The sequence below is a fragment of the Phoenix dactylifera genome, chromosome 18, assembly GCF_051530095.1.
Source record: "Phoenix dactylifera cultivar Ajwa chromosome 18, Ajwa_hap1_PhDact_Kaust_v1.1, whole genome shotgun sequence".
NCBI classification, from domain to species: domain Eukaryota; kingdom Viridiplantae; phylum Streptophyta; class Magnoliopsida; order Arecales; family Arecaceae; genus Phoenix; species Phoenix dactylifera.
In genome coordinates this window covers 16,610,022-16,712,150 of record NC_143207.1, presented here as the reverse complement: position 1 = coordinate 16,712,150, position 102,129 = coordinate 16,610,022, and the positions used below count along the sequence as shown (strand labels likewise).

The window sequence follows — 102,129 nt, the reverse complement described above, 5'->3', positions numbered from 1 at the left end:
TAAACTCAAAGTCTAAATTCAATATTTCGTTTCAGAGCTTGTCATTGTATACATACGGATGGCAAAGGAGCATGCCCAAATGAATAACATGAGCTCACTAATTAAATTTATGTTATACATGCATAAACTTATACTACTGATGTAAGAATTGATCTATATATGAACTAAAATGTTATAACAAATTATTGTTCTACCAAAAAAATATAAAATTAATCTAAAACAGTAGTTGGAGTAATTTTTTGAAAAAAAAAAAAAGGCACCGAGCTTACATCACCCATCTTGATTCTGATATCTTTACACATAGGTCTGTTGTCAGAACTTTAAATTACTTGTGCAAGCATATAAATTTATCTTAGTCGGTAATATGATATTAGTCATTGGGCATGATATTATTAGTAACTTCTGTGACCAGAATTGTGGCATGGATCGCCTACAAATACAAAGTCATCTCTAGCAAAAAAGAAAACAAATACAAAGTCATTTTCATTTCAACATCTTTGAATTTTTGAAGAATTTTATTGCACTTTTTATTGAAGTGGAGAGGAATTGAGTAAATTCCTTTTGTGCCCTACCACCAATAATTTGGTAGCAGGTGACAAGCTTACAAAGGAAAAGAAAAGGAAAAGGAAATTATAATTATAATAATTATGCACATATAACAAAACAAATTTTTTTTCTAAATTCCTCATTACGTCACTACGATCCTATCAATGACGTCCTCCGTGACGTCGCCGTCAGAACACCGTTGCCGTCCCACAGCCTGACGACGCTGCCGTTAAGCGCCGTGAGGTCCTGGTAACGGTACCACCCCAGGTCCCCTCTCCTCCTAACCATCAACCCCTCCCATCCAAATCCCTCCCACGGCGCCGTCAAAGGAGCTCTACCGTCACTGACGCCGTCTACCTCTCGACCGCTATCCACCTCCGCCTCGTCGTCGCCGTCATCCTCCACGTCGAGCCGGTCGCAGGAGTCGTAGTATGCCATGAACCGGGCTTTCGGCGTGCTGATGTCCTCCACGTGGCACTGCGGGGGTGCCGGAGCCGGAGCGGGTGCCGGGGCTTGGGCCGGCTCGGCGGGGCCGAGCTTGGGAGGTGGGGTGGAAGGGGGGAGAGAAGCCTCAGCTCGGGATCCGACTGCGCGGATGCGCCAGAGGCCGAGGGCGGCCGCGAGAACGGCGAGGCAGGCCCAAAGGGAGCCGCCGGCGGCGGCGGCGGCGGGGAGGGACTGGAGGCGGAGCACCAGGGGCATTTCCAGGAGTTCCATCCCGAGAGCTTCGGCCTTCGAATTCGAGCTGAAGCTAGAGTGGGGGGTACATATAAAGAGAGAGGAGATAAATCTGGGCCGTTGAATGGGAGAAGGAATATGTTGCGAAGATGCTCGGAATCGAGGCCGGGGTGCGGGGGGCGCCCCGGTAGGTCCTTCTCACTGAAGACCGGATCGGGACGGCCCCGCGTGTCACGTGTGGCGGACGACGGTTGGATCGGTTGCCGTCGCAGTGGGGTCCAGCGATTTAGTGGCGAGGATTAGTTTAGTTTGGACGCGGATATGGGCGGGGGGTATTTTAATGCGGTGTCGGAAGGTACACGTAAGGATGGGGCCCAAAGAGTTGAGTGCTGGGTACTCGTGTTAGGCCTATAATTTTGTGCCGGATTCTCCCTAGCAATTGATGTATAGCCTCCTAAATTGCAATTGAAAAGCTCAAGATTATCATCCGTTCCCATTAATGCTTAGATGATCACTAAAACTCTCATCAAAACTCGAGGTCTAGCTAGATGAGTCAATTACGCGGTGTAGATTATTACGCGATCTATAAAATTATATTAATATATTTAAAAAATTAATTTTTTTTATGAATTAGCCTATTGGAAGGTAGTTAAATTTGGATTTTAAGGGCCGCACATTTTTTTGATTTTTCACGTTTAAGTCAATATGATGCTCGAGGTTGTATCTATTTGAAGATTGGCCGATAGGTCTCTATTTGAAGATGTTCATACTGAGAACCATATTTTCATGATGGTCTCTTTCTCTTATCTTATTCTTCGTGATGATCTCTACTTATCAAGTTACTAGTATAATAAAAAAAATCATTAAATTGCATCAGGATCACGGCCATCCAGGATCTCTCAAGCCTGCTGTCACAAAAGCTTAATGCATGCAATCATTACTGTCCCTCAACCTTGTCCCCAATTATGACACTATGGAAGAAAGGGTCGTCATCTCAGAGTTCCAGTTCAATTACTCATCTACATGTGATTGTCCGGAGAAAACAATGAATTAGAACCTTCTATAGTGGCTTACGCAGCAACCACTCACAGGTTCAAAAGTCTGGATTGATTATCCATAAGCCAAAAGCAACCTGATTTCAATTGAAACCTAAAAGTGATGCCCAATGCAACTCAAATTGCTCAAGTGTAAGCCAGTCCGTTTGTTTGGATCTTGTAGCTCAAATTATATTGTACATTGTGTTATTACATCTCAACACCATCTTATATCAGGTCAGCTCGCAATTAAAATGACTACAGAAAAAATTGGAGCTGCTAAAGTACATAATCTTAATTAAAAAAAATCTCTCATCCTCCTCATTCTTCCGTTTTATTCTTCACTCGGTCAGTGCCAGCTCGAGCCTTAGGCGACTGAGGCGGTCGCCTAAGGCCCCTGGCCCAGGGAAGGCCCCCACCGGAAGATGCTGCAGCTATACAAACACTCATTCCTTCCATTCTCGTCTTCCCCCCCCCCCCCCCCCCCCCCCCTCGTCTTCCACCCCCCTCGTCTTCCACTCTTATCTTTCATCCCTTCTCTTTTTTGGTTTTGGTCTTGGTTTTCCTTCCCTCACATTACTCCTGATCCAGCTGGGCCATCGGGAAGAAAGATAGGGGGTTCGGAGATGGACTTCTTGGAGGGTGGAGATTCTTTTAATTTTCTCCTCTCGGTTTCTTCTCCCCTCTTGGGTGGTAGAGAGAGAAAAGGAGCTAGAGGGAGTTGAATGGCTGCTGTGCTGTGATGTTGCAGTTGCTGCTTGGGTACTCCCTTGAAGGGGAGACGGTGGGATGGGACTTTTATTTATTGGATGGAGTGAATTTCCCATAATGCCCCTACTTTCTCTTATAGAGAGGTTCAATTTTTTTATTACCTTGACAATGAAGTGCCATGAGATAACCATTTCCTATTGGGCTTTTACTTGACATGGTAAACACTATTGTCAAGCATTATCTTAGTTAATTAATCAGTTTCATGGTCCTTCTTTTCGAGCAATTACTTTTATTTACTTTCATTTAAAAATTATATTAAATTAAAACAGTTTTTTACCTATTTTTATTAAATTTATATATCTTTGTTGAAATAGTATACTTGATAGCTATCTATTTCTATATCATTTTTTTAAATATTTTATATTTATTAAAAAATTTTATTATTAAAAAAAAAGGCCTCATTCATTGGATTTGTCTTAGGCCCCCAAATGTATTGGGCCGCCCCGCACTCGGTCTCACTTGAGTTCTTTCTCACCATCGCCAGAACCTACCATTTCTGGGAGGCCTACGGCTGTCTTCTCCACCTTGAACTTCATCTCTGTCCTCACTTAAGCTTTCGAGTCCCTTCTTGCTGCCGCCTTCATGACACGATCGATCTCTGTCATATTCGGAAGGCTCACAACTACCTTCTTCGCTTCGAACTTCACTGTGCCGTCCTCTCTCTCTCTCTCTTTCACCTTCTCTACTCTCTTTAAGGCTTGCACTGCCATCCACCCTCTCTACGTTGGCACCCAATTCCACACTCAAGCCTTTACCACTGACGGCTTCGATGCATAACTCTTCATTCAGAACACCCTTATTTCTATTTACATTGGGTGCTTATGCTCGTCATCCGTTTGAATTGTAGTATAACTTCAATTAAGTTTGAATTGTAGTATAACTTCAATTACAAAGCTCCAAACAACTACTTAGTTACAGTAGTTTCAAATAATAGCAATATCCCATCCCCCCCTTCTCAAACCCTCCTCCCCCTCCAAAATCATAATAATAATAATAATAAAAGCAAAGCCACCTCATTTAGAAAAATCTGCACCATACGTGTTCAGCGGCTAAAGTCACCATGATGCAAAGAAGCCTTAAACGACTGAAGCAAACCGGCATCTAAGATATGGACAAAACTCTTGTGGAAATGAAAACAAAACTTGGGATCCATTTCAAATCCGAATTTGCCAAGAAACCAGTAGTCAAAGCTAAGCACAGAGCAGAACTTCAGCGCTAAGCTATGAAAATAGCATGAGGGACGCGCAACTGTAAATTATTGCCCCATGCTTTCAACTTACAGCCAACAGAAATCCTTGAAAAATAAGATACATATGTCATTTGGTTTGAGGAAAAAAAAAATTTCACTGACATATATTTTATAGAAATTCATGCATGAGCATATAATGCTTGAAAGATTAATTATTGCATGTTTGGTTGAGCATCTATTTTGCTAAAAAAATTGTATAAAATATCACCTATATCCGTTATAAAGACAGAGACATTATCTCATTCTATCTAAAAGCTTGAAGATATTTTTGGAAAAAAAATAACCGCAATTCTCAATATTTGATTTTTTGTTTTTCATAAAATATGAGAATCTTATTTTTATGAAAAAGCTACTTTTCTATGTCATCTTTGAAAACTACAGCCAAACACGAGACATTTCTCAATTTTTTCATTGATCATACTCTCCCCCACTATCTTCTTCCCACGAACCAAACAAGTCCATAATCTGGTCTTAGCATCCATCCATCATCTGTAGCAATTAAAACACCTTCTCCGATAATACTTTCCATGCTGGAGGTAAAACATGCCTCTGCAGTATATATCTTGCGAGGTAATAAAAACTGTAATCTGTCTTCTTTTTCTCGTTCCGGAACAAGCTTCTTTTTTCAGTATCTGAAATATGTAGCATTCAATGCTTCAGCCAATATTTTTTAGAGGACAGGAAAAATGAAATTTTGAGTCAGTCATTTTGTATAAACATTTACATAAGCATGAAGAAGATTAAGTTAGATAATAGCAAAGGCCAGTTTGGATGCCCACACAACTTGCCCATAGACCATTCAAAGACGGCGTGCATCGAGACAAACAGCATAGATTCGTGGATCCTTCTGTGCCGAGATTATATCCTACACCAGGTCACCATGAGGTGGTGCATCATGCCGGTCATCTTATTTCATTTTTATATATGATCAATTTATCATGCACTTATTTTGAATTATTCCTATGGTACACCGTTGTTATGGTGCACGAGATGTAGGGTATAATTTTTTACTTTGGGTTTTTTTTCATAAATATTCTTCTAAATATCAAATTTTATATAAATATTTTTTCAAAGTTGATATTTACATGTATACTCTCGTAAAACACTTATTTTACTATTTTCTCCTTTTCAATTATTATTTTTGCATATTTATTTATACCATCTAACGCTGTTAAAAAAATTAACGGTTTCAAATTAAAATGATTAAAATGTTCTTAATGGATAGACGTGTAAAAAAATATTTATAAGGCGATCGCGATAGAGGACAAAAAAAAGTAATTCAAAATTTTATTTTATTTTTAATTAAAATAAATATGGTTTTTATTAACGGTATTAGAAGAATCGTTTTATTATGGGCATTTGTGGAAAAATAATATTTTATAAGGGTATATAAATAAATATAAATTTTAAGGAAGTATTTCTGTAAATTTGAATTTTATAAGGGTATTCGTGTAAAAAAACTTTTTTACTTTTCGCTATGGAAATTTCCTTTTCCACCGGCCAATACCCAAACGGTCAGGCAGAGTGGACGGTCGGGATGGTATGAAGGAAAGATCTGACGGTGGTCGGCTCCGTCGCATACGATCGCTCCTGTTGGCCGACAAATTCGCACTCAATCTGAGTTACCGCCCTACCATACGCTGACGTGTTCACAGGCTATTAGAAGAAACGCCTGGGCACGTGGCAGACTGCTTCGGAGCCCAAACTTGGTACAAATAATAGGTACATTAACACGTTTCACGAGACTATTGGAGTTTCACGCTGCGATCTGTGAATTAGACGAATGCCGCGCTGCAACGTGGCCCAGAAAGAGGGGAGTCCATCTATCCTGTGCTAGCCAAGTACCCACGGGCTTGTCAGACCTAGGGGTGCGCGGGTTCCTTTATGATCAGGGACAGAGATGGTCGTCCATTGAGAAGTCTCTGCATTTTATGGAGGCCTCAGTGTCAGTGTCTGAGTCGGAGGAGAGGGAGGAATTCGTGTTGTCTACCTGACCTACCATTTTTAGCAAGTTTTGAAAAATAACAACTCGCTCCAGAGAGCGGTGATGGCCAGAGCATTACTGCATATGAAGAAGTCTTTTAGCACCGCTAAGATTTCACCCACCAGGTTAGCCATGAGCATCTGGGCCCCTCTTCTGCTCTTGCAGCGTCTAGATATGTTTTCGTATCCTGGGTGCCTCCACCATCTGATTTCCTGAAGGTGAATTTTGATGACAGTATGGCCGATGACGGGAGAGGCGGAGGCTTCGTCATTAAAGATCATGATTCTAGACTAGTGGCGACGGGGGTCAGCGGATCTTCGATTTCTCGGTGGTGTGTGCTGAGCTAGGAGCTGCCTGGAAGGGCATCTCCTATGCTCGATTGACGCTAAGTGCAGACCAGATCATCCTTGAGGGCGATTCGACTACAGCAATTAATTGGATCAGGGGTTGGCGCCGTGCAAGCGAAGGCAGGCCGTTGTTACTTGACATTCGTGGATTACTGCAGGAGTGTGGTGCCCATCAGGCCACACACATCTACACGGAAGCAAATTGTGCATCTAAATGGGTTGCTTCCTATGCAGCTCACCATTTTCGAGGTTTTATTTGGAGAAAGCGTGACATAGTACTGGATTATTTATCTGCTTTGTTATTTTCGGATTTTGTTGGCGGCATCTACACTCATCGGAGGTGGGACGTCGTTGTACCAAAAAAAAAAAAAAAAAAAAAAGGCTGTTTCCTGTTCGAGATCGGTAGCCGATCCAAGGATCTCCAAGAACGCGAGGCCTTGGACATCCGGTCCTATCGGACCTAGTCTCCCGCTTCCTTCTTCTTCTTCCTCTCTTCCTTCTCCCAGCGGACAAGCAAGAAGGGGGAGAGAGATATAAAAGGGCGAGCGGCGAGGAGATGGGGGCTGAGGAGAAGGGCTGGAATCCAGTGGCGGCCATGGAAGAAGAGAGGGAAGTGGGCGGTGGAGCTCCGGAGGAGCGGCGGAAGGAGAAGGAGAAGAACGGCGTTCCGTCGATCCCTTCGTCTACGAAGGAGATCGATATATCGCTCCCGCTCCCCGAAATGAAGCCTCTGATCATGTCAGTCCCTTCCTCTCCCTCATCTTTCTGTTCTTCCCTCCTGAATTTCGAAGCATTTCTATTGATTTCCTACGGATTTAGCTTTCTTGAATGGTGCTAGGGTTCAGATTCCTTTTTGCTGCATTTCGATCACCGTCGTAGGGTTGTCTCCTTTTCTTTTTCTTGGTTTGATGTTGCGGATTTTGGAATTTTTTTAGGGCTTTCTTGTTGGCATTCGCTGATTCAAACGAATTCTTTACTGCTTACTTTGCTCCTGTTTTACTTTGATATGATTTTCTCACTATGACTCATTCGTATTGTTATCTACTTTCATGTAATCTTGGATTTTTTTTTCTGTTCTTTTTTCGGAAAAATGGCTAGCGTCAACTTGTAGAAATAACCAAATAAGGCTTATGTTTTTAACTGCTACTAGATCAGCTACCTAGCTGTTCTTTATTGATTACTGAACCACGGCAGCGAGAAAATGTACTTCCGAAATGTTTTGGTCGTCACTGATATTCTACAGCTGGTGATTTTCTGATGGTAGTTGATGGAGATACTTTCTATATGTGTGTTCGTGACACCCTTTTTCCCCTTACTGTTTCAGTCTCCTTGTTCCCCTTGATATATCCAATTGTCATTTTGGTTTTGCTGTATTTGGATTTAAAGATTATAGTCATCTGGATTTATTTGCCACCTAATACTCTTATCGGATCGCCCTTCACATGTCAACATCGTTAATTATTCTACTACTTTGACCTGCAAGAACAAGGTTTCCTGGCTGTTTCGTTCTGACCTGAGAATCCAATGTTTTTCTTCTCAGAGACCTATGCAAGGATTTGTTTAGGAAGTGGTCTTCTCTCGACAATTCATGTTTCTCCATGGAGACTGTTTCTGGTGGTATCACAAATCTCTGTGAGTTCTGCTGTTTGAAATTGCGACATCTTCTTGTTGTTATCTTGTTCCAAAGTTAAATGCTATCATAGGATTAAGATTACAGATAGTGATCACATATTATTGCTAATTGCATTTGTATAGGCTTGCAGTTTTCATTCTCATGGTTTTATTTTTTGCTAATATAATTTATAATTCCATAAGATATGGATATCTAGGAAATGGTTGGATGCGAAAGGATAGCAGCATTATACTGGTGCATTCAAATGAATCCACCATGACTAATTAATACGCCTGCACATGAGTATGTACTGATGCAAGCTGGCAATCAGATGCTATAATTTACGTGGAAACATGTCTTCCACATTAAGGCCACTACTTGCACAAATGTTGCAGTTTTAGCTACAAAAAGAAGCATGCCGCAACAGCAGCTGCATGGTTGCTCCATATCTATTCCTGCATATCTAAATACTTTTACAAGCTTCCATAGTCACCAATCAATGGCCATTTGTCCTTTCCTATTGCTACAGAGATATTCACATTCTGAAATGATGGCATATCATGTTCCCTACAATAGTCAATTTATGACAATTGATATGTATTTCTTGCAGTGCTCAAGGTATCTGTGAAAGAAGAAAGTGGCAATGATGTTTCTCTGACCGTCCGATTGTATGGTCCAAATACAGACTTAGTGATTGATCGCAAGCGAGAGTTGCTGGTAGATGTTTCAATTTTTATTTCCTTGAAATTTTAAGAGTTTTTTTTTGAGGATAAATGCAAGACCTCCTTTGGAAGGTTTATAATAAATTTGCTTAGATTGTTTCTCAAAAAAAAGTTGCGTAGGTTGAGTTTACTATGACAAACATCAATCTGCATGCTGTATTGTGATTCCTTCTGATAATGAACCTAATAGCTTCTTATTTTCTTAGTTTTTGGGTGGTTTGACTTTTGGTCGTAGCATCAAATATGTGGTCACTCATATGATTTATGAGTCTCCAGCATTTGTGTCTACTATCGTTTTTATGTGTTTGGCAAATGACTAAATGATACTTCAGCTGATACTTTAACATCATCTACCCTGATAGAAAATCGAGGAATAAATTCAATTTGAAGGAAAGAAATATATGGTATTCATTGATACTTTTCATCTTATACCTGTTAAGGCCTGATAAACTTTTCATTGTTCTCCTTCACTTGCATGGTCCAGACTGCGCGTGAGGGGTTGTTAAGGCCTGATATACATTTGATCCCTTCCTTGACAGCTTAAGCCTCTGGATTGTAGTGGTCATTTTACAGTACCATGTTATTGTTAATAAGATTTTGATAAATTTGTCTAGAAATCCCAATTTCAGTTTACAATGCCATGTTATTGTTAATAAGATTTTGCTAAATCTGTCTAGAAATCCCTATTTTGATGTCTTCTTGCATGTATGTTGTATTTCACAATCTAAATTCCCAGTTCCTTGTTCATGAAGTATGTTTAACTCACATGGGATATTAGATCCCATTTCCGAAACGTAGTTTGCGAAGAGTTTTAAAGGGCAACTCATCAACTAAGAACCAAGTTTTTTCACCTTCTGCAAGCACCATGGTCATGGTCTAATTTTGTTTAAATGGTTTTATAATCTTGCAGTGCCATTGGGTTCATAGTTTGATGCGAAGCCTTGGGTTTCAAATCTCTGTCATATGGCTCTTTGATGTTTTCTTGCATCTATTTTGCACTATCTAGAGGTTAAGCTTCGGCATGAAGTGAATGTAGCCATGAATGTAGCCCACATGGATACAAATAACTTGGAGTTCTAATGCCTTGGTCTTTTAGTCGAGGCCAACTTCATCTTCCATTTAGTGGCCTGTGATTGGATGTCCTGTAACATGCATATTGTTTTCATGAGTCTCCTTACATCATTGGGTAATAAATTGGCGCCCAGCATTTGGGCGTTAGTTTGCTTGTCACTTTTTACCCTTTATTCAAGGTGGGAATTGAGATATACTAGGAAGACATTTTCATCCACTTGATTGATTCTCTAAGACAACAAACCTGTTTTTAGCTGTGGTTGGGGCTGGATCATTATACTTGGGCTCAAATCAGGCCAGTGTTCTAAGATTTTCTTGGTCCTAAAGCCATTGCAAGGCCCTAATGAGGTTGATGCTCTTCTTCATTCTCTGCCTCTTTCCTTTCTCCTCCTTCCCCTCTCCTTTCTCTTCCTCTCCTCCATGCACAGGCTGCAAGCTTCACCAACCCAATCAATATTCAATCTCTATATTAAGTATAACAATAACAAAAAAGATTGAAGGAACGATCAAAACGAGGGTTGGGGAGACCTCTAATCCTCATCCCCAGTCCTCAATCCCATCCTGTAGCCAGCTAGTATCTCACCAATTCCCTTGATTCAATTTTGGCTATCCACCCCCTGTTTCTTCGCTATTTCATACATAAATTTTGGTGTATTGTGTAAATGTTAGCTAAATTGAAACTTATCTTCTCTATTAGACCTTTAATTGCATAGCATGTAATTGATTGCTTACTGGCTACCAATATTCTTATTAGGCCATACCATATCTCTCAGCAGCCGGATTTGGTGCCAAATTGCTAGGAATATTTAAAAATGGCATTATTCAGTCATTCATCAATGCTCGTACACTTTCACCATCAGGTAAGCACATCCTGTTATCAGTCATATAATGCCAATTAAATAGACAAAGTACACTTATTTCAAGTTTCTGAATTTAAAATAAACCGCTAGCTCTTAGTCTAACAAACTGCATTTCATTTGATTTATTTAACCAATGGATTTCCTTCATGGGTTGTGTGATTTTTTTCTTTTATTATTTTTTTTTGCGCGGGCGGTTTGGGGGGTGCGGGTGGTGCAGTGGGGTAAGAGCAAGTGTGAAGTATCTGATAATGATAGGGTTGCAAGAGATTGACCAGGACCAACAAAGTTGTTTCATTATTTTGGAACTAAAGCACACTAGTAACCCTGGGCAAAGGGGATGCTGGACCATTAATAGGGTCTAAATGTTGTTCACTTAATTGTTGTACAGTCCATTGGAAGAAGTTGAATTAATTCATCATGATAATCCAATAAAGAGCCTATGTTAACAAGGTTTCCTGTTATTTATAGTTGATTTCAGTTCTACAGGGGATAATTAGGCTGTTAATTGGAATAAAAAAGATTATGTTAGGTTTCTATTCTCTTAAAAAATTGTGAGGAACCCAAATTACTACAAAATAGATCATGTATTTGTTTTTGCCCTTTTGGTGCCAATTTGGATCCCACTTCTTTACCAGAGTTTAGTAGGCTTGGTGCCTCTCTGCTTATCCTTGTTTCTTTTCTCCATTCTTAATTGGTCCATTTTATGAACTTTGGAAGAGATGGTAGCATTTTCATTCATACTGCAGTACAGCTCAGTTGTGTGGCACATGGCCCACCCCCTGTATTATTCCAAGTAATGGCTGAAACAGTATGTACTCTATGATGCGCTACTGCATGGAATGATACTTTTATTCTATCAATTTTCTACATTTCAAGTTTCTTCCCCTTATTTTTCCTTAATATTTTTTTTTTGCATCCTGCTTCCATTGACCTGAATTTATTTATGCATTTGCAGACATGAGTAACCCTAAAATAGCTGCTGAAATTGCTAAACAACTTTATAAATTCCATCAAGTGGATATACCAGGTTCTAGTGAAGCACAACTGTGGAATGATGTCTTCAAGTTCTTAGAAAAAGGTCACCAGTCACTCCTATGGCCTTATATTTCCTTTTTAATTAGACAAATAAATAAGTTATATTGTACTTTTCTTATGCTGCATGCCTTCTGGGTTCCTTCTGTATACTTCTGTTGACATCCATCTTAACTTAAGAAAATGTTGGTTGCAGCTGCGGTGTTACAATTTGATGACAATGAGAAGCAGGCTAAATATGAAACAATTTCATTTAAAGAAATCTGCAATGAAATTATTGCACTCAAGGTACTCTCTCTGGGGATGTACTGATTGTGCTTCACTGCTTCTTGTTGCCACTTTCCATACTCTTGAATACACATTTTTGTAATGATGGCGCCTTTTATTAGTTCACAGGACATTGGCACAATTTTGCAACTTCTCTTATGAGTTAGATATTCTTGCACAAAGCGATATATATAACTGTTGAATGCATACCTTTTTACATCATGACTGCAATAGCATAATGTTGGCTATGGAGAAGAAAGAATTGGTATCCATGTGAAACCAGCTTTGCCATTGCATTTGAGATTTTGTATGAAGATCTTTGTCAATTACAGTGCACTAACTTATCTCCTTTTATTCCTGAGAAATGAATTGAACTGCACACTACCCTATTTTATGGGAGAAAAGAGGTTGATTTGTTTAAAATGATTTATATGCACTGTGCTTTCTCATATGATTATCAGGAATGTATTTGTAATCTCAACTTTTACATTTTTATTTCTTGGTTTCCTTTAAGGTTTAAAGATCTTGAGTTTTATTGTAGTCAAGTATATATTTAATTCTTATCCCTTGTGATTTACTGTCAGGAATTAACAGACCTTCTAAATGCTCCTGTGGTCTTTGCGCATAATGATTTACTTTCTGGGAATTTGATGCTAAATGATGAAGAAGGTAACTGTTACCTTCAGTTCCTCAGTTTCCAGCTATTTTTGTTTCTTTCTTATATTTTGGAAATTTGACATCATTTGATTGTGTTTGGATGGCCAATTCTATCAAAATTTTAGGGAAACTCTACTTCATTGATTTTGAGTATGGGTCATACAGCTATAGAGGCTATGACATTGCAAATCACTTCAATGAATATGCAGGCTTTGACTGTGACTACAGCTTGTATGCTCCCTCATTCTTGACAATCAGTTTAACACTATGTTTTGTGCCTTCAAAAAAATGCATTGCTGAATAATTAGTTGCTGGGGATGTATTGTAATGTAGGTACCCAGAAAAGAATGCGCAATATCATTTCTTCAGGAATTATTTGCGACCTGATAGACCGCATGAGGTACGTGAATTTGATGGTTAGGTTTGCATGTAATTTTCATTAGAGATTATTGCAAAAATTTTTTATTTGGTTATGTTAATAGTGGAAATCTTATCATAAAGTGGAAACTGGAAAGAAAAGATTATTATTATTAATCCTTTTGGGAGGAATCCATCTCACATTTCTTTTGGTAATTTTTTGAACGTAAGAATATACTCTTTCCCTTCACACTGTTAATAATATCATTGCATTAGTCCATCAGCTTCCTTTTGTTCAACATGATAGTATTGCTAAATCAACAAACTCTACTATGAGAAAGTGCCATAAAACCTTTTCTTTTAGCACTCCCACTATGTTTTGCTTTCCTTTTTTACTTCATTTATACACAGTGGCCTTTTAATCTGCTAATTGGAACTTCAGTTATCTTGATTTACAAGGTGGAATTTAAGTAATGCATCCAAACTGTTAATGAGGCAGCTTTAAGTCTTAAAAAGAATTTCTATCATCAGATTTTTTTGTATAATTCCTCTATGTGCTCATTCGCAGCTAGTGGAGAAGAAAATTCGATCTCCTCTCCTCCTTTGCTTAATTTGTAGCACGAGGGGAAAAGCCATCTTTCCTTCTCCACCAGTTGATAAGGAGAAATACCTTTTTTCTTGTCTCACACCCTTGCTTTTCCTCCAAACTTATTACTGTTGGTCTTGACTTCTAAGGTCTATATGCAACCAGTAGATTCGAAAGCTGGAAAAGGAAAGTGATAGAATTGATAAGTGGGAGTAGCGTGGATAAATGCAAAAAGAGTGCTCTACTTTGTTACCCTATTCTCTTTTGGTCCTTTTGGATTTGTAAATTGACCAATTGCATCGGCCACAAGAGTTCTGCCACTAAATGAACCTTCTTTTTGGTCTTATGCAATATGTCTGTTCACTTAATCACCCATGCATTGGTCCCCTACCCTATGACATTTTTTAATGCCTTTGTTATACCGCTTAGAGTATTGTCTGAAAAATGGTTTAGCATATACTGCGCTAATCATGTTTATGGCGATGTTGACCCCTATATTTAGCTTGAAGATGTACAGAATGGATCTTTATTTCATTACTTGAAGCTTTAAGAAGCATATTAAGTTGTAGTCTCTTCACCCCATGGTTGAAAGGGAACTATCATTGTCATTGCACCTAATTTATCCCATATAAATTTTACTACTTCTGAAACCATTCATATTACTTTATAATATATATATATATATGTATGTATATGTATGTATGTATGTATGTATATGTATATGTGTATATATATATGTATATATATATATATATATGTATATGTATATGTATATATGTATACACACACACACACACACACACACACACACACACACACACACACATATATAGATAGATAGAGAGAGAGAGAGAGAGATGGCTACACTTGAGTGGATCTCCACTTAGCTCCTATCATATCTAAATTGGACAATGAGAGTCTGACAACAATGATTTGAGCCGTTAGATGTGATCTACTATCTCTAAATTGCTTATACACTAAATTGGATGATCTAGAAACTCCTAACCTATGCATCAAGTAGCCAAAAAAATTAGACAGTTTAAGTAATGTGAAAAAATTGGATTTCCAAATCACATGATTTTTTATATGTAGAAGTTTAGAGTGAGTATATCATATCCAACAACTCGGAACATCAATGCGAGACTTTATGGTTCTATCTAGACTTGACTGAATTTGAGTGGAAATCTACTTGAGTGCAGCCAAGTCTACCTCTCTTTCTCTACACACACACACACACACATATATATATATAGAGAGAGAGAGAGACTTAATATTGAAGAATCTATACCGATGATCATGATTTGCATTAACTATTAGTTTGAAACCAAAATCATGTCTTCTTAAGATCATTTGCCTATATATCAAGTGGTCCAAAAATATGTCATTTAAATAACTAATATGATGTTTTACATGATTTATAGTTTGGAAGCATTCAAATCTATTGAATTTTGGACTATTTGTAGATCATGATTAGCGATTTTGATTTTTAATTTATATGCCTTATGATGTAGTTTGCCACACTAACCCTATTACAATTGTTGATGATTGTGGTTTTGATGTATGGTTAGGACTTAGGAGGCTTCCCAAAGATATGAATTTTGGTTCTATGATAGTTTTTATGATGTAGATTATAATCAACGATGTAGAATTTCAACCTAAAATATCCATTATCAATTTCGAGTTAGTAGGATTTATATCTCAATTCCTCCTGAAGGTGAGTAGACGAACTATTGTATGTATGTATGTATGTATATATGTACATATGTATTTAAGTATATATGCATATATGTATGTATGCATGCATGTTTGCGCATGTGTGCATGTACATGTTTGTATGCTTGTTAGCAATAAAAATACTGCGCCATGTGCTTGCTTTCTACTCCATCTCTATTACTAAGATAGCTTATTGTTGCTGACAGGTACCTGACAAAGATCTTGAAGCCCTGTACATTGAAACAAATACCTTTAGGTTAGCATCACACATTTACTGGGCTCTATGGGCTCTTATCCAGGTATTATTTTATTATCCTTTGCTGGAGTCTAATTGGGTGACCTGAAATTTTATATGAAACTAACTGTTTCCCTCCTATGAAAAATAGGCGCAGGTGTCTCCAATTGATTTTGATTACCTTGATTACTTCTTCCTTCGCTACAATGAATACAAGAAACAGAAGGAAGCCTGCTTCTCCCTGGCACAAAAATACCTCTCTGGGTCAGGCATTGGTTAAAGCATTAGTTCCCCTCCATTTCACGATATGCATTTCCAGATTTTACCAATCAAAGAGAGCTCACAGCTACCTTTTTGTACTGTACAATAAATTTTTTTCCTTTTGTACCTGAAAGGATACCAGTTTGACGAGCATATTGTACCTACAGATTGCCTTAAAATTCTTTTTGCCTGCATCCTGATTTAGAATGCATCACATCTGTGATTGGGTCACCTGTATAAAGTTCTTTTCAGCTACCGTATTCCTTTCCATGATTGTCCTCAATAACTCTATTTGTTTTACCATGCAAAGACCGAGTATAGCGTGAAAGTTGCTGGTAAAGCTGGAAGAGGCAACTGTTCTAGTTTAAAGATGGATCTTTACACTGCCCTAAAAAAATTCTAAGCATCTCTTGCAGGATCTTGCCCAAAAAACTCTCTAAGGTGAGGATCCATGTGATGGATAAGTGCATCACCTAAGGGCCCTTCCTTGTTAGTAAATGGGCCTGGAGACAAAAATAACAATTGCTCAGGAGAGTTTCTTAGCTTGGAAGAAGCCCTGGGATTCTAACGTTTGCATTAAACTCCCCTTTGATTTGGCTAGCCTTAGCTCCTAAACTTGATGTATCTGAAGTATCTTTGCTGCTGCTGCTGCTGCTGCTATTATAGTAGTTAGTTCAAAAAAATGGATACTGAACTTGTTTTAAGCAGTTCTCAGTTTTGCTAATGCACATTCTATTCAAGAGTTCTAGTATAATGGTCTTGATTCGGCAGATAAAAGATGAAATATCTGAGTAGTTGACATGTCTACTTTTTGAATGAAATATATGAACAACTTAAGTGAGGCAGACAATAGAGAGCATTCTGCTGTGTTCAATCTTTATTTTTTCTAATCGAATGGAAGAGGAGCATCTAATTTGTTTTTTCTTTTTTTCGTTCCTTACGAGCAAAATCAGTTCATCGATCTATGAAGTAAAGGAATCGCTATGTAAAGGACTTGGACTAGGAGAACAAAAGTAACTCCTACACTTGTATAACCCCAAGAACCAAAGAACAAGAAATTGCAAATCCGGGCCCTCATTATAATCATGGCACTACAAGTTACAATTTCTGACCAGAGAAACCTAGACCGTCCTCAGGGTTCATCTCTAAATTAAGTAATAGATTTTGCATTCATTGGTAGAAATTGCAATTCGGATGGAAGAATTTGGTGAGAAGTCAATGCAAGATGTGCAAGACCAATAAATTTGATGAAAATTGGACATCGTCCAATTAGACTGAACTCACATCAAGTAATGCTCATTAAATGACACTAATACACCGCTATAAATTCTACAATCTCATCCATGCTCTCCATATTATTAACAAATTATTAACAGAAGCTATAGTTATTCATGAAACCTTGGTTGAATAGCTTGGCAATCCAATCCAAAAAAAAAAATCACTAACTGTTCCATTTATAAATTTGCAAGCTGCTTAAAATTTTGTGTAAATATTGTTATTAGTCAGTATCAGTTCCTGTTGCAAGTCTATGTTGTTGTTTCCTCCTATGTTACTTCTTATTTCAACAAGCCTTATGCATTAATTATTTCATATGCTTTTTGGTAAAATAATGTTTCTAAACTTCTCATAAATTTTTTTCTAATATTTTGCTCATTGCCTATGTTAATTTTGAATTCCAAAGCTCGTGTGGATGCTTCTGAATATGTCTTCAAAGTAATTCACTTCTGAATATGCTAACACAAATTAGCTATTCATCATTTTCCTCTGCATCGCCATTTTTCATGCATTCATGCAGACTAAAGATGAAAAGACTAGAAAAAAAAAAGGTGCTAAATCCCATATTTCCATCATCAAATGATCAAAGTTAGTTCCTACAAATAGCCGTGATCATGGGATGCAACAAGGATTAAAAACTCTTATCATTACCTTTTAGCCATTAAGCATTCCACATAGCCACTCATGAACCACTATAATACAAACCGTCGCCGTTGACAACTTAAAAAGAGTTGAGTTAGGCATCTAGAACTACTCATAAGTCATAAGTACGCATGCTCTTGGATTATAATTTTCAAGGATTACATCACGATCATCGGCACTTGGTAGCCATTGGACCGTCGTCGAAAGCAAACATAACTCCACCATTCGAAGTATTATCCTGAAAGTAGCAATCAGAGAAGTATTTTTTTTAATCCATTCACTTATCTTTTATGAGTTGAGAATGGCTTAGACCAATGAAAAATTCTTATAGACAGGATGCGTGTTCGCACATAAATGGTGCTTTACGTCAAGCTTCTTAAGCTCATCCATAAATAGAAGGAATCATCAAGCAATTAGAAGTGTCTCATGACGACTTCAGATCAAAAACCATTAGCCTAATGCCATGTTGAAGCCATTGCTGCCGGCCTGATTCACCAGTTCTGGTGCAACCAGACATTAGTCACATTATAGATTGGATAGTAGCAATCATTGTTCCCACTTCCCTGAACTTTCTAAAGAGCCACAGTGGGTGGTCTGCCATTGATCAAAGTGCCTTTGAGGTAGGTGCTAGGTAGACAGCCATGTCCTCCCACATCTCCAGAAATCATAACCTCTTCTAATCAACTACAATTCTTTTAGGTAGGCAGCCTAATCCTTGTAAGTTACCAACATGATAGCCTATGTTCACAAAGCTACAGCTAGTTTTGTTGAGGTCTCTCATGTATAAATTGGCAGTGGTGCAAGTAGTCCTCCTTGTGATGATGTACCTTCTCTCCGACAAGTGAAGGGAATTGGGCCATGTTCGATGTCGAAGGAGCTGGAGAAAAGGGTCGGGCAAGCCGTGCTGGAGAAGCAGGGCACGTGTTCGCGACATCGGATCGATGCCATCGGCACACGTGCCCTACCTCTCCAGTTCGGACACTCGCCCATCCTGCTTAAAGAAGGATCAAACATGCCATTCAGATGAGAAGCTGAATGTTTTCCAAGTTGTGATGCACTGTTTCTTGTTTGCATGCCATTCAGATGGCTTATATATATATATATATTGTTGTTATCTCAACATGGCGAGAAGGTTTGTTACTTCTAACTGGTAAGCTTATCACAAACTGATTCATTCTCCATAACATATATAACGATACAAGACTAAAGTAGATTACTGTCTCTTTTGTTCTTTTACGTATTTGATCAGATAATATGGAATTCGGTTCTTTATTGATGAATGGATTTCTTTTTCCCTTCAGTTGAAGAACATACATATGCACTGCACTTTTCAGTAGGTGGAAAGAGCGGAGACATGCACATAATTAATATCAAGTGTTTCTTCTGTAATCTTTTTCTATGGCGACCAAATAAAAAGGGCTGGCTTCACCTTTTTAAATCCTTTTAGAAGCCTGTAACCACGTTTTGGATTCCCAAAACTAAAATGCGTTTCATAACCATGCATCGAATGTCTAGATTTCATTTTATTAAAAACCTTGGCCAAAATTTTATTATAAATCTAAGGGCTTATGAATTAAACTAAATTAAAGGATGATGAAACACAAAATGATCAATTTAGTGTGTGAAAGTTTATATCACATGGATATGTTATAGTTAAGAATTAAGATACTGATGTAGGAGCATGAGCCCCAAGTTGAAAGCGTGCAAGGTGATTAAGTCCTTTCCTTGGAAGGTCATCGAATTATATGGGGTTCCAGGAATTCCAATTATATTGAGCCCAATTGAATTATGGGGTGCACATGGAGATCGAGTCTTCATCCTTTGGACGAATCGAGCCAATCAAAAGCATGAGCCCAATTGAATCATGGGGCAAGCATGGAAACAGAGGCTAACCATGGAGTGCCAAATCATATTGAATTGAGTCTATTTCCTTCTTGAGTCATAAGTCCAACATTAGGCGTCAAGTCATTTTGAGTCCTTGTATGTGAGGATTGGATCCTCTAGTTAGGGTTTGGTTTGATTTCTAACATTGGGTCCTAGATTGAGTCCTAAATTAAATTGTAAGTTTGCTGATTTGAGTCCTTAATTAAGTCCATGTAATTGGTTACCAAGGGGCATTAGATTGAGTCCGTGTAATAAGTGATTAAAATTCACTTTGAGTTAGGTCCTCAACGCCACAATTAGGTTGAGTCAAGGCATTGATTGGGTTCTTAATTCAGTCTTGATTAATTAGGGGTCGCCACATGTCATGTTGGATTAAGTCCAAATAACCAAGTTTGACTTGGTCCACACGCCATGAGAGGCTTCCCTTGGGCTTGGTCTTCCTTGCACATGGTTGGATTTCTCACTTTTAGAGGCCCATCCTCCATCAAGAAGCCTTCCAAGAGAGGTGCCACATTGAGTATTAGGAGGATTTGAATTTAGTTAGAGTCCTTATTAAGTTAGGAGTCTCTAAAATTCTATTTGCTAGAGTTTATCTTTTTGCCAATCTTTTTCTATAAAAGGGAAGTTTAGTTAGATACGGTTGACTGTTCAGTTCATGGAAGTACTTTTTGCGGAGGCAAAATGGGAATGCATATTGATATCTTAATATACTTTCTTAAATTTTAATTCATATTTTTCAAAGTTTTATATAACTAAGAGAGTAAACATATTACATTAGGGTCATACATTTCAAGTCTGAACGTTACAATTTGATAACATAGTTCAACAAAGTCCAACTTGTGACTAGAGAAACAAGATACATCCATTCCTGGTTCTATCCTCCAAAGCCAATATTTGGTGACATTTACAGAATTGGTGATGGTGAAGCCATATATCACTGCACAACTAGTTTTGTCACTCTCAGCGAGCCCAAGCCATGAAACTAAATAAACAGCCATCTGATGATAGTGGCATGGGAGACTATTTTACCACCTCAGCAGCCTCCAAAACATTATCATTTGATGTTTACTGATAATATCTTCATCCTCGACCACTTAAAAATGGCGAGCGGCACCGCCACCCGACCGACCCATTTATTGTTGCATGTTTCGATTAATTTTTTAGTATTAAACTCCATTCCATTAAACCTTGCCAAGAACTACTAAGGCCGGTAAGAACCCGCCGAAAGGGAGTAACTAATGTATGCATTATATCAAGAATGGTGCTAAAACTATCAATAAAGAATTGCACAAGCTATTATGTCTGTTTCCCAATCGCCATTTTAGTATTCTGTTTTGTTGTGATCTTCAGCATGTGTCAATAAAATGCAGTTTTGATCTCTCAGCTGGTCCACACAGTTTTATCAGGTTCTTTTTTTCTGAAAAGAACTGTCGATTAAATTTTTAATAAGGAAATAAAACTTAATCATGTCTCCCCTGATCATGATTAAATCACATTCTAAGGCTTTCAAAAAAAAAATTCAACTGCAGCTGCCTCCAAGCAAAAAGTTAACACATCTAATGCAACAGTCTTTGCCTTCAAATAACTGAAGCCTAACCATCATCCTGCCATTATATGGCTGAGAAAGTTCATGCAATTTTTTTTTTAAAAAAAAATGAAAAGCACAAAATTGTACAATGGAACCAATAGATCAAAAATCAACAAAATAAGAAGAAGAAACTAAGACTTCTTGATTGTATAAATCAAATATCCGACAAGTGTAACATTGCCTGTGTACAAATATACAAGCTACAAATGGAATCGTTCAAATACACAAAACTTGCCATGCGCATCGGCGAGAGTTGGCCTGATGGACTCTGCAAAACCACTAACAATACAAAACTGAGATAGCAGGGAGAAATTGATTCCCACAACCCAAAGTCACATGATACTCCACAATCTTTGGAACAGAATGTTTTCCAAACTATGAAGTGGGAAGGTCAGGCATCTATTGGAAATCCATATTAGTATATAATGCTCAAGAAATACTGGAAAATGCTGATGCTGCTGACCACCATTCTGTCACCTAAGCTTAGATTCACTTCACTTGCTAGGAAATGATGGAAGGGAGAAGAGCGAGCGATGTGCTGCAAAACCCAGATAATGAATCACATTTTTAGTGCAACAGAGCAATCGAAGATACCAAATTCCACCTGAAGACTTGAACACTTGGAAGTTGTTTTTGCGAGAACTTGTGCAGATGTGTGTTTAGTTATACATTGGCTATTCGTTCGGTAGATCTTGGGCACTTATACGGAATCAAGGAACTCAAATAATACCTTCCAACTAGCTATTTTGGGTAAGACTCTATGTTGTTACAAAATGATATCACAGCAGATCTGGCCCATAATCTATATGGACTAGGGGACACTGCAGCACGGATCTATTGAGGCTGACCACAGGCCGATCGTGGTGCTTGTGATTATATTTAAATCCTTAGCTTGATAAGGATGTCAGGGCTTAAATGGGAGAAGTATGTGAGGACCCATGCGGACGCGTGTTTAGTCTCACATCGATTATTTGCTGGGTAGATCTTGAGGTCCTGGGTTGTTTCTGGCATTCCCAAACTAACTAATATTGTCAAATTGCATGTAATTCATCATTAAGCAGTTACCTTTTGGAGAATTAATGGACGTGTGATCTTCCCCCAGCCCGGAGTTTGCAGGATGATGGGGAATGGAGCTGTGTAATGATAGAACTGCAGAGAGTAAAATATACTCAGTTAATGCGGCTATGAAAGTATAGCCATCACTAAGCTTTTCATTAGCAACCCTGCTGATGTAATGTGGAACTGAATGTAGAAATTAGTAGAAGAAAATCCAAACACCTACAAGTAATATGGTTTAACAGGCTAGAATTTAATGAGGTGTGCTATCAAGAATGTTTCAAGAAATGAAAGACAAGACTCCTCCCAAGTCCTGAATAAGCTTGACACACCAATATAATAAGTTTTGATAACTGCTTAAGAGGCTGTTGTTTGTGTAGCAGCTTTGGAAAAATTCAGAAAGTTGAAAGAACACTAGAAAAACTAAATGCCAGTATTTTACTTTTGTTCATCAGAAAAAAATCCAAGAACTCGCAGAATTATCAAATAAGGAACAAAGAAAGAATCAACATAGAGACTAATCCATAGGAAAGCAGCATACCTTGATAAGGAAAGACCTTTCCCTCATTTAGGCCATGGCAATCAGGAACCGAGTACTCCATCCTCAACTTCCTTAGATCCTCGACTTCCTTAGATGATTGGTTTGCCAGATCATGGCCATTTCCTATATCATTATGAACATCAGAAGCTGTTGAGCCAGGCACCAAATCATTTACTACACCTTCTGCACCCTTGCTTTTCTTCCCAAATCTGAACAATCTCTTGAACCCTTCTGCCACACCATTTCGCAGTTGCTGGGAAGCAGTAGTAGCAAGAACAAGTTTCTCAGCTTTCGCCCATTTCTTCTTTTCTTGAGTAGAATCCACCTTCTGCATTTGGTTCATGGGGTGAGAATTTCTGGAAGCTGGGAAGCTTGTAAGAGTACCTACTGAAGCATTAACAGCCAATGCCTCATGCGAATCGGAAAATGGATATTTGATGTATGAGTTCCAAGATCCAGGATTTTCTTCTGCTAACTCATCTGCTTGAGATACAGGTCTGAAGATATCACCATTATCAGGTCTGGCATGACCAGAACTTCCTGACTCTTGGCTGCATCTTGGTTTCTCACCATCTGAGTCAGAAGGAAAACCAGTTTCCCTGCTTTCGCTCAATATTCTTTCTAATTGTTCATCTTTAGCTTTAGCTGTATCAGGGAAGCATTCACTCTGATCCACCAACCCTTCAGACTCCTCTCCATTTTTCTGGATCACAAAAGCTCCCTCGCCGGCGCCACGACATATTCCATTGCCCCTCCTAAGAAATGGCTTAGGCTCGCTCATCTTTTGGAACCTGTTACTGGTTTGCACACTTCGCTCCTTCGAAAACCTTGATGGTGTCAAACTGGCACTGCCAGTGTTCATTGATGAAAGATCTTTTAACTCACCCGAACTGACCGAGCAATTTCTTATAGGCCTGAACCTTGGCGGCTTCTCTTCCTTGAAAATGTTCATGCCTTCACAGATACTCCTGCTTCGAGCATGCGTCCTCGGTCCGGTTATCTTGCTAGTTCCAGTAAATGGCTTCATGTTTTCCTTTCTGTGATTAGAGTTGTTGGAAACTGATTGTGCTGGAGGACTTTCAGACTGAGTCCTTCGCCTTATGGAGCCAGATTTAACAGGAGGCCTAGGAATGGATGCAGCTAAGTTTTGAGATATAGAGGAAGATGCAATTCTACTGGATAACAGCTTCTTAGAACCAGTTCTGCTGGAAGAGCCATCGTCGAGCAGTGTATCATCGAAGAATTTGTACCGAGCATATAGAACCTGCTTGCGAGGATTTCCTTCCTCCGTCTGGATGAACTCGATCTTCTGCTACCAAGATGAAAGCAATTTGCATTAGAAATAATATAAGTCAGATGAATAAGTTTCATTCTTTATCAGGTTTTGATGTTAAAGGGGCAAAAGATCTATAGAAGAACAAACTATGTAGAACAATTTCAAGGTGACAGAAGAAAAAGATTGTTTCCCTACACTTTGAAGACTCTAAGACCAATATGAAAACAAGATTATATATAAGAATGTGAGAGAAACAGATAAATATCATCCTTACAGAGGAGGCTAAAAACTCATTGCAGCATGACCTGAAGAGTGATCCGTAAGTTAACAAAACAAGTAATAATTATGATGATGGTAATAATCTCTTTTTTTTCCAAGATAAAACGAAGACCATAAAGTAATACTACCAATAAGTATACTTTTTTTTTTTTTTAAAGTTTACAGATACTCAAGCAAGTTTTGCTCCTTGAAACATTCAATACATTATCTATGTGCTGTCATGTTGTTCATAGAGAAAGTTAAAAATCTCTACACCATATATTACAAAATGATTGGCAAAGAAATTGAATAATTACTGTCATTTGGTAGGAAAAGAAGTTGAAATTTAAAGTTCAAGCTGCTTTGCAACACCTTCCTCTGCTTCCTGAATCACATGCACTCTCCAAAATGTAACAACAGTATAATAAACTTCTCAATTTTACTTTCTGCAAACCAGGGATGCATCAAGAAGATAAAATTAAGAAAGAAGAATTCAGTACCTGTTCTGTATCCTTAATTGCTGAACGAGCACCAAAGGATTTCAGCTTCTCTGCATGCCAACAACTTTGAAGAGCCAAATCCTTTCCATCAGCAGATCCACCAAATCGAGCCTTCATCTCCGCCCGGCTTCGTTCGAAGCTATCCCACATAGACTTCATCTTAGCTTCCTTATGAGCCCTTCTCAATCCCCATTCCTCCCTCAGCTTAGCATCTCTCTTCTCCATATATTTCCCATATAACCTTCCTCTTGAACCTTCTGAATTCTTTGCATTATAACTGCAACCCTGATCATCCCTGATGCTCGAAGCCGAATTACCATCGAACTCCATCGCATTACCGCTTGTGCTCTCCCTCGTCAAATTCCTCTCATGCAATCGATCAGGATAAATCTCAGCTGATCCTTTCTCCCCAGCCTTGTGCAGGCAGTCCGGCTGCAAGCCTCCAGCTCTACTCCTCCATGACGAGGAGGCCATCTTGTGAGCAGTCAAGAGCTCTTCCAATTCCTTCATCTTCACCATCAGCTCATCATTATATCCTTCTTCACCTCTCCACAGCCGCCTTGCCGACCGAACTTGCTCCATCGAAGAACAGCTCAAAGAAGAAACTCTTTCATCTCTCCTCTCCTCCAACTCCACCTTCCTCCGCAGCATCGTTTCTTGAACAAGTACACAAATATGAATTCTAGTTGAAATCAATAGCTTCAGCCTTGAAATAAGAAAACAAGAGTCTCTTTGGTTCCGTCTCCCCCTCCCTGGCCTTTGTGCTGATAATAATTAATAACAGTAATATTTCTTAAGATTAACGGCACTAGAATTAATTGCTGGCATTAGTGGCGCTGGTTCCAGATTTTTTTTTTTTTTTTTATACAACCGCGGGTCATATGCAACAGTTGCGAATGGCGCCAATAAAACCAGAAAACAATAGTAAGAGTTCCGATAAGCCAATAAAATAATAAGCACCAAAAAAAGCAATTCAGTCAGTCGCACTATTTACTTTTCTATAGACATGCGTGACTATATATAAGTCATACTTTTTGCCATCTTGTGGGAGAGCTGGACTCGTTTTGAGTTGCGCACGTTTTTTGGAAAACAAACAGTGCGGCAGACTGGATTGCATCTTTTGCAGTGCACCACTCTGAGGATATCTTCTAAGGAGATTGGAGCACGTGCTGGTGGTACTAGAGCATATTTTGTACTATGATTATTCTGGATGTATTTACAAGTGATGCAGTGAGTCGCCGGTATACCAAAAAAAAATTTATAAGTCATACCTTTTTAGGGGTCTTGTAAGTATCGTAGAGCCGTGGAGTTTTCTCACCGCCAACTTTGGAAGCGGTTGATCCGGTCCGGCACGCCAGGCCGCATGACGTACCCCTCCGTCTCAGCCGGCTCGCACAGACCCGGCTCCTCCTCTCACCCCGTCCAACGGGGTTCGACTGCTGCCACGTGGCACGATATGCGATGGCAAATGGGGCTGGGGCCCACATCCCGGTCGGATTGACGGGGCAGTGGGCCCCCCGTCCGTGGCGTTGGATTCCATTCCCCGCGACGCTTCAAGCACGCCTGGGTTCGGGAGAAAAGTTATTCGAAACATCATTACGTAAAATAAAATAAAAAAATTAATTAATGGTAATAATGAGGATTAATATACCATAATTATTCATTAAAATCAAATCTTAAAAGTTACTTAACCGCTGTCACTCTTGTTTTGGGGTAGTTTTTAATCTACGAATGGTATATTTTTTATTTTTTGTTATCCCGGCCGCTCATAGCCAATGAAATTAAGAGAAAGAGTACAACCGCGAAGAATAGGAAAAAAAATGCCGCATTAAAAGTTCTTTTAGAATGATAGGCAGCATACGAGACGATCCAGTCTACAGTTTTGGCTTTAAAATCCTCACACCTCCGCACTGCCACTAGATATCGCCAAGAAGTAGAGGCGCATGCCTCTGGTGCCCCTTCTCCGGTAACCACTCCACCACGGCATTAGAATCCCTCTTAAGGATGATTTTGAAAAGGTCTTTCATTGTTTTTAAAAATAAAATGTAAATTAAAAAAAAATGGCACTGGCTAACGGGTTTGGTTATTGAATGGTTCAGGTCAAAGGAGGTACAGGGAGCCTTACGAGGACCCATGGATCACGGAATCTGTGATGGCTCCGTACCGCAAGACTTAACAACAAGGTCCCGGGAATCAGGGAGACCAAGTTTGTCGAGATGAAATTATATAAGCTTTTTTTCCCCGCAAATTCACTCCTCTTATTAGTATTTGCAAATCGATCCAACAAAACTTATACTGTTTTGCATGATAAACATTGTTTTAAGATCATCCTTAAAGAATACTTCTTCTTTTCTTAGGGGAAACTTTGGCATTTTTAGGACAAAAACACCCTTATCCTATCTCTCGAACAATTTTTCCTTTCATGTGATCCTCTGTACCGCAAGGGTCGGCTCAACATTTAGATGACTGAGGTGGTCTCCTAAAACTCCGGTCCCTAAATGCATTTATTATAGTGAATTCTAAGATAAGCATCCAAATGTATTGAGGCTCCTGATGTATTTAGAGGCCTCAAATGCTACATTATCTTTATAGCTATAAATGCATTAAGGCTCCCAAATGCATTTTTGTTGGGACGTATCTCTTATCTAAAGAAATTTATTATTTCTTTTCTTATTTATGCATTGAGGCCCCCAAATGCATTTATGTTGGAGCTTTTGGGTTAGCCTTAGGCCCTAAATGCATTGAGTCGCTCTTGTATACGACACTTGATTGCATCATTTGATCTCATCCTACAGTCCTTACATTTGAGTCTGCTAGCTCTTGCTACTACAATACCAATGGACACCACTTGGTCATCATCACCAGAAACGTGAAGAAGAGGTTGATGCAGAGGCCCAACTGACCAGCATGGTGACGACGCCGATGCCCAGGTTGGTGATGATGATGTCGCGGGTGTCATCGCCAAAGATGAAGTAGCCGAGGACGCCGAAAAGGCCGTATATGACGGCAATGAAGAACATGGAGAGCCCGAGGGTCCTGCCGAATTTGGCTTTGTCGGTGGCCTCAGACTCAAGGGGGAGGACCATGCCGATGCCCTCGAAGGCACAGACGGCAACACCGTAGAGCAGGATGGAGGGGTCGGCGAAGGCGCGAAGAGACGGGGGGTGGGCAAGGAAGACGAGGGTGTTGGGCTTGTGAGCTGCTCGGGCTGGAGCTCAAGCTCGAGCTCGGGTTTAAACGGGCTTCATTTTAGGCTCGAGCTCGAACTCGAGCTCACTTAACCAACGAGCCGAGCTCGAGCTGAGCTTTTACCGGGCCGAGCCCAAGCCAAGCCGGAACAACTCGGCTGGTTAACAGGCTTAGTCATAGCTTACTAATGCCATTGATATGGCCTCTATAGTAAAAGGCCTCTTAATGCATGGTAATAGTATAACTTTAAACTATTTTTATTTGTTATTAAAAAATCTATGACACCTATTGTTTGTCATTGGCGTTAATACATATAAAGTAATTAGTAAGTTCATGAGTTTGACATGGGATTTTGTTTGGATTTTTCAAAAGAGTAACCTTACATAGATAAGAATATAAAAAATATTATAATCTAAAAGAAAGTGTCAATAAAAGGTTGCTAAGACACTCTACACTTAATTTCTTCACCACTAATGAAAGAAACAAAGTTAATAGGAATAGAATATGAAAGGGTCGATGATTTGCATATAGTGAAAATGAGTAATTTTAACAATAAACAGCAAAATAATGAAAAGTCACCACATATGTCACATTAAGCATACATATAACAAAGTGCAAGTACCATTGATAATTTCTTTTTATAATTCAATATTTGAATGAATAGTTGATAAGTCACTATAATGGCGATGAAAAAATTATAGGACTTATGAAATTTGCTGCAAAATTTACTGACATATAGCTTTAAATTTAATACGTAATCAATAATTAATAAAAATAATTTGTGATTTAATAATATCGCTGCAAATTTCATAAACAAATAAATAACAACTAAAATGACGATCTATAATGTGCATTGAACCTTGTGTAGTTATTTTCATGAAATGTTTCTTTCTGATGCTTTGTTTCATGGTAGATCTAGATTATTAAGATTATTTTCATGATTAGTTTTTCAAAAGCTTATTTATGAAGTAGTTAATTCTTTAGGCCAAGTACTTTTGCTATTTCACAATGTTGTATCAAGAAGGAGATGGCTAGGAAAATGGGAATGCATGAGGAGTATAGCTATTAGTTATAAAATAAAAGGGTGGTGGGAGTGGATTGATTAAAGGAGGGATAGTGGGAGAAGCAGGGGTTGAAGTTTTTTGAGGTGTGGTTAGGCGAGAAGAGGAGGAAGATGTGCAGGCGAGTTAGGGAAACAAGGGCCTTGTTTTTTTATCATTGTTTAATAGTAACAAGTTTAGGATATAATGGAGCTAAAGGACTTGTTTATATTTTGGTTCCAATAGTCTAGTTATATGGTAATTTTTGACGATTAGTCATGTACTAACATTTTTCTTTAAGATTGTCTGTGTAAACTTTTCATTTTCTAAAAAAATATCATCTTCCCTTTTTCAAAAAGAATACCTAGCTTTTATATATTCTGATACTTTAAGATCATGGTTATAGTTATCACAATTCAAATTAGATACTAGGTCAAGCCCAAGCTAACTTCATAAATATATGATAACAATCATTATTAACTTAAAATATCCATTTTAGGATACAGTGAGCTGGTTTAACTTCCTTGCACTTCTAAACCATCATTAGCTAGTGACATGATCTGATTTGAAGATACAATAAATTATTAATCACTTCTATTTACTATGAAGCCCTTTTGCAGCATATAAGACAACCCGAGAGGGGGGGGATGGAATTGGGTCCTTAAAAAATAAGCTACTCAAATTTTACTAAGGAAAGCTTTCTTAATTTTAAACAGAAGCAACTCAAGCGGTTATAGAAAAGCTGTAAAGAAAATTAGAGTAATAAACCACAACACAAATACACAAGATTTATAGTGGTTCGGAGCTAACTTTTACTCCTACGTCCACTCCTCAAGCTCACTTGGGAGTTCACTATAATCCTCAGATTACAGCCTGGTTGTTTTACGAGTTCACAACCCAACTTGTTGTTTTACCGGGATCACAACGAACCCAGTTGGTTTTTTCTGGATCACTAACTAGAACCAAACTCCAACCAAACTTGATTGAACACAATCCAATTCACAAGCTTGGACAATGCCAATCCTCTGATTGAATCAAGTTACAAGATAACAAAAGATTGTTTTTAAACAAGTACTTTCGCGAGACATGCAAGAAACGACAATAAATCTCGTCAGCTGGAATGAATGATTGATCTGCGGATAGACGGAAAGATTCCGTTGCTGAATGAGTTTCATCCGCTTAAGCTAAAGCTAGAATCGAAGAGGAACTGCAGTGATCTTGTATGTGCGACTCGTTCAGGTCATGAGTTCAAACAAATGAGACAATTTTCCAAGCTTTTTTACATAAGCAGGTATAGCAATTTAAATAAAAGGAGTAAAGGAAAGAAGACCTGTAAGCAAGGATCGCTGCTGGAAGAACTTTAGCTTCTCCTTTACTTGATGCTCTTCTGATTGCACAGAAAATTGAGGATCACTGAGGTAGCATTAATTGGAGAGGAAGCTTTTGAATTCACACAAGATGTTTTTTTTCTCTCTTTTGCTTTGAATGGCTCTTGAATGCCCTCTTAAGGTGTTTCTCTTAAATGCTCTTTATGATCACTTTCTTCTTTTTGAAAAATTGTTAAACACATCTTCCTTATAGTCTTCTACCAAAGAAATAGCTGTTAAGAGGTAAAATAGAGCTGTTCTGTCACTTTTGGAAGTTCTGACAAACTAGCTGTTGGAGTGCCAGCAGATTTGGAGATGTCTTGGCCTTTCTGTGAGTCGGCTTGTCTCAGGTTGGAGATGTCTCGAGATTGGACTCTTCAGAAGTGAGTTTCTGTTAATCCTGTGGGAGACGGCTCACGTAAGTTAGGAGTCGGCTCGTGCACGGCTTCTTCAAATTTGTTCTTTTAGGAGATGGCCCGCAATAGTCTGGAGTCGGCTCGCATTCTGCCTCATTGAAACTGAGTCTCTGCTTTCATTTGCGGGAGACGGCTTGCAAAATACACTCTTCTATCTTTTCTCTGAAGAAGACGGCTCACGCTCTAAAGGAGACGTCTCTTGTTCTGACCGGAGAAAAGAGTTAATCTGTTCTTCACTGCAGGAGACGGCTCGCGCTCTGCTGGAGACATCTCGCGCACTGACACATTGAGACAATCTTCTGTCTTTCTGCGGGAGTCGACTTGTCTTAGTCATGAGTTGGCTCGAGGGTGTGCCAGAACACTTTCTAAGTGCCAGAGATGTCTCGTCCACTGTGGAAGACGTCTCGTGGACTGTCCAAATGCAACTAAGGTTCAACCTAAATGTTTAACTCATCTTAATTCCTTTGAACCTTTTGCTAATGAATTTCACTTAAGTTTTTATGTATTTTCTCCTAAAATACTCACTTAAATTCATTAATATAATAAGAAATGTACCCATGTGTTTTGGGCTCATCAAAATTAAATAGAAGGTCAACATAAGCACTAACCTTGATTTTTCATTATTGTTTAACAAGATTAATATCAATTAAGAATTTTTCAAAAAAAAAAAACATAAAAATAACTTAGTTATTGTTGGATTATTTGGCTCAACAAAGATTAATAGGGCTGAAATCAGATCGGATATATATTAGATACTAGTATATCCATGTCTATATTTATTTTATTTGATGAATATAAATATGAATATCGATGTTAATAGGATATAAAAATTTATATCCATTTTTACCTTAAACATATAAAGACATAAATCGAATACTGGACATATGGATATCAATACAAATGTAAGTCGAATAATTAAATTTTATGATCATAGAATCAAAAAAAAATTAAATAGAGAGTAAACTAATTTAATAGCATATTATATAGTTATTTATTTTTGTTAAAAGTTTATAAATACTATATAAAACTAAATAAAATTACAAATAAAATTAAATATTCGAATAGTGACCGCATAGTTGTTTACCAATATCTATATCTATTTTTTATAAATATAAATATTAATTAAATGCTTAAATTTTTATAATTTTATATAAAAAATAGTTTTAGACGGATATTATCCGGTCCGACCAACGACCGTCCGGTCTAAACCGGCAGACCCCCGCAGGTAATATTTGACGTCCTCAGCGTGCAAGCACGAATGCAAAACTCATTCGCTTCCGACAACCTGAGATCCCGCAGCGTTCGAAAGACACGAGGAGAGAGAAAGAGAGGCGAAGAGAGAGCGAGAGAGCGAGAGAGAGCTCCTCGTCGGTAGCCATGGCGTTCGGGCAAACCCTAGCCTTAGCTCGATGCCTTCCCTCCTCTCGCCATTGAGCTTCCCCGCACGTTTTCCCGTCGTTCCGACCATCGGATTAGAAGTAGAAGGAGGGGAGAGGGGCGGAGATGGAGAACCACAAGAAGTCGCTCCTGAGGGTCCGGCTTCGGGTCACGGCAAGGAAGCGCGGACGGGAGTTGAGCTCCGGCGAGTGCTCCGCCCGGAAGCTCCGGGAGCGGGATTGCGTCAACTCCGTGAGGAAGCTCCACCGCCGCGAGATTGGCGGGTTCCCCCGGATGGCCCGGGGCACCGCCACCAACGCGCCGGAGAAGTTCCGCAACATCCAGCTTCAGGTTCGTGCTTTAAAACGACCCGAATTAGGGTTTTCTTGCTCTAGGGTTTTGAATTCCTTTAGGTTTCGCGTTTGATGGTTTCTTCATTACTGAAATCTTATAAGTGGTCTAGGGTTGTGTGGTTGACGTTTATAATTTGGTGGGGAATTTAGTTCATCGTGCTTTTGATTTAGGTTTTGGATACCTAAATTTGGAAGCTCGTTCGCGGATTTGTGATCGTAAGGCTGCAGGGATCAGTATTCGGACTAGGGTTCGTGCTTGAATGCTGAATTCTAGATTAGGGTTTATTTTTGATAAATTTTTCACATGTTTACTAAATTTTGAATCTTTGTTCCCCTGAATTGTTTCCGCACACCGAATTTGTGACTGTGCTTAGAATTAGAAAATAAAAATGATGCTGATACAAATTTTTGATTCCTTAGGCTGCTATGTGGTGGAAGCGCTTTCTTATTGCGAATTTTTAGCTCTACAAAGAAATATTAACATTGTGTAACGCTAATGATAGTACTCTCAGAGCCACTGCTGGAGAAATATGATTTAATTTTTTCTAGATTGATATTCTAGCATAGCCGCTTACGATACCCATCATATCACTCTTATATTTACTGAAAAGAGGGCATTTAAGACTGACTTTTATGTTGCCTATATACACTTCTGTGTCTTTCAAGACTTTGGCTTGTTAAAGATGTATTAGTGTTGTTGGAAAAATAATTGTAGAGATTAAAGAGTGAGGAGTTGGAATACAGGAGTGACTAAAGATGGATAATAAAGGAGACATTTATATGATGTTAACTTTTTTCATAAGCTAAAACTTTCTGGATATTTTTTGGAGGCGTAAAGGTGCTTGAGATAAAAAGTAGATAGTGCTAGATAAGGGGTACAACATTAGGTTTTGGAAGGTTGTTTCAATTTAGAAGAAATGGTGTGGCTTTCTTAAGTTGTTTAGTACTTCCTTTGGCCTAAATGCTAGGTTGAAAAGTTATGGATTAGGGGGAGAAGGAGACGAATCCTGGGGTCTGTTTGGAATTGACTGAAAAGTTGAACTTTATGGAAAGGAAATGCGAGAGGTGATTGGTCTCTTTTCTGTTTAGAAATGATTTAAATTTGTAAGAAGGATGGGTATAAACAATTTCAGACATGTAGTACCCGCAGGGTGGGGGTGGGGTGGGGTGCGCGTGGGTGTTCTATTCTATGTCTTGAAATAATGAACTTGGGAACAAATTATCCAGTACATGCTAGTTCCATAACATCCAAAACCTAGTCTTGTATAAACTATTATTATGAATTTTAACCTGTGGTGATCGTTCCAAGAGGTTTTGGCAAATGCTAATTTCAAAGATCTGGTAATATTTTATCAATGCTTGAGTTAATGTGACTTTGTGCTGAATTTGAATTTTATCTTTGTTATGCTAATCTGAGTGTGTGTGTGTGTGTGAGAGAGAGAGAGAGAGAGATTAAAGGGTTATTGATAATCCAGACTCAGTTTGGAGAGAGTTGGAGATGCTATCACATTTTATTTATTGTCTGGGGCTGTTCATATTGGTGTATAGTTGTTAGAATCATGCTCTAAAGCCTCCAGATGGTGGTTTTGATTTTGTTTATGGATAACTTTTGGTTAAATTGATTGTGGTAAGTGCTAGAAATATATTTAGGAATATAAGTGAATTTCCCTTTAAGGTGGGCTAGGTCAAGTGCCGACATAAAAATTCTTACCTCTTTGTTGTAGAGGGATGGACTGGAAGTGCAACTCCATGACTTGAAAGTCTAGTATCTTTAACCAAAGATACATATCTATGTTACTTGGTTCATTGGTCCACTTGGTACAAATTCGAGTTTGTAATTCAAAATTTCTTACCTACTAACCAACCCAATTCGATAGGGGTAGGATTAAAAAATACATTCCTGTATATTAGAATATATATCAATTTTTTTGATGGTGAAGGTGGTTATTGGAATCAATTCCATTTCAAGATCCCAAGTGAAAATATTAAGACCTTAGATCCATAATAGAAGATCAATAATATATCATACTTATCGTAAGCTTTAAAATCTATATACCATTTGATTTATAGTTTACCACTTTGTACATCGCCTACTTCCTCTCTTGAACCTGGCCCAGAACTGTGTTTCCATGTTTCTGAACTATATTTGGCTAGGAAACATGGTTGTTGAAATCCCAAGACATGGCTCAGGAGAGAAAGAGGCGGCGGCAATAGGGAGGGGACGGTCGGGTGTCTGCCAGTTGTTGAAGCCTTGCAGTATAGTGGCACAATGGACTGATTGCTAAGATCTCTTTCATGTGGCTAGATCCCAAAGCTCTCAAGCATCGGATCGACGATCTCGAAGAAACAAGGCTTCCGCTCCTGGTCGGATTTGCAGCTTTTGAAACCTCAAAGAGGCTGAGGTTGAGCACTCTTCTTATAATTGAGGCTTCAGACCTTCGACTCTATCGAGCTCCTCCCCATCTCCATATTCAACATCTTCGGTCCTCTCTTTATATTGCTTGAGGTTTAGGATTTGTTCTTTCTCTCTCTCTCTCTAGATATATATGTTTGAGCTTGGCTCTCCTAATTTCTCTCCTCCCTTTCCCTCATTGAAAAGATTCTTGGCATTCATCCGAATCATGCTATTGCGGTGTGGTTCCTGCATGAGCGAGCTTCTATTGTGCAGGGATAACTGTGACCATGAAATGGGAGAGCAAAGGTCATGCTTCCACCTCACTATATATATATATTGTGTATTATAGTTTTTATGGGTGTTTCCTAGGTACTTGCACCCTCTAATTTTTTTCTTTTTTTCTTTATAAAAAAATTTATCACTTCCATATACTCGTGCTCGTACCCGCATACTCATCCTCACTTCAGGCTACTATGGTTGACAACTTCCCCGTGTTGAGAGATCCAAAGAAACCCTTCCACCATCTCCCCACATTGTTTACTATTAGACGACCTTATTTCTAGCACTCCAAGAATCTCGATCCCACTTCCAAAATTGAAATAAGGCAATGCCCAACATCATATCCTGATCTTATCCAGTCAGTTAAACTTAAACCTTCTCAGCACTTGAATAATAACGAATTATGTGTCCAGTGATTTAGGTAAACCTGGTGCAAATCATGTGATTCCTTGGTATTTTGGTGCTGTGACATTTCATTATTATCAGTCTCTTTCTTTATTGAAGTTATTCCAATCTATGTCTTGTCTTTTCCTCGTCTTATTGTTACCTTGTACTTAACTCTTATGACCTCTTAAAAGTCCTTTAAAGCTAGAACTTGTGACTTGTAATCTCTAGTCTTTGTCACATCTTCTTTCAGTCTCTTGAGCTTCTGTAATCTATGTAAATTCATACTCGTAATAATATCAGCAAACTTTAGATTTCACTCTTTGCTTCATTGAAAACTGTTAAACCCTAATCAAGTGATATATTTGCTCCGTTTGTTACAGTCTTCTCATATATGAATCTTGCTCAAAAGATTTTAACCTTATTATTCAAAAGAAATATTAGGTTCAACAGAAATTTGGTAACAAATTTAGCATTTATGCTTTTTGTCAGACATTAAAGATCCTTCTTCCCTTTACTTTTCTAAATCCATTTGGATACCATGACTTCATATCTTTAATAGTCCTGCATCAAGGCCAAGGTTTTGTGTCCAGTGTTCAACATGCCAACTTACCGGTCAGAACTTAAGACAATAACCAAATAGCAGGAAGAAATATTCACTTCGCTTTAGCATGTTTTACCTTTTTCAGCATGACAGCTTACTCTTTAGGTCTTGAGGAATAGGATTTTATAGGGTTGAGGGAAAGGTTTTAGTGCGCTGGCTTACTAGGCTTACTTTATTATGAAGCAAAAAGTGGCCACAACATGATGAGGTATCTCTTCAAAAGACCAGTATGATGCAGATTATTCATTTCAACTTGAAATCAAGGTCAGTATTTATCATAAATGTACTGTCCAAGTTATCTCTGCAGCTAAGGCAGAGCTATTTATATTCATTTTTTTTAAAATTCTTTGAGAGAAGATTTCACATTCTTTCTCATATCTCAGGTCTCAATTTAAGATAGGTCATTGAAAGTGCAAGTGTAGTTTCGTTTTCTTTTATTGTTAATTTCAAACACTGTACGAAGGGATAAAGTTAATCTTTGTTATAGGATAGTAAAAAAGCACAAAAAGTGTGAAAAGGAGTAGTCACATCTAGTGAAGTCTTTGCTCAGTATGATCTTCATCAAACATCTTCTACCTATTTTTGCGTACCTACTAAGAAATAGTTTATTCGAAATACTGACTGAGCCTCGCACAAAAGCCAGTCCCTACAGCTGTACCTATTTTAAAGAAAAGCAAATTTCTTATGTTTCTGCTTCTTTTTGGCTAACCTCAATGACCTCCAACTGCAATATCTAGGTGAACATGCAGCATATGTGCTTCAAGTCCTTGAGAGATTTAGCATCTGCTTGATAAAAGGTTTTAAACCTAACATGACTTGGTAAAACCCATAATGCTTGAGCAGCCAGATTGCCTTCGGAATATGCATCTTTCAAAGCCCCTCTTTTGAACTTCTGAAGAGTTACATATAGTTCTAAATGTTGATGTTCTCCCTAGCTGGCAATTGCGAGAAGTTTTAAAGTCGTTTCCTATGTTGATAATATCACACAGTTTTGCACATGATGCCTTGTAGATTTCTGTACCCAGCATGTTAGAACCTTCCAGTCTTTTGTTCTATATTATCTAAGCTTTTTTCCCCCCTATTCTTGATTCTTAATTGAAATGCCTACTAAAACTTAGATGTTCAACTTTTAGACATATGTAACCATCTAGAAATGGGGAGCAGAATGCTCCACTGTTTTTATTTCTATCTTCACATACTACACTTCTATGCTCCCTAGATTTTGTTTGGTCCCCTTGGTTGTTACCATGAGTAGTGATGTATTAAAAATTGTAGTCCTAAAAGTATATCACGTAAGGCTCCACTATCCCAGAAACATATATGAGGATGAGAATCATTGCTAATGTTAACAAAGTTAAACAGCTAATAGAAGGACCTTAATCAAACATATCTTCATTTTATTTTGAATCCTTGTACATCATGAAGTTAACATGCTAGAGCTATACTGTATTTCCTTTAACAAGCAAAAGAAGTGTCATGCAGAATCATGTGTAATCAGCTTTTTCAATCCACAGAAACATGCTGGATAAGCCCTGCAAGAAAGAAGTATGCAAATCCTGCAAGCTTTTGTTGGTGGGAAGTGGTTTAAGTCCCCAACCCATTGCAACCATAACGTGTTGCTTGTACGGTGGAGGAGGGGGACGATTTAAGATTGATGTCCTCCCTTCCAAAAAAAAAATCCCCAAGGTTGATTCTGGGGATTAATGCGATACATGAAGTGTGTCAATCATAAACTGCCCTTCTCATCCTTTGAATGCAATCTGTTCTCAATAGGTTGCCATCTAAACCTCTTCCCCATTAGTGACCTAGAAATTAGACTTGTAAAACAAGCTTTATGTGGTCATAGCAGTCATGGAGCTTGCATGTGAGGAAAGATATTGAAACCCATTTGTGTTCCTCATTTTTTTAGGTCATCTTGACAGTTTCAATTATCTGTGCTTCTGACTGATCTTTTCAAGGTTTTGCGCAAACAAAGCTTTTAAATACCTAGGTAAGTCGAACACCGTTGTTCTATTTTATATTTGATTTATGAAACAAGATCAGATTTAGGGCCGTGACTGATATATGGGATTATCGTATTGATTAAGAAATAGTGTTTTAAGTATTTGCTCAAACAAGGAGTACTTTTATATGAAATGCATCACTCACTGTGAAATGACAGTTCTGACCTTGCCTCATGCTAAACAAATGCAGTGTATTTGAAATAATTACTTTTTTTGGCCACAAAAAAAGAAAAAATAATCCCTTTATTGGGTTATGCAGGAGGAATTTGATACCTATGATCACAATGTCAACTTTTTTCTGAGATTGCAATTTCTAAAGAAGAGGTCCAAAATCATCGAGATTGTTGCAGCAAAAGATGTCATATTTGCTCTTGCACAATCGGGTCTCTGTGCTGCCTTTAGTCGGAGTAAGCCCATCATTTTTACAGTTTTCTGTTGTCCCTTTTGTTTATTTTGATTGTCATTTGCACCTCTTTATTCTTTTTTGTTGACAGCAACCAACAAACGCATATGCTTCTTGAACATAAGTCCTGATGAAGTGATTAGAAGCTTGTTTTATAATAAGAATAATGAGTCACTTATCACAGTGTCGGTGTATGCATCGGACCATTTCAGTTCCTTGAAGTGCAGGACAACTCCAATAGAGTAAGAAATTTAATTTATGCGAGAATCTCAACTTTCCAAGAATGCTTGTTTTTGATTATTTCATCCTCTAGTTATTCTTGTGTTTGTGAAAGAACTGTTTATCTCTCTTCTTCTCAATTGCCATACAAGCATGATAAAGTTGAAATTGTCAAAGTGATTGCTTATATTACAGAATAGATAGAATTCTCAACAATGCTCATAATGCACCTATATTACAGAAAAGATAAGATTCCCAACAGTGATGTAGCTCATTGTGACTGTTATTGAAATTGTCTTGATTTTATTAACAATTAGTTACAGTATTAGTTATGGTTATAACTGGTTAATAATTGTCTTATCCTAATTATTTAGGGTTGGCACTTCGAGAATTTCATTGACGAGTGAATAATCCATATTGATATTTGAATCATCAATAAAGCTTTCAACCTTCATGACATTTTATGGAACTCTGACAGGTATATTAGAAGGAATCAGTTGGATGCTGGCTATCCTCTTTTTGAAACTGAGTCACTGAAGTGGCCTGGTTTTGTTGAATTTGATGATGTAAATGGCAAAGTACTAACTTATTCAGCCCAGGATGGGTAAGCAACCTCTGGTCCCTTCTGCATCTTGATATCATGATATAACTATGTGGTTGTCTAATCAGATTCATGCTAACTTTTGCAGAACCTACAAGGTATTTGACCTGAAGAATTACTCCTATCTGTACTCGATAAGCGATAAGAATATACAGGAGATCAAAATAAGGTTTTTGATTGTTTTTTCAACTAGCTTATTTATGCATCCAGCATTACCTTGATGCATCTGAATCTCTCCATCTTATGATCTCTCTCTCTCTCTCTCTCTCTCTCTCTCTCTTTCTCTCTCTCTCTCTCTTACAGTCCAGGAATCATGCTGCTAATATACCAGAGGACTCCTGGTTATGTTCCACTGACCATCCTGTCAATTGAAGATGGAACAGAGTTGAAATCTTTCAATCACCTGTTACACCGTAACAAGAAGGTTGACTTCATCGAGCAGTTCAATGAGAAGCTTCTGGTCAAGCAAGAGAATGAGAACCTTCAGATTCTCGATGTGAGCTGCTCCATCCATTTTCCTTCTGTACCTTTCTACTATATATTCTTCATTTCAGTCGTCATATTCTATAGCTGTTGGTGCAGGTGCGGAACTCGGACCTGATTGAAGTTGGCCGATCTGAATTCATGACCCCCTCAGCATTCATCTTCCTCTATGAGAACCACCTCTTCTTAACGTTCCGGAACAGGACAGTAGCAGTGTGGAATTTCCGTGGAGAGCTCGTTACTTCCTTTGAAGACCACCTTCTGTGGCATCCAGATTGTAATACCAACAACATTTACATCACCAGCGATCAGGACCTGATTATCTCCTATTGCAAGGCTGAAGATGGAAGTGAAGATGAGGGAGAAGGTGTCTCCTTGAATCACAGATAAATTTTATTTGTCCTTGTTGTGTCACTATGATGTCTGATCCTATGACCTAATGAAATCTCTGCAGCATCTCCTGTTGGGTCTATCAACATGAGCAACATCCTTACTGGGAAGTGCATTGCCAAAATATGCCCGCTTGATGCTACACTCCAGATTGCCCCTCGCAAGCGAGGTGACCCCAACCGATCGACCATTCGGAGCACCATCAGGGAAGCTTTGGAGGATGTGACTGCCCTCTTCTATGATGAGGAGAGGAATGAGATCTACACTGGCAACAAGCAAGGTCTGATCCATGTCTGGTCCAATTAGTAGTTATATCTACTCTAGTGGACATCCATCGCAGCTTCAGACATAAGTGCATCTCCCAACCATGCCATGCTCTAAGGTCCTGTTTATAACATGGGGTCTTCTTTCATCCCCACCAACCCACGAGTTCCGTGTTATAATGTTATATGTATAACAATTAAGATTGAAACACTAACACCATCTTTTCTTTTTTTCTTTCTTTTTTTTAATATAAATTTTAGGAAACAAGGTATGTTCCTTTTTTATTTTTGGTAGTTGATTTTGTATTCCTGTATTTTATTATATTTACTACTCCAGTCTCTAGATTCTGTTTATAATCTTGCAACCCCACCAACTCATGCATTCTGTTTTAGCTTCGATCAATATTAATCTCAACACCAGCTGCTAATGGCTCCTAGGAACACCAAACTGCACATTTTTTGTTTGTTTGTTTGTTTTAAATCTGGATTCTCGTATCTCATTGAATCTTTGAAAAACATTCTACTCTACATTAAATTTCAAACTCTTAGAGAATATTATAACCATGGAAGGGATCATCACCACCGTCATCATAATATTAATAAATTAAATGTGGCAAGCACCATTGCATCAAACTTAAGACCAATTGTTTATTACTTTTAGGAAAAAACCCCTCTTCTTTTGGTTGTTTTTTAACATAATTTTCAGGAAACGTGCTCACACTGAGACTGTTAAAAGGCATGGCATCCATATAAAGGATCATCATCACCAGCATCATAATTATTACAAAATTAAGCTTTGCCGAAGAGAGAACAGAGTCCAGTCCCCTACATTTAAATAACCGACGACTGCTTAGAATTTTAAGAAGAAATTTAGTTGTTTGGAAATCCCATCATATCCTCATGGCCCTGACATTCAGTTTTGCACATCCATCCTGCTTCTAAAAGACAAACAGGCCTCTGACCTCTATTACACTAAATGTCAACACTTTCACAGAACATCACATCCATAAAAAAAAGTAATAATAGAAAAGATCATTTCATAATCACCATCATATATCATTAATCAAGTATGATCCTAACATTTGGTTTCGAAATCCATCCTGCTACTCAGAAGCTTCCACTTATACGTCAGATGTCAAAACATTCACAGAGAAATGCATATCCATTTTTTTTTTTAAAAAAAAGGATCATTTTGATAAGTACCATCATCACAACATTCATAATCAAATATACCTGACAGAGAACAGAGTACAATGTCCTTCTACCTTGTTTAGATTTCAGAGAAAGGGATAAAGTTGTCTACAAATCCCCATATTAGATCTAGCTGACATTGGTTTCCAAATCTTTCCCAACACCCAAATGACAATAAAGCTCTCCTACCCCTTGTCTACCCACTGCTGTGACTGTTATTACTGTTACTGCTGTTGCCGTTCTGCTGGTGGTGGTGGTGGTGGTGGTAGCCACTGGCACCAGCTTCATCTCTCCTCCTCCTCCGCCGCCTCTTCCTCCTCCCCCTCCCAAGGTGGCGGCTTTTCAGCTGGGTGAGCTCCATCTGGGTCTTCATGAAGAACTGCATCCTCTGAAGCTCCAGCTCTCTCGCGAACGCCATCCTCTGCTTCTCCATCTCCATCGCCTGCTGCAGCTTCGAGGTCTCCACTCTCTCATACACCTCCCCGAACCTCAGTATGGCCTGCATCAGCTCCCGCAGCCCCTTCTCCCCCTCGTCCTCCACCTCGGTCGCCCGCTTCCGCCTCTTCCCGTTCGCAGCCGGCGCAGGAGGGAACCCGTCGGATGAGTCGGCCGACATCCCGGCCGACCGGGACGACGCCGAGGGCGGCGATGTCCGTCTCTTGTTGATCTGGTTCCAAAGGCGGTGAGGGGTGCGCTGCCGCTGGGGGAATTGGGGGAGGATTGGGACCCCGGCCGGAATTTTCGAGGGATGTTGGGGGTTGCTCGGATTGGCGGGGGCGGGCAGAGACGGGGCAGGGGCGGGTGTGGGCTTGTGGTTGGGGCCGAGGAGGTCATCGAGGCGGCTGAAGAAGGGCCAGGAGGAGGTGGCGGCGACGCCGGACACGATCTTGGACTTCTCGATCTTGTACTTCTTCTTTAGAGTATCGATCCGATTCTTGCACTGGACATCAGTTCTCGCAGTCTTGGTGTAGCCCTCGCGGCTCGTGACGGCGTCGGCCACCTCCTGCCACTGCTTCTGCTTGAGGTTGCCGCGGCTGAGCTCCAGATACCGCTCGCCCCATGCATCGATCAGGGTGGAGGTGGCGCCCTCGCTCCAGCAGTCCTCGCGGCCGCCGCTGCCACCGCCGCCGCCGCCGGGGGGTCGCTGGATGGGGAGGGCTAGGGTTAGGGTGTGGTGGGGCGGGGCGGCGACGGTGACGGGCCCGATGGCGGCGCCGCCGTTGGCGTGGGGGCTCGTGTCGGCGGCCGAGGAGGAGGGCTCCACCACCGAGATGGGGTGCGGGGGCGGCGACGGCGGCGGGGATGGGGACTGGGAGTCGGAGCGGGCGTCGTCGTCGTCCTCCATGGAGAAAGGAGAGGCAGCGGAGATCCGGCGGAGGGCGTGGAAGGAGACGGATCGAGTGCAGGCTGTGAGGGGCAAAGGGTGGGAATTTCTTGGTTGGGGGTTTTGGAGGCGGGGCGATGGAGCGGGGGGAGGGAAGGGTTTCGGCCCACCGGCGATGCCCTCCTGACGGGCGCCTTGACGCCTGATATATTTCTTTAATAATATATATATATATTTCTTTTTAAGTTTTATCTCGCTATTTTGGGTTTTTTGAGTCTTGACGGAGGGGGTTGACGCCGTCGCCTCGTCGATCCGTGTCAGGAGAAGGGCACGTGGAGAAGGGGACGGTATGGCTACGTGGAATGATGGGATTGGTGAGGAGCAGGAAGCGACCGGTCGCCGTCTGATTACGGCGGCGAACAGTCATAAGGGCCCCACGGCTTCTGTGAGAGGGTGTCAATTTTTGGGTGCTGGGTGAAGGGAGTTATTTTTTGGGTGCTGGGAGAAGTAGGTGTGTTTTGGTATTTCATTTTTGGTAGGGTAAAAGGTTGGCGACTAGTTTCCCATGCGGAAACTTGGAAGAATGGAGTTGGAGAAATGGAAGCCTTTCTGTGCATTTTTTATTCTAGATATATGAGGGTGAGACGACAATTGATATTGTAGGTTTATTATGGAGGGGAGGAATGTATACTTGAAATTTTATATTTTGATGCAAGGAAATGAAGGTAGGATTCATATACCGATTGTGTTGAATCCACTAACATAATATTTATTAGTATTTGTAAATAGTCATGTTTGGGAGCTAGGAGGAAAGATCTCGATATGTTTGGATTCATATAGAAATGCATATTTGGATTAGATACTTGTGTCTTAGGATCCAAGTGGGATATTAGTTGATTCTTTCTCTATGGCACCTTTAGTTTGAGACAATTTTATTACATATGTACATATGTATCTATGCTTGTATGTATATAGTAAAAAAATTGGTTAGGAAGAATGGCTTGAATTTTTCTATTTTATTTCTTTTATATATGTGTGTGTGTGTGATCTTGGAAGTCAACTATATATGCGTTCGTGTGTGTGATCTTGGAAGTCAGCTATATAATATATTTAAAATTGAAAGTCAACAATAAAATATCTCATAATTGTAGAGAGCACAAATATGGAAAAAAATATTAATGATTATCTATAATTTTGATAGCACAAATATGAAAATGGATTCCATAACTGCCTATGGTTGTAAAGTACAAAAATATGGATCATACTTGACTAGATTGTCTAATAAAGATTTGGAAAAAGAATTCCATAATTAGAGTAAAAGTATAGAAATGAATCACGATAATTGTAGAGCAATGGGCGCACAAATGCTTGACTTAGTTGTCAAATACTCTCTATCTTGTTGTCATGTGTAGCGTAGAAACATAAATTTTGTGTATTATTATGCGAAATTGAATTTTACTAAATGCCTTGGTAAAGATATCTGCAAGCTAATGCTGGGATAGAACATGAAAAGTGGTGATGATAGCATTTTGTAATTTTTTTTAAATAACATGACAGTTTAACTCAATATATTTGGTACTCTCATGAAATAGCGGGTTAGCCACCTTGTGTTTGGTCTCCTAATGAAACACTGAATTAGTCCTTTCTTTAATCTATGATTACCTCCTGCTGAAGTATAGTTTCCATGGCGCTATTTTTGGGATCTTTTTCTATGGTAAATTTTTCTTCACCAACCACCTGCCACCAAAGCATGGAGTGAGAGTTGTTTCTTTTGGATTCTTTCCGACTATTGATTACAGTATATTATTTTTCTATTATTTATCCAATCCATTTCATTGGCACACTTAATTGTAAGTCAAGATAGAATTTTAAATCAAATTATATAAATTTATAAAATTAAAATTTCTCATCCTAAGCCAAGTGAACCATATTCATCAAGAAGTGCAAATTACAAACCACGAACCGGAAAGATCCAAACTAATGACCATGAAAAAGGTTCGAAGCCATGGGAAAGGGGGACAAGGAGGATTGGATACATCGTTCTTCATTTTTGGCAGGGAAGATGGAAAGATAGGCTTCGTTGCATTCGACAATTCGCAATAGAGAGTTTCTGTAACCCTGCATATAGGTTTCCTTTTTTCCCTCCTTTCTTTGCTTATATCATCATGTTGTTTTTCATTTTCGTTCCAATGATTGTTATGCTAATCTCTCTAAAAATATGGTTTTTCTAAACTGCAGCCAAAGGAAAACTCATTTATCCTTTTTATGGCCAAAAAAAAGATTAAAACCATCAAGTTTAGTAATTGTTAGGTGATGGCCAAGCAAGAAATTGCATAGCCGGGCAGATGCAAATGCATGTTATACTTCAATTAATTCATGTTAGGCTTCTTTAACTGTCAACATTTTTCCTTGGTGTCTTTTTTCGCCTCTCGTACGGTAGAAGGTGTGGGGGAATCAAAGACTCTTTAAAGCTGAAAAGAGAAGAACATATATAGAATAATTCCAACAATTGAAACTTAATGGGCAAATCATATGAATGGGCAAATCCAGGAACACAGATGGGAAAGTTTAGGTAATTGATAATTTAAAGTTACTGAATAAAACTTTTTTTTTTCTTTTTTTGTTGTTGGGGGGTTTTAGGGGTGGAAAAACCAAGCAATGTTTAATCGATAATGCATGAAATGTTAAACATAAAATATTCTCAGAATGCAATCGCAGGGGGGCCACAAGGAAGACTGCTCTTCTTCCTAAAGTGACCAAAAAGCCTAAACCACCTCGTGGTACTCCTTCCCACAATAATGAAAGCTATTGTTGTCAAAACTTACTTCACTAGAAAGAAAAATGCCTGCTGGCCACAACTAATCTCTTTCCTCCCTAAATATGGAAGATTTCTCTAGCTATGATGCAAAAAGCAAGTAACACCACCAAATGGAAAAAGCAAACTATGATGGATCATGGCTTAAAAGGTGCGAACACCACCACCGAGTTGTGTCCTCCAAATCCAAATGAATTAGAAATGGCTGCAAGGCAAAGTTTATAGTTAAAATGAGAATGAGAGAGAGAGAGAGAGAGAGAGAGAGAGAGAGAGAGAGATCAGAGGCTATTTCAACTCACCAACATTCACTTCATGCTGCTTCTTTTTGTTTGCCACTGTATCAATTTCAACTGCAGGCTCTGGATTCTGCAGTTAAGGCACAGAAGCAAGAAGCAAATCAGAGACGTTAATTACACCACAAAACTACAATATGCTTTGGTTACAAGGATAGATTTTATTTGCTTTCCTATCTGCCACATCCTATTGCCTATTCATAAAGGCAGACTGAATAAATGATTTTGCCCCTAAGACCCATTCAATATGATTTCATGCGTTCATCTCTTCCGAACATCAATTAATCTTTCAGCACATGCACATACAAACATATATACAGCTTGCAGTGTGCTCATGATGACCATTTGATACCATTTTTCCTTCTATATGTTTTACATGTTTGTCTTGGTTATAATTCTCTATAACTGAACACTGCATTTTACACGATACAAAGTTCCATTTTAAACAAATATTAACTGTAACATAAATCAGTGATCATCTTATACCACAGGAAAATCAAGACAACTTTGCCCATGAGGATTTGAGATTGATATATACACAACTAGAATAGAAAGGATATCTCACATTACTTGCCTGACACAAAATTCCTTTTTATAGTGTTCCATTGAAACAATTTTATACTTACAAATTGGTTTATGGATGGATGCAGCCACCCAGTAGTTATGGCTTTTACCGTTGCGATGGCTTCTAAACCTCCTGATGCACCAAGGCAGTGCCCTATTATAGACTGCAGACAGAAAATGCATCAGAGAAGCGTGAATAAAAAATCATTGCAAAATTTGGAATATTGAAAAGTGAGTTAACCTTGGTTGCGTTCATCTTGATTTCTGATGGGTTCTTGAAGACCTGTTTAATAGCATTCACCTCAGCTAGGTCACCAGCAAGTGTGGATGTTGCATGGGCATTTATATAGTTAACCTGGAAGCAAGAAATCATCCAGTTATAGGTATAGAAATTCAGAGGTACTTCAGTATTTTGACTATAATTGCCTAAATAGTTCTTGATAGGCAGTAGACTCCTCACATTGTAATGGGAAATTAAGCAAGCATCATTGGACTACTAAAGTTTTTTTTTTTTTTAGGGGGGAGGCCTATTCGTGCATTGTCGTCTTGAATCCTTGTATTACTAAGGACTGCTAGTCATATTAGCTGAGTTCTGCTACAAAGAAGGTTTTATAGGAGACGCTTGCATATTCAAATTTGGCTACAGAGTCATCATGGTTAAAGTTCAAATGATAGTAGACCAAACATCAGACAACACCACCACTCCTTGCAAATGAAAAGCAGAAAAGAACTGTGTATCACAACAGATAGGATTCCAGAACAAACTCATCCAAGGGAAAAAATGAGAAAACAAATAATGACTTCAGGAGCTAATTTTTTGTCATTGCAACAGAAATGTCCATTGTTGATACTAAGATGGACATAAACTATGCAAAAATTTTCTTCCAATGAACTAACAATATAAATATAAAATACTGATTACAGATGAACTGTATGAGATTCTATAAGAAAAGACCAAGGTAGGAAGGCAAATATCTAACAACTAAATAAACTGAACAGAAAATCAACTAACCTCTTCTGGTGCAACTCCAGCATCTTCAAGGCTTTTTCGAATACAAGATGAAACACCAAGCCCATCAGCTCTAGGATCCGTCATATGATAAGCATCGCAGTTGACAGCACCTCCCAAGTACTCAGCAATAATAGGTGCATCACGTTTCATTGCATGTTCCAGACTCTCCATAACCTTTTGGGGACCAGTATATAAAGTAAGATACCATAACAGTACAATAAACAAGAGATCGTACAAAGTAATTGTGTTTAAAGAGAGACTGCATTAGCATGTCTTACCAAGGTAATCAACAATTTCTTCAAGTTAGATGTGTTCACTTTCACGAAGTGTAACATGGGCACTTGGTATGCTTGATGTTAACATACCAATCTCCAAAACTTATAATGGTACGGTCCAATACTAACGTCAATATACTTAAAAAAAATATATAATACATGTGCTGACTATTTTAAGAAGATGATCACTCAATCGAATTCCATTGAATAAATACAAGCTTACTCATGCCGTTGCTGCCTAACTATATCTCTTATATCCCTTCCGCATGGAAGGACATATAATGGTTAGTTTACTTCTCTGATGGCAGACATTTGATTGATAATCCTTATAGAATTTGAGGAGAGTGTAGAATGTTGTGTTAAAAAATTTGGTCTAATGGCCTATAGCCCTCTGTAACCATAATGTCGTCTCAATATATACAGTCTTCGCATATTTACATAAGATAATAGTATTCATCCATGAATGGATCATACACTACATTTACTTGCATGTCTTAATCAAAGGATGCCAACCTCTATAACATTATCCATTTGATCCCTGCTCTGATGTACTGGCATCTAACTTTTAACATTCACTATTGATTACTGAACCAGTCATGTAATCCAAAACTTGGGAAAATGAAGGTTATGGTGTATTTCACAGCTTACTAGCCATGACTATATAGCCCAATACCAATCCTGAGAGTAGATGTAAGTGAGAATGTTGTCTGGCATTTTTAAATAAAAGTCAAAGTACAGAATGGATATAATGACATTAATAAAATGGCTTCTCATGCAAGTGCAACAAAAAGGATAATTATTCAAAAGCATCACAATATTAACTAATAATCAGATCCAACAGATCGTGAAACCATGAGTTTTATAATGCTTACGAATATCAATCTCATTCTATGAATATTTTGCTAACAAATATCTATATAATGGGCTAAAACTGCCCACATAGTAAGAGAGAACCATGGGTTTTTTGTATGTAACAGAAGATTATGAAAAGCTAAAGTCTCAGTCATGCATACCAACACTCCAGCACCTTCTCCCATAACAAAGCCATCTCGATCTTTGTCCCATGGCCTTGATGCAGTTTTGGGATCATCGTTTCTCTGTGACAATGCTCTACATGCCACAAAACCACCAACCCCGATAGGAATAATTGCAGCTTCAGTACCACCAGCAATCATTACATCAGCCTCACCACGACGAATATGGTTGGCAGCAGCATAGAAACAATAATTTGAAGTAGCACAGGCAGTTGAAATGGAATAATTTGCACCCATGAAGCCAATATCCATTGCCAGCAAGGCAGAGCCCATGTTTGTTATGGCATAAGGAATAAAAAATGGAGTTATTTTCCTGTGGCCTTTTTCTATGAGAGCCTGGACACCGTCAGAAAACACTGTGAGGCCACCCATGCCCGTCCCCACAAGTACACCAGCTCGCACCTTGTCAATCTGCTAGCAGAATATTATGATCAAAATTATGTAAAAATATTAATGTGGAAAAACATGTGATGAGCAAATAATAAAAACACCAACATATCATGAGATAAATTGATGAAAAATGTTTACAAAATGATATATAAGCAATAACATTAACACCGTGCAACAGATACAAACATATGAGATTCTTTTTAGATGTAGAAATATATAAGATTTTGAACACATTATAAATGGTAGAAGCAACTTCCTATAACTTATCCACCATGAAATATGTGGCAGAGGAAGAATCTTTTAGCTTGCTTACATGTTGATTGTTGAGTTTTGTTTGCTGGTTTAAATGGGGTATTTTTGTGATTACTGGAAAGTTAAAGACACTGCTTAAGAGGGTACTGCAAATTAGGCGTGGCTTCTTGTTTTTGTGCTTCTACCTGATTGGTGCAGAACTTCATGATCTGGAGTCTGGACTGAACCTTGTTTCATGTTCTTCTTTATGCACTTTGGTGAGGCTGTTTGTCATTGCTTTTGCTGTCCTATGGCTTATTACAATTGCTATTTGCAGTTGTTTTGCATCTTTTCCTTGTTTATACTCTGGTAACTTGTAATAAACATCCTGTCACTTTTTGCATATGTATGTGAGACATAAGTCATTTAATATAAGATTTCATCTTCCCTGTTGCGGGCTAACAGTTGGCGTATCATACATTTCTCACGCAAGTTCAAGCCTTCATTCAGAATGCCATCTTCAATTCTTGGCATTAATTTTGAGATATGCCCAAAGATGAAGCTTTCCTCTAAATATATTGAACAAGTTAACTACTAAACAAGAGTAGAAAATTAAAAAATCCCAAGAGAGTGTTAGCGACCTAGCATGTCAATCAGCAAAACAGAAAAATGCCAATAAAAATCTGCCAAATCAGAGTAAGATGCTATATAGATATGCATGAAGATAATACTCTTATGATGGACTCTATCATGATAATGGCATTTTACATGCTCGTATTGCGTTTCAGCATTAATTTTTGCCAGTTCTTTTTCTTTAAACTAAGTTCACAGTGGTTATTTCAAATAACCACAGGCAGAAGATTTTAAAGAATAACAAAGGGAAAATAGATTCTCCTCACAAAGTATTATTTGGTAATAGATACATGACTTGATTGATTTTACAATGACAACAAACAATTTTTGCAATCAGCAACTAATGCTTAGGTCAAGTATAAATGTGTGCTTCGGTGAGACGTTTTTTATTAACTGAAGTTTTCAAAGGATAAATAAAATAACAAAAAATTATAGTCCTGGTGTCCCACAGAAGCACAAACCAGAAGTCATATAGTTGCATAAGGTAAGCAATAATGTTTATTGGTCCAGTGCATACAAAGTAAGAAACAGATAAGGCTCCAGTCAGAAACTAAACTTAAAATTTATCGAAAGGAGAATTACTAAGTTAACTTCCATAAGTTCCAATAACATTACATGGCTTCATTATATTCTGGCACCTGATGCAGTTGACTCAATAACAGCATATACAACAGCTAAAGAGAGCTTACGAGGTGCAAATTAATGTGAGTAGGGTAACTGCTATCTACTACTCAGAGGGGATAGTCTTAGTTGAATGGAAATTACCAAGAAAGAGATGGTAGAAATAAATGGCAATAGCAAACTCCGCAGCAAAGATGACGGTGCTGGTTGGAAATTATAATGGGGGTGACAGGGGCAAATCAATTTGGGCATTCAAAAAATGAAGTGCCTCAGAGAATATCTCTTGGCATTCGATATAACTTGGACAAAGCATTACAGGATGGGATTAGCAGAGCCTGGGTAGTCGGACTCATTATGTAGTATTGACTATATTATGGAGAAAGCAGACCAGCCTACTGATAGCAATTGCTCAAGTAGTTGCGATGGATTGAAATTAATTTGAAGAATTCATGCAAAAATTTTGGAATGGAAACTTTATGGGGGCATAAGGTTTATAGGTGGCAGATATCATATAGATGTCATAAGCCTCCTGTTTAAGCAGATAAATAAATACACAAAGTACTATTGATGGGCAGGCAAAATAATAAGCGAGTGTGTTGAAAAATGCAAAAATGTTCCAAGGAGGTTAACTAAGCCGGATCTGAGGGCAGATCATCAATAAATAGGACAATTCATCAATTTTCTAACCCCTTACCCTACAGCTTGTCTGTAGATGTTAAAGAAACTTGAAAGGAAATCAGTGGCGCATTCATCAACTTTCATGAAGTATGCCTCTTGATTCTAAAACTGATATATGTGTATTACACTTCATTCTTAGCCCTCATCTCAATAAAGTGGCAGCCAACTTTATTATGTATCATCCTCTCATGAAACACCGGACCACATTCGAGGACAAGTACAGTAACTTATATTTCGTTGTGCACCTATATAGACAACTCAACTCAGACACTGGTCATGCTCAAATGAATTTTCAACCCAAACAATTTCCATGTATAATGTACCACCAGCACAATATTCAGCTCCAATAATTAGTTGGGCAACCTCTGGTGTTGTGCATTTTCAGAGTCCCAAGCTGCCCTATATGTGGAATACTTGCTGGTCCTCCTATAGACAGTTCCTAAGTGTGGATAGCTTGTGTGTGAATATGCATGGATAAAACTTCTCGTCTTGAAGAACCAACGAGGAATCATATAATTTATATCGTTGAATCAAAATGAGGATCAATGGATTACACATAAATTAACTCACTGTCAGATCAATTTAACAAGAAGATCAAGATTTCCTTTAGGAACAACTAGTAAATTTATTTCATCTATCATGTCATTGGTGGATTAATGGACTTAGTCCAACATCTTTGCTCCGATTGTCCATCAGCTGCATACTTTCTCTGCAATAGACTAGCAACAATTTTGGTTCTTGCTGCTTTAGGACCCATGAGATTACCACAATCTCTCCAATATATTTGGTGCCAAATTATTGCCCTGAAATGCCTTCATCTTTCCAAAAAAAGGAATTCATGCTAACTCTTTTTTACATGCCAATCAAGGCACTTTGCCGCAATCTTCCAAATTAATCGTACAAATATATTCACAATATAACTTCCAAGTTTACAGCTCCTTGGGAAGATATCTAGCAACTGAAGGAGCTGATTCCTCAGTCATGCAACTTAATTGGATACTCCGACATACAGAATATACTAGTAAACCCATTATCTTCAATTAATCTCTACTATCATGATGAGAGAAACTCTTTGCAAGTATACTTGTTGTTTGTAGTTGAGCACTCTCGTGTAGCCAGACTCTTCTTAGATATTGCTTTTATTATTTTTTTCTTTCCCCTCTCTTACTTGACTCCCCGACCTCACCCTCCAAGGGTTTTCTCACTCTTAATTTTAGAACCCATCCACCTTTGGACTCCTCCACAGACTCATCCCATAATATGTTATCCCCTTTCTGATCACAATCTTCAAAGTGATCCTCAGCCCCAACTTGTGATTCTTTTTCTTTCTTTTCTCTTTTTTTTTTTTCCTCTTCTCCTCTCTCTCTCTCTCCCCTCCTTTCTACAAGAGGCATGTGCACTGCATGTGCTCGATTACTCCTAGCAACTAAGAACTGAAGCATGTTTCCATCCAACACCACCCATTGCTTAACACATCCCCTACATAACTGTATTACACACAACAAACCATACTCCTATGATCCCAAAAGAACTTCAATGTAACCATTCAATTTCACAGACCACATGAAAAATAATTGTAACCTTTGCTACTCTGATAAACCCCAGAAAATGGTCTGCTCTCCTTTTATAGCACTATAACTAAATCTGTATCAAAGCACAAGAAATAGGCATAATGCTGCATCATTTTGCTATTTTTCCTATTAACTTACGTTCCCTTACCTCCGAAACTACTCTGTGACACAAATAAAGACGAAATAATTAGTGCAAGCCGAGCAGATTTCACAAACAAATAACAATTAAAAACTTGACAGTAAGTATGTCACATAGATTCAATCCCATCAGATCACCAAAAACCAAATCTTAAAGCATGCAAATAAACTCCAGCTCATTGACCAGCTTTCATGTTGTGGGATGCAATTAAGCATCAACTCACATTAGAATAGAAAGGTAAGAAAATGTGCATCAAATTATCAGAGTTAACGAAAAAGATTCAATTTTTCCGACCCCAAGACCACTTCCTGAATGAATCATTGAATGATTCCAACAAAAATTAGACAGCAATCAGGCATAAATGGAGTCATACCTTGCTGAGGGCCTTGCTCCCAACGCCAAGTCCGGTGCTCTCCAGTGCCTTCTTGCCACTGACGAGGCAGTACCTGAGGCAGTCGTCCAGCCGCCGGTCGTTCTTTCCATCGATGAATCCCTCCGAGGAGAAACCCCTGATCTGGCCGGCGAACCTCGTCGGGAACTTGGAGGCGTCGAACCGGTCGATCGGCCCGATCCCGCTCTCCCCTTCAAGCAGCTTCTCATAATACGCATCCACGTCGTTCCCAAACACCGACACCAGCCCCATCCCCGTTATCACAACCCGCTTCTTCGGATCCGTCTCCCTCCGGGGCGCCCCCGCGACGGAGGCGCGGACAGCGGGCCGCCGGTCGGATCGAGGGAGGACGCCGCGCCGGGAGGGGGCGGCGGCCGGCGGTCGATAAGGGGAGAGGCGGAGGCCGTCCATGGAGGGGAGGCGGAGGGTCTGCATGGCCGTCGAGCGCGCGGGGAGAAGGTGAGGGGGGGGACGAGCGACGGGAAAATAAGAAGGGGGGGAGGGATTGCTTGTGCAAAAGAAAAAAGATTAATATTCGGCGAGCTGCGGCGATACCAACGAGAATGGAGGAGGCCAGATTTAGCGGCTCATTTAATAAAGCCAGGACGGGGTGGATCCGATGTTTGGTATGAAACATGATACAGGAGTACGTTCCGACCGTTGCTGCGTCAGTTTGAAGTGGGTCCCTCGTAAAATACAAGCATTCTTTCAGCTCTGAGACTGTTTTGCTGTTCTATGAGAGAGAGCTGATCTACAATTAGCATTGTAGCGGGTGAGTCGGTCAGAACACGAAACAGCAAAGAATTGCGAATTGGAAATAGACACGTTTCTCATATAGAGTGTGCAACCACTGGTATGGACTTATGGCGGGGAACTGGGATCCGCTGTTTGGTGATAGGATAGCACATAGCAGTAGATGATGGCTTATTGTTAGTGCAGTGACGCGTGCCCGATTAATGGGAACATACGTGTCTAATGATACGTGGTGCGCCTTTTGCTGATTTGGAGTTGATAGCTGATCCGAGAGTATGGACCTGATGGTTATCAAGGTGATGCCCAGGAGGAAAACAGTTTCATTTGCTATCTCGATACCGAAGTTTGTATCGGTACTATACTACTACAGTATCGATACGATATAATATAAAACTTTTTTGACATACCGAATATCGGTACGCTACCTATACCAGATACCGGTTGTCACGACCCCCGCCCCGTTCCCGGCGGGCCGCCGCGACGGTCCTAGGGTGCGGGTAGGCATAAGGCCACCAGCCACCGCGTAGAACCCTACTACCTATCAATCATCAATAAATCTTGAAAAATTTGGCATGATACATGCACAAAATGATCACTTTTTCTATAGTAACCGGTTAGGATTATTTCAATACATACAACAACACTACCTGTCAGAGCAGCAATCACATAATCTGTCACATAATGAACCTGGACAATATATATCAATCTTTATCTCAAGCATATAACTCATCTGTATAAAAATCTGGTTCCCATTCCATCCATGGTCAAACCCATATCCACAACAGGATCTATGACTGTAACTATACACAAAATACAACAGAAGGTTTATAATACACCGAAAGGGGATAAACCTCTATCTACATTATACTATACTATACTATGGAGCGGCACAGCTAGCAGGCAATCTCTAACCCTGCTCTTCTCTATACAATTCCTGCCCTGCAATCAAAAATATCAAACTGGGGAGTGAGTATATGAATACTCAGTGAGTGGAGTAGAGAGTACTATGCACATGAGACAGAATATAATCATGGCTCGAGATGAAATCTCAAGATCAATAACAACATGAACATGAACTCAACATAGAGAATATGGAGTAAATAATCAATATCACCACAATCAATATCAACTCATCTGAAGCATATATGGAATAATCAAGTAAACATATATGCTACTCATGAATATGCTCAACAGATCATAATGCTGGAACATACAAATCAGGTGTCAATATGCTGAAATCATCACTAGACAGCTGTCGGGAGGTGGGTTTTACGCCCCAGGCGAACCAGCAACAACTCCCTACTGTCATATGCATATGCAGGATAAGACACCATATCGATAATGTAAATGCTAGACAGCTGTCGGAAGGTGAATTTTACGCCCCAGGCGAACCAGCAACAACTCCCTACTGTCACATGCATATGCAGGATAAGACACCACACTAATCATGTAAATGCCGGCCAGTATCCAGAACAGAAATCCATCTCACATCTACATACTAAACGGCACCTCGCGGGAATTCTACATCCGCGGAAAGCCATACTGCACCTCGCGGGGTCTTACTATGCCCGGCGGCAAGCAGAATATAAGTCGTAGGACCGGCCGATCCTACGCCTAGGGCCGTGTCCCCCCTAGGAAGGGACTGGGCTCCGCCCACCCAGAAGGCTACTATGTGCACAAAGGCCGATGTTCAACCCCATCGACTATAGGTGTCCTGCAGATACTGCCAAGCCATGCATAAATGCCATAATGCACCCTCCCAATACTCTACTAAAAAGGAGTATGATCAAGACTACCACTCACTCGATCATGACCCAATCATAAACTAACATCAGGGTTAGGAGTGAGGGTAAAGGAAGTGCAATACAACTCAATATACCACTAAAAAGGCTCTACAAATCTTTGAAATAGAGGAAATGAAATCAATTTACAAAAGAAATCATTTCACAATTCGGAATCAATTTGATTACTCATCAACCCCTCGTAATTCCTCTCAATGCTCCCTCAAATGCATGTACAGAATAATCAAGCATGGAGAATCAAGATTATAGAGGAATCTATTACAATATCAATCAATATGCTCAAGTGGAATCAATTCACACCTGGCGACATTCATAAAAATGAATTAAGGATGCTCATGGTGCAAAGTACATGACTCCCACTCACCTGTCAATCTGGCACAGCCCTGATACGCCTCCAAAAATCTACAGCTGGCAGTGGGAAACTTCTTCCTCTTGTTCCCTAGCTTCTTGCCCAACTGTGACATGTATTTACAATACATTTAGTCCTGTATCAAGGGCTATAATCTACGTGCCAATTATAATATAGGGAACTTTAATTGATTCAACTCCCCCGTTTCCTAAATCTTTTCTTTTCTTTCTTTTTTTCTTTTTCTATTAATTAACTCATCATTTATGTATACCAGGGATTCCCTTGCATGAGTACAAGGTCCCTTTTAGCTTGATCTAGGCTTAATACTCTATTATAGCATGAAATCCCTTATTTTCCACCCAGATGAACAGTAATCCGGACCGACAGCCGGTTACTTCATCCCGGGTTTGATCCACTTTTCAGACTCCAAATTTGATGAAATTTTTACCTAACATTCTACACTCATAGAGAATTCCAAAGAGGTAACATGCATTGCTATCGGAGGTCGTTTGACCCCCTAAATAATTCGCCGAAGTTGGAACTGCGACACAGTTTTTCCGTAGTGCCGGAAAAATTTGTCAAAATCCGATTCTTCCTCTTTTAACCGCCTCTACAACCCTTATCCGACCCCTCTAGACTACATCCACCCTTTGTATAGCCTAATATCATCAAAAGACTAGATAGGGACGGATATTTACCTTTTTCTTTTTGAAAATCGAGGTCCTTGCGTAGAGGGGAAGGAGATCTACGTTTTTCCCTTCAGCTGGAAGTGCAACCGGAATCCCTCTCTTTCTCGAATCCCCTTCCTCTTCTTCTTTCTTCTTCTTCTTCTTCTCTTTTTCTTTCTTTCTTTCCTCTCTGTTTCTGAGACTCTCCCCTCTGTGACTCTCTCTCTCGGCTTCATTCCACCGACAGCACAACCCTCCCATTAAGTCACATCAAAATACTATTCACCCTTTTTTTAATATTATTAATTTTTCATTTTGCCCCTAACACTTCAACATATCTACTGTTATGCCATTAACTTTTGATTCCTTTCCAATTTTACCCTTACCACTTCAACGCATCTACAACTATGCCATTATCTTTTGATTCCTTCCTATTTTACCCCTATATCAATTTTAAAGGACTATTCTATTCCTTTTTTATATATAAAAAAAAATATTTTGGGGTTATTACATCCTCCCCCCCTTATATAAAATTTGTCCTCAAATTTAAAAGAGTAAATTACCTGATTACTCAAAGGGGTGAGGGTATTTGCTCTTCATACTTTGCTCCGACTCCCAAGTGCATTCTTCAACATTGTGCCGGTGCCATTGGACCTTTATCATACATATTTCCTTATTTCTTAGCTTCCTGATCTGAGTATCAAGAATAGCGACAGGAAGTTCTTCATAAGAAAGATCTTCTTCTACTGTAACTTCCTGCACTGATAGCACATGAGATGGATCCGGCACATACTTCCGGAGCATAGATATATGGAATACTGGATGCACATGGCTGAGGTTTGGAGGCAGTGCTAATCTGTAAGATACATTGCCAACTTTATCTAATATTTCAAAGGGGCCAATGTATCTGGGACTAAGCTTGCCCCTCTTTCCAAACCTCATTACCCCTTTCATAGGAGAGATCTTTAAGAAAACATGATCCCCCGTGCCAAACTGCACATCTCTCCTTCTGACATCTGAGTAGCTCTTCTGCCTACTGAACACTGTCCTCAACATTTCCTGTATCATTGGCACTTTTTCTGATGTCTCTCTGATCAAATCTGGTCCTTCTAGGTGCTTCTCTCCAATCTCAGACCAGCACAAGGGAGATCTACATTTCCTCCCATAAAGTGCCTCATAAGGTGCCATACCAATAGTGGAGTGATAACTGTTATTATATGCAAACTCCACTAAAGGTAAGTATCTGTCCCAGCTACCTCTGAAATCCAGTACACACATTCTGAGCATATTCTCGAGGGTCTGAATGGTCCTCTCCGATTGCCCATCTGTTTGAGGGTGAAATGCTGTACTGAAATCAAGCTGAGTTCCTAATGCCTCATGGAGTTTCTGCCAAAATCTAGAGGTAAACTGTGAACCTCTATCTGATATAATAGAAACTGGTACTCCATGCAGAGATACTATTTTATTCACATATATTTCGGCATACTGAGCTACTGAATATGTGGTTTTCACCGGTAGAAAATGGGCTGATTTTGTCAATCTATCCACAATCACCCAGATGGAATCATATCCTTTTTGTGTTCTGGGCAGCCCGACCACAAAATCCATAGTTATCCTTTCCCATTTCCACTCGGGCAAAGGTAACTCTTGCAAAAGCCCTGTTGGCTTCTGATGTTCAAATTTCACTTGTTGACAAGTCAAACAAGAAGCCACATATTTGGCTACATCCCTTTTTAATCCGTTCCACCAATATATGCCTTTGATATCATGATACATTTTGGTGGAACCAGGATGAATGCTATAGGGAGTGTTATGTGCTTCATGCATAATCCTCTGTCTCAGATTTTCCACATTTGGCACACATAGCCTACTGCCACACCTCAACATTCCATCTACAATCTGAAACCTTTCTGACTGTCCTGATTGCACTTCTCCTTTCAGTTTCACAAGGATTGGATCTAAATCCTGTGAAACTTTGATTTCATCCATCAACCTCGGTTTCACCTGAAACCGTGCAATCAAAGGACGAACCTCTAATAACTCAAAAGATAGTCCCTGAGCAAATAAATCTGCCAGATCTCTGACAATCTCTCTCCTCTGGACGGAGATGTGAGATAAACTGCCCATTGACTTCCGGCTTAATGCATCTGCTACTACATTAGCCTTGCCCGGATGATACAGGATTTGGCAGTCATAATCCTTCAACAGCTCTATCCATCTCCTCTGTCTGAGATTCAAATCTCTTTCAGCTCTTTCCTCTTTGTTTCTGGTCTCCCACTGTTTTGCTTTATCAATCAGCCTAGACAAGGTGGGGACCTCTACTGCCAGTACTGCATTATAAAGCGGGGAAATCAGACCCCGCCTGAATCTTTCTATCTTGGCAGCTTCAGTGGGGATGATGTAAGGAGCATACTTCCCCAATCTAGTGAACTCACGAGCATACTCAGATACGCTCATTTCGGGCATCTGCTTCAGCCTCTCAAACTGAAGAGCCCGATTTTGCCTCTCAGCTGGAGACAAAAACTCATCCATCACTGCTTGCCTGAACTCTTCCCAAGTTGGAGGATTCCTACTGTACAATCTGTCCTCCACGTGCCTCTGGTACCAGCCCCAGGCATCTTCTTTCATTGTGAGCCCTACAAGTTCTATTGCCCTTGCATCAGAACAGGGCAGTCTCCGTATCATCTTTTCAGTCTCCTCCAGGAATCTCTGAGGATCTTCACCTTCTTCCCCCTTAAACTCTGGGGTTCTGAGCCTCAGAAATTCCTGTACAGTAATCCCCTCATCATCTAGAGCCCGCCTGGCCAAACTTCTTGGCACAGGTACAGGAGGTGGGATGGATACTACTGACGGGGCAAGAGGTTTCCCCCGAGCAATCTGCTCTCTCAGAGCCTGATTCTCCGCCAGTAGCTGTTCCATTAATGCATCTCTACTTCCTACCTCTCCTTGATCATCAACCCTCCGTCTATCAGCAGGAGGAGATTTTTCTCTTTGGGGCTCGACATGTGCAGAACCCGCATCCAATGCTATATCTGGCTCCATTCTCCTTGGAAGTATTCTTTATATATCTACATACTGAGTCATAATATATTTTACTGAATTATAAATGACTCACAAATTAATATACAGAAAAATCCTATGCTCCATAGTATAATCCTATACTTAATCCTGACTCACCCTATTGCTCTGACAGGACTCTTGTTTAACATTTGCTCTGATACCAAGCTTTGTCACGACCCCCGCCCCGTTCCCGGTGGGCCGCCGCGACGGTCCTAGGGTGCAGGTAGGCATAAGGCCACCAGCCACCACGTAGAACCCTACTACCTATCAATCATCAATAAATCTTGAAAAATTTGGCATGATACATGCACAAAATGATCGCTTTTTCTATAGTGACCGGTCAGGATTATTTCAATACATACAACAACACTACCTGTCAGAGCAGCAATCACATAATCTGTCACATAATGAACCTGGACAATATATATCAATACTTTATCTCAAGCATATAACTCATCTGTATAAAAATCTGGTTCCCATTCCATCCATGGTCAAACCCATATCCACAACAGGATCTATGACTGTAACTATACGCAAAATACAACAGAAGGTTTATAATACACCGAAAGGGGATAAACCTCTATCTACATTATACTATACTATACTATGGAGCGGCACAGCTAGCAGGCAATCTCTAACCCTGCTCTTCTCTATACAATTCCTGCCCTGCAACAAAAATATCAAACTGGGGAGTGAGTATATGAATACTCAGTGAGTGGAGTAGAGAGTACTATGCACATGAGACAGAATATAATCATGGCTCGAGATGAAATCTCAAGATCAATAACAACATGAACATGAACTCAACATAGAGAATATGGAGTAAATAATCAATATCACCACAATCAATATCAACTCATCTGAAGCATATATGGAATAATCAAGTAAACATATATGCTACTCATGAATATGCTCAACAGATCATAATGCTGGAACATACAAATCAGGTGTCAATATGCTGAAATCATCACTAGACAGCTGTCGGGAGGTGGGTTTTACGTCCCAGGCGAACCAGCAACAACTCCCTACTGTCACATGCATATGCAGGATAAGACACCATATCGATAATGTAAATGCTAGACAGCTGTCGGAAGGTGGATTTTACGCCCCAGGCGAACCAGCAACAACTCCCTACTGTCACATGCATATGCAGGATAAGACACCACACTAATCATGTAAATGCCGGCCAGTATCCAGAACAGAAATCCATCTCACATCTACATACTAAACGGCACCTCGCGGGAATTCTACATCCGCGGAAAGCCATACTGCACCTCGCGGGGTCTTACTATGCCCGGCGGCAAGCAGAATATAAGTCGTAGGACCGGCCGATCCTACGCCTAGGGCCGTGTCCCCCCTAGGAAGGGACTGGGCTCCGCCCACCCAGAAGGCTACTATGTGCACAAAGGCCGATGTTCAACCCCATCGACTATAGGTGTCCTGCAGATACTGCCAAGCCATGCATAAATGCCATAATGCACCCTCCCAATACTCTACTAAAAAGGAGTATGATCAAGACTACCACTCACTCGATCATGACCCAATCATAAACTAACATCAGGGTTAGGAGTGAGGGTAAAGGAAGTGCAATACAACTCAATATACCACTAAAAAGGCTCTACAAATCTTTGAAATAGAGGAAATGAAATCAATTTACAAAAGAAATCATTTCACAATTCGGAATCAATTTGATTACTCATCAACCCCTCGTAATTCCTCTCAATGCTCCCTCAAATGCATGTACAGAATAATCAAGCATGGAGAATCAAGATTATAGAGGAATCTACTACAATATCAATCAATATGCTCAAGTGGAATCAATTCACACCTGGCGACATTCATAAAAATGAATTAAGGATGCTCATGGTGCAAAGTACATGACTCCCACTCACCTGTCAATCTGGCACAGCCCTGATACGCCTCCAAAAATCTACAGCTGGCAGTGGGGAACTTCTTCCTCTTGTTCCCTAGCTTCTTGCCCAACTGTGACATGCATTTATAATACATTTAGTCCTGTATCAAGGGCTATAATCTACGTGCCAATTATAATATAGGAAACTTTAATTGATTCAACTCCCCCGTTTCCTAAATCTTTTCTTTTCTTTCTTTTTTTCTTTTTCTATTAATTAACTCATCATTTATGTATACCAGGGATTCCCTTGCATGAGTACAAGGTCCCTTTTAGCTTGATCTAGACTTAATACTCTATTATAGCATGAAATCCCTTATTTTCCACCCGGATGAACAGTAATCCGGACCGACAGCCGGTTACTTCATCCCGAGTTTGATCCACTTTTCAGACTCCAAATTTGATGAAATTTTTACCTAACATTCTACACTCATAGGGAATTCCAAAGAGGTAATGCATTGCTATCGGAGGTCGTTTGACCCTCTAAATAATTCGCCGAAGTTGGAACTGCGACACAGTTTTTCCGTAGTGCCGGAAAAATTTGTCAAAATCCGATTCTTCCTCTTTTAACCGCCTCTACAACCCTTATCCGACCCCTCTAGACTATATCCACCCTTTGTATAGCCTAATATCATCAAAAGACTAGATAGGGACGGATATTTACCTTTTTCTTTTTGAAAATCGAGGTCCTTGCGTAGAGGGGAAGGAGATCTACGTTTTTTCCTTCAGCTGGAAGTGCAACCGGAATCCCTCTCTTTCTCGAATCCCCTTCCTCTTCTTCTTTCTTCTTCTTCTTCTTCTTCTTTTCTTTCTTTCTTTCCTCTCTGTTTCTGAGACTCTCCCCTCTGTGACTCTCTCTCTCGGCTTCATTCCACCGACAGCACAACCCTCCCAATTAAGTCACATCAAAATACTATTCACCCTTTTTTTAATATTATTAATTTTTCATTTTGCCCCTAACACTTCAACATATTTACTGTTATGCCATTAACTTTTGATTCCTTTCCAATTTTACCCTTACCACTTCAACGCATCTACAACTATGCCATTATCTTTTGATTCCTTCCTATTTTACCCCTATATCAATTTTAAAGGACTATTCTATTCCTTTTTTATATATAAAAAAAAATATTTTGGGGTTATTACACCGGTACAATACGGTACATTCCATACTACTATGTTCGAGCCGGTATGGCATACTTTGCTAGTAATAGTCATCCGTGCAAGCTAAAAAAATTGAAAAGTAGCCTCTCCTAGTTATAAAAAAAATTAAAATATCATATTCACACCTTAGTATATTGATGATTTCTTAAAACCTCATCTCTTTCCAAGCACCAAAAGGTTAAAAAGTCCGTTGATTACCGACTTTGGATTGAAACCCTGCAATCTTGCAACTCATATGGTTATTTCACTTAGGAACCTCCACTTTCTAGCTTTTTCAAAATCAACTTCGATAGCAATATGAGGAGCAAAGGACAATATGGTAGAGCGGGCTTTGTAATCCATGACTCTAGATCGACTCTAGTAGTGATGGGTTGATTCTCACTATTCGATACAACCGTACCATTTGTGGAGTTGAGGGCTATATGGGAGGAGAGATTAGTTTATACCATCATTGTTTTACAAGTGGACAATCTAATCTTGAAGAGGGATTCTAAGATAGTGATATCTTTGATTACTATTAGGATGAGGTGCAGAATGTCCACCTCCCCTTGTTGACTGATATTCAGAGACTCAATAGCCAATTGCAACTCCTGTCTAATTAGATATATTTACAGAGAGGGCAACAGTGTAGCCGATTGGATAGCAGCTTATGTGGTGGAGCATAGAAGTTCAATGGTATGGAGGTTATCAATGGAGTTATCTCAGCGGTTTTGGGATCTTGTTGTGACTAATCAATCTAGTTATATCTATTTGAGGACTCGGTAGATTAACTGATTCAACAAAAAAAAAAAACTCTAACTTCTTTTTATTGGCAACATATTGATTATATAAAAGCGGCTAGCTCTATAATCTTATGCTCCTATTAGATTAGCTTTGACAAAAGAAGTGTAGGAAAAGTTCAAAGCCATTGATTATTACTTTGTATATCCAAATTATTGGATGCGGAGAGTATTCACCTACTTGGATGAATCATTTATTCAGATCTTATCTTAATGGCTGAGATTCATCACATTCAAACCATCAGTGCTAGAACATAAGTACATAATGAGCCTATTATGATTGACATTTTGAGTTTCTTGAGTGATTCTCAAATGCCTCTTTCTCACTCTTATTGTTACTTCTACCAATCTCGGCATGGAATGGAGGTACTATATGTTAGTGGTGATCCAATATTATATTTGCATGGTGTATATCACATTACGCCATACCATGCCATACTGTACCGATGCTTATTACAGTCAACATTTATGATTATAATTATGTAGCAAGTATTAGTGTCTAGCCAATATCTAGGAAAATAGGTATTCTTGCATATTATATTCATAATATTTGGATATCAATACTTGTCCACTATTTTCAGGAAACATGTTGGTTACTTGTTTTAAATATCCTAATTCTAAAATATACCAAATGGGTGGGTTAATAAAGTCACTAGTGTTGGATATCAGTGATATCATGCCCTCATAATGATCTTGACCAAGCTTTTTACTATCCTATTTCTCCAAAAAAAACATAGGTATATTCAATTTTCAAAATAAAAGAAGAAACTTTTGAGTATATCCAATGACAATGAAGAGAGACTTCACTTTCTTTCCATCCATTTTTTTTTTCTTTTTTTTGTGAACGTTTGACTTTTAAAAGTTAAATAACTAATTTTGAAATTTGTGATATTTATACATTTATAAAATATTAATTGTAGTTTATGAATTTAAATGATGATAAAATAATGAAATTTGTGAAAATTGAGGATATTGTATGAAGTATAAATTATGTTGCTTTGATAACATAAACCATACTTTATGGATGCTAGTTTTCATAGGTGTAGTAAAGGTAAATATATTTATTGACTATTATATCCTAGCATACTTTTTTTTTTTTGCTAAAAAAAAAGAAAAGAGGGGGGTGAGGAGAACCTCACCCACGTAGCAACTCCCATTGTGCCCCCTTTCTGCTGGAGAATGTTCGATACGGGCAAACAAGTTTTACTCATACCCTTCCCACCCGTGGGGGAGTTCCACCAACGTGGCAGTCCCTTCCATATGTGAGTACGTCACATCAGCACCATCTAAGTACCGGCAGATCAGATGGCGATTTTACCGGACAAACCAGGCGGGAGGCATCCGATCTCCGCATTTAATCGACGTCCGCGTATTTCGAACCTGGGCACTCCGGTGAAATCTTAGCTCCATTTCAACCATGCTACCACCTCGGTGGTATCCTACCATACTTTATAAGCTTAATTATATCGGTGCATCCATATTATATGCATCTGTATCATGTACTCATGTCTATGGTTCATTAATAAAACAGTTCGAACCAAGTTAAGGGCAAACCCATGAATAAATAGGTGTGGCCCCTATACAATCTCATTCATGGCCCTCCCAAGCCATATACACAGGTGGTTTTTAGATTAAAATTGGAGGCAAAAATGATGTGCGATTACTCAAGTAACATATCTCATAAGAGATATTTTAACCCATTTTTTGCTACCCTATGGATGTGAGAGTCGCCACCTAGCCTTCTAGAGAAGGTATGAACCTATGAAGGATAAGAAAGTGGATATGAATCAACGCTGATGATGAGAAAGGGTTCAAATTAAGGACTACTCTTTTAAGGAGTTCCTAGAGAGATAGAGGCTCTCCTATATCTAATAAATTAGGATTTCCTGCAAGCTTAATGAAGTAAAGAAAAAATTAAAAGGAAAGCAGGGGAGGGAAAAGAAAGGAATAGGGCGCCCGAAGCCCTTTTCTCCTTTCGCCCTAAAACTTTGTTTAATTAGTTTAGGACTTTTTTTTATGCTTTACTCGGGCTAAATGGGCACAGTGTTGTTCTTATCAATATAAGAGGACCTAGAGCCTATAAATACCTCTTATATACTCTACTATTTCAAATATCAGTCCAATGAAAAAATGTTTGAATACACATTGACTCATTATTGCTCTTAAATTCTGTTTTGGTGGATTTTGGTGAGTTCACGTCTCCTGCTTCAGTTATCGATGGATTTCAAGCAATAACATGGACCTTTAGCAGTAAAGTAAGCTACTATCTATCCTTAATAACATAGAAATGAGGCAACGATCGATAACAGTACTTTTTTAACCTCCACAGAACAAATCTAAAGTGACACTTCTGCTAAAGATTTATTTGGTCTGTTGAAAGAAGGCCGAGTAGGAACCTACTTTGCTAAAATGACTTCGGCTCATGAAACAGTCTGTGGACCCATTTTTTTTAAAGTGGGAACTCATTTCCAATCAGCTAAAAAGTTCTCCAAGTGTTTTGTTTATCCTGACAGTGAATAGCGTATTTGTAATATATGGGTGCATTTCATTATTCAAGCTTTCGTAGCTCAGTTGGTTAGAGCACCCGTTTAGTAAGCGGGAGGTCTTGAGTTCGACTCTCAACGAAAGCATTTTATTTTTATACGCGATGAGATTACAATTATCTATCAAGTTGCCAGTGGGATTACAAGAATCTATCTGATACCACATTCTAATTAACCATGGGCATGCATTACTTTGCCAAAATACTGGTATATTTTAATATACATGCGAGACAATTAAATGTTGTTATACATGCAAATACTGGCTTTTTAAATGCTGTTATGCACCGCTGGTAAAATAATTTCCAACCATTTTATTGGTCAACGAGATTATTGCAATCTATTTTATACTGCGTTCTAATTAATTATTGATACGGATTACTTTGCCAAATATCAGCATATTCTAATACACATGCAATTACAATTGAATGTGCACAAAATATCAATTACAGAAGAGGCTAAAAAAATAATCTCCTGCATTTCGCATGAATTTGCAAATATTTCCTACATGTTCAATTGTTGTAATGTCAATCTCTCATTTTCTGGATTGTTGCAATGTTGTCTATCTTTCTCCTAATTAGGGTCAAAGCTCGTCATCAGTGCTTATTTGTCAGCTGTACGGGCGCAGTTTGCTGGAAGTACCTACTTGTCGGCTAACATGGAGGTAATCAGATGATGATTGGACCTATCATCACTACCATCCCTATGAACAAAACTCACCTTCAAGCCCTAATCCTAATTCCATCCCTTTCCCCAACTCTCCTCCCTAAGGCAGCCATATAGCCTTCGCCGGCAATCCCTTGGCCACTGCCACTGCCGCCCTTGCCCCTCTGTTTGCCCCCACCCCATTCTCTTCTCCTTCTTCCTCACCTTCTTTTCCCTCTCCCTTTCTTCCTTCTTTTCTCCCTCTCCCTTTGTTTCTTGATGGGAATCCCTCTCCCTCTCTTTCCTTCTCTTCTCCCTCTCCCTCGGTTTCTTGATGGCAAATTCTTTAGTCTATATTCTTTATGATGGCAAATTCCACCTTATTTTTATGATATTTAGGCATCATAATTTAATTCTTTGTTCCTCGTTTTTGAGAGGAAATATCATGAAACATAGAGATACAAGGATAGACTACTAAGGAAGTCAGACATGGCATCAATACAAAATTTGCCATCAAAATATAGTCCTTCAATTATGCTATCAAAAAAAAAAAAACCAAAAAGTAGTCATTCTATTAAATAAGAAGCATTTGATTAGTTAAAGGATGACATGACCATGAAATGAGATTCTATATGTATGTTTGCTTTGTAAATGGGATAAAGGCAGACAGGATGGTAGTCACTGATGAGTTAGGAAAGCAACACATACTTCTTCATCTCCCATTCTCCACTAAATAAAGAAGACCCTTCGAGAGATTGGACGACTAGCTTAAGTGCTCCATATTGGATAAAGATGGCTATAAACTTTCAATAGTGGTTTCATCATAACAACTTATTAAGAGAAAAACATCTATAAATTAAACTACTCCATATGCATCCATATGAAGGATTTCATGATATTTCTGCAAGATTTGTAGCTTTATCTTGTTTCCAAAATTTTACTATCACTACATCACTAAGTAACCACAATTCATATACCATCTTTGCAAAATCTAGCACCACTCAAATAGTCCCCAGCCACTCCAAAATTTTAAACTTATTCTCTCTCTCTCATATATATATATATATATATGTGTGTGTGTGTGTGTGTGTGTGTGTGTGTGTGTGTGGCAAATTTCTTTTGTTTTCTTTCTTTTGATGGCAAATTCTTTGTTTTCTTTCTTTTGATGGCAAATTCTTTGTTCTCCCTCTCCCTCATTTTTAAAAGGGAGAGGGAGAAGAGAAAGAAAGAGAGAACGGGAAAAAGAAGAAGAAAAGGGAGAAGGGATAAGATTTTGACATCTTTAATTAGACTAGATTTCGTTTTAGAGTTGATGCAAAATTTTGGAATAATATTAATTTTATAAGACTTTTAATTCTGTTATTCAATTAAAATTTGAACATTATTATTTAAATTATTTTTGCTGCCTGATTATGATATCATGATGAGGTATTCCTTGCATGCTCGTAGGAAGAGTTTTTTATAAGTGTGCGGTAGTTGTTGCGACCTATGGCTCACAATCTCGGATCAAGGGCATAACTCCATCAACAACATGTGGTCCACAACAGAGAAATCAAAAAGATAAAGGGTTGATGAAACGGAGGTTCATAGCTCGGCAAATAAAAGCCCCCAAACCCAACCTTGGCATCCGATCACGGAGCATCATCATGAGCTCCGGTTGCAAGCGAGAGCGGCAACGATGGACCGAAGGAGCATAATGAAGGAAGATGGGCAGAAAACAAGGGAGCAGTTCTATGTTGTTTCCTGATGATTTCTCGATGAAGTCCAGCTGGAAAACACTCAACAAACAAAGGGAAAATTAGGAAAAGAACATAGAGAAGGATTTAGGGTTTCATAATCTTATCTTCGGCTAGTGTTTTAACCATCATTCCAGCAGCCATGGCGTAGGGCACGATGGCAAAAATCCAAGGAGAAGAGAAGGAGAAGGAGGGGGTTTGGGGTGAGATGGGTGTCACAGGACTTTAATAGCGGCGAACTCCCCTCCTCGTCGGAGTTTTAAGGAGGAGGCCGAGTCTGCCTCCTACTCCATGGCAAATAGGGGCTCTGCCGCGATAGTTTTAGGGGCAAGCATTTGGGCCCTGCTCTTCCTCCCAGGCTGGGCCACAGGGCCCGACCCCTGCCAGGCCGGTCAATGGACCTTGCCCGTGCTTAGATAGGCTGGACTATGGGCCGGGCTTCGCAACGAATCCAACATGCATGGATTCTATGCGCATGTTCTCTTTGAAGATTTGTTTCGCTGCAAGGAGATGGCATGTACAGGAAAAAGAGGATTTCATCAAAAAAACTCCATGAATGACAAAAAATACTGGAGAAAATACTCATCCACAACGAATAATGTGTTAAAAAATCTCAGATTCCCATGTAAAGATGTTAATTCTTGGTCGCTATGTCAGTGTCCTTAACTGGGTCTGTTCCTTATGTACAAGTGATCTTGTGAGGCTCATTAACACACAGCATGACCTTGCAGCATAACAATCAACTATGCTTTCAGAACTAGCTTTCTCAGAATAGAAACTACAACAGAGTGGTAATGTTACTTAATACATGATCTAACTGAATGGCATGTAGCTTGCCAAACATACAATAAATCACACTGGATGGACATATGCATGAGATAGCAAATCAGAGTCCTCACAACACTCTAGGCACCTATCAAGCAGTCAAGCTCCAGGCTGTCTTCACCTTTGAGAACCTAACTGCTGGCATTCTGCTGTACCTTGAGTTGCTTAGTGTGTTAATATTAGACATCTAAAATTCCTACCTCATATGATTTGATTGCCACTGCTTTATACCATTGAAAAACAAGAATTACAGGAGTAATCTGCCTGTACTTGGAGAAGCACAAAACATCAGAACAAAAGCATATTATTAGGTAATTGGAAAGTTGTGTCCCCTTGGCAGACAAACTAATATATGGATTCTATTGAGATCAGCAACTATTGGCAGAATGAACTGCAAAGCAAATTGATTTTCTGGGTCATAGTTTTGATGTTTAAAAAATAGATGAAGATTAGTACGCCATGCATAACCATTGACCGACTGTCGAGATTGATGATGTCCCAACAACTGTGGTTGTTCCTCTAGTGGTTCAACCGAGAATTACTGAAGACTTGTTGGGATTGCATGTCCAATGTTGAGTAACCCTGCAAAACATTCAAAAAGATAACGAAATGATATCTTGAATAAATTCTGAAGCATTGGGAAAATGTGTTGAACTGATGTGAATCCAAAGCAGCAAGTACAATGCAATATATTGATAATTTTCAAATCACTACTTTCAGAAAAAAAAAAAAAACAGATCGTATATGTGTTTTGCCTTCCTTGACTGTGAGGCTATTACATATCCTAGCCAAGGATCCTCGACAAAACTGGTAAGTATAAAAAAAAATTAAAAATTGGGCTCTGAATATACTACCTGACCTAACTGAGTGCTTCCATTGGATTGTTGTTGATGTAAATCAGAAACTGGAGATTCCTGTATTATAATAAATATACTATCAATATCAAACTGAGGAAAAACTAGCCTATTATCTTGGACATGTATCTGAGTGTTACCTGATTAAACTGAGTCATACCATGAAATCCTTGGTGATGAGCATATGAAGACAAAGGAGTGTGCATTGAGGTTGTCGTAGGAGACCTTGGGTCGCCATCACTTGCAACTCGCTGAGGGTCCTTTTCTGTCCCAGCCTTAGCATCTCTCCTCCACCTCTTCAAGAAATAACGTTCTGGTAGCTCTTTAATGTTTCTAACATCAAGCACTTTTAATACATGACCACATTGAACCCCTTCAACCTCAAATTTTTTACAACTGCAAGCAACTGAACAATCAGATGAGTCTAATCTAACAAAGTGTTCTTTAGATTTCTCTCCCACAGTTATTTTAAACTCGGATATTGTTCCAACCTCACCACAGTTGTATAGCATACAATCCATGAATATCTCAAACTCCTTGCGAAACATTTCAAACACTGTAGGAGTATACAAGTTAGCAGCTTGCCTCAACATTTTAGAAGGAGGAATTCTTGGGAAACTTTGACTCGCATGAAAATCAGCTTGCAGTTCTGCATACCTATGTTCATCCATCATCCTCTCATACTGTTTAAAAAATGACAAGAGATCTAGTTGTGGACTTAAATATTTCTTTAGGACACTATTTATGTTAGCATTCTGTAGAGTTCTTCCCATATCACCACAAAATATTTGCCGGCCATATACCAAAGCCCACTTCTCCCTTTCTTCAAAAAGCTTTGCCAACCACTCGTTGTTTCTAAGATCATACTTATCTAACATTGTTCTCCATTCTAATAAGAACTCTTCCTCATCTTCATAATCATAAATACATCTGCTGAAGTCCTTCGCAAAAGTTTTGGAAGCTTGGAAGACATGATTTAGGTGCTTAACAGCATTTTGATAGAATTGCCACATGCAAAGACGGTGACTTGTGCCTGGCCACACCTCGGCTATGGCATTACTTATTGCCCCAGAATTGTCCGTCAGAATTGTCTTGGGTTGTTTTCCATGCATTGCGAGCTTGAATGTCTCAAGCAACCACTTGAAAGATTCTGTGGTTTCGCCATAAAGCAATGCTGCACCAAATATGATAATTTGCTTATGGTGATTCACACCAAGGAATGGAGCAAACGGCCTACCATATCCACTTGCTTTGTAAGTTGTGTCCAAACAAACTACATCACCAAAATAGTTGAAATCTGTCACAGACTTTAAATCAGCCCAGAAAATGTTGGTCAATTTGTCATCCTCATCAACTTGTATGGCATAAAAAAATGATCGGTCACAAAGCTGCATGCTTTGTAGGTATTTTAACACAGCTTCTGCATCTCCCGTCTGCATAGCCTTCATACGCTTTGATTGGAGACCTATTTTATAATCTGCAGGAAGAAATCGAATATTTCGAAGACCTCCAACTTGTCTGCCAGCAGGCTCTTTAGTGGATTTTGGTGTCGTTCCTGAATCATCTGACAAATCTGCTTCAGCAGCTTGAACTTCAGTTGTTATCCTCTGAGACCTTAGCATGTGCATTGCTGAAGGGGGTGCTGGCTGATGGTTATGGTCTGGTACAAATTCAGTGACATGATACTTACCGGTAGGCGTAAGTTTAATGGTCATACGAGCAGGACAACCAATTCTAGTATCTGGCCTTGGTCTCTTCACTTCCTTTGCTCCCTTTTTTTCCTTGCGGAAACCTTCTCTTGAACAAACCAGTGTTCTTGATCTGGTAACTTTTTCAGACGATTTATCTAACCAACCTTTTCGTACACTGAAACCTATCATCCCAGCATATCTATTGTAAAATTCATATGCCCTATCTTCACTTTCAAATTCCATATCAATTTCTGGCACCATATTGGAATTTGCTATGTCTTGACTAGGAGCATCATAGTCAAGAACTTTTCTCTGTTTTCCCTGTTTGTTCAATTCCAAAATTATTCATCAGTTGTCGACCAAGTCATAAAACAATTGCATGATAGCTACAATCACTGATGGATGACAGAATATAATAACAGTGTAAGAAAGAAATCTCATCAAAGTGCATGGACAGGACACCACATAATAGAACCCACTTAAAATGATCATCCACACACACACACACACACACAGAGTAATGTATATATGTGTGTGTGTGTGTGTGTGTGTGTGTGTACATAAACTATGCTAAATAGAAGACCACTCAATATCTCAATCTTCTCTTTGAGACAATTTAAGATAAACCTTCTTTTGATGAACAAAAAGGCAAAAACTATATATTACATTCAGCAGCAGTATTTCAAGCAAAAAGTAAATCAAACAACATGATCAATAAGGCATTTTACTGACTTTAGCATCGATAAAGCTGAAGAAACAGAAATGAAGTTTGTTCAAGTGGTACAGAGCCTAAAATGAATGGATGGTTTGTATTTAGTTCGTCGTAGAACAAGGATATGCTATGGATAGACATTGATAAGCAGACATGCACCTACCTTACATGCAAGAATGCATATTGTAGAGATCAAATTGCAACCACCTGTCAAAAAAAAAATGCGTGCAAGTTGCAGCCAACATTTTTTGCATAGTGCTTAGTAAATAACTTTTCTAGGGTTTTCTAATGATATTTATATAACAGTTCACATAGTTTGTTAGGACATGCTAAGTCTACATATGTGCTATCTTCATGACAGACAACATAAGTGTTTGCAAAAGTCCAACTAAGCTTCAAATCAGAGCATCAAATGGACAGTTGCGATGCTTCAACCTTCTACATGATTCCATCATGATTTTCTTTCACTGCTCTCTCTTACGGTGAACTACTAGCTTTTGCTTTTCACTAAAATTCACAAAAAAAAAAAAGATGCTGGGACCTTTATGGTTGAAACTTAGTTCAACCATTCATTTAGTTGCCCCAACAAGAACAAGCACATGAAGCTAGAAGCATACAGAAAAAACATCCCTTTTTTTTTGTTACATGAAGAATGACATGGTAGCAGTGAAATGTGATTCCCACTTGTACAAAATTTAACCTCAATATTGGTATAGCAGACAAGGTAATATCATACCATAACCCATCTGTACGCGTTCCAATACTTGATATATATATATATATAAGGAAAGAAATACAAGGAAACCAAAATGATGTCATCATCAGAGACACGCATACCATGAAACAAGTAATTACCTTTTTCCATGCGATTCCACATGCATTGCACAGAGTTCTTCGTCCCTCTGGGCCCTGGCGCATATGTGATGTAAACTTTGCACTAATACCACAGTTAAGGCATCTAGGGAAAAAAAAGGAAAGATCTCATCTCAGAGCATCCCACTTGTTTTAATCATACATACAGCCTATAATCAGAGTTGAACAACTTGCATATTGCAATAGAGGGAGATATCTTGCATAACGTTTGGAAGCAAGAGGAAGGTTAATTATAGTATAAGGATCAACGTACAATGAAGATGGCATAGCATAGCACAGTCTCCACAACTAGAGTCCAAGATTCAATTATTATCACCAAGGGACTTTTACGAATTAAAACTGCAATATACTTTTGATGCTGTTCCATGCAAGCAACATACTGTACTGCTTGATTAAATCAGAAGTTTTGTTATAAGCAAATGAACTAAAGAATTCCATCCACCCATCGTTCATTACGTTCAATGTTAGAACCATAGTCACACTACTCGCAAACTGCAGACTCAGAAATTTTGCAAACTCCTGAGGACAAATTTTACTGCCTCTTATTTTTTTGAAGTAAGACTGCATCATCATTGAGAGCAAAGTGATAAAGACAAAGAGGAGATATAATTTTATCCTCAAGAAGACATCAAAAAGATGCTTGAAAAAATGGCAGAAAAGACCACAAAATCCAACAATATCAACCACTAGAAACTAAGGTAATGTAGCTTAAGAGTGTGCCCAACAAAAAGGACAAAAACAAGAGAAGAAGAACAGATGGACTAATTTTAAAAAAATGCTCTCTTCCAGAGTGATGCGGGACAGGATGACTACTGAACTCATTGCTTCTTTTATAATGACATTGAACCTTTTCCTCTGGCACTCATAAATCCCCCAAGATAAATCTAGGAACATGCATCACACACCTACGAGCTCACTTCAATCAACTACATGCCATAGAGAAAGAAAGAGAAAGGGCTGTAATAGTAGTCATTAAATGGTGTGATTCTTACCTGGGAGGCACCTCCAACCCATCGTCGCCGCTGTTGTGGTGGACCTCCGGGTCCTGGTCCTGCCCGCCACGGCCGCTTCCTCCGCCGCAGACGGTGGCGTTCATCGGGCGGTCACGTGGTCCATCCAGTGGCTAGGATTCTCGCCCCCCCTCTCTCCTTCACAGATCAGAAGGGATAAAAAGGGGATCTTTGCCCCCCAAATTTAACCGGAACCAAATCGAAATGTTTAAAACATGAAATCCCTAACCTAGAACTAGGATCAAATCCGACGGGAAGACTTCGAAACAAGGGGCGATTTGCGAAAGCCACGGAATTTTGGTTGGAAGCTCTAAAGATTTTGTTAGGGTTTCATTGGGGGTAGAGGACTGAAAGAGTGGGAGCGAGAGACAGCTGAAATGCCCAGTTTAGCAAGAAGACGAGCCTAATCATACAGCTGTCTGACACGTGTCCTTCTTTACCCGGGCGTTTACACGCTCACGTGTGCTGGTGAGTCAGGATGACGTGGCAATGCCACGCCAGCAAGGTGGTCCCAGGTGATTGCGAATGTCTGCATGCAGGAATGCCAGGCAAACTGCCATGTCAGCATATATATATATATATATATATATATATATAGAGAGAGAGAGAGAGAGAGAGAGAGAAGCAGTAGTAGATATTTGATGGTACCGTTCCTGGAAGTTTTATAAATAGTTTAAATATAAAAAGCTTTTACAAAACATATCTATTCAATCTAAGTTCAATCTTTTTTATTTTTTAAAAAATAAAAATAGAAAACAAAAGCGATGTCAAAGGAGACATTTAGAAAAAGGGGAGAACTAGTATTGGGTTTTTGTTTTTTTTGTTTTTTTTTTTGGTACATAATACTGGGTTTTTAATTCAGTGGTAACCCTAGGCATACAGAAGATGAGAATGGTAGTGGTCATTAAACACTGAATGGGATTTTTGATAGTGTAATTGTTTACAAAATATTCTAACTCATAGTGGGACAGCCGTGTGGTGCTGTTGAAGATAGAATAATAATGAGAAACTGATCTCAGTGAGGAGAGGTAGGAAATAATAAAGAGAAATTGATCTCAGTAACAAGGAGTAGGCTAAGTGATTGCTCGAGGCTCAGGCCAAGTTTTAGAGGTAGCAAGTATAGCCTATAAGTATGGCGGAGGGGGTAAGTAGTGATTTAAGAATCTAATTATTTTTTATGTGAAGGAATGAAGTCTTGAAAGCAAGACGAGAGAAACAAAAGCATTTGCTAAAAAAAATAGGATGTAGAAAGTAGTACTATTGGTAAAACCGACTATAAAAAGAAGTTAGAAGAGAGTGAAAAAGTAGTTGTTGTAGTGGAAACTAGAGTCGGCAATGGAAGAAGACAGCCATCCAGTTAAAGAGAATATCTATGAGTATGGAATTGTAATTATGAGAAAAGACCTTTCAACCGCTTATGGAATCAACAAATAGTTCTTTTTGTCAGTTTATTTTTCATGTTATCCTTTGCAATTTTCATTCCTAGGTCGTAGTTCATAACTCATAGATTCTAGTTGTTAACCCCTTCAGTGGGAAGGTTGCATCTTAATAACAAAACTTTTTGAAAGTCAAGACAGTAGGATCCACTCTATCTATCCCATTTTTGGTTCGAACATAGTTGGCATGCCCTTGTATCTATCTAGAAGGTCCACTGGCCTGTTCTCATGTCCATCTCGTTGCAAGAGCATGGGGACGACATCGTAGCACGACCACGATAGTAGATAACTGAAGACAATGAGGGACGATGTATGCACGTATTCGAGCAATATCGAGAGGATCCGAAGGGGTAATTATATGTCGTGCTATCGGGCGCCACGATTGGGAGCTGGCTGAACCCGCAAAACCAACAAAGGGCCACACGAGACCATACTAGACTAGAGCGGGCAAAACTTTAACCAAAGAGGATGGGACGGAGCCCTCGAAACATGCGAAGGGGATGGATCAAAACAAATAAGGCCGAGCCGATGCCCTTGGGACATGTTCTATTCCGCACGTCCCGTGCGCACGTTTTGCTGGTCTTGGCTTGAACACGGACCCACGACGAGCACCAAGAATAATTCATATCAACCTAATTAAGTTTCAGCAGATTCATAGAAAGGTGCTGAAGAACTCTACAAAGGCAAGGTCCCTGTTGCAGGTGCCCTGGAATTGAAATATATTTCAACGAAGCTTTCATGAGGGACACCATCCCGAATGGATTAATCAAAATTCATCTAACTTGGCATAGGATGTCAGCAAACAACAATTATTTAGAAAGGAAGTAGGAAGAAGGTACCCTAGAAGCCAGAATGCTTCATAGTTGAGCTGAAATTTAGAATGACCGATCTAACAAAAAATGGCTGAAATTCTTGTGCCAACAAAATAAAAGAATGAAATTTTCGTCAATAAAACATTCATGAGGGCAAGCTCGAGGTGCAATCTGAGTCAAGAAGTGAAAGCAGAGCTCGACTTGATAAAAAAAAAAAACAATATTCGAGATCCACTCGACTCGACTTGAATATCAGCCATGCTCGAGCTTGAATTCGAGCTCGAATTTGAGACTTGGTCAAAATTAAAAAAATATGATTAAAAATATGAGGTCGAATTTGATCAGACTCACGAACTTTTGAGTCAAGTATTTTGCTACTCAAACTCAATAATAGCCGAGTCGAGTTAAGTTTGGATTTGAGTCGAGCTCAAGCAGCTCGCAAGCTGCTTTGCTTATTTGTACTCCTAGGGCTAGCTCCCACTTTGAAGTTATCAAGAGTACCAAGCACCATAACTTGGGCTCTCAACAATCATCCACAGGCTTGAACATTTGCCAAAGTGTTGGACCAACTTGTGATTTCATTCAATCCTATGCAATAAATTCTAGTCCAATTTTAGACTTTGACTTCTTAAATTAATGGATTGTTTTCTGAAACTAAGTCCAACTATACCTGCACATTGATACTTGAATCCATGTGCCGTGTTTCAGTTGTGAAAAATAAGTCCAATTAGAATAATGTGCCGGACAAAGGGAACATCATATCTAATTTCAGTCCAACCTGACGAGTCTTGGATGTGTATTCTGACTGTTGTGATTCAACCTTATATGCAAACAGCGTGTATTTGGTTCGATATTACTGACTTCAATCTAAAATGAATAATAAACTCGAGGTAACCGTTGACCCATTTACAGAGCCTCTTTACTAGTAGATCACAAACCTTATGACCTAGAAAGGAATACACTTCTCTATATTGGTACAATTACCATAGGGTAAACAAATCTAACAGCATTTAGAAACCCCACCCACAATCACTCTTTTGCCATCCACGAGCAGAATTTCAAACTCGTGCACATCTACGTGATAAATGTTCAATGCATGCATATGTTTAGTCTCATATCGGTTATACAATAGATAAATTTTAGATAATTATATAGATAAAAAAATCTAAATAAACGTAAATGAGAAGGATGGAGAAAGCTCAAATAAATAAAAAAAAGGGAAACAGATATCTGGAGGGATGGGAGACTCGGAACTTTAGTCTCACATTGGAAGAGTAGCAGAAAAAATTGTGCGCCTTATAACTTATAAGGAGAGGCCACTCTTTTCCTTCCAGATGGCTCTTTTAAGAAGGACAAAGCCGTAAGGAGAATATTGCCTATTAAGAGCTACACATGATACGCGTCACGCGATACGTACGCACTTTTCCAAAGCGGACAATACCTCTGCTCGTGACGCAGTCACTTTTCCACTTTAACAGATAGCGTTAGAAGAAGGGACCCGCCGAAACTTCCTCGCACGAATCCTTCTCACTGGGAGGTAATGTTGGGGGGTGGATGGGGGACCCAGGACTTTAGTTTCACATTGGAAGAGTAGTGGAAAGGATTGTGCTTTATAAGGAGAAACCACCATTTTTCTTTCAAAAGACCCTTTTAAGAAGGACAAAGTCTTGAGAAAAATATTGCCCATTAAAAGCTGCACGCGACACGTGTCGTACAATACGTACGCACTTTTTTAAAGCGAGCAATATTTCTGGTCGAGATGTGGTTACTTTTCTGCTCAAATACGATATCTCCTAAAATTTGAAGTATAAGAATATGCATCGAAATGAGAAGGACAGAGAATCATTGACGAAATAGACCCAGATGGCGACGGCTTTTCGCCTTTTCCTAGTGGCTTCAGGATCGACGCTGGTTTCATGTAGCCAATGGGCGGGAGGTCACGCGGTCAGGCCGTGACGAGGACGCATTCTTTGTCCTCTTCGGGTGGACTGGATGTGACTCGTGAGGGGCGCTTATCGTCTCTTATTGCGGACAAGTACTACACGCAACTCGCTTGTAGCCTCCAGTGATCAAAATGCCTACTTCTTCACTTTCATGTGTTACATATATATAAAGTATGTGTCACCATTCAAAGTGTTCCTTCGTGGCAACTTTGTCCTATCCGATCACTTCTTGCACACCATACTAATCACATGCATTTAGGGTTAGATTGGGTTGCTTTGACTTCTTTTTATTTTTTCCAATCTAATCTGTTTTCCCTCAATTACTCTCTAGATTGATATTATTCTATAATTTTTTATTTTAAAAATATTTATAAACCAATTGAGAAGAATAATAGGATGAATAGCATGAATTCTCATCCTTGTTTTGATCTTGAATAGATTAAATTCAAGAAGGATAATATGGCGAGAAAAAATTGAACCTGTCCACTAGCTAAACCTGGTTCATGTAGTAATTTCTTCTTCACCTCTCTTTTTACTCAAAAATTTTGGGAGCCTGCCAACCCAGATCTACCACCACCACCTCAACCACCATGCTCACAGCTACCGCGGCATGCTGACTGATATCTGCTATCATGAGGGCCACCAAACCTTGAGTATCACCAATGTGGGACCATCGAGCCATGACCACAATCGCTTAGGCCGCCACTACTACCTCGTGGAGATAAAACTAAAGCTAGGGTTTGTAGAGTTAGTAGGAAGATAAGAGTCTCTCCCTACAAAGAATGTATATAGATAATCCCTGTATCTTTCTAGACTTTTTTTTTTTTTTTAAGTGATGCAAATCATAATCAATAGCCATAATTTATACTATAATTGTTGAAATAATTGTCCTTTTAATTAATTTATGAATGCTAGCATGGTGGACCCGCAAATGTGTTGAGCATAAGCTAAACATGTCTAAATTTTTTTTGACAAGCGGAGAAACTAAAGCAATCTAGATTCTTTCTCATTTTATTCTTCCCAACGACAACTTCGCGATGGCAGGCTGCAGCCTAATTTCTTACGTAAATCTCTCCTTTCCTGTGCAGGCTTCACACCGAAGGCCGCCAAAGCTGCTCCTGACCTTTCAAGTTACTCATGACGTCACCCTCCTCAAAACGTGCGGCCACGAAGCTCGAGCGAACCCCACGCCCTTGCTCCGAAAGCGACACGTTTTATATTAATTTCACACGCTTTCGCCCCGCCATTTTTCCCACGTTCTCCTGCTCTCCGAACCCCCGCGTGCTAACGTGCTCCAATTCTCCCCGCAGCCCCCTTTCCTCCCTCCCTCCTTGCGGACGCGCGTCGACTCCCCATTCGTTCCCTCACTACCACGCGCTCCTCCACTTCGATCCTTTATAACCGGCCACCCCCCCTGCCGCCATTTCGCACCACCACTACTAAGTTCGCCGCTCCAACGCCGCCGGACGCCGAGATTGGAAACGATCGACATCCCTTCATACACGTGTCATCATCGCAGCGCCGATATGATGAGGACGGAGCGCGCTGCTGGGAGCGCCGCAGCCGGCGAGCGGCGGTACAGGGGGGTGCGGAAGCGGAAGTGGGGCCGGTGGGTGTCGGAGATCCGGCTTCCCAACAGCCGGGAGAGGATCTGGCTGGGGTCTTACGACTCGCCGGACAAGGCGGCGCGGGCTTTTGACGCTGCTGTCGTCTGCCTCCGCGGCCGCCGGGGCCGCCTCAACTTCCCCGACTCGCCGCCACGGATCGCCGGAGGCCAGTCACTCGGCCCCCGCCAGATCCAGGGCCTCGCCGCCCGCCACGCCCACAAAGCCGACTCTGATCCCGCCGCCAACGCCGCAGACGCACCGGGGCCGAGGATGTCGCCGTCGGAGACGGCGGACGCTCTCACGGCGGAGAGCGAGGGCGTGGTCGACTGGTCGTTCATGGACATGCTGTCCTCGCCGGATGGAGTCGGGATGGATTTCCCGCCAGCAGCGGCGGAGGCGGCAATGGATGGCTTCTCTTACGATTTCTTCCCGCCGGCGACGGCCCCGCCGGATGTGGCGGAGGACAATGGGGGGGTAGGTTTCGGCGCGAATTCGTTTTTGTGGAGCTTCTGAGGGATTCTCTTACGAGCTCTTATTCGTTTATTTATTCGTTTAAAATAATTCTTTATTTTTTCGGGGGGGATTAAAATAATTCTTTTATTCTTTTAAGGGGAATTGGGGGATCCGACGGCGAATTTTTGCAGCCGAGGGATTCTCTGGCCGCTCGCCGGCGACAGGGTTCAATTACTTTGTTCTCACAAGAATCAAGATGTATGTCTGGAGAGATAATTCTACAGGAATAAAAAGATTCAAAATATTGCTAAATCTCAGTATTTAATGACGGAGATTCTCTCTCTCTCTCTCTCTTTCACGCTGAATTGGCACTTTAGGAAAATTTCATTTTTATTGCTTTGAGTATGAAAATTTTTGCAACAACAAAAAAAATGGCTTCATACTTCAAAAAATTTGAATAGAAGGATAGATGGCTAGGGCCAGCCAATTTCTATCAAGAAAAAAAATGTTCTCGATCTCAGCCAAAGATTCTTGATTTTGATGATAATTTCATGTTTACTCCTTGATCAAACTAATCATAAGTTAAAACAGACCAAATTATTTGCACGCAACTGAGTTTTAAAAAACTAACATATTTGAAGGGGTAACCACCAAATGATAGTCAAAATTCAAAGGACTAGATATTAAATTTTTCTTCAGTTATCTGCATGAGTAACCAAGTTGTTCAATGAAAATGTTGGTTTAATGAAAGTATACACTAGATATAAATTTATTGTTGATTGTAAAACTTAAAGAGTTATTGTATCTATTATCATTTAGGCGAAAGCAGCCTACATGCACTATATCCGCTCCTATAAATTTCCTTCATATATTAATGAAGTTGGTAGATTATGCCAACCATGCATTCAGCTTATAATTTTTGGGACAAATGAACAAGTGAAGAATTATTGTGATATCTAAACATAATTTTCCTCAATATATTCCAATCAGCAGCCCATAGTAAGATTATAAACAATGTTTCCTCAACATAACCACTTTTAAGCTAAGAATTATGCCGAGGTGCATCTCCAGCCCCAAAGTTCCAACTCTTCAAGCATTCTTTTCCAATCGCTCTCATTTTTACTTCCTTTCTATTAGGACACATAGCAAATACTAAATACTAATTTCATATATACAATAAAGTCGACAATCTCTACTTTATATAAATATTATAATTTAAAGAGTTGAAAGCACTTTAAAATATTTTAAAATTATAAATAATTGTAACTCAATATATGTATTACACTATTTAGAAGCTAAGTCAGTTCATCCTCAAAACACAGCAAATGTCAAACTCTAATTTTAACTAAAATGAAGTTAGTACATTCCATTGGCTTCATATAAAACTTGTGAATTAAGAAATAATATGTAATTTATGATTCAACTGTGGATTTGCTAGCAATTAATACTTTATCCACAAATTCCTCGTAAGTGAAGATGGCAAACCTTGCTAGCTTCTTATGAACTTTGCAATTTAGGAGTGTATAAATAGATTAAGTTTCAAACAAGGATTTATCAATAAATTTTACTCGATAAATCTGGAAGGACTTGGAAGCTTGAAGCTAAACATGCGACCCTAAAGTCTTATGGACGGTCTCCTATTGGAAAATAATAGAAAAATTAATTCACACCCCTTTGCTTATGTTCTTTTTTTCCTCCCACTACAAAAGAAAGGATATCTCCCGACGCTTTTTTTGGTCTCTCCCGACGCTTTTAAGCGTTGGCGAATTTCCAGCCCACGCATCGCAAAGCGTGGGTCAGGCGTCGGGCAGGTGGGAGTGGGTCGGGTTTAACCCGACGCGTCAAAAAAGCGTCGTCGCTCTATGCCGACGCTTTTAAGCGTCGTTCACTTTATACAAACCCGACGCTTAAAAGCGTCAGGAAAGCCCAAAAGAGTCGCCAGTTTAAAGAAATCAAAAGGTTTTCACCGGCGCTTTAAAGCGTCGGTAAACCTGTTTTTGCCGACGCTTTTTAGCGTCGGCGTAGTCGTATGGTTTACCGACGCTTTAAAGCGTCGGCGAGCGCCACTTTTTTTACCAACGCTTTAAAGCGTCGGGAGAGACCATTTTTTAAAAAAAAATAAAAATACGAAAAAATGGCACCAGCCAAAAATGGCAATTGATAAAGGCGCTCTTGTCAACAAGAATTACAACATCTCAACCTGAGAGAACAAGAGAATTGTCATGTTATTAACATCAGTCATTCCCACAAATTTTCATCATCTTTCCAATTCATGCTTCAAGAAAATGATAAACATCACAAATCCACACTGCTAGCTTCCAAAGAATGGTTCAGATATGACGCTGGCAAGGTACAATTTACTCGACCGAGAATAAAAACTAAAATAAATGGTTCAGATATGACGCTGGCAAGGTACAATTTATGTAGAGGAGGACCGACATGCAGGAAAAAGCTAATTGTTGATGCTTAATATTATGTTTTTTGGGGTTCCGGAAATAGAAAATTTGCTAGTTAGATTCTGAATACCTCAATAGCATCTCCAATATTCACCACTAGAGCTTTTGGAATTGGTTTTACAGGAAACCATTCCCCCTTGTGCTTAATTTGGAGGCCAGTTATATTGTCATCTTGCAAGAGTATGGTGATAGAGCTGCCATCTGAATGTGGACTCACACCCAGAACTAGATCAGGTCTGCAGCAAGTTGGATAGTAGTTCATACGCATAGCTTGTTTTAAAGCCCCATGCAGTCTTAAAAGCCCATCTTTATCCATGTTCATTAGCAAAGAAAGATTGGCAAGCAGCTCAACAGTTATCCTGTTCATTTCCATTGAAAACACTTCAACCGCATCCCTGCCGAAAGGGGTAAAATGATATAGATTAGTATGGAATCAACCGACAGACAATGTATGTGTGCTGAAACATGATTACCATCTATTTATTGAAGTAATGGGCTAATAGCAGTACTAATAATGATAAGAAGAACAATAAGAAGAAACCAGTTTATTAATAGCAGTACTAATAATGTTAACATGTGGCTCCACAAGCGTTCTGGTGCACATCATGCGTCAAAGATAATACAGAAACCAGTCACTGTCCACCAAATTAACCTGAATAGATGGTATATTCCCTGATGCAGAACATGAGCTCAAGGCAGCGGAGCACAACCACCAAATTCTCAAAGCTTTGGCAGCATCTTCTAGCAAATCCAGAAGGCGAAAAAAGTAGCAGTCTTATAAATTGTATAGCTTCAGTTTTGGAACAGTCATCAGTGGCATTGTTAGGAGCAAGATTCGTACAAAGTGCTCGTTGGATATCTTGCTCATGTGAGATGACTGAAATTAGTAACACTCACATAAACTGGATCAATTGGGCAAATATTATGGACTACACGAATTTGTCAAGCTCCTGTAAACATAAAAGATGACACAAAACAAAATTATTTTGATTTTCTTTTTCACTCTTAAGTGATTGAAAAGGGAAATATTAAGTCGAACCTTAACTTCTAGAATAACATTAACATACTTAAAACAGGATGAACACCCATAACCATCAAACCTTCTCCCACCTACTTGGGATTGGCTTATGGATCTTCAATTGCCAACCATTCCCACAAGGGGCTGCCCAGGATATTTAAAACAGGATTTACGTGTATAGTCAAAATTTCTGTTTTAAGCTTGCACACAAAGTTGATCTTGAACTCAAACATATTGAAAAATGATGCTAAATTTAAAGAAAATGAAAGGACTGGTATTTTAAGCAATATGACTCAAAAAATAGATTAGCATTTTACTTACCGATGATAACACTGGGGCCGGGCTCAAGGACAATGCAGCAATGTCATCGTCTACAAGACCTTCCAAACTCCTTTATATTTCCTTAATAAAGAGGACATCATCACGGGGATGAGCTTCCTCAATAACAACAACTATTTCATCCCCAATCTGTTTTCCAACTGAAACAATCGCAGAAGCTTGAATCCCTACCTGCAATACTCGTAAAACACTCGTAAAACATTAGTAACACAGAACAGAGAAAAGCTCTTGATTATTCCTAGCAAAAAAAAGCTCTTGATTATTTAAAACAGAAAGAAGCAGAACCAGCGGACTACAGGGATTAAGGCGTTCCTTGAGTATCATCTATAGGTCCAAATCGATTAGCCGGCCACCAGAATGAGACAAGTGGAATCAAGGAACATGGTGCCTACGGATACGGCTAGGGTCACCGAGATCAATCTATCGGCGGAGATCGGCAGCCCTGGTATCCCGGAGGAGATTGGCATAAAGAAGTAGATCACCAGCAGGCCAAGGAAGAAGACTGTGAAATTGGCAATCAGAATCATCATCTGGAATATAAGCGTCGACTGAGCGCCCGCCAGCAAGAACCCTCCAAAGGCGACACAGAGGGCAAACATGGCGACCGCCACCAGCCTGCGGCGGATTGTATGATCTGTCGGAGCTTGGCCGGGGAGGAGTCGTTGGGCGAGGTCGTAGGCAGCCATCGGACCCCCTGAAATGAAATGAAAGAAAATGAGAGAGAAAACAGACGGGAATACCAGAAGGTCTTGAATTGAGATTGCTCACGACCATCGCCTTCCCCTTCGAGGGCGCGGGCAGCGTTCTCCTAACCGTCGGCCCGGCCCTCCTTGACGAGGCGGAGGAGGTGCCCCACGCCGTCCTCCTTGATGATGAGCTTGGTGGTAGTGGAGGTTGTCGCGGGCTAGGGAGGCGAGGTCGGCGGCGGAGCAGGGGCAGCAGCGTGGGATCTCAAGACGGGCTGCGGCGGACGGTGCGGGCCATGGTCGATGCGGCTCGGGCAATCCGGCAGTTCCGGCCGGCCGGGTCGTGGGACTCGGGCTCACGGATCGCGTGACATGGGTGCTCAGGGACAATGATCGGAGCTCGGGAAGCGAGATGGGGAGGCGATCGGAGCTCGGAGACGCCGATCGGAGCTCGGGAGCGAGATGGAGAGGCGATCGGAGCTCAGGGACCCTTTTGAATGAGAGGAGAGCAGAGGAGAGGAGCTCGGGACCCTTTTGAATGAGAGGAGAGGAGAGGAGAGGGCATCAATCGTGAGGGTTCGAAAGGATTTGGCCTACGACGACTCGTCGTAGGTCCAACTTACACCGACGCTTAAAAGCGTCGTCAATTTTAAAGATACACCGACGCTTTGGTTGGCGCTGGTCAAAACTATCCCGACGCTTCTCCCTAGCGTCGGGAAAAAAGGGTCGGGAAATCTATCTTTTTCTGTAGTGTCCGTGCCCCTGCACACCAAAAAAGAGTGAAGTTAAAGAGCATGCACAATTGGGAGGTGGATGCCACAAGAACAAAAAAAAAAAAAAGAAAAGAAGAAGAAGACAAAAAGAAATGTAGCTTTTCTCTCTCTATTTTATTTTTGCTTCTCTAATAATTTTATTAATAGAACCAAAACTATCAATTAGATATTAGTTTTTTTTTTAAAAAAAAAATCATGTTTATTGCACACGTCGAAATCTAATATCAAATAAACTGAAATCCACAGGCTTCATGGACTTCCTATGAAGCTAGTAAGGAATTGTTAGTTATCTTAGCTTCAACTAGGAAACTAAAATCAAGTTTTTCTCCACCAACTCTGAAGCTTATAGGGCCTGCCAATTTTGTCTCACAACTTGGGGACCTAAATAATTTTTTTCACATACCTCAAATAATTCATGTTCTAAGAAAGAACAGTAAGACCTAGATAAATAACATTCAACATTTTAAGAGCAAGCGCATCAACAGGGATAGCCTGGAACCTGTGCAGCCACTAGCCAAATAATATAGAGTGGTATGAAATGTTTCTGCCTATCTACAGCCTTGTTGACCCACTAAATGATTGTAACTAAGTGATTTTGTAACCCAAAGGAGGACATAGAAACGTACTTCAAAGGCCATGCCAGGTTTTATGTAGCTCCAAGTGCAATAGAGAACAAGAAATTAAGGTGGGGACATAGTTCGACATAAAGCACAAGAAGCAGCAACTTGCCAAGCTAATAAAATCTTCAAATGGTTGTACTAGAAAGCTGGACTACCATCCCACTTTATCAAGGCACAGGAGGTCATTGGTATTTTTTAAAGAGCAAACTCTAGTTGTCGTATATATATTTCCTACAGGTCTCTTATACGAAAATAAACAAACAAACAAATGCATACATACATAATTATAACCATAGTATATGTGAAAATCTACGAAGTGGTGAATTTTTTGGAGGGAGGTTCAGGATGTAGAGTTCTTCTCACTAAACACATTTATAATTCCTTCCACATTTTTTAAAGTAGTGTTGCAATAACGCAATCCCACAAGTTTCTAAGGATGGGAGAAATCCCTTCAACATCGCAAGTGTTTTATAAACAAATTTAGAACCACATACTTAAATTTGATTCAAGAACTTAAGTTGTTGAGCAATGAGTCATAATATTGATGAAAATTAACACAGCCAAAACACTATTACAAATCAATATCTGGAAACAAAGGGGAAAAAAAACAAGAAGAAAGAAAAGAATAAGATAATTAAATGAACCCTTCAAGACTGTTTCCAAATATAAGATACCATTAACCACCTCTTATTTCCATTTCTCTAGGTTGTGAACTAGGAGCAACTTACTGCAGCACAAGGAGCATTCCATAAAGTTGAAACATGAGCACAGATGGGGCTGTCTCTACTAAGATCATTTATAAATTTATATGCGAACATTAGCTGATATATCGTTCATAATTTGTAGTAGCTAAGACCAAGTATGAAGGCACCATCCATTAAAGAATTGAAGTTTTCCACAGGGTTTGGGTATTCTCTTGTGACAGATACTTCTCCTAAGCCTCTTGATCAATACACTATTGCTTCTTTGAAGAGCCACAAAACAGAGAAGAGAACCATACAAAAGGGCAAAGAGATGACAACCACAAGCAAAACCATGAAACCTAAACTATTGATGGTTAATAAATCTTCAAATTTTGATGAGTCTGATGGAGATATATACACCAGCAAATCAAAAACCTACCAAAAACACAACCTATGAAATCAACAACAAGGATAGAAACAAGTTCAGAAGGAAGAAGATCGCCGACATGGTATGCAGTCTTCATTTCGTACACAGACTCGCTAACAAATCAGCTGGCTAGTTAGCTCCTGAGAGGACATGATAGGGTCTAAACCAAGCTAACGAATCAGCCAACTTCATAACAAATCTAAGAGTTAAGATCGCAACAGGGCCGGCCCAACATTTAGGTGACTTAGGCAGTCGTCTAAGGCTCCGGCTCAAAGAAGGTCCATCGCAGAAAAGGCCTCAAAGACAAAATGAAAAGAAAAAAGACCTCCTGTGAGTTCGACTTAGGCCAGCCTACCACAGATCGAAAACGCCTCAAAGACAAAACGACCTTAGGCCCCCAAATATATTGGGCCGCTTCTGGGTCACAGTGTTGTTATGCTTCAAGTGGCTTGTTAATCCAGTCAATTATAGTAGTAGAATCCCCCTCGAGCCAAATTCACCTTGCATGGACATGATAATAATTAAGCTGCCATGAAGCCTTTCCATGCAGCACTTAACTCTGCCAATGGAAAAGAAGAAGCATTGGATATACAAGAGCCTACTAACCATCAAAGGACAAGTAGTAGAACTCGAAGACGAACAAGCGGCAAGCCAGCACCATGGTTCGTCAATGGAAGTCCCTTTCATCTTGTCCTTGAGAAAACTCCAATTTAAAGTGTAAAGCTAGATCACCAGTGGCCTTATTACTAAAATCCTTCCGTTCTCAGCATCCCAAAGCAGACATCCTTATCCTCTTCCCAGTGCCGGCTCGAGCCTTAGGCGACTGAGGCGGTCGCCTAAGGCCCCCGGCTCGAAGAAGGCCCCGCTACGTCGTTGCCTAGTGCTCATCCCACCGCTGCACCACAGTTTTTACATCTGTAGGCAGTAGGCGGCGGCGACGAGGACTGGCTATTCCCTCCCTCTCCACAATAAAACCCAATGCCTAACCCTAAGCCTCCGCAACGAACGAACGAAGAGAGAAATCCTAGTTCCAATTGCAAACCCTAGCTCTTGCTGCGTTCTTCTCTGGTTCTCTTGGGTTGTGGAGAGTTCGGTGATCGTCGGAGGGGAGGGATGTGGAACCACCCGCCATATTGGAAGGACGGGGACGTGGAATCCGGTCCCCAGGCGTTGTACCCGACGATGCTGGAGAGCCCGGAGCTCCGGTGGGCGTTCATCCGGAAGATCTACGCCATCCTGACCTTCCAGATGCTGCTCACCGTCGTAGTCGCCGCCGCCGTCGTCTCTGTTCGCCCCATCTCCCACTTCTTTGTCTCCTCCGGCACCGGCCTCGGCCTCTACATCTTTCTTATCATTCTCCCATTCATCGGTACTCCCCTTCTTTTCCTTTTCTTCTTTCCTTAATTTCTTGAAGTTTGGAGAATTTTATGTTAGATTTTTCTTGAAACTTTCTGTTGTAAACCTGTAGGAGGATATCTAGCTTATCTTGGGTTGATGACTTCGAAGTTTTTTTTAGGGTACAAAAGTTTGATTAATAATTTTGTATCTAAAATAGCTCGACGGATTATTTTTAAATAATTTTTTTAAGTACTTTATACTTATTAAAATTTTTATTATTATTATTATTATTATTTAAAAGGTCTATCTTAGTGAATTCGCCTTAGGCCCCCAAATACATTGGGCCGCCTCTGCCTCTTCCACACCATGCGACTCCATCAAATAGTTAGCCAATTATGCCAATGATGAGAATCTAGCACCCACACTGATCCGGGCAAATACACTACAGGAAAAGTCGGTTTTACCGACGCTTTTTACAAGCATCAGGCAATTTTCGGTCTAGCGTCAAAATTTGCCGGCGCTTGTAAAAAGCGTCGGCAATAGACGACGCTAATAAGCATCGGTGTAGTCGCCGGCCTAAGACGATGCTAAAAAGCATCGTCGGAGCCTATTTCGACACTAATATGATCTCCTCTCTCATCGTCGCGTGCTTTCAAAAGGTGATCCCCCCTCCCTAACCCCCTCCAGATTGAAGAAGTAGAACGGCTCCGGCGATGATGTCTTCGCCCGCCTCTTCGCCGCCTCCTTGAATCCCGACTCCGCCCCCCTCTCCCCTGAACCGCGGATCCTCAAGTCCCGCCTCGTCGCCGGCGAGACCCTCTACGGCCTCTTCCTCCTGAGCTTCTCCCCGACCCTCGCTGAGATCGCCGGCCTCGCCGGCTACGACTACGTGGTCGTCGACATGGAGGACGGCTCTGGCGGCATCGCGGAGGCCCTCCCCTGCCTCCGCGCCCTCGCCGCCGTCCGCACCTCGGCCATCCTCTGCCTTTCGGAGCTCTCCACCGCCTGGGCCAAGAAGGCGCTCAATCTCGGCCCCCAGGGCCTCATGTTCCCCATGATCGAGTCCCCCGGCGCCACCGAGCTCGCCGTCTCATTCTGCCATTTTCCGCCGCGTGGCGTCCGCGGGTCCGCCCACACAGTGGTGCGCGCCTCCGCCTACGGCATCGACGACGGCTACCTGGCGCGGGTTGACGAGGAGCTGCTGGTGATGTGCCAGGTGGAGACGGCGGCGGGGTTGGCAGAGATCGAGGTGATCGCCGGCGTCGAGGGGGTCGACGTGGTGTAGATGGAGCCGCTAGATCTGAGCGCGAGCATGGGGTATCTGTGGGATCCTAGGAACCGAAAGGTGAGGGATGCGATGAAGGAGGCGGAGAGGAAGGTGCTAGGGATGATGAACAAACTGTCGGCAGCGGAGGGCGGTGGCGCTAGCGAGAGGGAACCGTATTTGGGGGGGCTTGCGATGCCGCACGATCGGGCGGAGAATATGAAGATGAGAGGATATCATATGGTAACGGGGGCAGTGGATGTGGGGATTTTCCGGCAGGCGGCGGTGGAGGACGTGCGGCGGTGGAGGAGCGCGGAGGTGGACATTGGGGAGGAAACGAGGAAATGAGGCTCTGATTCAAAATAATTTTTAAAATATTTAAAATATTTATAACGACGCTTTAAAGCATCGCTAACTAGGTTTTTAGCGACGCTTCGCTAAAAACCACCTTAGCGACGCTTTCTAGAAACGTCGGCATTTTTTTTTCCACTCTAACATAGCCGACCCTTTGGCGACGCTTTTAAAAGCGTCAAAAGGAAACTGACCGACACTTATAAGCGTCGGTAAAAGCCTTAAAAAGCGTCGCCAATTCTTGTTTTTCTTCTAGTAAAGCACAACAGGCTGTATCCGGATTCATGAGGCCACACTGCATCAGAATTATTTCACCCACAAAACCGTCAACCAAAATAGTTACTCTTGAGGAAGATAAAGTAGTTTCCTCATCCAAACCAAGTTCTAATATCCCTCAAAGTTCTAAGTGAGCTTTCTCTTCCTCATTACATCCCGAGATTTTAACTTAGAACTATCATTAATCCCCTAAAACTTTTCTATCCTAGCAATCACCTTTTTGGTATAGGAATATTAAGAACTTCGCTTGCTAGCTCCTGATCCAAATCTTCATGTGAATTCTGACCGTCCCAGCTTCTATCCTGGTTTACAAACTGAGACACCGAACATTACAAAGGAAATTGCTATCATCGCCATTTCTAATTGGCTGGTGAAAATCATCTTGAACGTAGCATGCCGATTCACAAATTTGCCTTTAAACAGCTGATGTATTTCTCTCTTTACCATATGAGTTCTGATACGCTTTAAAATCTGCTATAGCTGATATAGAAGACCAGCTAAAGCTCACCATGAAGTCTCTGATCAACCAATCAAAGTCCGTCTTGATTACAATCACTTGGGCTGCCACCATGACCTCGTAGAGATAAAACTAGAGTTAGAGTTTGTGGAGGTGGTAGGGAGACGAGTCGCACTCTACAAATATATATATATATATATATATATATATATATATATATATATATATATATATATATATATATATATATATAGGGGATTGATAACCTACTCTCTGTTATGGTAGGTTATCAATCTACCCATTTTTCATTGGACAAAAAATACCCTTATTTTTTGTAACTTTTAAGAGTGCTTTATGTCTTTTTATAATCTCACATTAACTCACCCTCTCAACCCCCAATTAATGCTCTTTCCTCTCTCTCTCTCTCTCTCTCCGGTGTGTGTGTATGCATGCATGTACATACATACGTATGCATGTATGCATGTATGTATATGTATGTATGTATGTCTATGTATGTATGTATATGTGTGTGTATGTATGTATGTATGTATGTATGTGTATGTATATATATGTATGTATGTATGTATGTATGTGTATGTATGTATGTATGTGTATGTATGTGTATCAGTGTATGTATGTATGTATGTATGTGTATGTATGTATGTATGTATGTATGTGTATGAGAGAGAGAGAGGGAGAGAACATTAATTCAGGGGTTAAGAGGGTGAGTAAATGTGAGATTGTAAAAAGACATAAAGTACCCTTAAAAGTTATAAAAAATAAGGGTATTTTTTGTCTAATGAAAAATGGATAGATTGATAACCTACCATAATAGAGAGTAGGTTATCAATCCCCATATATATATATATATATATATATATATAGAGAGAGAGAGAGAGAGAGAGAGAGAGAGAGTATATTGACAATCATTGTATCTTCCTAGACCTTTTGTTACGGATGCATTATTATAGTATAATCATTGAAATAATTGTCCTTTTAATTAATTTATGAAGTTAGCATGGTGGACCCGCAAATGTGCTGAGCACAAGCTAAACATGTCTTAAATTTTTTTGACAAGCTGAGAAACCTAAAGCAATCTGGCTTCTCTCTCATTTTATTCCTAACGCCAAGTTCGCGATCGCAGCCAACAGCCTAAATTCTTACATAAATCTCTCCTTTCCTGTGCAGGCTTCACACCGAAGGCCGCCAAAGCTGCTCCTCACCTCGCAGTCAGTCATGACGTCACACTTCTGAAAGCGTGCGGCCAGGAAGCTCGTGCGAACCCCACGCCTTTGCTCCGAAAGCGACACGTTTTAATTTCACACGATTTCGCCCCGCGTGCTAACGTGCTCCAATTCTCCCCGCTGCCCCCTTTCCTCCCTCCCACCTTGCGGACGCGCGTCGACTCCCCATTCGTTCCCTCACTACCACGCGCTCCTCCACTTCGACCCTTTATAACCGGCCACCCCCCCAGCCGCGCCATTTCGCACCACCACTGCTAAGTTCGCAGCTCCAACGCCGCCGGACGCCGAGATTGGAAACGATCGACATCCCTTCATACACGTGTCATCATCGCAGCGCCGATATGATGAGGACGGAGCGCGCTGCTGGGAGCGCCGCAGCCGGCGAGCGGCGGTACAGGGGGGTGCGGAAGCGGAAGTGGGGCCGGTGGGTGTCGGAGATCCGGCTTCCCAACAGCCGGGAGAGGATCTGGCTGGGGTCTTACGACTTGCCGGACAAGGCGGCGCGGGCTTTTGACGCTGCTGTCGTCTGCCTCCGCGGCCGCCGGGGCCGCCTCAACTTCCCCGACTCGCCGCCACGGATCGCCGGCGGCCAGTCGCTCGGCCCCCGCCAGATCCAGGGCCTCGCCGCCCACCACGCCCACAAAGCCGACTCTGATGCCGCCGCCATCGCCGCAGACGCACCGGCGCCGAAGATGTCGCCGTCGGAGACGGCGGACGCTCTCACGGCGGAGAGCGAGGGCGTGGTCGACTGGTCGTTCATGGACATGCTGTCGTCGCCGGATGGAGTCGGGATGGATTTCCCGCCAGCAGTGGCGGAGGCGGCAATGGATGACTTCTCTTACGATTTCTTCCCGCCGGCGACGGCCCCGCCGGATGTGGCGGAGGACAATGGGGGGTAAGGTTTCTGCGCGAATTCGTTTTTGTGGAGCTTCTGAGGGATTCTCTTACGAGCTCTTATTCGTTTATTTATTCGTTTAAAATAATTCTTTATTTTTTCGGGGGGGATTAAAATAATTCTTTTATTCTTTTAAGGGGAATTGGGGGATCCGACGGCGAATTTTTGCAGCCGAGGGATTCTCTGGCCGCTCGCCGGCATTTTTGAATCCGGCGGCGACAGGGTTCAATTACTTTGTTCTCACGAGAATCAAGATGTATGTCTCGAGAGATAATTCTAAAGGAATGTAAAGATTCAAAATATTGCTAAATCTTCAGTATTTAGTGACGGAGATTCTCTCTCTCTCTCTCTCTCTCTCTCTCTCTCTCTCTCATTCATGCTTAATTGGCACTTTAGGAAAATTTCATTTCTATTGTTTTGAGTCTGAAAATTTTTGAAACATTTCCAAACGATTGATTCGTTCTTCAAAAAATTTGAATAAAAGGATAGATAGGCCAGGGCCAGCCAATTTCTATCAAGAAAAAAAAGTTCTCGACCTCACCCTAAGATTCTTGATTTTGATGATAATTTAATGTTTACTCCTTGATCAAACTAATCATATGTTAAAGAGTTTTAAAAAACTAACATATGTGAAGGGGTAACTACCAAATTGTAGTCAAATTCAAAGGAATAGATATTAAATGTTGGTTTAATATCTAGTCTTTAATTTCCAACTCTTCAAGCATCCTTTTCCAATCTCTCCCATTTTTACTTCCTTTCTATCATGACACGTCGCACATACTAAATACTAATTTCATATATAAAATAAAGTCGACAACCTCTACTTTATATAAATATTATAATTAAAGAGTTGAAAGCAATTTAAAATATTATAAAATTATAAATAATTGTAACTCAATATATGTATTGCACTATTTAGAAGCTAAGGCATATCATCCTCAAAACACGGCATATGTCAAACTCTAATTTTAACTAAAATGAAGTAAGTACATTCTATTGGCTTCATATAAAACTTGTGAATTAAGGAATAATAGGTAACTTATGATTCAATTGTGGATTTGCTGACAATTAATACTTTCACTCTAAATTCCAATAAGTCATGAAGTTGGCAAACCATGCTAGCTTCATTTGACCTTTGCAATTTAGGAGCTTATAAATAACTTAAGTTTCAAACAAGGATTTATCAATAAATTTTACTTAATTAATCTGGAAGGAATTGGAAGCTTCAAGCTAAACATGTGACCCTAAAGTCTTATGGGCGGTCCCATATTGGAAAATAATAGAAAGGAAAAGAACATGCACAATTGGGAGGTGGATGCCACAAGAGCAAAAAGAAAAAAAAAGAAAAAGAAAAAGAAGAAGAAGACAACAAATGTAGCTTTTCTCTCTCTCTATTTTTTTTTTTTGCTTCTCTAATAATTTTATTTATAGAACCAAAACTATCAATTAGATATTATTTTTTGTTAAAAAAAATCATGTTTATTTCTCATGTCGAAATCTAATGTCAAATAAACTGAAATCCACAGGCTTCATGGACTTCCTATGAAGCTAGTAAGGAGGAGTTGTTAGTTATCTTATCTTCGACTCGGAAACTAAAATCAAGTTTTTCTCCACAAACTCTGAAGTTTGTAGGGCCTGCCAATTTTGTCTCACAACTTGGGGACCTAAATATTTTTTTCCATGTACCTTAAATATTTCATGTTCTAAGAAAGAAAAGTTGGACCTAGATAAATAACATTCAACATTTTAAGAGCACTCGCATCAACAGGGATAGCCTGGAACCTGTGCAGCCACTAGCTAAATAATATAGAGTGGTATGAAATGTTTCTGTCTATCTGCAGCCTTGTTGATGTGAGGACCCGTGTGGGCGTGTGTTTAGTCCCACATCAGTTATTCGCTGGATAGATTTTGGATACTTATACAGGATCAAGGAACCCAAACAATACCTTCCGGCTAGTCATTTTGGGTGAGATCCTGGGTTGTTACAAATGGTATCAGAGCGGACCCGGCCTATAATTTATGTGGATTAGGGGACACTGCAGCACAGATCCATTGGGGTTAACCACGGACCAATCGTGGTGTTTGTGATTAGATTTGAATGGATTTGAACCCTTAGCCTGACGAGAACGTCAGGGCTTGAACGGGGGGAGTATGTGAGGACCCGTGCGGGCGTGTATTTAGTCTTACATCGGTTATTCGCTGGGTAGATCTTGGGTACTTATACAGGATCAAGGAACCCAAACAATACCTTCCGGCTAGCCATTTTGGGTGAGGTCCTAGGTTGTTACAAATGGTATCAGAGCGGACCCGGCCTATAACTTATGTGGATTAGGGGACACTGCAGCACAAATCCATTGGGGTTGACCACGGACCGATCGTGGTGTTTGTGATTAGATTTGAATGGATTTGAACCCTTAGCCTGACGAGAACGTCAGGGCTTGAACGAGGGGAGTATGTGAGGACCCGTGCGGGCGTGTGTTTAGTCCTACATCGGTTATTCGCTGGGTAGATCTTGGATACTTATACAGGATCAAGGAACCCAAACAATACCTTCCGGCTAGCCATTTTGGGTGAGGTCCTGGGTTGTTACAGTTGACCCACTAAATGATTGTAACTAAGTGATCTTGTAACCAAAAGGAGGACATAGAAACGTACTTCGAAGGCCATGCCGGGCTTCATGTAGCTCCAAGTGCAAGAGAACAAGAAATTAAGGTGGGGACATAGTTCGACATAAAGCACAAGCAGCAGCAAGTTGCCAAGCTGATCAAATCTTCAAATAGTTGTACTAGAAAGCTGGACTACCATCCCACTTTATCAAGGCACAGGAGGTCATTGATATTTTTTAAAGAGCAAACTCTAGTTGTTGTATATTTCCTACAGGTCTCTTATACCAAAATAAATAAATAAACAAACAAACAAATGCATACATACATAAGCAAAGTACAAGTGAAAATCTACAAAGTTATGAAGTTTTTGGAGGGACTTCCAGGATGTAGAGTACTTCTCACTAAACACATTTATAATTCCTTCCACATTTTTTAAAGTAATGTTGCAATAACGCAATCCCTTCAACATCGCAAGTGTTTTATAAGCAACTTTAGAACCACATAATTTGATTCAAGAACTCAAGTTGTTGAGCAATGAGTCATAATATTGATGAAACTTAACACAGCCAAAACACTATTACAAATCAATATCTGGAATCAGAGGGAAAGAAAAACAAGAAGATAAATAATTGAACCCTTCAAGACTGTTTCCAAATGTAAGATACCACATTAACCACCTCTTATTTCCATTTCTCTTGGTTGTGAACTATGTGCAACTTAATGCAGTACAAGGAGCATTCCATAAAGTTGACACAAGAACACAGGTCGGGCTGTCTCTATTAAGATCATTTATAAATTTATATGCGAACATTAGCTGATATATTGTTCATAGTTTGTAGTAGCTAAAGACCAAGACCCAAACGCTGTGGAAAACTTCAATTCCTTAATGGAGACAGATACTTCTCCTAAGCCTCTTGATCAATACACTATTGGTTCTTTGAAGAGCCAAAAAATAGAGAGAAGAAAGCCATGCAGAAGGGCAAAGAGATGACAACCACAAGCAAAGCCATGAAACCTAAACCAAACTATTGATGAGTAATAAATCTTCAATTTTTGATAAGTGTGATGCGAGATACACCAGCAAATCAAAGACCTACCAAAAACACAACCTAGGGAATCAACAATAAAGATAGAAACAAGTTCAGAAGGAAGAAGATCGCCGACATGGTATGCCGTCTTCATTCGTGTGCAGATTCGCTAACAAATCAGCTGGCCAGTTTGCTTCTGAGAGGACATGATAGGATCTAAACCAAGCTAGCGAATCAGCCAACTTCATGACATATCTAAGAATTAAGGTCCCAGTGTTGTTCTGCTTCAAGTGGCTTGTTGATTCAGTCAACTACAGTAGCAGAATCGCCCTCGGGCCAAATTCACCTTGCATGGACATGATAGTAATTAAGCTTCCATGAAACCTTTCCATGCAGCACTTAACTCTGCCAATGAAAAAGAAGAGGCATTCGATATCCGAGAGCCTACTAAGCATCAAAGAAGAATAAGCAGTAGAGCTCGAAGACGAGCAAGCAGTAATCCATCACCATGGTTCATCAATGGAAGTCCCCTTCATCTTGGCTTTAAGAAAACTCCAATTTAAAGTGTAAGGATCACCAGTGGCCCTATTACTAGAATCCTTCTGTTCTCAGCATCCCAAAGCAGACATCCTTATCCTCTTCCACACCATGCGGCTTCATCAAATAGTTAGCCAATTATGCCAATGATGAGAATCTAGCGCCCGCACTGATCCGGGCAAATAGCACAAAAGGCTGAATCCCGGTTCATGAGGCCACACTGCATCAGAATTATTTCACCCACAGAACCTTCAACCAAAACAGTTACTCTTGAGGAATATGAAGTAGTTTCCTCTGCCAATCTAAGTTCTAATATCCCTCAAAGTTCTGAGTAAGCCTTCTCTTCCTCATTACATCCCGAGATTTTAACTTGGAACTATCATTAATCCCCCAAGACTTTTCTATCCTGCCAATCGCCTTTTTGGTATAGGAATATTAAGAACTTCGCCTGCCGGTTCCTGACCCAAATCTTCATGTGAATTCTGAGCATCCCAGCTTCTATCCTGGTTTACAAACCGAGACACTAAACATCACAAAGGAAATTAGTATCATTGCCATTTTCAATTGGCCAGTTAAAATCATCTTGAACGTAGCATGCCGATTCACAAATTTGCCTTTAAAAGCTGACTTATTTCTCTCTTTACTATATGAGTTCTGATATGCCCTGGAACCAGCTATAGCCGATGTGGCAGACCAACCAATGAGAGCTCACCATAAAACCTTCGGTCAACCAGTAAAAGTCCACTATACGGCCGGCCCTAGAGGCGTGCGAAAAGTCCATCAAATTTCAAACTCTTTCCCCAACCAGTGACAGCTCGGCCACAATTGAGAATAGTTTCCATAACCATACGATGAACGAGCTAGATGCGTAGGTGAAATGCCCGTATATGATTTTTGGGATGCATGATCGATTACAAAAAATAGCGGATCTGTTCACCCGATTTTTTCGGGATGCATGGTCCAAGCACTACAGTAACCCAACCAACTCAGCACCTGACCCAAACCGATTTCTAGCAGTAACAAGTTTCGCATGCCTTGGAAGTTAGATTTTACTGAAAGCAGGCTTCCCCACAGAAAATCAGGCTTCGAGATCAACCGAGCAGGAGCTTTAGCCATAAATTCTTGTCCCCTGATTCTAAGCTCAAACAGACCCAAGCCGCTTATAATCTATAATCTTCGGTCAACAGATCTACTCTTATGAAACTCGGTGCCAACTTCCTATGCTTAGAATCATGTCCTCAAAAAATTTCTAAACAATTTCTCCAAGTTGTCAAGAACATGCACAGGAACTGCAAAATTACTCAACAAGAGTGCTGGAATGGAAGAACAGATTGAATCAAAACAATCCTACCCATCTGCGATAAAAGGGTCTACTTCCAAGCTGCTAACCTTCCATTCACCTTATCAAACAGTTCATTAAGATCAGCCAGTTTGAGTCCATCACTTGAAGGAGGGGTGCCCAAGTACTTCCAAGTCCCATGTTTACTATGAACACCAAGAATGGAGTTTATGGGCTGAAGCACACATGGATGGGACTTCACCAATGTTGACATTTGGGCCTGGCTGAGAGCAGCAAAGGGACCCTCCATTCTACGGCTAATAAACATGAAGATTCCTACTAGTAACAGCATCATGCAGCAATCTAGAAAGCATATCAGCACAGATAATAAACAGAAATGGTGTGTAAGGCTGGTATTTTACCGGCTTATTTTAATATTAAAACGAGAATAATTTGTTAATAAATTTGAGATTGGGGGGAGGGGGGGATATGAACTGATAGGAATTGTGCTAATGGGCCTATCTATTTTTATTTTCTATAATAGATATTTATCACTTGTCCATTATTGTGGTTAATAATGGACCATATTAATTTGGGAAGGCAAGTAAAAAAAAAAAAAAAGGAAACATCTTCATTCCACATGCTAACAAGCTTGAGAGTTCTTTAGTCAAAGAAAGGTGTTCTTTTGGTAGAGCTTTGGACTCAAACTCTCATGCAAAGTTGGTTCTAAGTACAATGCTTCAGTCAGACTACGCACTTCGAAGAGCTTGAATCTTTTTAAAAAGAGTGAGATTTTCGCATCTCAGCCTGATTAGTATTGTCACCGAACAAAAAAAAAATCTAGTTTATATTATATTTTTGTTCCAATTATTTATTTTGCACCAAAAACAATCTGTTTTTTTTTTATCCTACCCCTGTTGCGAGTAACCAGGGGTCGGATCATCATTCACCAGCTACGGTTAACATGGGTCCATGTTAATTGGAGATGGAGGCTTTACAAATTAAATTAACAATATCTAGATCAATTTGTGTATAAGGACAAGGAGAGTTGTTACATGTATTTTTGATAAAATCTTGGACTTGATATGCAAAAAAACCATGCATAAATACATATTTATATTTGGAACTAGCAAATGGGAGATATTATATTATACCTTTTCTTCGAACTAGCAAATGTGAGATACAAGAGTCTGAAATCGTTAAATTATTTGCTATTCTATTAGTACTTGATCAAATTTTAGACTCAAAAAAAAGTTTGAAAATTAAGATATTTTTTATGACAAAATTGCATATAGATTGGTAATGTGGAGGCTGAATCTCAAGTCAAAGGAAGTGCATAAATAACTAGATAAATACATAAATAACTAGCTATCTCATAGTTTATTTCACCCCTCATCATGAGGGGGATATTGATAGATTTTAATCCTATGTAAGGTTTTTTTTGCGTAAAGAATTGTTCCGATCAGAGTCCGTGCTAGTCTTTGATGAGTGGTCCGAACCTTCCGCTGCGAATTATGGTTCTGCCAAGGTCTAATCGTTCTGACGTAGTCTAAGTCTCCGAAGGGAATGCCGACTGCCGAAGTTGAAGCTGCAACCGATTATGTTAACTGGCGATGCAGATTCCGAAGCCGTGGAAAAAAAAAAAATCTTTCCCCTGAAGCTGTAGAAGTGTCTCCGAACAATCTCTGATGAGCCGACCCTATCTGACTGAAGCTGTCGACTTAACTGCGCCGAATCTGGAGATTTGCTTTGATCCGAGTCTTCCATGGCCTGATCGTGCTCATATTGATCCGGAGGCAGATTATCCGTCCCTGCCCCAAAGGTTATGCTCTGCCAAAGCGGCGTCCCTTGAATGTGCTCTCATCAGATAGAATGAAAGTCGTGAAAGTCTCCTCTTTGAGGTCATCCCCGGGAGCTATAGGGGTCGGAGTGGTCTCTCCAGTCATACCAAGTAGCTATATGAATTAGGTTCATTTCCTTATCGATTCGATCTTTGATTTCGTTTGATTGTAGGTAGAAAGCCTATGTCATGGCAGTCAATTGGGACAATGAATTATTGTGGCTGTTTGTGAACAAGAATCAGAGCAGCCTTTGAAGTTTTGAATTTTTTCAATGATTTTGGAACGGATTTTTTATGTCCTTTTTATGTCTCTACCAGATGACATTCCCAATACCAAAACGTGATATATACTAAAAAAATATCATTAATTATATATGGAATAACCAATATTTTGTGCAAACGCAATGCAAACCATATTCTAATTTATTTAAAATTAATTATATGTTTCTAAAAAAAACCAT

The 102,129-nt window shown here is 39.9% G+C and overlaps 8 protein-coding genes, 2 long non-coding RNA genes, 1 other non-coding gene and 1 pseudogene across 14 annotated transcripts; 6 read left to right on the top strand and 6 right to left on the bottom strand.

Moving 5' to 3' along the window:
• Positions 1-496: 496 nt before the first annotated feature.
• LOC120112585 (uncharacterized) lies at positions 497-1,295 on the bottom strand. Its single transcript, XM_039132168.3, has one exon. The coding sequence runs from the start codon at positions 1,261-1,263 to the stop codon at positions 697-699; it is 567 nt and encodes a 188-aa protein (XP_038988096.3). The 5' UTR covers positions 1,264-1,295; the 3' UTR covers positions 497-696.
• A 5,724-nt stretch (positions 1,296-7,019) lies between these two features.
• On the top strand, positions 7,020-16,198 carry LOC103703311 (putative ethanolamine kinase). Its single transcript, XM_008786127.6, has 11 exons — positions 7,020-7,347; positions 8,150-8,241; positions 8,832-8,938; positions 10,769-10,874; positions 11,830-11,952; positions 12,103-12,194; positions 12,758-12,842; positions 12,956-13,061; positions 13,164-13,230; positions 15,693-15,785; positions 15,873-16,198. Exons 1-11 carry the CDS (start codon positions 7,166-7,168, stop codon positions 15,999-16,001), a joined length of 1,182 nt encoding a protein of 393 aa, XP_008784349.4. The 5' UTR covers positions 7,020-7,165; the 3' UTR covers positions 16,002-16,198.
• Positions 16,199-18,913: 2,715 nt separating this feature from the next.
• On the top strand, positions 18,914-19,395 carry LOC148699541 (uncharacterized). Its single transcript, XR_015974606.2, has 2 exons — positions 18,914-19,049; positions 19,201-19,395. It is a non-coding gene; the product is annotated as an uncharacterized LOC148699541 (long non-coding RNA).
• A 2,096-nt stretch (positions 19,396-21,491) lies between these two features.
• LOC148699540 (uncharacterized) lies at positions 21,492-25,766 on the bottom strand. Its single transcript, XM_088714184.2, has 4 exons — positions 25,003-25,766; positions 22,969-24,277; positions 22,437-22,520; positions 21,492-21,909 (listed from the first exon to the last, which is right to left on the bottom strand). The coding sequence occupies exons 1-4, from the start codon at positions 25,651-25,653 to the stop codon at positions 21,866-21,868; spliced, it is 2,088 nt and encodes a 695-aa protein (XP_088570310.2). The 5' UTR covers positions 25,654-25,766; the 3' UTR covers positions 21,492-21,865.
• A 6,482-nt stretch (positions 25,767-32,248) lies between these two features.
• Positions 32,249-41,125, top strand: LOC103703310 (uncharacterized). The gene is made up of 8 exons (XM_008786126.5): positions 32,249-32,742; positions 38,669-38,816; positions 38,904-39,054; positions 39,510-39,635; positions 39,721-39,801; positions 39,936-40,128; positions 40,215-40,482; positions 40,570-41,125. Exons 1-8 carry the CDS (start codon positions 32,518-32,520, stop codon positions 40,809-40,811), a joined length of 1,434 nt encoding a protein of 477 aa, XP_008784348.4. The 5' UTR covers positions 32,249-32,517; the 3' UTR covers positions 40,812-41,125.
• A 776-nt stretch (positions 41,126-41,901) lies between these two features.
• Positions 41,902-43,477, bottom strand: LOC103703309 (trihelix transcription factor ASIL2-like). Its single transcript, XM_088714626.2, has one exon. It carries the CDS (start codon positions 43,302-43,304, stop codon positions 42,156-42,158), a length of 1,149 nt encoding a protein of 382 aa, XP_088570752.2. The 5' UTR covers positions 43,305-43,477; the 3' UTR covers positions 41,902-42,155.
• Positions 43,478-45,926: 2,449 nt separating this feature from the next.
• On the bottom strand, positions 45,927-54,495 carry LOC103703308 (3-oxoacyl-[acyl-carrier-protein] synthase I, chloroplastic-like). Its single transcript, XM_088714625.2, has 7 exons — positions 53,913-54,495; positions 49,256-49,687; positions 47,968-48,141; positions 47,197-47,310; positions 47,018-47,119; positions 46,398-46,464; positions 45,927-46,303 (listed from the first exon to the last, which is right to left on the bottom strand). The coding sequence occupies exons 1-7, from the start codon at positions 54,363-54,365 to the stop codon at positions 46,236-46,238; spliced, it is 1,410 nt and encodes a 469-aa protein (XP_088570751.2). The 5' UTR covers positions 54,366-54,495; the 3' UTR covers positions 45,927-46,235.
• Positions 54,496-66,970: 12,475 nt separating this feature from the next.
• TRNAT-AGU (transfer RNA threonine (anticodon AGU)) lies at positions 66,971-67,044 on the top strand. Its single transcript has one exon. It is a non-coding gene; the product is annotated as a tRNA-Thr (tRNA).
• A 3,024-nt stretch (positions 67,045-70,068) lies between these two features.
• LOC103703307 (protein FAR1-RELATED SEQUENCE 5-like) lies at positions 70,069-75,683 on the bottom strand. 4 transcript variants are annotated; one of them, XM_088714244.2, is made up of 5 exons: positions 75,283-75,683; positions 74,273-74,375; positions 71,155-73,026; positions 71,015-71,074; positions 70,069-70,742 (listed from the first exon to the last, which is right to left on the bottom strand). In XM_088714244.2, the coding sequence occupies exons 1-5, from the start codon at positions 75,384-75,386 to the stop codon at positions 70,680-70,682; spliced, it is 2,202 nt and encodes a 733-aa protein (XP_088570370.2). In that variant the 5' UTR covers positions 75,387-75,683; the 3' UTR covers positions 70,069-70,679. The 4 variants fall into 4 exon arrangements, with proteins under 4 accessions (XP_088570370.2, XP_088570371.2, XP_088570372.1 ...); XM_088714245.2 differs by having other exon boundaries at positions 71,175-73,026; positions 75,283-75,678; XM_088714246.2 differs by lacking the exon at positions 74,273-74,375 and having other exon boundaries at positions 75,283-75,612.
• A 5,225-nt stretch (positions 75,684-80,908) lies between these two features.
• Positions 80,909-81,863, top strand: LOC103703306 (ethylene-responsive transcription factor ERF018). Its single transcript, XM_008786120.6, has one exon. The coding sequence runs from the start codon at positions 81,018-81,020 to the stop codon at positions 81,609-81,611; it is 594 nt and encodes a 197-aa protein (XP_008784342.3). The 5' UTR covers positions 80,909-81,017; the 3' UTR covers positions 81,612-81,863.
• Positions 81,864-83,752: 1,889 nt separating this feature from the next.
• LOC120106312 (uncharacterized) lies at positions 83,753-86,590 on the bottom strand. The gene is made up of 4 exons (XR_016398997.1): positions 86,136-86,590; positions 85,347-86,058; positions 84,660-84,957; positions 83,753-84,402 (listed from the first exon to the last, which is right to left on the bottom strand). It is a non-coding gene; the product is annotated as an uncharacterized LOC120106312 (long non-coding RNA).
• Positions 86,591-93,731: 7,141 nt separating this feature from the next.
• LOC149750963 (ethylene-responsive transcription factor ERF018 pseudogene) lies at positions 93,732-94,552 on the top strand (annotated as a pseudogene).
• Positions 94,553-102,129: the final 7,577 nt, after the last annotated feature.

Coding starts and splice junctions, on each gene's coding strand:
- LOC120112585 (XM_039132168.3), bottom strand. CDS start 1,263: ATGGAACTCCTGGAAATGCCCCTGGTGCTCCGCCTCCAGTCCCTCCCC.
- LOC103703311 (XM_008786127.6), top strand. CDS start 7,166: ATGGGGGCTGAGGAGAAGGGCTGGAATCCAGTGGCGGCCATGGAAGAA. Junction 13,062..13,163: donor TTTGACTGTGACTACAGCTT/GTATGCTCCCTC, acceptor ATTGTAATGTAG/GTACCCAGAAAAGAATGCGC. Junction 13,231..15,692: donor GACCTGATAGACCGCATGAG/GTACGTGAATTT, acceptor TGTTGCTGACAG/GTACCTGACAAAGATCTTGA.
- LOC148699540 (XM_088714184.2), bottom strand. CDS start 25,653: ATGCTGCGGAGGAAGGTGGAGTTGGAGGAGAGGAGAGATGAAAGAGTT. Junction 24,278..25,002: donor CAATTAAGGATACAGAACAG/GTACTGAATTCT, acceptor TCTTGGTAGCAG/AAGATCGAGTTCATCCAGAC. Junction 21,910..22,436: donor GTCCATTAATTCTCCAAAAG/GTAACTGCTTAA, acceptor TGGGTTTTGCAG/CACATCGCTCGCTCTTCTCC.
- LOC103703310 (XM_008786126.5), top strand. CDS start 32,518: ATGGAGAACCACAAGAAGTCGCTCCTGAGGGTCCGGCTTCGGGTCACG. Junction 38,817..38,903: donor CTGTGCTGCCTTTAGTCGGA/GTAAGCCCATCA, acceptor TTTTGTTGACAG/CAACCAACAAACGCATATGC. Junction 39,055..39,509: donor TGCAGGACAACTCCAATAGA/GTAAGAAATTTA, acceptor GAACTCTGACAG/GTATATTAGAAGGAATCAGT.
- LOC103703309 (XM_088714626.2), bottom strand. CDS start 43,304: ATGGAGGACGACGACGACGCCCGCTCCGACTCCCAGTCCCCATCCCCG.
- LOC103703308 (XM_088714625.2), bottom strand. CDS start 54,365: ATGCAGACCCTCCGCCTCCCCTCCATGGACGGCCTCCGCCTCTCCCCT. Junction 49,688..53,912: donor GGAGCAAGGCCCTCAGCAAG/GTATGACTCCAT, acceptor TTCTGCTAGCAG/ATTGACAAGGTGCGAGCTGG. Junction 48,142..49,255: donor GAGAAGGTGCTGGAGTGTTG/GTATGCATGACT, acceptor GGTCCCCAAAAG/GTTATGGAGAGTCTGGAACA.
- LOC103703307 (XM_088714244.2), bottom strand. CDS start 75,386: ATGAACGCCACCGTCTGCGGCGGAGGAAGCGGCCGTGGCGGGCAGGAC. Junction 74,376..75,282: donor GGGTTGGAGGTGCCTCCCAG/GTAAGAATCACA, acceptor TTTTTTCCCTAG/ATGCCTTAACTGTGGTATTA. Junction 73,027..74,272: donor GTGGAATCGCATGGAAAAAG/GTAATTACTTGT, acceptor TTGAACAAACAG/GGAAAACAGAGAAAAGTTCT.
- LOC103703306 (XM_008786120.6), top strand. CDS start 81,018: ATGATGAGGACGGAGCGCGCTGCTGGGAGCGCCGCAGCCGGCGAGCGG.